This window comes from Durio zibethinus, chromosome 14, assembly GCF_047325235.1.
Source record: "Durio zibethinus cultivar Kanyao isolate XHJ-2024 chromosome 14, ASM4732523v1, whole genome shotgun sequence".
NCBI classification, from domain to species: domain Eukaryota; kingdom Viridiplantae; phylum Streptophyta; class Magnoliopsida; order Malvales; family Malvaceae; genus Durio; species Durio zibethinus.
Window position 1 is genome coordinate 921151 of NC_143175.1, and position 118619 is coordinate 1039769.

General features: G+C 32.8%; 18 protein-coding genes and 4 pseudogenes across 29 annotated transcripts; 13 read left to right on the forward strand and 9 right to left on the reverse strand.

The window, feature by feature from the left end:
- Positions 1-17816: 17816 nt before the first annotated feature.
- LOC111294484 (transcription factor bHLH94-like) lies at positions 17817-19573 on the forward strand. The gene is made up of 3 exons (XM_022887797.2): positions 17817-18563; positions 18649-19062; positions 19137-19573. The coding sequence occupies exons 1-3, from the start codon at positions 18087-18089 to the stop codon at positions 19230-19232; spliced, it is 987 nt and encodes a 328-aa protein (XP_022743532.1). The 5' UTR covers positions 17817-18086; the 3' UTR covers positions 19233-19573.
- A 4578-nt stretch (positions 19574-24151) lies between these two features.
- Positions 24152-25599, forward strand: LOC111293800 (AP2/ERF and B3 domain-containing transcription factor At1g50680 pseudogene; annotated as a pseudogene).
- A 434-nt stretch (positions 25600-26033) lies between these two features.
- On the forward strand, positions 26034-31599 carry LOC111294121 (ATP binding microtubule motor family protein). 2 transcript variants are annotated; one of them, XM_089743057.1, is made up of 17 exons: positions 26034-26104; positions 26559-26696; positions 26788-26890; positions 27007-27050; positions 27814-27843; positions 27933-28055; positions 28156-28181; positions 28363-28444; positions 28944-28985; positions 29068-29101; positions 29247-29322; positions 29392-29611; positions 29697-29788; positions 30025-30139; positions 30215-30394; positions 30747-30796; positions 31377-31599. In XM_089743057.1, the coding sequence occupies exons 2-17, from the start codon at positions 26583-26585 to the stop codon at positions 31429-31431; spliced, it is 1386 nt and encodes a 461-aa protein (XP_089599183.1). In that variant the 5' UTR covers positions 26034-26104; positions 26559-26582; the 3' UTR covers positions 31432-31599. The 2 variants fall into 2 exon arrangements, with proteins under 2 accessions (XP_089599183.1, XP_022743037.2); XM_022887302.2 differs by lacking the exon at positions 31377-31599 and having other exon boundaries at positions 30747-31068.
- A 589-nt stretch (positions 31600-32188) lies between these two features.
- On the forward strand, positions 32189-34235 carry LOC111294122 (GDSL esterase/lipase At1g54790-like). Its single transcript, XM_022887305.2, has 5 exons — positions 32189-32544; positions 32731-32931; positions 33079-33245; positions 33370-33640; positions 33845-34235. The coding sequence occupies exons 1-5, from the start codon at positions 32310-32312 to the stop codon at positions 34111-34113; spliced, it is 1143 nt and encodes a 380-aa protein (XP_022743040.1). The 5' UTR covers positions 32189-32309; the 3' UTR covers positions 34114-34235.
- Positions 34236-34415: 180 nt separating this feature from the next.
- On the reverse strand, positions 34416-36094 carry LOC111294123 (UPF0603 protein At1g54780, chloroplastic-like). Its single transcript, XM_022887306.2, has 3 exons — positions 35524-36094; positions 35081-35273; positions 34416-34848 (listed from the first exon to the last, which is right to left on the reverse strand). The coding sequence occupies exons 1-3, from the start codon at positions 35968-35970 to the stop codon at positions 34601-34603; spliced, it is 888 nt and encodes a 295-aa protein (XP_022743041.2). The 5' UTR covers positions 35971-36094; the 3' UTR covers positions 34416-34600.
- Positions 36095-36201: 107 nt separating this feature from the next.
- On the forward strand, positions 36202-39255 carry LOC111294124 (uncharacterized). Its single transcript, XM_089743059.1, has 5 exons — positions 36202-36634; positions 37108-37187; positions 38026-38083; positions 38273-38345; positions 38629-39255. Exons 1-5 carry the CDS (start codon positions 36576-36578, stop codon positions 38755-38757), a joined length of 399 nt encoding a protein of 132 aa, XP_089599185.1. The 5' UTR covers positions 36202-36575; the 3' UTR covers positions 38758-39255.
- A 1622-nt stretch (positions 39256-40877) lies between these two features.
- On the forward strand, positions 40878-45364 carry LOC111294120 (sodium/hydrogen exchanger 1-like). Its single transcript, XM_022887301.2, has 14 exons — positions 40878-41221; positions 41311-41429; positions 41581-41678; positions 42026-42085; positions 42180-42226; positions 42307-42501; positions 43124-43170; positions 43268-43334; positions 43449-43549; positions 43666-43767; positions 43905-44043; positions 44123-44185; positions 44313-44396; positions 44493-45364. The coding sequence occupies exons 1-14, from the start codon at positions 41042-41044 to the stop codon at positions 44823-44825; spliced, it is 1635 nt and encodes a 544-aa protein (XP_022743036.1). The 5' UTR covers positions 40878-41041; the 3' UTR covers positions 44826-45364.
- A 140-nt stretch (positions 45365-45504) lies between these two features.
- LOC111293929 (Mitochondrial inner membrane translocase complex, subunit Tim44-related protein) lies at positions 45505-49969 on the forward strand. Of its 2 annotated transcripts, XM_022886995.2 has the most exons (12): positions 45505-45710; positions 46010-46050; positions 46185-46294; positions 46414-46494; positions 46721-46800; positions 47362-47413; positions 47687-47776; positions 48017-48085; positions 48232-48333; positions 48825-48893; positions 49209-49265; positions 49707-49969. In XM_022886995.2, the coding sequence occupies exons 1-12, from the start codon at positions 45625-45627 to the stop codon at positions 49791-49793; spliced, it is 924 nt and encodes a 307-aa protein (XP_022742730.2). In that variant the 5' UTR covers positions 45505-45624; the 3' UTR covers positions 49794-49969. The 2 variants fall into 2 exon arrangements, with proteins under 2 accessions (XP_022742730.2, XP_022742731.2); XM_022886996.2 differs by lacking the exon at positions 48017-48085.
- A 389-nt stretch (positions 49970-50358) lies between these two features.
- LOC149514919 (uncharacterized) lies at positions 50359-51108 on the forward strand. The gene has a single exon (XM_089743058.1). It carries the CDS (start codon positions 50359-50361, stop codon positions 50890-50892), a length of 534 nt encoding a protein of 177 aa, XP_089599184.1. The 3' UTR covers positions 50893-51108.
- Positions 51109-51183: 75 nt separating this feature from the next.
- LOC111295490 (phosphoglycerate mutase-like protein AT74H) lies at positions 51184-54079 on the reverse strand. Its single transcript, XM_022888993.2, has 2 exons — positions 53435-54079; positions 51184-52177 (listed from the first exon to the last, which is right to left on the reverse strand). The coding sequence occupies exons 1-2, from the start codon at positions 53913-53915 to the stop codon at positions 51744-51746; spliced, it is 915 nt and encodes a 304-aa protein (XP_022744728.1). The 5' UTR covers positions 53916-54079; the 3' UTR covers positions 51184-51743.
- A 1907-nt stretch (positions 54080-55986) lies between these two features.
- On the forward strand, positions 55987-60658 carry LOC111294163 (pre-mRNA-splicing factor of RES complex protein). 2 transcript variants are annotated; one of them, XM_022887361.2, is made up of 10 exons: positions 56034-56141; positions 56214-56278; positions 56605-56811; positions 56928-57771; positions 58474-58541; positions 58630-58691; positions 58856-58959; positions 59686-59758; positions 59844-60024; positions 60141-60658. In XM_022887361.2, the coding sequence occupies exons 3-10, from the start codon at positions 56613-56615 to the stop codon at positions 60224-60226; spliced, it is 1617 nt and encodes a 538-aa protein (XP_022743096.2). In that variant the 5' UTR covers positions 56034-56141; positions 56214-56278; positions 56605-56612; the 3' UTR covers positions 60227-60658. The 2 variants fall into 2 exon arrangements, with proteins under 2 accessions (XP_022743095.2, XP_022743096.2); XM_022887360.2 differs by having other exon boundaries at positions 55987-56278.
- On the reverse strand, positions 60363-62381 carry LOC111294164 (uncharacterized). The gene has a single exon (XM_022887362.2). It carries the CDS (start codon positions 62147-62149, stop codon positions 61208-61210), a length of 942 nt encoding a protein of 313 aa, XP_022743097.2. The 5' UTR covers positions 62150-62381; the 3' UTR covers positions 60363-61207.
- Positions 62382-62628: 247 nt separating this feature from the next.
- Positions 62629-67384, reverse strand: LOC111295191 (sugar transporter ERD6-like 5). 2 transcript variants are annotated; one of them, XM_022888583.2, is made up of 18 exons: positions 67105-67384; positions 66117-66179; positions 65882-65971; positions 65742-65801; positions 65360-65425; positions 65221-65286; positions 65062-65137; positions 64902-64966; positions 64679-64771; positions 64510-64590; positions 64335-64419; positions 64182-64225; positions 64035-64097; positions 63893-63952; positions 63742-63795; positions 63280-63339; positions 63073-63187; positions 62629-62975 (listed from the first exon to the last, which is right to left on the reverse strand). In XM_022888583.2, the coding sequence occupies exons 1-18, from the start codon at positions 67309-67311 to the stop codon at positions 62854-62856; spliced, it is 1470 nt and encodes a 489-aa protein (XP_022744318.2). In that variant the 5' UTR covers positions 67312-67384; the 3' UTR covers positions 62629-62853. The 2 variants fall into 2 exon arrangements, with proteins under 2 accessions (XP_022744318.2, XP_089599186.1); XM_089743060.1 differs by having other exon boundaries at positions 67149-67287.
- Positions 67385-68860: 1476 nt separating this feature from the next.
- LOC111294391 (sugar transporter ERD6-like 5) lies at positions 68861-73577 on the reverse strand. Of its 5 annotated transcripts, XM_022887681.2 has the most exons (19): positions 73241-73512; positions 72528-72590; positions 72143-72232; positions 71973-72032; positions 71777-71842; positions 71629-71694; positions 71465-71540; positions 71307-71371; positions 71087-71179; positions 70889-70969; positions 70718-70803; positions 70590-70633; positions 70446-70508; positions 70307-70366; positions 70139-70192; positions 69839-69898; positions 69624-69738; positions 69373-69529; positions 68872-69278 (listed from the first exon to the last, which is right to left on the reverse strand). In XM_022887681.2, exons 13-18 carry the CDS (start codon positions 70500-70502, stop codon positions 69405-69407), a joined length of 471 nt encoding a protein of 156 aa, XP_022743416.2. In that variant the 5' UTR covers positions 70503-70508; positions 70590-70633; positions 70718-70803; positions 70889-70969; positions 71087-71179; positions 71307-71371; positions 71465-71540; positions 71629-71694; positions 71777-71842; positions 71973-72032; positions 72143-72232; positions 72528-72590; positions 73241-73512; the 3' UTR covers positions 68872-69278; positions 69373-69404. The 5 variants fall into 5 exon arrangements, 3 of the variants coding, with proteins under 3 accessions (XP_089599189.1, XP_089599190.1, XP_022743416.2); XR_016327320.1 differs by lacking the exon at positions 70718-70803 and having other exon boundaries at positions 68861-69278; positions 73241-73568; XM_089743063.1 differs by having other exon boundaries at positions 68868-69529; positions 73241-73562.
- Positions 73578-75231: 1654 nt separating this feature from the next.
- LOC111294392 (sugar transporter ERD6-like 15) lies at positions 75232-79550 on the reverse strand. Its single transcript, XM_089742853.1, has 18 exons — positions 79440-79550; positions 79029-79268; positions 78789-78851; positions 78397-78486; positions 78247-78306; positions 77749-77814; positions 77589-77654; positions 77438-77513; positions 77041-77048; positions 76860-76952; positions 76577-76657; positions 76397-76481; positions 76274-76317; positions 75949-76188; positions 75830-75883; positions 75666-75725; positions 75453-75567; positions 75232-75370 (listed from the first exon to the last, which is right to left on the reverse strand). The coding sequence occupies exons 1-18, from the start codon at positions 79548-79550 to the stop codon at positions 75255-75257; spliced, it is 1668 nt and encodes a 555-aa protein (XP_089598979.1). The 3' UTR covers positions 75232-75254.
- Positions 79551-80180: 630 nt separating this feature from the next.
- On the reverse strand, positions 80181-84609 carry LOC111294390 (sugar transporter ERD6-like 15). Of its 2 annotated transcripts, XM_089743062.1 has the most exons (19): positions 84462-84607; positions 84167-84373; positions 84026-84088; positions 83495-83584; positions 83348-83407; positions 83089-83154; positions 82926-82991; positions 82774-82849; positions 82627-82691; positions 82211-82303; positions 81953-82033; positions 81785-81869; positions 81650-81693; positions 81497-81559; positions 81351-81410; positions 81205-81258; positions 81062-81118; positions 80863-80977; positions 80209-80779 (listed from the first exon to the last, which is right to left on the reverse strand). In XM_089743062.1, exons 2-19 carry the CDS (start codon positions 84356-84358, stop codon positions 80655-80657), a joined length of 1455 nt encoding a protein of 484 aa, XP_089599188.1. In that variant the 5' UTR covers positions 84359-84373; positions 84462-84607; the 3' UTR covers positions 80209-80654. The 2 variants fall into 2 exon arrangements, with proteins under 2 accessions (XP_089599187.1, XP_089599188.1); XM_089743061.1 differs by having other exon boundaries at positions 80181-80779; positions 84167-84609.
- A 508-nt stretch (positions 84610-85117) lies between these two features.
- LOC111295349 (putative LRR receptor-like serine/threonine-protein kinase RKF3 pseudogene) lies at positions 85118-87489 on the reverse strand (annotated as a pseudogene).
- A 2666-nt stretch (positions 87490-90155) lies between these two features.
- Positions 90156-96157, forward strand: LOC111294325 (autophagy-related protein 18h-like; annotated as a pseudogene). Its single transcript, XR_016327322.1, has 8 exons — positions 90156-90657; positions 92021-92479; positions 92791-93234; positions 93553-93798; positions 93885-94685; positions 94763-94938; positions 95421-95545; positions 95626-96157. The product of XR_016327322.1 is annotated as an autophagy-related protein 18h-like (transcript).
- A 3189-nt stretch (positions 96158-99346) lies between these two features.
- On the forward strand, positions 99347-101162 carry LOC111294430 (histidine-containing phosphotransfer protein 1-like). Its single transcript, XM_022887723.2, has 6 exons — positions 99347-99647; positions 99773-99903; positions 100032-100100; positions 100577-100648; positions 100731-100803; positions 100900-101162. The coding sequence occupies exons 1-6, from the start codon at positions 99588-99590 to the stop codon at positions 100942-100944; spliced, it is 450 nt and encodes a 149-aa protein (XP_022743458.1). The 5' UTR covers positions 99347-99587; the 3' UTR covers positions 100945-101162.
- A 2652-nt stretch (positions 101163-103814) lies between these two features.
- LOC111293807 (uncharacterized) lies at positions 103815-107324 on the forward strand (annotated as a pseudogene). The gene is made up of 3 exons (XR_016327204.1): positions 103815-104042; positions 104195-106973; positions 107052-107324. The product of XR_016327204.1 is annotated as an uncharacterized LOC111293807 (transcript).
- A 1285-nt stretch (positions 107325-108609) lies between these two features.
- On the reverse strand, positions 108610-111564 carry LOC111295065 (gibberellin receptor GID1C-like). Its single transcript, XM_089743065.1, has 3 exons — positions 111115-111564; positions 109338-110298; positions 108610-109128 (listed from the first exon to the last, which is right to left on the reverse strand). Exons 1-3 carry the CDS (start codon positions 111151-111153, stop codon positions 109040-109042), a joined length of 1089 nt encoding a protein of 362 aa, XP_089599191.1. The 5' UTR covers positions 111154-111564; the 3' UTR covers positions 108610-109039.
- A 4905-nt stretch (positions 111565-116469) lies between these two features.
- On the forward strand, positions 116470-117477 carry LOC111295305 (histone H2AX-like). Its single transcript, XM_022888733.2, has 2 exons — positions 116470-116756; positions 117035-117477. Exons 1-2 carry the CDS (start codon positions 116556-116558, stop codon positions 117254-117256), a joined length of 423 nt encoding a protein of 140 aa, XP_022744468.1. The 5' UTR covers positions 116470-116555; the 3' UTR covers positions 117257-117477.
- Positions 117478-118619: the final 1142 nt, after the last annotated feature.

Genomic DNA, 118619 nt, shown 5'->3' on the forward strand with positions numbered 1-118619 from the left:
CTTCAATTTCTAACCCTTTGAATGATACATTTTCTTTCTCAGTTTTCTAGTTGATTCAGAGGCGTCTTGGAATTGGTTTACCCTTGAATTCTAAAGAAGGCTGCTATAAATTGTTAAATATGCTTGGACCATTCATGGCAAGCAAATTTGTGAGTCTTTTGGAATCTGATTTTTGGAAGGGTTAAACATTAGTTTATCAGCTTCTCTCTCAAATTACTATGATTCCAAACTAAAAATTATTCTATTATATCTTCATATTTTGCTTCGTTAAATCTTTTTTATAAAATTGATGGAAAATATTTTTAGATTTTATCTGAAACTAATCTTTTTCAAACAATTTTAAAAATGTACACCAAAAAAAAAAAAAAAACAAAGAAATTGTGGAGCTCTCTTGTTGACATTCTCCTTACCTAACATGGCCAAAATGCTTTGAATATTTCAAGCAAGAGTGGGGAGCAAGCAAATCTATAGCTTAGAAGCAAAATAAAACAAGAAAACTACCCATATAAAATCTTTATTGACCAAGTCACCCATCAATTTTGACTGAAAATCCAAAGATAGAAAGGTATATAGTCTTTCCATAATTCATCCTTGAAGCAAACGACACTTTTTTTTTTTTTAATTAGAAACAAATGTTATAAATAGAACTCCTTGCGGATGGCATGGTACCAAATTGAACGGCTCAACATTGACAATAGGACAAATGATTAATCATTAATTAATGAACTTCCTAGCTAATCTAATAACTTATCCATATTTAATACAACATTAATAGCTCATGGTTGATCTTATTTTTAATTCTAAATTAGTTATCCCTAACATATCATATAAAAAATTAAGTTTGATTTTGAATTCCCGACAACTATACATAATATGGGTTAATTAGTAGTAGAATAATGAAGATAAACAAATTTGTTAAGGACACAATGAAAATTAAGGTAAAAAAATGAAGATTGTTAAATATAAAATTTAATTTCGTTGATTTATATAATTATTTTTTTAAAAATAACATTTAATGAGTCTGAAATTTAAATTTAAATTTTTTTTATTTTTTTTATTTTCAAATTATAATTTATTTTGTTAAAAAAATAAAAGAAAATGAGACTGTTAGTAGTTTGAAAAAGCTTTAAATATATTGAAATTCTTTGTTTCTCTTCATTAAATGAATACATTAATGAAGATGTAGTATGTTAAACAATGTTTTCACTTTGAAAAATCTAATAATAAATTTTTTTTATGACAAGTCAAGCCATTCAGAAGCTGACTTTTGCTGTTCATTTTGATTTACGATCCTCTTCATTTCTAGGCAGCTAGGCCTATTTGACTTTAGAATCTGATCAAGAACTTGCAATTCAAACTCTGAGTCTATGGTCTCTACGCAACAAAAAGCATGATCAAGTCTTTTATTTTAACAATAATTTTAAGTCTGAATTTTACAAATTCATTGTTGTCAACCTATTTTAGGTAAAATTCACTAATAGCCATTCATTTTAGATGATTTTTTTATTTTGATCATCTAATTTTAAAAACTTACATTTTAATCATTACCATTTAAGAAAATATTTTTTAATCACTCATCTATTAGTGTTTAATAAAATATTGACGGAATATGTCACATAATTCTATTAGACACGTTGCATGCACATATAAAAAAAAATAACGTCAACAAATATATTAATTAATGAGTCAAATTTGAAAGAAAAACTCGAATAATGAATTTTTTATATTTTTATAAATAATTTACATTTTATTTATATAAAAAAAAAATTAGCCACAACCTATCAGTCTAATGTCTAACTTCATCTAGGTTTTAGACTCACAACAATTTAAACCCAAAACCAGGCCCAGCTACCAACACAGTCCACTAAGAAATTGGATTTAGCTCATTGTAAATTTTGGGCTATTTGTCATTGTTGGATTGATAGGTCACAAATTGTAATTAGGCTTTTTCGTATGATTTTGGGCCTAGCTTAAATTGAATCTTGAGATGTAAAATTTACAAAATTTTAAGAGGAAATAGGCAAGTTTTGAAGGAAAATGAGCATAATAAAAAATGGTAAATTAATTAGTTAACAAAAAAATTAAGAAGATCCAAAGTTATTATAATGGTGTGGATTTAATTTAATTTTTTTTTGCACCCAAACATTTGATTCAATGATCGGTTCATAATTCTTCCGTTCAAATGAGTAGGATTCGAATCATTTTTTCTCTTGATAAAAAAATCATTTTTTAAGTATTAGATTATCAAAACTCTTATTATTAGTATTTAAGCTTATTTACAAGAAAAAAAATAATAAAAAGGAGAGAAGATGATAAATAAATTTCCATGATACTATTGCACCACAAGAATTGATATATATTAGCCCAAATTCGGGGCTGATCAATTCAATAATGCCATTTTATTCACCAATTTATTCATCCATATCAATGGTTCTTGAATTTCTTAATTTTTTTTCGTTTTACAAGTCAAATAACATTTTTTTTTTGTATAATTAAAGTTTTGGTTATTTGTTTTGATTTATTATTTAAATCATACAACTGGTACCGAATTAACCTAATTAATCCGAAATTCATGTTATATGTTTATTTTTCTCGACATGATTTTTTTTTGTTTCAAATGAGGGTAATATCTTATTACATAGAAAGGGAGAGGGAGTGACTTAGTTCGAACCAAAATTTTAATATCTTCCTTAAGGCTTCTTTACTATTAGACTAAGAAGTGGGAGACATTAGTATTTATTTTTTTCAAAAAATAAAAAAAAAATTTATGAAATGGTTACTTTAAATGATCGGTATATGTTGCTTCCATTCAAACGGTTACTTCTTCTACAATCATTACTGTATGGTGCACTAAAACATGGGGCTCAATAATGATGGTGGGATCAGTTGATCACAATGGAGGACAAATCGAAATTTCTTTTTGGGTTCTTTAGATGGAAAATTATGACTGAAAAAAGGAATTACTACCACTGCTACAACATTTCTTTTTGCAATGTCAACTTCATTTTGGGGTCCATAATCTAACAAAAATTTTGATCTCTCTAGGCCTCTGTCCCCCTCTCTCTCTCTAGCCATTTGTTGTTTTGGAATTTTGTTAAGGTTCAAAGCAACCAATGTTATCAAACAAATGATCATAATCATGATGAATAATGGGTAATCAAATTAGTGAATTTTTTTTATCCATGGCCTCTCTTTTTTAATTTTTTCTATATATTTTCCCAAATATGAATTTTTACCAAAATTTCCCTGGAAATTATATAATGATAGAAAAGAATTTCCTTTGCTGTTAGCTTAGTGTCAGCTTCATTAGTTAGAGCATATCTTATTTGAAATCAAATTCGTAATTGAGTTGTTGAAGTTGATTTTAGAGTTGAGGGTCTCGAAATCGAACCTGAACCTGATCAATCGCAATCATAAGACAAAAGAAAATCATAATTGAATCAGTACATTAGTTTGGTCGGTGGCTCACGTTTCAGATTTCAAACATGTTGTTTACCTCAACAAAGAAAGGGAAGAAAAAAAAATGGAAAAAGAAAAGAAGAGAAAGAAAACGGTGTTGTAATTATGCAATTTGGGAATGGTTTCGGAAAAATGTAATTCACTGCTTCACAGACATGTTGCAAAGCCGAAGTTGTTGAAAACTTTAACAGATTATGGAGATCATGAGCTGGAAAATTTGCCATTAATGACATTGATGTATCACAAAAGGAGCCAGCTTCTTAATTTGAATAACAATCATTGCTGTTACCTTGAATTCGGATAAACATTTTAAATTTATTTCGTAATACTTTTTCCTAATAGAAAAAAATACCACTACATTCTTTGAAAAGATTAAGTTATGTTAATCCAAAATACAATAATCTTGTGTATAAAATGTAAGATTTGATTAATTTATAAAATTTTTGAATTTAATTTAGTTGATTTTTAGAAATTTATATTGTTTATTACGTGATGCAGATGCATGTGCACGTACACACATAAAGTCACGAATATTGCCAGTAAAGTTGGAGTTACGTGAAGAGAAGTTAATTACTAACAATAATTTAAAATTTTCGTAGTAATTTAATCGATTTGTTGATTAATTGATTGATTCGTATATTTGATTAATTGCATGAAATTGTAATTATTTTATACAAATAATTTGAATTCTCGACATGTACATCCATGGAGTCCTTTTTTGTCTCTGAAACCGGTTCTTAAAATGTAAACACAAGCTGTCATCACCTAAAAAAAATTGCAAGAATAAGAAACAGAGAAAATGTACACCAAAATATTTGCAAAAACCAATCATTTTCCCTTCAATCTTGTCAATATCCCATATTTTATTTTTTTTAGGGACTAGCTGCCATGGCAAAATATATCCACTGTCTCCTTATAAATCTAGAATTTGTCTTCATGCCCTATAATTTTCTGAAGTGCAGAAAATAAAATCAAAATAGAGATGATCATTCAATTTTTCAGGTACAATGTGGAAATAATAATGTCAGAGCAATTAAGTAAAAAAAATTTTTTTTTCACAAACTAACCTCCATTTCCAATGATCAAAAAGATCATGAATTTCATTTACATGTTCATGTGTGGATGATAAAAGTTAATCTTATTTTGATTCTTAAATTTTGAATTTCTCTATTGTGAATCATATGCTGTATAAAATTTCTGTCAAGTTAAAAAAAATGGAATTCTATAAATATTGTGTTGATTATTAATGATCATAATCAAGATTGCAGCCATTGATGAAGAAATAATACTTCATGACAGTACCTATATATATATATATATATATATAAAAGCAAGGCAGCTTTCTGGTTCTCGTATGGTGACCCCATGACTGCAACCAACCCAACTGATAATAGGGCAGGTCCAAGGCATGAGGGACGCTAACCAAAAGTTTCAGCAGCAGCAGCAGCAGATGAGAGACATTGAAAAACCAGGGGTGAAAAGGAGCCAAAGAAGAGACATGTTTAACCTGTTATATTATTATTATTGTTACTATTATTATAGCTTTACCACGATCAACTGTTGCTTGCCTAGCTAGCTACGGCACTACTGCCCCCCAACGCATGTCAACGTCCATCGACTTCACAATAAGGCCAAAACCAATGCATGTGTTTGTTTTCTGAGGGGTATAACCCCAAACCCAAAGGCCAAATCGAAACCGCTCTGGTTTTGAGGGCTGCGCCGTTGTTTCTCCAAATTTTGGCTTCCAAATTACTCACCGTGGAAAGACAACTCAACTTACTTCCACCACGGGCTCGAAAGAAAAAAAAAAAAAACACAAGGGTATCTTTGGATGCCACGTATACGGCCCTGAATCGTCCATCAAAGTGTCCTTCCAAATACACCATGACAAACTAGTTTTCTTTATGTCATTTCCATCCAACAGGTTGGAAAGACTTGTGCACGTTAATCAGGGCTAGGATTTTGTTTTCTCAAATGTTTTTTTTTTCTTTTGTTCCCCACAGGCACATGGAGTCGACTGACCTGACCACTGAAATTGTGAATGAATGCAAATAAAACTTTTGCATGCATGCATGCAATGTATGCTTCTGTGGCCTTATGAAGTTCTGTTAGGGTATTTTTATGTATTATATAAATAAATAAAATTAATAAATTAATCAAAGGGCTGGCAGAGCGAAACGTGGCATGCTTCAACACCACAAATTCAAGATGATGGAATTCAGTGTTCCACATTGAAAATATATTTCATTGTTATTAAAATGCAATGTTTAAAACTAAACTGGAGATTAATTTGGAACTGAGGGAAAGTGCTGTGAGCAAAAGCTAGCCATAATCCGCCATCTAGATTGAACCTAAGTTCCATTTGCAAGCTTGACTCATCATTGAGCTGAACAGACGTTGGGAATTGGGATTTCTTATCTGACTTGGAGATCATGAGCTAGCCAACCAAGGGTCTTATATAGGGTTTTTCCTTTACCAAGTGTCTTGGTTGCTAGCTTGAGGCCCTAAGCCATGGTACCTAATCTCAATGATGAACTTTTTAACTTGTAAGAAAAACTATTGCAAACTTACCTCTCAAATCACCTTTCCCTGAATGAGCTATGTGATCCTATATTCATATGTGACGATGTTGTCTTTTTCTGGTCAAATTTTTAATTTTACATTTTTATTTTCCTACTAATTTAATCATAAGAGGGTTGAAAATAGTTCTGAACACCTTAACGACCCAAATCTTCAAAGTTAATTACTTTAATTAGTTTTTTTAACATTAGCACGAATAATCCGAAATCTTGAACTGATTAGTTTTTATCATTAAAAATAATGATCCAAAATCTTGAATTCCCTTTAGTTTTTTTTATTATTTGGAATTTATGGATTCAAATCTTGCTTTTTGAGTAAAGAGATCTTGCATTAATCACTTAAATCAAAGGCCGCAGTTATGAATTTCCTTATTAAATAATTAGATTATGGAGTGAGGTATGATGGGCTTGTAGACAAGCAATTGAGATGCAAGAATCCTAGGTTATACCAAAACAATTATTAGTTCAGGCAATTGGAGTAGCTGAGCAACTCAAACAAATATTTTTTAGCGTCAATGGATAGATGATTATGCTAAGATTGAAACTTGACATTTTGCAATAATGCCTTATATATTTGGAAGAAATATAGGTTTAATAAATCATCCTAGTGAGCCTACCAACTGCTTGATTTGTGGTAGCCTCATGTCTTCATAGTGCAATAACAAAAGACTATTCGAAGCTTGGGACACATTGACAAAGTATACAGACTAATTATTATGCATGCCATAGGAAAAGTGTTTTCTCTGCACTTGAGATACCCAAGAGCCTTGAGAAGAATTTGATTGGAAGTGAATGCACTTTTTGCTGTTAGCTATCCATAATAATAATGAAATCAAAGGTATATTTATGTAGGGTAGGTACGTAGGTGAGGATTGTGGGGAATGGATAGATTATGATTGAGCTTTTGGTCGACAATGATTTTGCCGGTTTGTTAGGATAAATTCGGAAAAAGTTTCTGCCTCTTGCTATTGATTTTCTTTGTCGAAAATATTTCGTTTTTCTCTAATTGTAAGGGAGACATATGTGGGTTTGGTTCAAAGGAACAACATCACTTAATATATTGTTTTTTCAATTGTTGTATTGTTGCTTTCTTGGTCTAAAACAAGCTGCTCTCCCAAGCTTTTTCCTTCTATCCTATACAGTTTGGTAGGGAAAAAAAAAAGAAAAATAAACAAAAAAGTTTTGATATATTGGTTAAATTACAAAATAACACGTGTTGTTATGAATTTCGATCACTAATGTTAGTTCCGATGGGATGTATGTTGGTAAGTCTTCATATAGGTTCAAGGGTGAAAAGACTTACATGAAGATTTATAGGTGAATTTCGTAAAAATTTTTATTAAAAATGAGTAAATAAAAATAAAAATTAAAAATCAAAATTGATAAATTAAAAGATTTTATCAAATAAATCAAATTTGTAAAATTTTAAAAAAAATTTAATAAATTTTGATATATTTATTAAATAGATATTCTAGTAAAAATATTGACAGAAATTTTATCCTTGAATAAGTATCAATCAAATTTGAATTATAAATAATATTTTTAATAATTTTTTTATATATTATTGATCTTTACGTTGAATTCTATCAATCTATTGGTTTAAATTTTTTATTAAATTATTTTAAAAAAGAAACTTCACAAATTTCACATAAATAACTTCATATAAGTTTTGTCCGGTTTAAGAGTATTTAAAAAAAAATAAAGATAAATTAAAATTTTTTAAAAAAATTCCATTCCAAATATAGCCTTAATTAATTTCTCTCCCCTTAAGAATTAAGTAATTTACAGGGCAAGAATACCAGTACTGGTGAGAGAATAAAAATATAGATGTCATTGAGACCCCACAAATTCAGTGGTGTTTTCACATGATGAAAGAATTAAAAGCACTGAGGCTTCATCACTCTCCATCTTCAACATCCTTTGTTTCTTCACATGAAGTAATGATAAAGCAACTTCTTCCCTTCCTCTTCTCTCTATTCCCACAAAACATATATAAATTACAAGACAGCTAGGGAATGCATTATATAATCATAACTTTTGTTGGAAAATTATGTTTTGCACAGTGTTTAAGAGTTAAAATTTTGCTCCTAGGCATTACCAGAGAGGAAAAGAGAAAACAGCGGCGGATTTAAGATTTTTTTTTTCTTCACTCATAATATATATAAAATTGAGATAAATTTATCAATTTTATCAACGTAAATAATATTTAAGGGAAGATTTTGAGGGTATCAAAGAAAAAGATTTTCTTACAATTTTTTTTTTTTTCAAAATTTGGTGGTGTTTTTGGATTCACCCCCGAGGATGAGAGAGAGAGAGAGAGAGAGGGAAACACGGGCAGCCAATGCAATGGAATTTTTTTTCCATCTGTGTGCTAGCTTTTGGAATTATTTAGACAGCTTTCCATGTGGAAAATTGTTTCAAAAGCCTCCATTGATGATTAATTTCCGATTTCAATTCTTTTGTTAGGTCTGCTCCCCCCAAGTGCTTGAAAAAACCATGCTCTTAGGAAAGAACATTTGTATTGGAAAAGTCACCATGTGATGGGCCGAGGAGACAAACAAATGTCAAAAGAATTTTAAAGATGATGAGACTCAATTTTCTTTGAATTGCATGCTTGTTCTTGTATACTTTAGAATTTTTAGTATAGAAATATTGAAGCATGGGCGGCTTCAATCATTATCTTACTAATGGAAAAGGGAAAATTTTAGAGGATATAATGGGATTTTTGTTTAACATTTTTCACGACATATGCAGTCATTAAAGAAAATTTTGAGATTTAATTTAATTGATGTATATAATTAATTTTAAAACGTAACAGATTTGAAAGTTAAATCAATTATGCTTTTAAACAAAAAAAAATCATATAGACTTAGATCTGTTCAAAGGTCAAGTTACCTATTTAGGTCAGAATGTTCATTTAAATTTTGAGGGAATTTGGATAAAAAAATTTAAAATTTATTAAATGAGTTTGGACATAATTTTTAAGTTTATTTAAATTTTGAGTTGAACTTTGGATAAAAAAAATTAAAACTCGAGATTGGTCCGATCCGAATTAAATATATAATTAAAATATTATAATCATTAATATATTTCTTTATATTTATTTTTTTAAATAAATTTTTATTTTTTTATTATATAAATTAGGTTTAATGAATGTATTTGAGATTTATTTTTTAATTTGGATTGAGCATAAAAAAATTTTAAAACTCGAAATATCAAATCAAACTAAATTTAAATAAATATATAAATTATTAATATCAAATATAACTTGACCTAAATTCAAATATAATTTGATCTAAACCCAACCCGATTCAACCCATGAACATCTCTACGGCTAGCTACTTAATCAAAATTTTATTTGAAATAAAGTGCAATGGTATTGTCCACTGCAAATAATGGTGTAAATGCAATAAAAGTGATCAACTTTGTTGGGATCATACCATTAAAAAGTTCTCCCCCTATGGTTTCAAAGTCCAGCTACCTATAGCTTCAGTCCATACTAATATATCTCTCTACAACCTAAAATTTTGGAACACACCATCTTCTGTAAGCTTTTCTTCTACTCAAATTATATATCTATATATATATATATTTATATACACATATATTTATATTTATATTTATATATACACACCACTACCAGTTAATGAAAATTTGCCTGAAGAAAAATCTACATCTTAATAGCAGTCACACTCATGCTAGTAAAAATTTTCCTACACACTCTTCAAGCATCAAGGAATTTCAAATTAATGTATAGACTTTATAGAATTATCATTTTTTATATAATTAAAATTATCAAAAATTAAATTCTAATTATTGAAATTAAAAGTTTAAGTAATGTATATAACAATAGATCACATTACTATGGACTAAATTGGACTCAAGCCATATACGATGAGATTTTAAACTTGAAATCTTAGGTTTTGCTTGATTGAAAAGATAGAAAATTTGTTAATTCAATAGTTAAAATTTGAGTTTTGGGTTGAAAGTTAAAATTTTTTTATTGAATTTTTTTATAAATTTTGAAATTTTCAATTAAGTTCCCATCAGTTTTCCAAAAACTATAACCAAACTCAGTTTCCCATGGCTAGGTCTGGGATTTCTAAAAAAAAGGCAAAGCAAAAATTTTCTAAAGAAAGAGAAAGCTGAGGCAGTTTTGAGGAAAAATAAAGGATTTGGGTTTTTATACTATGTCAAAACAACACCATTATGAAGATTTACGCATCAACCCATTGACTTGTGCACAACCCGCGTGTTGGATCTAATCCAATCGCAGGTTTTTTATTTTATTTTATTTTATTTTATTATTTATATTTATATTTATTTTATTTTTTTATAAATTTTCTTATCTATTTTCTATTTCATTATTATTATTTTTTAGATTTTTCTTAATTTATTATTATCAATTTCTTTCAAATACTTATAGAGATTTCACATAATACAAATGTTTCTAAAGAGAATTTATGAATTCTACCAAACTATTGAAGATTTTTTCGTGAATTTAAATTTTTTTATGAATTCTATCAAATTATTAGAGAATCTCATAAATCAATTTAAAAAAATAAATAATTGCTAATAAAATATTTTGTTTCGATCTTGTCAAATTATTGAAAGATTTGCATCTTAAATTAAATCTTACCAAACTATTAGAAGATTTAATATATTTTCTAAAAAATAATCTTATAATAAAATCTCAACAAATTATTAAGAGATCTGTATCAAAGTAAATTTTACCAAAATATTGAAAGATTTTATTGATTATTTCTTTAACTAAAATTTAAATGAATCTGACGATAGAGCCTCTTTAAAGTGAAACACTAGTCTTCATGAATACTCTTGAGGTGAGAGAATTATTTTAACTTGCTACCAAACTATTGGAGTAATTTTAAGATTAATTTTTAATATTAAATATTTTAGTAAAACATAAATATGGTTAAGGCTTGGATAATTTAAAATCAAATTAGTATCATCCTTTAGATGGACGCTGTGAAAATGTTATAACCTTATTACCCGTAATCGTATTTTAGAATTTGAAATTTGATTTTATGGACTAAAATTTACTATTTAAAAATATCTAAGTTAATTTTGAAACTCCTCTTTAAATAAGACAAATTGCTCAGTTGTCCAATCACATTTTAATAAAAAAAGATTGATGACAATTCCCTTTAATTCATGTTTAGCAGTAGGTCCACCAATCTATATGTTATGACATATATTTTTTATATTTTATATTTTTAAATATTTTTAAATTTTTTATTATATAAATTAAGTTTAATGGATAAATTTGAGATTTATTTTTTAATTTAGGTTGAACATAAAAAAATTTTAAAACTCGAAATACCAAACCAAATCAAACTTAAATAAATATATAAATTATTAATAATAAATATAACCTGACCTGAATCCATTCCATCTAACCCATTAACATTACTGCAGCCAGCTACTTAATCAAAAATTTATTTGACATAAAGTGCAATGGTATTGGTCACTGCTAATAATGGTGTAAATGCAATAAAAGTGATCAACTTTCTTGGGATCATATCATTAAAAAGTTCTTCCCCTATGGTTTCAAAATCTAGCTACCTATGGCTTCAGGATCATATCATTAAAAAATTCTCCCCCTATGGTTTCAAAATCCAGCTACCTTTGGCTTCAGTCCATACTAATATATCTCTTTACATCCTAAATTTTTGGAACACACCATCTTCTCTGAGCTTTTCTTCTACTCAAATTATATATATATATATATATATATATATATATATATATATATATACACACACACACAAACACACACCCCACTACCAATTAAAGAAAATTTGCCTGAAGAAAAATCTACATCTTAATAGCAGTCAAACTCATGCTAGTAAAAATTTTCCTACACACTCTTCAAGCATAAGGGAATTTCAAATTAATGTATAGACTTTATAGAATTATTATTTTTATATAATTAAGATTATCAAGAATTAATTTCTAATTATTGAAATTAAAAGTTAAGTAATATATATATATATATATATATATATATATATATATATATAACAATAGATCACATTACTATTGACTAAATTGGACTCAACCCATATATGGTGAGATTTCAAACTTGAAATCTTAAGTTTTGCTTGATTGAAAAGATAGAAAATTTACTAATCTAATAGTTAAAATTCATAACCATTATCTTAATTTATAACTTAACTATTAAATTAACAAAATTTTCATTCTCATTCTTTTCCATCCTTTTCACCGAGGCAAAGTTTTAAAGTTTCAAACTTTCAAGACCTTTTCTTTACCATTAAGTGAAAATCATTAGTGATAATTTTGGTAAGATGGTGTAGACATAATTTACACTAATATATTGTTTTCATTAAGGAAGATGAGCTGTTATACAAAAGTTAACTCGGAAATGGGACAAAGCCTACAAGGGGAAGAGTTTCCAGCACCGTCGGCAACAACAAAATCTAAATCCTTGAAAAATCTGTTTGTTTTCGTCCACAGCTTGACCGGATACTGACAAAGTTGCGTGAAAAATCTGGCTGGTTATATGTAAGTCATCGTCATTGGACTTTGGCCAATGGCCAATGGCCCCCATCGTTTTTAATATCTCTTACCGACTCCCTGTGGTCTGCGTCTATATGCATGAATTTGAGCTCTCTCTCTCATACAAAACCCTAGCGCAGAGGGAAAGTTAAACCCATAAATGAAATTCAAAGAAAAAAAAATCACTTGTCTGATCAATTAATTCGATTAGTTGCTACACCTTCGAGATGATATATAATTTTGACTTTGAAGAGAAGATATTAATTGTAATCAGTTGACAGATTATTCCTTGGACTGAACGAGTTTTATGTACCATGAATTTGCCTATGACAGAGACCCTACCGGCCTATAATGTATGCATTGCAATTGGCTGATAGTTTTAACTTTGGCCATTTTTTATTACCAAAGTAGGCAGGATTTCAACTACTCAATCAATTGGGGTCCTTAGCTCCATCCTTGGACCCTCCACAGGCAGCAAAGTTGCTTGCTAAATTAGTCGGTAAACTGGCTCTATTTCGACTAGTTATTATTGTATATCACGGATTAGAATTCGAAACTTAATTCAATTGATTTATGCAACCACTTTTGAAAGAAAGTATCCAACATGTTTGAGGTTTGAATTTCATCATCTGTAATTTCTTATCTTATCCTCAAACTACGATCTCTTTTATAAAAATATATATATATCCAGACTATTAGTCTATACACTAACTCCATAAATAGAGTTAAAATATTGTTACACGTCTTTTATTTATCATATTTTAAAGAAAATGCGATAACACTAACTTTACCGGCGGATTTAATAATTTTCTTGTATATCAATATGGTAGTTGAATTTTTTTTTCTTCTTATATTTTTCTCTTTTCATCAAATTTAGGGTTAGTGGTGCTAAAATTTTGTTACTAAAAACACATCATTAACTCATTATTATTAGCTACATGGATTTAAATTTTTAGGTTTGGTACTTTAATTTCAATATGATCAAATAAACATTAAGGGCTTTCCATTTCAAGTTCATAAGGAAAATATTTTTTAGGCACCAATGATAGATTGAATGAGTATTAAAAATAACTTTTATCTCGCTAATCAATCTTATGTTATGCGCAAGTATGAGCATGAAATTATATGTGATTAGAATTCAATATTATCATAATTACGTCATGTATTTTTTAATGTATAATTTTATCGAGTTAAGTTAAATATATCATAAATATATATTATTCTAGCTGTCAATAGTTAGAGAATGTATATATTTGTTTTGTTTAGGCAGCATATATGGGACAATATTATTCTAGAGGTCAGTTATATAACTAATGTTCCTTTCATATTGTTTCATTAATTTTATTTTTTTGGATATTAAATAAAGACAACAAAATGGTCTATAAATTAATAACAAATTGAAGTAATAAAGCAATTTAAACAGAAACCCATGAAACAAAAAACTTGTTCTGATCCACAGGAAAAATTTTTTTTATATAACTATGTATATTTACTATGTATATAACTATATATATATATATATATTTCAAAATTTTAAACCTATAGGATAAAACAAATTGGTGAAGTATAATCTAATTAGCCTTTGAAGTGTGTTTTTTTTTTTTTTGGTTATTCGATGCAGGGGGATTCGAGTTTTGTTCTTTGAGTAAATGATCATGCACTAATAAACTGAATCAAATGCTCGGGACATGCGCCTTTGATAAAATTATAGATGTATATATCAAATTTTAAAATTGTATTAATTATATATATTTTCTTGGAAAATCATTATTTAGACATAGAAATTAATGAATAATAAAGAAGAGTAGGGCAAGAGAATCCACCTTGGTTTTATACATGCCAAGAGCCAAATACAAGTCAGAGTTGTGGAGTCGCAAATGGAATCCATTAAATATAATAAATCTGCTTCAAAATGGGACCAATGAAGTGGATACACTAAGCCATAATATGTCGTTACCTACACTAATCTTGTTTTTGTTAGCATCTAATTAGTAATAAATTGCTTTATTAGTATTCATGACAAGATATGCTTTTTCGTTATGAATATGATATTTAACTCATTCGTTTTATATAATTATTTTTAAAAAATAACATTCAATAAATTTAAAATTTTTTTTTTTATTTTTGGCTTTTTTTATCGGAAAAAGGATATGCTTTTTGTTTTGTCTCACAAGATTAGGAACAAACTAATAAAATAAAAAAATTAAGGTTAATCCAAATTAAAAAGCTGTAATCTTCGTAATGACTGAATTGTCAACGAATCTCTTAAACAACAATATTTTTGATACACCTCAAACTAGTGCCAGTTGGGTCTAATACTTTCTTTAGTGGGTTTTAGATCAATTGGCTACTGAAATGTTAAAAAGCATATAGTTAGTTTATATGATTATGAGACTTTATCTAATATTAATATTATAATATTAATATCACATAGTTATTGAAATGTTAAATATTATAAAGTTGCTGAAATTTATGAGCTTTTATATCATTTTTTATGATCTTGTATGCAAAATCAATAACCTCAAAATACTTTATTAATTATTTTATTTTTAGTAACATTGGAATTATTTGTCAAAACTTGTTGAAAGAGGTTGAATTTATTACTATTTTAAGATTAAAAAACAAGAAATAATTAAATGATGCACCCTCCAAGAAAGGGAAAAGAATGACAAGTTGCTAGACCAATAAAATAAAAAAGTTTGACAAGATGACCTGCCATAGCAATAGCAGCCATGTTAAGTTTCAGATTGTTCATTAAACATTGACCAAACTCTAAAAAAAAAAAATGATTTTAATGTGTGTGGCTGACAATTTTTTTGATTTATTTTCCCATTCATGGTCTTTTGGATTATTGTTTCATAGCTGGCTTAACTCAAACCATTCAATTTAGGGTTTGGGAGCTGACTCTTTTCTTTTTTTCTTTTTTTTTTTCCTTCTACACCCTTTTTTGCATTTCTTTTTTCAATTTTAATGGTTGTTAGGTGCATGGTCATCTTCACAATAGTAAGGACCAAACCCCCAAAAGAGATTGCCAATATTAATCCAACATAACTCCAAAGTGTTTTTTTTTTCTTATCAACCATAGAGGAATGACAAAATTAGTAATTAAAAAAAAACCCCACCAAAGTGTTAATTGTACTTGTTATAGCTGATTATTCGATTTTAGCTGTTTGAAATATGAGAATAGAATCAATTATGACTTAGTTTTTTTTTTTCAAATTTGTTAAATATTCTCTTTTATCCATTTCATATTTTTTAGTTTTTGAGATTGTTAGGGATTGAATTTTATAAATTAATAGACTACATGATTGTAGATAAGCTAACTATATCGACAATATTGGAAAGTAAGAAGAGGTTAAAGAAATATAGCATATATATATATATGTACATATAGTAAGTAGGAGTAGAGGATTCAGATACTAATTTAATTTATTTATGTAAGTATTTTTAAAAAATATATATCATTTAGTAAGTTTAAAATTAAAATTTCAACGTATGTAATTTTCTCACTATATCTTTTATAAAAAAAGAATGAGATGGTTGTTGAGGGGAATTAAGCATTATTTAATTAGATTTAGAAGCAATTTCTACCCTATATATATTCTAGGAAAAAAGTTGGTGAAACTTGAAAACTTTTTCTCTATACCACTACACCTATTATAACCTAATTTATACATCAATTGAATGAGTAACATAAATCATCGCTTAAATAACACAGAAAAAGTACCTTAACTCAATTGATAATATTGTTTTTCTCATGGATGATTTTATATTCGAATCTAAGTAATGATTATTTATTAAGATAATCTCATACGTAGAATTTTTGTTTTAATATGAGAGATTGATTAATTTATTTATTTTTAAATTTAAAAAATACATTATATAATTTTTTTTTGGTGGTTTTACATGTCATCTATGACAATTCAAAGTCATCTAACTTTCTAACTCTTTGCCAAAAAGTTTGAAGGAAAACAAAACCAACCTTTGGATTTCTTTCAAGAGCCCTCCTCCTTGAAGTCTAAGCCTTTGTTTTTTTTTTTTCTTTTTTTTAACCCTCTTTTTTCATATTATTGCAAGAATCTCTGCAATGGCAGCCTTTTTTTTTTTTTTTTTCTACTCGTGCATCGATGTGATTCGTACGTCGGACCGTATTATTACCAAATGACGACGAACAGTCTTGATTTTTCCTAGCCTCTCTCTACTTGCATGTGCTTTACGCGCCACCTAATTTGGCCAACTCCAGGCTTTTTTTGGCCTATGTCAGCTTGGATATTAGCCTAGTGTAATTCTGACTACTTAAAAAAAAAAAAAGGCAAAAACATGAGTTAAACATTTTTACTTTATAATTTGCTGAAAATAAGTTTCAAATGCATTAAAAAAATAAGAAAAAACTTGGCTTTCATTTTTAAGTGAATTTAATAATTCGTGTATTTTTATCATATAAAATATTAATAATTTATATATTTATATAATATTTTATACGAAAATTATATATTATAATTCATATTGATATAAAAATAAAAAACTATATTTTTTTGTTTTATTAAATTCATATATGATTTTTGTTAAAATTTAAATATATTATTTTTTTTTTCATTGTTTCATATGATATTTTAAATTATCATATATTTTTTAAGACGATTGTTCAAGGAGAAAATTAGAAAAAAAAAATCATGTTTAAGGTCATTGAATTAGAAAAACATTTTGACAATACTTATATATTTGTGGAAATACGTATTTAATATATAAAATATTATTCATTTTGATTAAAAAATTTTATTATTTTATCGCACAAAAATACACAAAATATTAAAATTTTAAAAATAACTTTCCCTTAGTAACGCCTACCTTTAAATATCTATTAATAATTAGATTGCATAACAATAGTATTTTTTTTCTTTAATTTTTGAAAAGGCAAGATTCATTTTACCAACATGAATCCTTATTCTTATGTATGTTGAAAAATTATTGTGTTGTCAATGTTGATTGTGAACAGTGTCATAAAAAATTCTTCTAGTTACCAAAATGTTGTGGAAAAAAAAAAATCTTATCCATCATTTCTAAAAATGATTTAAACAACCTTTTTATCCAAAATTAATTAAAGCTCCTTAAATATCTTGCATCATTTTCGTTATTTTCAAAGTGTCTTTTCCATATTCTTGAAAAGAAAAAATTTTTTTCTTTTGCTTTTGCAAAAATCATTTTTCACTTAAACCAATGAGTAGCCATGGTGTGGTTCACAAGAGGAGAGGGCCTTTGCCAATATGTTCAAAGGGAAATCATATTTGTGTACCCTTTGGCCTTTGCTTTCTCTCTGTCAATAAAATTCCATACTATTTCACGTGCAATTATGCTGTATATTTTATGTTTTTTTGTTCATCAAATGCCTTTAAAAGGCTCACTTCTCCACCCCAAAGTTGAACTCCCCAAGGCAAATTGTATCCCAATTTTTGTGTTTTTGGGTTTCTTTAGTTTTGAGAAAGGAAGAAACAGAGTGAAAAGAGGAAAAGAATGGCACTAGAAGCTGTGGTTTTTCAGCAAGACTTGTTTGGTTACAACAGCAAAGATCTCTACAGCTTGTTAGGGGGGAATTGGAGCTATGATTTTGGCTTGGAAAGAGAAGATTTTCCTGATCACAACCATACATCTGATTTGACTAATAATAATTTTGTTCATGGAGATTGGGCTTCTTCTTCACCAACTTCAATGGTTCCACCTCATTTCAGTGATCATCAGCTACACCACCTAAATTTGTCGTCTGATGCTGCTAATGCTAATGGATCATCCTCCTGTGACCCTTCAGCTTTGGATACTTCAACAACTACTTCCACTCGTCCCAAGAGACGTCGATCCAAGAGTCGAAAGAACAAGGAGGAGATCGAGAATCAAAGAATGACTCACATTGCTGTGGAGCGCAATAGGAGAAAGCAAATGAATGAATATCTTTCTGTTATTCGATCTCTAATGCCTGAATCTTATGTTCAGAGGGTATTTTTCTCTTAACTTCCATAGCTATAATATGTAAAAAAAGAAGAAAGAAAATGGTAATCATTTTTTTTTTTTTTGGATTCAGGGTGATCAAGCATCGATTATAGGAGGTGCCATAAATTTTGTAAAGGAGCTTGAGCACCGTCTGCAATTTCTAAGTGCTCAGAAAGAGGTAAAAGAAAGATCAGATATTGGTGGTAGCAGCTGCTCATCTTCACCTTTTGCTGAATTCTTCACATTCCCGCAGTACTCAACTAGTCTAACTTGGGATGATAATTCAATCTCCATGAATGATCAGCCAATGGTTGAGACTCAATCTGCCATGGCTGACATAGAAGTTACCATGGTGGATAGCCATGCAAACCTCAAAATAAGGTCGAAAAGGAGACCGGCACAGCTCTTGAAAGTGGTTTCAGGGTTGAATACTATGCGGCTCAGCATCCTCCATCTCAATGTCACAACAGTCGATCAAACTGTCCTCTATTCTCTCAGTGTCAAGGTTAGTTTGATTGTAGAAAATAGTTGTTAATTACAGGTTAACACTCAATTAATTATAGTTGGTTTCAAATGCAGGTAGAAGATGACTGTAACCTGACTTCAGTGAATGACATAGCCTCAGCAGTGAATCAATTGCTAGGTAGGATTCAAGAAGATGCTATGTTGAATTGAAAATTTCTATGATTTTCAGTTTTTCACCCCCCACTGTAATTTGTTTCTCTTCACTTTTCACCTTCATATACCTTATATGAAGGACTTTTCTTTCAGTTCCTTTTCCTCAGGTTGTTCCTGAAATTGCCTATTGCCACTGATGTCCCTCTCCAATTTCATTCCAGTGTACTTTGTTTTAGGCCACTCTACCCTTCTGGAAATGAACAAAAACTTCTCTGTTTCTTTCCCCAGAATCAGAATTTTCATATAAAATTAAATTTTATTCTCTTTTAAGGGCATGTGATGTATCAGCCACACATAAAAAAAGACAGGTCAATTCCAACCTCCTTTATTCTAATGCTAATAATGTATGTCATAGACTGGTGTTGTTGGGCAAATTTAAGATTGGCAATCTTGCCCACCATATCCCAATAACAACATTGGATCAAGTCTTTTCTTCACCCTTTCTTTTTGGCTATGTGTCATAGGTAGGAACTAAAGGGAAGTAGGGGGCTTGAATATTGCACCTGAAACTCTCAACCCCTTCAACTAGTAAGTAATTTTTTTTGGCACATAAGAGGTCAAGGCCTAAGGGAAATCGTGGAAGTGTAATCGAATGTCAGTTTTGCTAGAAACCGGAAAGTGGGTGAATCATTTGGATTAAACCATAACATTTCCTCGGTCTTTCAATGTTACTGATGCTTTCTTTTTTAAAAAAAGAAATTGTGATTATGATTCATAATCCAAAATTTGGCAGCAAATCCATCCTAAATGAAGCCAAAATCACAATTAACATTAACCATTCAAATAACAATGAATGCTTTATATTATGGCAAAGCCTGGATTCAAGAATTTTTTTCTCATAGAAACTCAAGTAGTCTATGACCACCAATGAAGGTGAAGTACCAAAACAAGGCTGCCATAAAAACAGCTTTAGAAAGGCTAGAAACTTTCTCTCTTTCTGTAAATTTTTTTACTCCAAAATTTGGGAAAAAACAAAAAAGGTATCCTCATGATCATGAAGCACCAGACATGGTAAATTAGAAGCCAAAAAACCAAGATATCATGAAAATTTGTTTTGAACAAAAATTTACCTAAGTAACCATGATGGGTTTTTCGCCCCCTATATATGACTTCAAATCAAAGTCATCTGTGCTTTAAAGATAATCATGGCCCCATGAATTTTGTTCCATGCTCAAGGTCGAATCCCAAGGTAAAAAAAAGTTGATATGTTGGTGGGGTTTTGATCATTGTGTAGTATCATTAAAAGGACAAATTAAAATAATTTGTCATTGAATAAAGTTTGATTTTGAAAAAACAAATGTTAATTCAAATCGTTTCGATTTCGAGTGATACTCACTTCTTATAAGAATAAAAACAAAATTTAATTTAATTAAAAGTCGGGTGTGAATGCAAAAGTGGTGGATTGAGGTACTAATAACCAATGCTTTTTGAAGCAATAGTTAGATGATTGTGGTAAAAATGAATTAATCACTGTAATTGAAAGAATGGAAAATGAACTAAAGAGGATGCTTTGTTACTGTTTAACTTTACACATGGGCCACTAATTTAATTAACGTATTAACAAAGTTAAACATAGGGCAGTAAAAACATATTAATAAAAAATTTAAAGTTAAATTTAATTTGTTCATACAATTATTTTTAAAATATAATATTTTTGCATTTATAATTCTTTTTTTATTTTCAAATTATGATTTTGTTATAAAGAAAATATTGATATATAAATTTGAATTTTATGTTGGAGTAGGTTTTCATTTTTCTTTTTCATTTTCATTTTTTTTATTTTTGAAATATTAATTGTTAGACGTGTGTCACTTTTCACATGCATTGTAGAAGAGTCTTAAGTCCCCTAGGTGAACAACAAAATCATGTTTCTTTATACCATCTAGGGTTTATTTTATTTCAGAAGATTCTAACCCTATATTTCTCTTTATTTCCTTTTTTTTTTCTCCCCTCATCTGATTTATCTTCTTGTTTTCTAGTGGAGAAACATGGAGTTTAAATGATTCTCAGTTTCCCAATCCCAATTTCTGGTCCTCTCTCTTATCTTTCTATAGAAATTTTTTTATCATTTATTGCCAAACAAAAGGAGTGAGGTGTAATCGAATAAAATATAAATGAAATGAGCTTTTGTAATACTTCAAATCTTATATTGAAAGAATATGAAAATATAATATGATATATATGTAAAAATTTAAATTTATACTCTTGAGATATTTTTTGTAAGATAAAATCATGAGATTTTCAAATTAAATTCATATCCAACTTACGTAATATTATTTTTAAGTATGGATTTAAATTTCTATGTACATATTATATTTTCGTATTTTTCTAATATAAAATTAGGTCCATCAGAACTTTTACATTCTTAAAGAAGAAAAAAATATATAAAAAGAGATACAAAGTTAAGCTTTTTATACCACATACTATACTCCTTCCTTCCCAAAATTATTGTTTTTTATTGACTTTTTTATCAAATTAATTCAACTTTAACCATTGTTTTTATAAAATTAAAAATTTTAAAATTTTAAAAATAAGATTAATATGCAACCTTTAAATTTCAAAATTTCCAAAATATATATTTTAAAATTTTAATTTAATATAATATTTTATAAAATAAAGATCAAAATTGAATTGTTTTAACAAAAAAAAAATTGGAGAATGATATAATGGATCAGCAAAAAAGTTATAAAGCTGATTGTAAAAAATAAAATAAAATAAAACTATATATATAGATAGCGACTTCATTCTATCAAACGGAATAAAGCAAAAGAGATATCTTAATGTCACTAACAAAAGAAAAAAAGTGACAAATTACCAAGGAACAGAAAAAGAAGAGGAAACTTTTAATAACAATGATATTTGAATGAGGAAGCATGGCAGAAAGGTATATAAAGAAGAAGATTTTAAAGCAACATCGATTGGTCCTACATTGTATATCGATTTTACAAGGGGAACAAAAGTAATGTTCGATTATCAACAGATGTTAGCTCAAGTGACAAAGAGAATTTGTTCATTTTTTGGTTGTTTGAGTTCGAATTCATTGATAGGCTACAAGAAATTCATTTTTTATGAATTTAATGTTCAATAAATCTTATCAACAGATGTTAGCTCAAATGATAAAGAGAATTTGTTTGTTTTTTTGTTGTTTGAGTTCGACTTCATTGGTAGGTTACAAGAAATTAATTTTTTATGAATTTGTTAAGTCCAATATAAATAAAACCGACAGGAAAAGGGAATGTATTAGACGAAACTCGAGAACTACTTCCTGATCAGATAAAATAGCAAATTTTCTTTGGTGATAATCTTTCTTGGTAGACATCAACATGGTCAGAAAAAGTAATGTTCAACATATATAGTATCAGTTAGTCCAAAATCATGCAAGAAAGCTGTTTTATACATACCGAAAAGGGACAAACTGAAGCCTATTTAGCTACAGTAAAGTGCAACTGGCCATGATTCCGAGCACGATTTGTGAAAGGCTAAACATCCAGATCTGATTACCGTCAGTGCACATGATAGCTTTAATTTGTTTAGTAATCAAAAGTTACAATTTCATATCACAAAACAACATTGGAATCTGCTGATATTGGACCAGAGAAAACGTTGTCCCATTAGCGTTACATGGGTTCATAGGCATGGTGGGAAAAGGTAGAGGCATTTCAGGTTAACAGAAGAAAACTGATATTTCATTGGCTTATAGAAGATGTGAAACACCATCCATCGTTCATATTTACTTTATCTCTGGATCACACAAACTCGGATAAGAAAATTATCATTAGGACATACTAACATATCAGAAGCCATTGGAAAGCTTAAATTTCTGACCTGACCAATGTGCATGTTTCCTAATGGCTCTAGGCGATTGCATCAAACGTGGTTCATGCTATACGAGATGAATTCTTACTCCGAACTGAAATTAAGTTCAGCTTTTTAATGCTATGAACGGTGTCTAGTGGCGGATCTAAAATTTTCTTTTTTAAGGTGTCCACTTATAATATATATAAAAAACTGTAGATGGATTTATCAATTTTATTTACAGAAAAAAATAGGATACCCAAGAAAAATTTTAGGAGCGTCCATAAAAAATTTCTTGTTTTTTAATTTTTTTAGTATCCTTGAAGACTCTATCTTCAAGCATGGATCTGCCAATGATGGTGTCAGCTAACTTAGTTTATCTTGAACCCACGGGAATCTTTAGGGTATTCTAAGTGATTATGCTGTTTCTGGTGGTTTATTCAAGAGGCAGAGAAAATCCTGATAAGCAGATTCGATTCTTCCGAAGACCTAACTTTAAGCAGCTCGAGTTGTTTCCAAGAACGTTGACATGCATTGGTACATATAAACATCGCAATCAGTGGAACAAGGAAATTTGAAAGAAAATCTTGTGCTTGACCATAATTTTTTTTTGCAGAAAGCAACTATATAAGGAAATAATTGTTTGATTTTAAGCTGATTCTTTCATTTTTTTTGAAAATTATTTACATTCGATTTTGTTTCCTAGAATGTGCAGCTTTGAATTTTGACCTTAATTTTTGGCTCCAGGATTCTGAATTTTCTGCCTGGTGCGTGTTGAAACAAATTTGGCTTTCCTCCCCAATGCAAATATGGATCATATTCTTGCCAAAAATAAAGTTCTGAAGCCAAAAAATTCCTATGGAGGTTTGAATTAATTTGAATGAGCTGATTTTCTCTGATACTTATTTTATTGCCTTTTCTGGAACAGCTTTCTTCGTTTCCAAGTTCCAACTACATATAAGTAGCAAAGAAGGCTTATAATTGTCTTCTTATAGCACAACTTGTTTGACCTTGAGAGATAGCCAACTGATTTGTTTTTCTGCTGCTTATTTACTCAGGTACCAGCTTTTAAATTTCAGTTACTCTATTTGATGTTTGTTTCAGTTGCTCATACAATTTATGCAGTAAATTGTTCTGATTTTATTTGATTGGTCTGTGGGATCAATCTTAGATCAGAATCCAGATTTGTGCATGTTTGAATCAATCAATAGCTTAGTGGTAATAGAGTCGGTTCCAAAGTTGAAGGTCTCGAGTTCGAACCCCAACCATGGCTCAAAAGACAAAAAGTATATAACGAACTATTGCAATACCTTTACCAACATTGTATGTTGCACTGACCGATCAACAATCATATGTTATTTCGTAGAGACGATGGAACAAGAGATATTAAGTGTGATTTCAAGTGGTGAAGTGAAAGCAACTTCAGAAGTTTCAGATTCAATTAGCACCAGTCACCCTGAAAAAAAGCGCCTAAGAAGCGGCAGCAACGGCACCTCCTCGCAATTCAAAGGCGTTATGCGACAGAAAAATGGGCAGTGGGGTGCTCAATTATATGCAAACCATACCCGAATTTGGCTAGGGACTTTCAAGTCTGAACAAGATGCAGCTATGGCCTACGACAGCGCAGCAATCATGTTCCGTAATGGAGACACTCATAGGAATTTTCCATGGACTGACATCACTGTCGAGGAGCCAAAATTTCAGAGCCATTATAGTGCTGAAGCTGTCCTGAGCATGATAAGGGATGGTTCTTACAAATACAAGTTCATGGATTATCTCAAGGCTCGCTCTCGAAGTGCAAAAGTCGAGATTGATCTCAACTCAGTGGGGACTTATAGCCATAAAGGGCTAACTTGTAAACAACTGTTCCAAAAGGAGCTAACACCAAGCGATGTTGGTAAGCTGAACAGGCTTGTTATCCCCAAAAAATATGCTGTCAAGCACTTTCCACCAGTCTCTGGAACTGAAAAAGAAAGTGCTGCTGAGTTGATTTTCTATGACAAGTTTATGAGATTATGGAAATTTCGTTATTGCTATTGGAATAGCAGCCGAAGCTTTGTTTTCACCAGGGGTTGGAACCGATTTTTAAAGGAAAATGACTTGAAACCAAATGATGTGATTTCTTTCTACGTATGTGAGTGGGGATCAAAGGAGAGAGAGGGACACAGATTCTGCATGATCGACGTGAACAAATTTGCAAAGGATGGTGCATTGATTGAGACAGCCAATCTGCAGGTTAGAGAAGTAAATTTGCAGCTTGGATTGGGACATTGTTATGGCTTTGATGGTGAAAAGCATGTCAAACAAGAGCATGAATTAATGGCAGCACACCCTACACAAGAGCTTAATACTGAGGGTTTCAAACTCTTTGGTATACAAATTAACTGAAGGAAAGATTGATGGCTTTTTTCTTTTTTATCTCTTTTTTTTATATTATTTTTTGCATCTTTTCTTTTAATGATCACGATTTAATTAGCTGAATTGAGCATTACGGCAATGATGTCTTGAGTTTTTTATGACCAGTTTTTGCTGGAAATTTTGGTTTTACGTTGAATTTATTATCCTTAATCTCAAAGTTTTTATTCAACCTAACCAATGTAGTGACATGGTACGAAAAAAAAAAAAGTTAAAATTTTAGTATAATAATATATGAGATTAACAAATATTTTTATTTCAGTATAAATTATAACATATAATTTTTATATAAAATATAATATAAATATAAAATTTTTAATATTTTATTAGATATAAATATACAAATAATCAAATTTAATTTTTAAGTGTGGAATTATCAATGAAAAATCTATTAGTACTTATAAATTGTGGTCCGACATAAAATAAAATTAGGCCTAAAATTAAATTAAAGGTAATGGACCATTTAAGACAAAGGAGGCCCAAAACAAAACTTTGGTGCAGAAGATTCCAGAACTTTCTTCTTTCCCGCTGAAAATTGTCACCTACTATAAAAGCAGAATAAGTTCGCATCTCTGAGGATCTGCTAAAAAAAGAGTGGTTAGTTTCTGTAAGTTTTCTTTCTCTGCCTGCCTGTCTGACTGGCTAGAAAATTTGGGAAGGTAAAGACATAATTCAAACATTTGAATTTCGAAAATTCATTTTTCATTTGTTAGTTACTATTCGCAAACCGAAAACTTTAATTTTCAGAACATTTGCTACTCTATGCTTCATTCATTTTTGAAAAATTATAAAACAAATACTTTCTTAGTTTTTTTTTTTTTTTTTTTGGATGCTGAGAAACTATTATAAAGAAAATGTGGTTGAAAATCAGTTTTATTTTGGATACAACCTTCTTCAATTGAAATGTTGATTTTTTAGTGAAATTCGTTTAGCTTTCGAATTTTAATGTTTTTCTCAAATTGTTTGCCGTTATTAAAATTTTCATGAAAATTGGAAATCCTGTTTGGATTTCCAATTTTCATTTCTTAGAGCCAAACAGACTCTAAATCTACGCCATTTCCATTTTGCTTAAACTGATTTTTAAAACCTTTCCATCGATTGATTTTATCACAGATTCGAATCAATTTTCAAGCAGAAATGTCGAACGTAACTGTCTGCGTCCGCTTCAGGCCTTTGAGCTCAAAGGAGAAAGGAGATCTCGGAGATAACATCTGCATTCAAACTCTAGACTCCGAAACCTTCATCATCAAGGTTTAAATTTCACTTAATTTCATTTTGAACTCCAATTTCCTTTTATTTACTATATACTTTTTGTTTTATCATTCGAGTTTGTATATGATAGGATGAAAAAGAAGAAGGTTTTACATTTAGCTTCGATAAGGTTTTTTATGAGAAGTCTAAGCAAGCTGATGTATATGAGTTTCTTGTTCTTCCAATTGTTCAAGGTATGACTCAGAAAACTGTTTTTTGATTGATTTTCTGCGTTTTCATGATCTAATCAACTGTTTTTATGTATTTCTTTTATTATTATTATTATTATTATTTTTTTTTTTTGAAACAGATGCTTTCAATGCTATAAATGGAACAATCATCGCATACGGACAGGTACGCTATATCATTGGTTGTTAAATTCAATGTTATGACATCTTGCTCAGTTGTGTTATTAGTGCATTCCAGTTCCAGTATTAAGTGATCTCTCTGGCCATATTTGGTGCATAAAATAATTGATAAGATAATATAGTAATCATTTTATATTATGTTTGATTTGTATTTAAAGAAAAAGATAAGATTGTAAGGAGATTAATCATTTTTTTTAGTATGGAATGATTCAATCCTCTCAAAATAAAAATGATTATTTTAATTCATGATATTAAATTTACATGTCAATCTTTAAAAATTACATTAATAATTTAAATTTTTTAAACTTTGAGGAAGGATAATTTTGACCAATAAATAAATTATCTTATCCTAATTCTTGCATACATCAAATACAAGATAAAATAACATTATTTAATCTAATTCTATTCATAATATCATCTTATTCTATCATATCAAAATCTTATATACTAAACACATCTTCTATTTACTAAATGCTGCGGTTAAGGATTTGTTTACTATTTTATTGATTGCCTTGTTGAAGATAGTAAAGAACATGATGGTGAGAAATGTGTTCCACATCAATTCCAAGCATCAGGCCAAAGAACCTTTAAACTTGATAGTTTAAATTTCCAATTCTCCATTCATTGTTAGTAAGTAGATACTAGTAATGTAACACATTGTCTTAACCTTTTGGATTGCTTGTTAATTTGATTTATGGATATATTTGGTTTTATTTCTTTGATTGTTTTTCTTTTTCTTTTGGTGACAGACTGGGGCAGGGAAGACATACAGTATGGAGGTTATTTGATGATTGCATATATATAGTCCGATTAGATAACTTATAAAATTAAATTGATTTCACTGATGATATATATCTTATTTTATCAGGGGCCAAACATCTTGGAATCTGATGAACAGAAGAAAGGGATACTTCCAAGAGTAGTAGATGGATTATTTGCATGTATCAGATCTTCCAATGATTCAACCAAGTACACAATCAAGTTGTCCATGGTAAGGAAACATATCATATTTGTTTAGGGTCTAATTATATTGCTTGCCGTTCAACTATTAATGCTATGTAATTCATGAAAATTTCTGTTCTTATCTATAGGTAGAGATCTATATGGAGAAAGTCAGGTATGTATCACCTTAAATGCTGTTTGTTGTTGGATTGGGAGTTGTAATTCCCTTGTAGAATTTTCTGATTGGCTTTGGTAACACATGATATCCAAGAGATTAGGTTAATGAAATTTTATAAGAGGTGCCATCAGAGGTGTTTTAGTATTAAATGCGCGTGTTTTGTGTTTCTTATCCTCAGGGACCTTTTTGATTTATCAAAGGACAATATTCAAATTAAGGAGAGTAGAACACAAGGGATATTGTTATCTGGAGCAACAGAGGTAGCTATTTCTTGCAGAAATTATTATTACCTTAGTCTTGAGACTTGATATTATGCATTACAGTAGCATTTTCTATGTTTTACTTTTATAAGGTGAGACTAAATTAAAATCTTCATGCTTGACATCAGCCATATTAGTTTTTGCTAGGCTTTGTTCTTTCTAGTTGAGATTAATTTGAACATGTTCATTAATATGTTAGCTCAGCCTATCAAGTTTGTCAAGAAATATGCTGTATACTTTTATTTATTTTTCTGTTTTCATTGAGCAAACACTGTCTTTGCCTTCTAGCATTTCCATGCATGCATATAAACTTCATACATAGTGCATTGTTTTCTTCAAGTTATCCATTTAATTTTTTTTTCACATAAAAATGTTTTAGCCTAGTGGCATGAGTAATGCTATTTAGAAGTACCTTGCATCACTAAGATGTTGTAACTTCTTTTAGCTCTATGCCTCTTTCTTACTAAAGCTTCTATTTATACATTAATGTTTTTCCCAGATCTCTCTATTGGACACTGCACAAGCATTACAAAGCCTATCTGTAAGATAAAGATCAGTGAGAACTTTTTTCTTACTTTTGTGTTCATACAATATAGTTTCTGATATCAGCCTTGAAATTGTAGAGTGGGATAGCTAACAGAGCAATTGGAGAGACCCGTATCCTTTTTGTATTTCGGTTTTTATTTCTTTCCATTAATTTCTTTATCTTACAAAAGTAAACTTCAGTTAAAGATGCACAGTTATCACCTTTCATTTGGAAAAGTTGTCTTCGGGATTTGTGTTTAAACTTTAGCGAGCATAGAAATGAACATGGCAAGCAGCAGGAGTCATTGTGTTTACATTTTCACACTCAACCAAGAATCAATTACAGAAAAGAGGTATAGCTTATCTATTACTACGTTTAAGGCTTCAAATAAATTGATCTATTAATTTCACAATGTGGTCAGGGCGAAATCTGGAAAATTAATTCTTGTGGACCTGGCGGGGTCGGAGAAAGTGGAGAAAACTGGGGCTGAAGGAAGAGTTCTTGAAGAAGCTAAAACCATCAATAAGTCCCTCTCAGCATTAGGTAATGTGATCAATGCTCTGACTTGTGGTTCACCAGCCAAAGCAAACCATATTCCTTATCGTGATTCCAAGCTCACTCGAATCTTGCAAGATGCTCTTGTTAGTTCCCTACCTCCTAATTTCATCTCTCTGTACTGTCATCAAATCAGTTTGATGATCTGTTGCTTTTCATAATAAATTGCAGGGGGGGAGCTCTCGCACTGCATTGCTTTGTTGTTGCTCACCAAGTCCTTCAAATTCATCAGAAAGCCTGTCCACTCTTCGTTTTGGTGCAAGGTTCAATGCTTGTTTGTCACTGAAAATGCTGACCTCAGTTCTCTTTCTAGAAAAAGACTTTTAAAAAACAAAAAGGTTTCAACCTATGTTTAAAACACCAAAAGTTCAAGATGGACACCATTTGTGATATGGATAAAAGATGACCATCTAATAATCGATGTCCTTGAAATCTGAATTTTGGCATCGAGCAATCTTTTCATTTCACTTTTTGGGTGCAATTTTCATTTTCATGGCAGGGCAAAGCATATAAAGGCCTCACCACTTGTTAAGGGCAATGAAGAGAAATGTTCTAAGAAGAATGGAGCTTTTTCAGCAACTACAGATGAATCATTTGAGAAAATTCTAAAAAGGGTTGGTTTATGATCTGAAATTCTTCTGTAGATGAAATATTCATGTCACTTTCTGATATGGTTTATACTTGTTTAGATGAGTGAGAGACTTAATGATGAAGACGTGAAGTTACTTGAGGAATTATTCATTCAGGCAGGACTATTTGTCTATCCTGATTCAACGGAAGACTTGGAATCAACCTTTCAAGGTGTTGTTCAACAAACCATTTCTTCATTGATGCAAGCTGCGGAACAGCTCAAATCTACTGTTGAGATGGTAATAATTTTTGCTAGCCATTTATTGTCTTCTACTAGAGAAAAAAAGGGAAAAACAAAGAGGGGATAAAAGTGAAATATGTTCTATATAAATTTTGTTTGCCCAGTGTCCACTTTTAACTCTTGTGGTGATAGCTCCAAAATGAAAGAATAAAAAAAAATCTAATCACATTTTCATTTGATTAAAACTTTCAGTCAGTTTTGCTCTAGTTCTTGCCCGAAGTTATACTGAATAATATGTTAAATAATCATAATAAAATGGTCCAAAGTTTTTTTCTGGACAAACAGGATCTGCATTTCATGCAAGTTTGAAGTTACTTCTCATGTAATAACTGAGCCTACCAACTTTGTAGCTTCAGAGAGAGAACAAGGCCCTCAAGGAAAGACTTGCCGCTGCTGAAAGGTATGATGCTTTGCCTGGAGAAAATGAAGGTTTTCTTCATAAGATTTTAGCCTTTCTCATCTCCTTTGTTCCTGGAATGTGAAGATGAAACTTTATATGCCACTCCATGATGCTGGTTTAGACATACTGACAGGATATAAAGTAGAATCCTGTGATTAAATGTGATTACAACCCGTGAAATGCATAACTGTTGTAATTTTGTCTGGAGTCAGTCAACCAAGGCCTAGCTTTGGCTGAGAAAATAGTAAAGTGTCAAAGCTCAAAACTCATGATTTTACAACATGTTTTTTTAAATATTTTTATCCAATTTTGCTATAGTTGAAATATTATAATTCATATATTCGTGTTATATAAAACACTAAAATTCATGAATTAATATCATATTTTACACGAAAATTAAATGTTATAATTTTTGTTAGTACGAAAAACTCAAATATTTTTTTAATTTATTTAAATTTATATATACTTATTATTATAATTTTAAGCTATTATCTTTATATTTTATTTCATATGTATTTGTATCATATTATCATATCGTATTTTAAATTATCAAATTTTTTATGAATGTTTTCTTGTTTAGGGTGTTAAGTCTTGGGCTGGATGGTCATGTACCATCTTCAGAGGGACGAAGTTAGCAAAACTTATGGAACAAATCTAGGGTCCTACCTTTTTAAGAGGGTATTGCGCATGACCCCTCAAATGCCCCAAAGGTTTGCTGATCAAGAATATTGGACCTAGAGATTTTGTAACGGTCGGCTCATCATTGATTTCCCAAGTAATGCTCTCATTACCACTTCAAATTATATACAATAAAGTAAGTATTAAAATTTAAAAATTAAATCTATTTAATATCATTTTTAAAAACTTCAATTTTTTTTTTAAAATAATTACATAACTAAATAAGATTACGTTTTAAGGGACATTTTTAGTTGAATTTTTTTATTATAAAAAAAGAAATTCAAATTCAATTTTTTAAATTGGAATGATATATTTAATCTTAAATCTATGTGAATGATATAACAAATGTGTAATTCTCTTTTCATCCATATTTTTACTTTTTAAATGTAATTTTATTTTTTTGACAAATCTTAATCTCATGGTAACTGATAATTATGTTAAAAAAGGTAAAAAGTGTGAATATAGATTGTCCAAGTAAATGAAGTTAGTGCTCTTGGATAAAGATTTATGGGACCATACCAAATCTGGTTCCCTTATGCTTTATACAATCTCCAAAAGTTTGCATTATGCTTCGTTGTTTGGTGATTATTTGATAAAAGTGAAAGAAATATGGAACATGTGAGAATGGGGCATCCCAACCCTCTAGTTTAGGAGAGGACAAAAAGAAATGGGTTTTTGTTTTTGGTGTTCGTTTTGGCAATTTTTGCTTACCACAATTGAAAGCAAAGTTCCATTGGCTGGGACACATACCACCTACCAAACCAGCCATTATTTATGGTTGGAAAAAAAAATAGTAAGATACAAGCCCTGGACTCTGGTGATCCTGCTGTAATCCATGGCTCCCAAGGCTTATATTCTCCATGTCTTTGCCTTGGTGTTCATCTTCTTGCCTCTAACCAAGTCCATTGACTTCAAATTCCCTGCTATTTTCAACTTTGGTGATTCTAATTCTGATACAGGTGACCTAGTTGCTGCTGGAATTGAAAGCCTTGAGCCACCTTATGGTCAAAGTTACTTCCAAATACCGTCCGGAAGATACTGCGATGGCCGTCTCATCATTGATTTTCTAAGTTAACTTTCCAACTATTTCCACGACTTGCATTGCATATGCAGTTTTGTTCATCATGACTCTGCTTTACCCCTGCATATTACCTAGCTTCTCTGTTTCCTCTGTTTTCTAGGAGAAACAAGAGAGTTTCTTGTTCTTTTCCATCTAATTTCATTTTGTTCTTTGGTTATTGGGATATTGTTTGCAGTGGATGCAATGGATCTGCCATTTCTAAATGCTTATCTAGATTCAATTGGCACACCAAGTTTCCACAAAGGGTGCAATTTTGCAGCTGCAGGATCAACTATTCTCCCACCTACTGCACATTCTGTCAGTCCATTCTCATTTGGAGTTCAAGTGGCTCAGTTTATACGGTTCAAAGCTCGGGTTCTCGAACTAGTAGCTAAAGGTGCCCACATAGATCATCATCTAGAGAATGCATTCATCTTCATTGGCAATGATGCTTTTTTCTTTATAACCGACTGCCTAAACTATACTTACATGAATGGCAGTTAGAAATTTACTAGATATACCGGCATTTTTCATTTAATTGCAGGTAAAAAACTTGATGAGTACCTTCCAACAGAAGATTATTTTCAGAAGGGGCTCTACATGTTCGATATTGGCCAGAATGATCTTGCCGGTGCCTTTTATTCTAAAACCTTTGATCAAATACTTGCCTTTATTCCTTCAGTCTTGACAGAATTTGAAACTGGAATAAAGGTCAGCTTCAAGAACGCTACAATAGTATTATTCATCTTCAAGTCTTCCTTATTGAGAGACACATTTTATTGTCATGATGAGCTATTGAGAATCCTAATCCTGGACTTTTTGGTTTTCCTTGTAGACACTATATGATCAAGGGGCTAGGAATTTTTGGATACATAACACAGGACCTCTTGGTTGCTTAGCTCAAAATGTTGCCAAATTCGGAACAGATCCATCTAGCCTTGATGAGCTAGGATGTGTCAGCAAGCATAACCAAGCTGCTAAAGTCTTCAATCTGCAGCTTCATGCCCTTTGTAAAAAATTGCAGGGCCAGTATACAGATTCAAAATTTACATACATTGACATCTACACAATAAAATCCAACCTTATAGCAAATTATTCTAAATTCGGTAAGTATGATTTCATTCTTTCTACGACGACAGCTTGATTTTCCATCTTCAGGATAAGCAAAGTTGCCATTCTATTGTCCATCAGGGATTTCAAATAGAAAGAATTAAACTTATGCCTTCTCTCCAATATCATATTTCAGTGAGAGATAAATTAGGGGTACAAGTATGGAATAGAAATGATTTTGAGTGCTTACAATTTTGCAGGATTTGAGCAGCCTATAATGGCTTGTTGTGGATACGGAGGTCCACCTTTGAATTATGACAGCCGAATTGGTTGTGGGAAAATAAAAGTCATTGATGGAACCTCAGTGACAGCCAAAGCATGCAATGATAGTTCTGAATATGTTAACTGGGATGGAATTCATTATTCGGAGGCTGCAAATCAGTATATTTCATCACAAATACTCACTGGAAAATACTCTGATCCACCCTTTTCAGACAAAATGCCATTCCTTCTTAATATCAAGTTCTGAAGGCCTAATTTACTCATTGTTGTGACTCTTTTTATTGACTTCTAGCAGTCACTGCATGTGTTATTGATCAGAACTTACTGTAAAGAATTATAATTTGTGACTGAAAGTCAGTTATTCAGACATTGCATTCTGCCATTTACTTACTCTATTGACACAAAGGTAGACTATTTATACGCAGAGTGTTTATATATATGTGTGGCATATGCAGCTACACTCTCAAACTGGAATATTTACTATGGCTTGATTTTTAAATATCCAGTATTCGACTTAAGTGATACTCATTGAATTTTTATGCTAAATGATAGGCAGTTAAAATCATTCATTCATTCATTCATTGGCTTCGATTTTTGATTTGCAGCCTTAAGCATTCTAATTGATCATGTGCTATGGTACAGCTTTGTTTAGATCAAACATTATATTGATTCTGGTTTTTTGAATACAAACCAAAAATCTGTACTACTGCTTAGAGGGAAGTGACAGATACACATTACTTCTTGGAGACATAAGCATAGTATTGTGCCATGGGAACGACAAAAGCAATCACCAACAAACCTCCAACTACAAGGCTGAATTGTCCCCGTTTCTCTTCTGTCTCTTCCCTGGATTTAAAATTGGACTCCCGCTTATTCTCCTTAAACATGGGGCCGCCAGGATCTGGAAGTCCATCAATGGCAGCAACTAGCCGTTTGGCACTGCTGTAAATTGCTTCATTGTACTTTTCTTCCGTAGCCAAAACTGCAATTGAGAGAACAGTATGGTCAGTATAACTGCAACAAAAGAAATGAAAGGAAAAGAAAGATATTATACATGGTTTTGCGGCAAGAACTTACAGATTCATACCATTAAATCTGCCCCCAGTAATCTTTGAATTCTTATGTTTTCGATATCTTCAAACATTTCAAAGTACAGGACTAAGGAATATAATAAGGTTTTCAATTTCAGTTTCAGTAACAAAAAGAAAACTTACCGGGAAGGTTCTCTGATACAGTAGCATCAAGAATATTTTCTCCGACAGCGTCGACAAATGCAGGTCCACCAGTGACCGCCCCTTCTTTCTGGCTTGTAACAAGCACAACAATACCTTTATTACTACCCTCTTCAAGTGTGGGATACCAGCGCTCCAAAACTTGGTCAGCATACTCAAAAGCATCAGCTTTGCTCTGAAATCAAATTTATTTCTTCAATCATAATTCTCAAACTTACATATGTTTCACAAGTTAAAAGCAATCCAATATTCTCACTGTTGATGAGAAACTCAAAGTAAAAGAAAATGCATTATTGTTATTATGACTTCATGTATAATACATGTAAAAGTAAAAGAACAATAAGAAACCAGCAAGGTATCTCATGGTAGTCAGAAACTCACAATTATACAAGTAAACCAGTCAATTTATGAAAACAAGATCTTACCGTGAGCTTTCTAACGGTAATAAAGTTAATGTGGAAGTTCTTCCTTGATTCCAAATCAGATAAAAGTTGCTTCAGATCAGATTTTGTCAATCTACTAAGCACATTAGCATCATCAACTACATAGGAGTCCTTTGGTGGCCCCTCATTAATTACATCAAACTCTGATGCCAATGCATTGCCAATGTACAAGACTGGAGAAAAATTGAGTGCCAAAGAGATAGCTAGAGCTGCTAGTCCTTTTTGTGCATGAACAAACCAATTTTTTGGTTCTGTCAAAGATGGTCTTAGTGATTGGGAAGTGTGTTTTTTGCGGCTACAAGTAAAGGGTTTTGAGAGAAAGAGAGAAGCTGGTCTTGGTTGAAGTGAAGGTGACAAAAGGTTCTTAGAAGTGGATGCTTTTGGATTCAAGATTGGAGAAAGAGAGTGAGAAGAGAGAATGGTTTCCATGTTAACTGTTCACCAGCTGGTGGATAGGAGAGAAACGAAAAGTTTTGAAAGAATTAAAAGAGAGAAAAGAAAGAATTTTTCATTGCCCTTTCCATGTGTTTCTCGTTTCTGTTGAGTTTAGAATGTTTGAGTGGTCTGGAATTTGTCCATTTTTGGATTGGTTGGCCATATTTTTTCTGGAGGATAACGTCCCTCACCAATGAAGATAAACAAGGTTATATTGGTCTATTCATAATTTATCAGGGCTATCCCAAAGTGCTTATCTGAGACGTACATCATTTTCAATAAAATAAAATGCCCTCCTGTTACTGTCCCACATTATCTACTCGTCTATTAACAACCAAGAACTCCATTTTCCCTCCTCATGGCCCTTCTTCTCTCCTTGTCTCTACACCCTCCAAACGCCAAACGTACCACTCTCAAGACTCCAGTTCCAACCAATATCATTAAAACTCTCAATACTAGACAGTTCATCATTAATGCTACTTCATTCTGCATCATTTTATGGGCCCAACAAATCCCAGTTCCACTATCTTTAGCTGAGACTTCTACATCTTCCAAGCCGGCTTTGAATATTGCCAATACCAAATCTTGATTCCAGTTCTATGGTGACGATTTTGCCATCAGGATTCCTCCTGAGTTTGAGGACATCATGGAGCCTGAGGTACATATATTCATCTGATAAAAAAAAAGAAACTTGTATTTAACAGGCATTGCAAATTTGCAATTAGTTGCATTCTGTTTCCTTCTCTTTCAATAATTGAGATTATATATACTTTCTGACCAATGTAGCCATTCTCGGATAGTTTCAGGTACTTGTAAATGGTACTTTAATGCACTTTAATGGTACTAATTGCCTGTGCTCTCAATTTGATCTCAATGGCCATTAGTTTTGATGCATAGTTTTTTCAATTTAATATTTTATTCTGGCTAAATCTGCTGCATGCTTATATTCTTGCTGTCTATGGTTTGGCATCAAGTTGCAAAAAGAGATGCTTCTGCACTCATTACCAAAAATTTTTGTTGTTTATGGAAAATAATATTGGAGTTAATACTAAATTATGATCAGTATTTCTAAAGATAATAGAGTTTTGTTGCTTTTGTTGATATAATTATTCAATTGCTCTATGTCTGTAGGATTTTAATGCCAGAGCATCTCTGTACGGGGACAAGGCAAAGCCTAGGACTTTTGCAGCACGATTTGCATCAACTGATGGGTATGCAGTTTTATACCATGTTCCTTTCCCTTATCTCTTCATTTCATGCTCGTTTATTTTTCTGTATGATTAGATATGCAGAAGCTTATGCTCCCTAGGAGTAATTTATGGATGAACCATGCACAAAAGAGTTTTGTTCTGTAAAACTTCTCATGTTCTCAGCTTGTATTTGAAATCTGTCATATTGGTATATGTTCAGATCTGAGGTTTTGAGTGTTGTCATTCGCTCAACAAATCAACTCAAAATCACCTTTCTGGAGGTTTGTGTCATGTGGTTTATTATTAGAGCTGGATTAGCCCTCCGAGAGCATATATATCAGTTGTTGTAATGTTCAGATTTCTGCCATGGTTGCCAATCAATGCATGCCATATATAATGAGTTCAAAATGATATTGAATCATAACTTTTGGATATATGGATTATAGAGCTCTCCTAAATTATTACCGTTAATGTATCAGTCTATTTTAACCAATCAATCGGGTTTTCAACTTATTAGATTACAGTATGTAATGTTTGCCATGTTACCCTATCTCCTGGATTGATCGGTTTCATCTATTTGGAGTATTTTGCCGTCAGCTTTCTAGAGAACTTATAAGATCTTTTCTTACTTGAGCAGGCCCAAGATATTACTGATTTAGGTTCCATAAAGGAGGCAGCTAAAATCTTTGTACCAGGATGGTTATGACTAAAATCTATGTCCCATGTTGATTTAGGTTCCATAAAATGTAATTATTTCTGTCTATCAAGTATTATGTAGGAATAAATGAACACTAGCTTTCTTCTTGACTCCAGTCATCATTACCATTGGTCTTCAATTCTAGTTTTGATGCAATGGCAGGTGGAGCAACTCTTTACAGTGCCCAAACCATAAAGATAAAGGAAGATGAAGGTTTCATGTAAGTTATAGTTTTGATATTCCAGGACTACTATAAACTATCGATAATGCATTGGAAGGATGTTGCCCACCAAGTTACAAAGGATAAGGAATATAATGTAGAAGAAAAGTTGTTAAAGCATTTGTATGAAGTGCACTATCTTTGTATCTGACTCTGATGTATGCTACTGAAATGCTTGATTCATGTCAGGACTTACTATTTCTATGAATTTGGAAGAGATGAGCAACGCATTGCAGTGGTGGCTGCAGTTAACAGTGGAAAGGTGTGTGAATGAATACTCTTGTTGTTAATATGACTGTTATTCATTTCCGTAATTATGATACAATAGTTCTTATCTTGCCAAAAGATAAGCCAATGTATAGCATGGCATATTGCCTCAAGATTGTGCATGAACGATTAAGCTTAAGGCTGATTGCATTTTGGCTGATACTCAGACCTGTCAGCTAAATTTCAGGAATACAATTCTTACTGGGATTCTGATGCAAAAAATCTTACATATTGATCAGTCTCATGTTGTATATCTAATGAGCTAACTTTTGTTGCAGGCTATTATTGCTGGAGCAACTGCTACACAGTCCAAAGAGGATGATGATGGAGTGAAGCTACGCTCTGCAGCAATCTCATTGACAGTTCTGTTGTCATTTGCACAGCAACATATTAGGCAGGTTTGTTGAACCACATATTCAGTTTTTACAAGAAACTGATTGGTTTGGGAATTGCTCTCTGGTCATTATCTTGTTATAGACTTCATATCAGAGATTCATCTGCCCTTTTTGGCCTTGACTTCATGTGGGCAGCCCTTTGCCTTTTCAAACAACTTTCATTCTACAACAAATTGCACATTGGGTCGATGACACATTTTTGAAACAACAGCTTGAAAACAGCAGAAAGCTTAAACAGTTTGAATATAAACTTCTTCATTTGTGGTATATTTGATGACCTTTAAGCACAGTTTGCTGATATTTTTGGGTTAGAATTGTTCATTTCATTCCTTTAACACCATATCTGATGACTCAAAAGTAACATTAACCTGCCTGATTCTATTTTGCTTGTATGAAACATCATACAAGTGTACTGACAAGAATTTTCAATAACTCATTGGCCTTGACACATAAATGCAATGAAACTATGTCATGTTGACTCATAAATGCAATGAAAATGGAGTAATTTCTGATAACAATTGTACGTGCATGCATGCCGGGCTTAGCTCTGGTCTTCCAGAAAAAATATTCAAGAGGGAGTTCGACCCCACTCTAATAAATATGTTTCTTAGGACCTAAGGAAATGCAGCAATTCTTTTTTCCAGTACAGAAGTGAGAAATTATTTGCTAAAATAAAAAAGAAATTATTTCCTTTTTTTTTAACTATCATATATAAATATATATATATATATATATATGTATATATTTTGCATTTTCTATCAACAGACATATGTCTATCGACGATATATTACATTTTAAATATATAGCATTGAAATCATGAGGTTTTTTTTTATTTTTTTATTTTTTGAAATTATGAGGTTATTAACATATATTGAAGGTCTCTACATTATTGATTTAAGGGGAAATACTTAACTATGATTTAGTCATTGCAAAAGGAGCCTTGACTTTTAATTTTTAGGCTTTAATTTTTGCCCATGATTAATCCTCTAGGCTGGCTATAACATTCATGGATGTAAATGGCCACGTTTCGACGCCTCAATGACTCAATGGGGTTTTTCTTTTTTTAATCCTAAGCATTCTAGGGTTCTTGGAACTAATGGCTGTATCAAACAAACATACCCTTAAGCAGTACTGATCTCCTGTAGGTTGACTCACCTATTCACCGACTTCCCACCAGTGAATTCTTGACATGACACAACAAATTCAACGGAAGTTCACTTTTGTTATGCCCAAAAAAATGGAAATTTCCATTTTTATTTCCCTAATTTTCCTTACATTAGCTTTAAGCCCAATTAAAAAAGAATAATTTATTTATTTTACTCTTTGTGCTCAAGCAATTAAAATATTTCATCCTCCTCCTTTATCCTTTATAGAACAAAAAAAAAAAAAGGGTATAAGTGCAATTTTTTAGACTTTCTAGCATAAATAATAAAAATATAAAAATCGATAAAATGAAATGCAAAATTTAAATTTTATATTTTACATTATGTTAATAATATAATTTTAAGAACATGTATTTCAATTAAAGATATATTTGGTATCGTAATTAAAAAAACTCTTATTATGTCATAATATCATTTTATGAATAGATCCTTATAATATAATGAAAATCTTTTTCATCATGATACCAAATGAAACATAAAATAAATTATTTTAATTTTACTTATTGTTAAATTAAATTTTAGATCTTGTAATTTAAAATACAATATAGTAATATAATATGTGTACAATACGAATAAAAAACACAAAAATGCATAATACGATTTAAAATTTTAATAATAATTATATATAAATTTAACAAAATAAAAAAATATATTTTATATTTTCATATCAATAAAAATTATAATACATAATTTTTATATAAAACACGATATAAATATATAAATTTTAATAGTTTATATAAATAAATGCATAAATATTCATATTTATCAAATTTAGCCTTTGATAAGCATCGTAGAGAATTCGAAGAAGAGTGAAGGCATGATGTTACTTTAATAATTTCCTAGTATTTTCAATTTGACGTGGCAGAATTTTATTGTTACATATGGCAGATAGTAGGTGATAGCACAGGAAAAAAAAAAATCCCCACATTACCCATGTACCTACCAGTCTTCCCTCCAACGGTTGCTTTAAAATGAAAGAACCAAGACTATCTGTGTAAACTCAAATTGAACCCTTAATCTTTGCCACCATTCCAGAGGCTTCATATGAACTTTTCTAGTGTTCCCTGAAGCAATCAGTGCATCAAAAACCAACTCTTCTTGTGAATGCAAATTTCATCTGTAGACCCTCAAATATGTCCACCTTTGAAGCCATGTCACATCTTTCAGCAGTCCAAAGTTCATCAGATTTTCTTAGTACTACCACCATCATTGCACTTACAGTCTTCTTTTCACTTCTTTGTGCTTGTATCATTGTAGGACATCTACTCGAAGAGAACCGGTGGGCTAATGAGTCTATTACAGCACTTCTTTTGGTATGCAAAGTTGGTTTTAGCTTCAATTTTTGGCCATTGTTTTGGTGCATATAACAGTTGCGACTGATTTCTGTGTGGTCTGGATGTAGGGGCTGTGTGCTGGAGCTGTGGTATTGTTAGTGAGTAAAAGCAGTAGTTCTCGGATTCTAGTGTTCAGTGAGGAGTTGTTCTTCCTTTATTTGCTTCCTCCAATAATTTTCAATGCCGGGTATGAATCTGCTATCTTTGCTTCAAAACAGGTGTTTGAATTTAGGTTTGTGTTAAATAAACATGGGATGCAGATTTTTTGGTGCTTAGTATGTTCCATAAATGAAGATTGGAAGCAATTTTTGTCTCTTAATTTGAAAATCTGGCTGCAGATTCCAGGTCAAGAAAAAGCAGTTCTTCAAGAATTTCACAATAATATTGATGTTTGGAATTTTTGGTACTGTAATTTCATTCTGCCTCGTATCAATAGGTAAGATCTACTATTCTCTTGACTACTTACCTGGAAATGTTGATTGTTAATCCAGGACTTCAAATGCTCTGGAGCGTACATGGACATACCCAAAATTGAAAAACAAGAAAAGGAAAAATTTTCCCTGACAACCCAAAACCCTTTCCGTTAATAAGTTTGATAAATTCGTCACAATTTTTATGTATATATTATAAACGGACACCTCCAGGAAAAGAAAAATCCTGATCTGTCACTGCACATAGTCAGATAAATAGCTTATGGTGAAAGGTTCAGTGACTGATTCTGTTATCTGATATGCTCTAGAAACAAAGTCCTAACTTGGTTAATATTTTTGGGAGACATTGCAGGTGCCTTTTTGCTGTTCAGGAGAATTGGTGTGACATCCTTGGATACTCAAGATTACTTAGGTGATATGAATATAACAAATGGAGATTCATCCTTTTCATATGCTGCCTGCAATTTTTATTCTCCAGCACTGACAGTTTCAGATTCCTAATGCAGCGGTTGGTGCCATATTGTCAGCAACTGATTCAGTGTGTACATTGCAGGTATATTTGATAAACTTCTACTATTTGTTTAAATATAAATTTGCAGAAATTAATGCATGAATTGTTTTCTGGTGTTAAAGGTTCTGAATCAAGATGAAACACCTTTCCTCTATAGTGTTGTATTTGGGGAGGGAGTAGTGAATGATGCTACTTCTATTGTACTTTTCAATTCAGTCCAGTCAATTGATTTTGACAACATCGATGCCATAGTAGCCTTGAAACTGTTGGGGACCTTTCTTTACCTCTTCTTCTCCAGTACCATTCTTGGTATACTAGTAAGTGATCATCACATCTGGCTTCAATTACTGAGATTTTTCAACGAATATGATTCCCTTTTTTTCCTTTAATTTTTGGATATAGCCTATGGGGATGGAGTTTTTTGCATGCTCTTTCAGTCGCAGCTCTAGGCTGAGTCCATCCCTTGAATTTTTTTTAATTTCTTCCAGTCAGGAAAACAAGTTTTCTTTCTTTACTGTTATTCGAATAGATGATTTGTACAAGTGCTCTGGTGTGAATTTATCCAAAATTTCCTTGCTTAGAGCTTCTAGAATTAGCTAAAGCTAGGATTGGCAATTCCTTTAACCATGTCATGCTTATTTTGTGTAAAACACAAAAATTGTTATGTCATATTTCATATCAATACGTCAAATATGAAACATATTTTTTGATTTTATTAAATCCATATACATTTTTTGTTAAAATTTTAAACCATATTATCTTCATATCATTTTCATATTGTGTCATCGTACCATGTTTTAAATTCTCAAGTCTAACTAGAGCCACATAACCAAATCAGCCACACAATTTCATCTTATTTCAATCCAAATTTAAAGTTAGTATTTTGAGGGTTTAATGAGGCTTCAATAAATGCTAAATTACTCAATACCAATGTTTCAGGCAGGACTTTTAAGTGCTTTTATCATAAAAACGCTTTACTTTGGAAGGTATGGATGCCCTCCTTCGGTCGTTTGTCGATGCATTTGTTGCTAATATTCCTTCAAGACAATTCATAAGCAATGGCTTTCTGTTCTTAAAATATAGGCATTCAACAGATCGGGAAGTTGCTCTCATGATGATCATGGCTTATTTGTCATATATGTTGGCTGAGGTAGAATAAGAGAATCTCAAAAGTATTTCTTAATTTCATTTCCTTTTCTTCCGAAAGAAAAAATCCCGCCACAGTACATTTCTTAGATGTAATAAACTTACTTTCTTCTTGCAGCTACTGAGTCTGAGTGGGATTTTGACAGTTTTTTTCTGTGGCATTGTCATGTCACACTACACATGGCATAATGTTACTGAAAGCTCGAGGATAACAACAAAGTAAAAGCATTCACATAGAAATCGATCTTGATTCCATACTTAACAATGAATGAGTTTGATGGATTTCCTTTTGACATGTTTTAATCTTCATTCTTCATACTGGTTGATGATTCCAGGCATGCATTTGCAACAATTTCATTCATTGCAGAAACATTTATATTCCTATATGTTGGCATGGATGCCTTCGACATTAACAAATGGAAAGCTAGCAGTGCAAGGTAATTTATTCTTACTGATTTATCGTTTGAGCAAATTACTCAGTTTCCTCTTAACTATATAACTCCAATATGCAACTTGGATGATTGAGCAGCTAGAATATCTTATGATTCTTACTTGCATCATATTCTGGATTCAGTGCAGGAACTTCAATTGCTGTCAGTTCAACACTGCTTGCATTGGTGTTGGTTGGAAGGGCAGCATTTGTATACCCTCTGGCAAATTTCATTAATTGTATTAGAAACCGAAGCAGTTCGAAGATTGAGTTTCGACAACAGGTGATAATGCAACCATCCAAGCATACAGCCATTGTCAAACAGTTCTAATCCCAACTTTTCTAACTCTTTGAATTCTCAGTTTATAATGTGGTGGGCAGGCCTGATGAGAGGTGCAGTCACTATTGCACTGTCTTACAACAAGGTAAATTATCCCATTTCTAAACCCGAGGTTTAGTTAAGTGGATTTATGCAAGTAACCCTTAAAACGTATATCCAACGGATCAAGGTTCAAACCCTTTGTTGATAAGTTCAAAATGACTCAAATGCAGTTTTCAAACTCTGAGGACACAAACATAGAAGATTCAGCACTAATGATCACCTCAACCATAATTGTTGTCCTGTTCAGTACAGTGGTAAGTTAATTAGTCCATAAATTCATATCCTACTTTTGCTATAAGTTGAAATTGTCCTGTCATGAACATTGGTCTGAAATTTTTGTTCTCGAGCAGGTCTTTGGTTCCATAACAAAGCCATTGATCGAAGCAATGCTGCTACGACATGCAAAACCAAATGTTTCAGATGCTGCTGACATTCCCAGCCTAGAAGACTTGAGAATTCTGTTTGTTGAAAATGGTGAACCAAGTGATTTGAGAGGGAATCAACCAGCAGCCCCTAAGAGAAGTAGTTTAAGGTTGCTATTGACTTACCCCACTTGGACTGCTCATTACTTGTGGAGAAATTTTGATGATAGATTCATGAGACCAGTTTTTGGTGGAAGAGGATTTGTTCCATTTGTGTCTGGTTCACCCACTAGTGCAGCTGATGAAACTTCAGGAACCTGATGGAAATCTGCAAGCATTAAAATTTTCTTTTTTTCTTATTTATTGATGATGTTATAATAATTTTTTTTCTTGTCCCGTAATAAAATCTTATTCAGTGTATTTTTGTATAGTAACGACAATGTAAGGTATTGCAATTTTTTTTATATAAATGAAGCAACAATTTAGAATAAGGAAAAGATTATAAATGTTAAGATTTAAATTTTAAATGTGTTGAATGTCACCTCTTAAAATGATTACACGAATTAAATGAGTTAAATTTCGAGTTCATTGTAACATAAAATTTATTGTAAATAGTGACAGATTCAGAATTTTTTTCGGTGGTATCTACTAGAAAATTTTTTCTTTAAACTTTCTTATATATATATATTTTTTTCATTTTACATCTGCCTTTGATTGTAAATTTGAAAAAAGGGTCACGTCTTCACTAAATTTAAAGGTTTCAATGTAGCATAAAAGATAATTTTTGATTGAGAAACCAAAACTTGCTTAGTAAATTCTTCTGGTATTCAAATTATTTTTATGGGCTTTGTTTTTCTTTTTAATTGAAAAAAAAAAAAAAAAAAACTAAACCAAAATCTAAACAAATTGGGCTACCATTGAGTCACAGTTAGTAACCCAGGCCCAAGACGGGCCCATCATACCCATAACGTTAAGCTGCATATATATTTGACGAAGCCGCGTTCTACCATATACTTTCTCCTTAAACCCTTGAAGAATCGCAATTCACAAACAAAAATCCTTTCTCTCTCTAAGATCACCAAAATCAGAACCATTAAAAAGCTTTGAAGCTTTGATTTTGATGAAAAAGATGGCTCTTTTACGAAGAATCAACACTGTTCGTTCTCTTTATCAAACCTTTGAGCTTCAACAATCTTCTTCGTTTCTGTAAGTTTTCATTTCCTTCTTGGAATTTACCATTTTGGTTCCTTCAAAAATGAAAGGAAAATCGTTAACCTTCGAAAATGGATTGATTTTATTTATTTTTTTAAATAATGAAATCCCTTCATATATATATATATATTTGGGTTTGTCTTACATTTTTGAGAACTTACTTTACAATGTTTGGTTACTGGGAAAATGAAGGAAATAGAGGGAAATTAGATTAGAAAATCAAAGAATACCCTTTTTTCTATTAAAGGGATTTTTTTTATTTTGGTATTAAAGCTTAGGTTTTTGCTTTTCAGGCTTAGGAGCTCAAGAAGCTATTCCACAGGGTTTTCAAATGGTAACAATTTTTTTAAAATTTTGTTAATTTCTATGGAATCCCATAAGCTTAGTTTATATAATGAGTTTTTGTTATTTGTCACCAAAAAAGTGCTTCTTTTGATAATAATTTTAAATGGCTTTCATTGTTTGCAGTTCCTCAATTCTATGGCCAAGGCCAAGGCACAACTTATTGCTTTTACAAGACAGATAATAATGCTATTCCTTGGACTTCTAGAAACAAAATGACACTGCGTTCTACCATGGTAACATTCTGAAGTATGAAATGCAAAGTCAGATAATTTTTTTTTTCTTTTGTGTTGAAGCTCTTGATGTTATATTGCTAAGACAGTTAATCTGGTATCTTTGTCTGATTTGATTTTAGGCTGCTGAATTGTTGATCTTTTTGAATGACAAAAAGTTCCTAGCCACACAAGCAAAAGCCCCTGCACAAGTTCGGAAAACAGTGTGACACCTTCTGAACTGGCCCTACTCAATATTACCTTTCTATCTCAATTAGTACTGGTGGTTGTTTCCTTTATGGTGCACCATTACCATACATTTTGTATGCATATGTGTTTTTTGATTTGTTCTTACTTAGACCATATATGAACTTATAATGGTGTTTTATTATTCTATGATCATGCTGCACAAAGTAATTTAAGCCTATGCTCATGTCCTTTTCAATGCAGGGAGCTCAATTGTCCATTACTAGCCCTGGATTGGTCTGTGAGCCTTATGCTCCTGGTGAACCAATCACATTTTGGAAGAGGTTAGTCTGATTTCTGTGTAGTTGTTATTAAGGCATAAAGGTTTTGCAATGTAGTTTTCTTACTGAATCAAAATCATAGGTTCAGTTTGAAAGAATTTTTCCATAAGTGCCTATAGCACTATTGTCAAATTCAAGTATCTATCTTGTTGAACCCAATAGTCAAGTTTTTTGGTCAAGCAGGAGCAATATTGTGAAGATGCAGATAAAAAATTCATAAAATTGAATTGGGAGGCTGTCATTGCAATACATAGCTGTTTTGAGAACCAGGTTAATAACTTCAAGATTAGGCCTAGCTTAAATTCTAAAATGTTTTGGTTGCCATGTCATTTACTGGCACAAATGGGTGATGCCATTCTCTGAAAGTAAAAGCAAAGTTTCTATCAACGAGGGAGAACTAGTCCAACTTCAAGTTGCAAAATATGTAGTTGAAGTTTAGAAATCATGTGGTTCATTCTCATTAGACTTACATTCTTATCGTATATAGCCTTTTCAACTGACTTCCAAAAACAGATTGTGAACATAACTTTGCCCTCAGGAGTCTTCTGATCTGTTGTGTATCAGATATTTCACAAGAACCGGTTGGAGAAGAACAAAAGATGATATCAAGTCTGAGGTAACCATCCTGCATAATTTATATAGTTTGTTCCAACTCAATTGTATATTCTTAAACACCCTATGCCAGGACCATCCTTTTTGTGACAACATCTGACTATCATATACTATTTTTCTGAAAGATCTCTCTTCTGCTTTTCTTTTTAATACCTTAAGTACATAATAGTGGTAAGGTGAATCATGTGCAAATTGCAATGTAGAAATGTAGATATAGACTTGGAGAGATTCACTGCATGATTATCTTGTAAGTTACATTCCAGTTTCTTATTTGCAGCTCAAGAGTGCCTATGCGATTGCTAGGTTAAGGAGATCTGGATACTCAAAAAACCAGTTCTATAAGGAGGCCGTAGAACTATACAAGGAGGTATGCAGATCCACTGTCCTGAATTTGCTATTGCTATTATATTGCTTACTCTTTAAACTTGTGTACTAGGTTCATGGCCTAGGTTTGTGGCTATCATTGCACTGGGACCTAAGGTGTTCCGAAATATATGTGCAAATATATCCGCAAATTTGCTTTATTTTATATTTTCTTGGGTTATTGCTTGTAAAATTCCATTGATGTTCTTTCTCACCATGCTGTAACTAATTTCATTTCTCACAGATAAACACTCTAATAGCAAATGGTGACAAAACATCATTACGGAAAGCAGTCACGGAGAATATGTTCTCTGTATGGTTCTATTCCTTCTAAAGCTGTCATTCTGTTGCTTCTCTAAGTTTTTTATGTTTACCTGTTTTTCATGTGTTAGGCTATTAACAGCATCTTGTTTTCTAATTTATACAATATTACAAAATACATTGTTTGATTTCTGATAGGCACTCAAGAATGAAATTAAGCAAAGGGAGTCTATCTGGAGTAAGGTTTACTGGGAGATGGTTGAACCTATTGTTAAAATACGAACTTTGCGAGCCCGACTGGTTAGTATCCAACTTATTATTTCTTTTAAGGTGTTAGTTGTCCCCATATTCTATTTGAAGTCCTACTTTTTTGTGAACTAAATAGAGATACTCAGATTAGAATGACAGGAAAAAGCTGCTGACCGATGCTTGCGATGTTTGTTTGGTAGAAGGAAATGTTATATATGGTTTCTCAGCTTGATTATTTTCAACTGCCATGAATTACGAGAATTGCTGCAGCAGTTGATCTAGATGTATCCATTTTTTTAATTTATGAATGCATTGTAGTTGGAAAGCTCTTATTGTTGCACATATGTGACCCTTTAGATAAGGTTGTAACTTGTAATATGGTGGATTCCCACCTCCCCTTTTTTTTTTCTTTGTATCACCAAGATTTCTCTAGGAAAGTAGAGGAGACATACAGATATACACCCCTAATCGTAATTAATTATCAGTGTCACCTGTTCTTTATTTTAACTAATGTCCTGGCTTTTGGTGATTCTATATTACAGATTGGTGTTGATAAGAATGATGTTAATAAAGTGTTCGTACAACTTACGCTTGAGTTCCTGACTAAGGAGGTAAACTTATTCTACTTCAACTTCCTCTATCTTTGTATGGCTACACACGTGGATGCATATTGATGATCCTATTTAAAACAGAACACAGTCAACCCATACTTTGAAGATATCCATCCTTGGTGTGCTGCTCTTGCAAGATTGCAGCCATACCTAAACATGACCAAGAATTTAATATTTTGTTATTTCTTGAATGAAATTTATCCTTTGTTATTGATGCTGCAGCAACAATTGTACACGACCACTTGTTTATTGAATATATCTAGGACCATTTGTTGATCATGGATTGACCTGGATAGTGTCTTGTTGTTTTGGCAGAAATTTGAAGCATATGATTCAAAAGGTGCTGTTGTTGCTGGGGATAAAACTAAGGAGGTATTGATTTTTAGTAATATTGATATGACATTGACACTTGATTTTTTCCACTCTTTAAAGTTCATCTTCTTTCGATTGATATAATTTGTTGCAATATTCTAACCACATTCTAGAAAGCTGCTAAAACTCAAAGTGGTTAAGATTAAGAATCTCTTGAGGGTTAATTCAGATTGGTCAGTTAGGTACTTTGAGATTCTGCAATTAACCAACTTGAAATGTTATATTATGTAAAAAAAAAATTTGCATATAACAGAAATGACTGTGGAATGAAAAGGCATTCATGTAGAGTCAGGTCCCATTGAGATGGTATACAACTCAGTATTCACATGCATTGCTGTATAGATATATCATGTATCAATCACTATTGATGCACCATGATTGTTACCAAGTGTGGTCTCATCTGCTTTGGTTTTCCATGTAATCCCTGCCCATGTTTTGCAGGTTCTTGTTCGTTCTATCTGGGTATTTGAGAAGTCTCTCTTTCATCCTGGAGCTTATTGGCGCCTCTGTGGACGAATTAAAATGTGATGCCAGCTATTATTGACGGCAGACGGATACTTGCCACCCAATCTTGTTAGCTGACCATGTTGAAATTCATGCAGTCAATATAATCTATCCATTTTGATAGACCCATTTTGATAGACTCAATTTTTGGCGTGACGTCTTTGAAGACCATATAAAATGACTAGCAGTTTATTATTTAATGCCCTATCTTTCTAATTTCTCTCCTCACGCAGTCCTTCTTGTTCCTAACACGGCGCTGTTATCGACGAATCGATGCCGTCTTCCCAGAAATCATCTTTCTCTCCCGAGTCAAGTGGAAGAACTAGTTCAGAATTATGTTCTAGGATTTATAACTTGCTTCAATCGGGCTTTGTGCTTTGTGTAGAAGCAATGGCCAGTAGGTAAGATGGACAAAAGTTTGGGGTTTTGACATTTGGAAGTCCATTAAGAAAAGAAAAGTATTTCTCCCGAGTAGTTTCTTCTTGCTTCCAAGTAAAGTATCCATGAAATGAATTAACCTTCCTTCCATTCTCATTTGCTGATCAGATTCTTAAACAATCATAGGCCCTTTTAGAATTATATCCCAGAAATGGATCAAAGGTTTCTTGGCCTTTGCCACAGGCTCTACAACTTCATCAAGAAATTTCTAGCAACATATGCCATGAAAAGTGTAACTTTAGGCCGTGGTTCTCATCAGTCTCCAGCTCAATTACCTACCTCCGGTGCTGCGTCAGCCATATCCAGCTCCATGACTGACCAAGCAACACACCCCATGGCTCAAGAACCACCACTCGAAGATACAAGTTTGCATGCCGAAGTAGAGCCTGATCCAGCTCATAATCATAAAAATGTTCAGGAAATGGGTGATGATGGCATTTCTTCTTCACCATCAAAGGAAGAGAAAATTGAAGAGGAAGCAGCAGTGTCTTCAATTGCACCTGAAGCTCGACCTCCAAAGAAAATGGTCAGCATAAATGAAACAGTAGAAGAGATGCCTGCAACCAGCAACAAAAGTAAAAAGAAGAAAAGAACAGAAAAGGTGGGTTCATTTGACCAAGAAACAGATGAGCCAAAATCTTTGAAATCCATTTTAAAGGTGAGGTCTAAGCCAGATGAGAATTAATATATGAATTTTTTTGGCCTTGGAGATGGCTCAATTGATAGAGCTAGCTGTTGCAAGTTGCAACCATAGATTGTCAATTCAACTGAATGGTTAAATTCTCCATGCCAAAAAAAAGGGGAAAATTTTCAATTTGGTCCAACCCTGAAAATATATGGAATTATATCGTATCAATGCATCATCTCATTTAGTTTGAATAAACATTATCAATTGTTTCAATTTCTATTCTTCTTCTATATAGGTTTTTCCAACCTCAAGAATGGCCAAATTTCAGGGAGATATTTCTCATTTAAAAAAAAAATTAAAGCAACAAATAGGATATTTGTTTTGCTCTTTGTTGATATTAGTATTAATTTTATCTTGAATATATGTACCCAATGACATCGTCCACAATTATTAGATAAATTCAAAGATAAGATCTATCCATTCATAAGTCAATTGTATATAAACCTATTTATCAAAATTTATATTCATAAGTCACTTTCTTATTTCTTACTTATATTAATGTTTCATTAATAATGATCTTGCTAACATAAGATTATATTTGACCATTCGTGATTTTTTATTTGTTTATTTCGTATCTAATATATATAAAATTATCGTATCACAATTTATATTTACATACCGAATACAAAATATATATTTTTATTTTTATAAAATTCATATACAATTTTTATTAAAATTTTAAACCGAATTACTTTCACGTCTTTTTATATATCATTTCCGTCTTACATCACCTTGTCATATTTAAAATTAATAAGTCAATTATGAGTTGCTTGTTAAATCTATCTACATGAATGAACTTTTCAATAGAAATTACTACAACACAACTTTTGAATTCTAATAATCAGTATCTAAACCATTTTTTTGGTATCATCATATGAGTCAATATCAACTTCTTTGACATCCTCATCATCTGAGTCTAATTGATGGTTAAAAAATGAATTAAGATAACAGCTAGAATGATCATTCGAATCAGCCCTGTTGGCATTAATCCGCCATTTCTGATCTTCTATCATTTCTGCAGATAGTCCCCATTCTAGCAACTCTTCATCTGTATGATGGATTGCTAAGCTATATTCTCCACTATGTCCCAACTCCATAACTCGAATCTCACAATTGCCAAGATTGTTTAAGAGCTCGAATTGCTCAACTGTCCATTTGAACCACTTCATTAGAAACACCCGGCAGGCCAGACCGTGTGAGATTATTATGAGATTAAAGTCTTGAGTAGGATCAATGTGAAGCCTATTTAAGTCTATGTCTCTCCATAGTGATTCAAGAAAACCTGCAAAATTCAAGATATTTCTTTCACTATTGCTTTCATTAATCCAAAATGCATATCAAAACCTTTTTTTTTTTTTTTTTGGTACAAAACGGGCTGCAACTTGAGAATAGCAGAAAGGATTGCAGATGCCAAGATTTGAACCCCAAACCTACTAAATGCCACCTCTTACTGGTAGCTACATGAACCAAATATCAAAACCATTTGATTATCAAGGGCCATTCTCTAAGGACTACGATTTAAGAAGAAGAAAGATTCATCCCTTTTGTCTCATTTTCCAATAGATACAACCACTTGACCATCATAATCCACTTGAAAAGCCAGAGTCACATCTGGTTCAATCCTAATTTCCTTACTTGAAGCCTCCTAAAGCCAGTGACATAATTATTGTTACCTCACTCAAGTTCTACATGTATTAAATGGCAAATCAAGCCCTCCAACCAACCATTTTAGCAAATGGTTTCCACAAAGTCACTCTCAATAGTCATGCACAACCATCATAAGAAGAATTAAAATCACTCATCAAGTACAATTGCCTAATATTTTAGCATGTCCTGCCACCAGAATATTATCCATATAAAAAATTTTGACTAAAATGGCACCTAATATAATACGTTTGCGGTAAAAAAAACTGTTTGACTTATTTCCTAGGTTCGACTAACATTTTGAAGACGCCATTTTTGTGCAGAGATTTAAGATCAGACAAACATGCATACATCAAAGAAATCTATGCTCATACATAATCAAGGAAGAAATCAAACAGAACAGTCCTTTACTATATTCAAAACAGAACCCAATTTTTTATTTAGAAGTTGTTTGCTTTCAAGGTTTCAAAACAAGCCATTATCTAATGGCATCGTTTCCAGAAACATTTCTTTCCAACAATAGCAAAAATACAGACAGATGCGGACAGATGTTCCTAGTCTTTGATTCTCTTTTCTTCCTGCTTTCACAATCAATGAAAAAACTTTCAATGCCATTAACAAATGTCCATGAACCAATTCCAATCAACTAATACACTAAGTAACTGACTAACTAACTAAAGAAACCAAAGACGAGATTGCTTCTATGAACTCGGAAATTCCACCAAAAAGATAACTTTTTTTTCAAAAGTTTTGACTTTAACAACAAGTGAAAAACTATTCAATTTCTCATTTCCAAATCACCATTTTCTCAGCAGAAACTTAATTTCCTAACAACCCTTTAACCAAAAAGAACGGAAATTTTCTCAAGAAAACAAAAGAAAACTCAAGAACTTACTGGAAACACGATCAAAAACATCAGCAGCAGATTCACCTTCCGGGAACCTATAAAAGAACCTCCCAAACTTTTCCCTCGTCTCCTTTATAACTCTCATCCTTTCCTCCACCTGGAAATTCCCAAAGTCCTGTTCTCTAATCCTACACTCTTCCCTCACCCCAATCACCCTTTTCTTGGAAAACGATTTCCCGATCTCCCGTAGAGTGGATCGGGTGCGCTCGTAAGGAGAGACGTAGAAGTAGACCCGCCAATCAGAGGAAGAGCCATGGCAGGAAATGAGGTCCCGGAGGTGGGAACCGGCCAGGCGGGCTTGAGCATGGCCTAGTTCGGTTAAGGAGATCTGGTGGTCGGGGATTGTCGAGTAGGCTGAGGTGTCTAAGTTGCCTTCGGACTCACCATGTCGGACTAGGATTATGCGTTTCGGTAACGGCTTCCAGCTGTGGTGCTGATGGTGGTTACGATTATGGTTATTCTCTTGCATTCTTTTCTAATTCTTGCTGGAAATGTGGGATTTGGGGATTGGTTAGAATGTTGAACATGTGAATTAAAGGTTTGATTTTCCTCTAAAGGTTTGATTTTTTTTTTTTTTTTAATTTAGAAATATCTTCTTTGTTACTGTTGGCTTTTTATTGCAAGGTTTCAACGGTCCTACTTTCTTTATTTACTATGTATAGTAAACCTTAATTTTGGAATTTTGTTTTTTATTCAAAAGTTAAGGATATATATAGCTTTTTTTATGAGTAGTTGGATTTTGCCCCTTTTATTTAATGTAATTTTTTTTTTTAGTTTTAAGTAAAATTTTTCCATATTTGATTTTGTAAGTATTATTGTTTGAATTTTTTTAATCTTTTAATTACTTTTTTTATTATTTTTTTATAAAGAGTGTCATAATTGAAAATGAAATATCCGAAAAAAATTATAAATATTAAATATTAAATTTATAGACACAAAGAAAAAAATTCTAATTTTTTTTTATAAAAACATTTTAAATGAAGAGAGATTATCCCATTTCAAAATCATAATATAGTGTAGTTTCAATTAAAATGTATATTGAATTTGCAAATCACTTGTTGAAAAAATAATTAAAATAAAATTTAAAACTTACAAATAAAATATTCTGATTCTTATCAATTCAACCAACTTTCGTTACTAAGAATATCAATTTTAGGATAGTTAATAATTGTAAATACATGTTTATCATTCAATGCAATCAATAATCTCTTTTAATTATATTCGTTTATTAAAAAAATTAGTTTGATTTTTATATTCGATTTTAAATTTAATTTTTTGTTTTAACTAGTGATAGCAACAGATCTGGTTAGGGAGAGTTTTTACTCGTCCTGAACCCGATCTGATCTTATAAAATTTTTATTATTTTTATATCTGAATTTAATCTGATTTAATATTATATAAAATCATATACAATTTGATTTAAAATTAATAAAATATTATTTTTAATATAAATATAAAATTATATATAATTAAATAATTAATTAAAAAATAACCGACTCATAATTTTTCTTTGTACCACTCGACTCGATACCTAATTAAAAAAAAATCAATCATAAGATTGGGTTAAATCGAAATCTGTCGATTTCTAATTTTTTTTGCCTTTTTTAGTTTTAACTTAAATTGATATGTAAAATATAAGAGATAAAATAGTAATTTTTTAATTAAAATAATAAAATATATTAAATTTTGAAAATTTGATTAAATTTATAAATTACTCAAATCAAATATTAAAATACTTAAATTTTATTTATTCAATAAATTAAATTATTCAAATTTGATTTAATAATAATTAAATTTATTTTATTTTATTTTAATAAATTAAAATAATTTATTAATATTAATATATCATTTATATCTTGTTGTTGTATTTGATTGAATCTTACAACTCAGACGAAGATTAGATTAGAACGGAGATGCATATCCATTGTTGTGGTATAATTTTTTTAACATGTCAAATCTGGCAACTCCTTATCCACTTAGGCTTAAATGTAGCAGCCCTCACAAAGGAAGAACCTTTGACTTTGTATTTATGGTTCAACATGTTTCATTTTCAGTTATTATTTGACAATTGTTGGCCATATCCTTCCAATAATTTTTAGTAAAATGAGAACTAAAATTAATACCATCGAAATATACAGTTAAGACTTCGAAACTAATTTCATGTGTCACACATCCATAAGTTTTTCTTTTATATCATTCCAAAAGAAAATTTTGGGCCTGGAAGCCTGAAAATGGGCTGGTCAGTGGGCTTCTTCCATGGCCCAAAACAACATGCTTCCATTTGGGTCATGTAATTTGCGGGTATTGGACTTGAGCCTGGCACTTAAATCATCTGAGGAATACACCGCTTCCGGCTTGCGGCTTCGACTTTTACAAGGAATTGAATCAGATTTAATTTAATTTTTTTTAAATAATATATAAAATTATAAATATTTAATATTTAAATTTAATCTAAATCAAATAAAAAAAATTAATTCAAATAAAAACCAATATTACAATTTTAAATTAATTTTTTATTCTTTATTTTTTATGTTTTTTTCACCGGACAATAGGTTGTTTTAAAAACACCGTTGTCCTTAAAAAGGCTACAATTAAAGAAAAAAACAAAATTAGTATTTTAAAAGAGAATTCTTGACGGCAAAGCAATAAGACACGCGCCGCCTCAAGCAGCAACGTTCTTCTGCTGATTCTCGAGGTTCATTCTCTTGCTTTTCCTTCAATTTTCTTAGTGCACCTTTGGTTCCTGAGAAAATTTTGGATTTTCTAGTTGGAATCAAGAACCAAGCTGAGAGCTTTATCGGTTCTTCAAATCCCAAAACCCTAACTGCTTTGGTACATTCTTTCTCTCTCTCTGTAATGATCTCAATTTTCTATTTTTCATTGATTTCTATTAATCTATAACGCTTCCAATATCTGTAATTTATTGAATTTCATTCTATTTGAACAATAATTCCTTCGAATTTAAATTAATTTATTTTTTCCTTTACTGATATTTTCCCAAAGTTTATATCTTGATAGGTGTTTGATTTTTTGCTTCAATGAAGAATGCTAGATACTATAGTGTTATTTTAGTTAAAAAAATTAAATTTCTTTTATTTTTCTTAATTATAGGAAAAAAAAAAACTTATAGTAGTAACAATTGCACTGAATTTGCGCAGGGAAGCCAATGGCAACTTCTAGTTCACTGAAGGAATATCTAAAACGGTACGAGACAAAAAACGAAGAAGAGGAACAGAAGAAGGAAAGGAAGAAGAAGAAGAAGATAACCAAGCCAGAGTCCTCAGGCGTTTTAGTTGTCGATGAAGACCCAGTCTGGCAAAAACCTGTTAAACTCGAAGAAGACGAGGATGGCAATGATTCACCTGGTTAGTTTACAAGTTTTTTCCTTTCGTTTTTCTCCTTTTATTTGTTTAGTTATGTTTTGGGTTTGATGAATTATAATGGTTGGTTATTGGTTATGGCGTTTTATTGTTTTTTCTAGATGAGAAGCCGCTAGTGGATGAAGATATAGAAGTAAAAAGAATGAAAAGGCTGGAACAAATTAGGTTGAGGAGGGGATACAATGCTATTGCAGAGGATGGTAGTGGCTGGGTTTCGCTTTCTCCTAAACTTGCGAATGTTATGGATCCTAATTCTGATATTTCCCCTCCTCGTAGGCTGAGGACTCAAAATGACACGCCTTCTCCAGAACCTGGGCTGAGGCATTCAAACTCTGGAAGAGAAGTTGAAGATTTGTCACCTCCAAGAAAACCACGTTCCCCTGGATTTAGATCTGATTTATCGCCACCAAGAAGAAGTAGGGCTCAGAATGGCATGGCATCAAGAGAAGATGCTGATTTATCACCTCCTCGAGGGAGGGTATCTTGGACTGACTCACCAGAACCTCAAGTTAAGGCTTCGAATGAAAGTACTGATTTATCTCCTCCACGGAAACGGAGGGTTCGGAATGATTCACCTTCACCAGAACCTATAGTGAACAGAGCACATACTGATTTGTCACTACTTCGGAAACGGAGGGTTAGAAATGACACCCCTTCACCAGAACGCAGGGTGAAGCCTTTGAGAAAGGATACTGATCTGTCATTTTCACGGAAAAGGTCGAGACACCACCATACACAATCACCTGAGCCTGATATGCCCCCGCCTAGAAGATCTCGTACTCAAACATCAGAAATTGTTCATGATTCGGATCTCTCTCCTCCAAGGAAAAATAGGAAGGAATCAGCTGGTTCTGCTTCTTTGAAGGAGCAACCAAAAACTGGTTTAATTTCTGGCAGTGAAATCCGGGAAGAAATTTCTAAAACCAAGAAGGATGATTGGTTAAGGTACCTCTTCTATTCAAGTATCTAGATATAATTCATTTTTCAGAAATTCTCTCTCTTGGCATCCTGCATTTTCCATCCTTGAATGTTAATATAAATGGGGTAAGTTATAGGTGCTCATCAATACATGATCAGACTTGAGTTCAGTTGCATACTTTAATCAATTTTGTTTTTAGACAAGCCGCAGAAGATGCTGCTTCTTTTTGTTGGCAGTAATTATTCTATGTGGCATTAAGAATATTGACTGACATCATTGAATTTGAGGTAAACTTTGCTCCTGTAGTAACCTGTTGTAGGGGACTTATGGGTTCTTCCATGATGAATGGGTGAAATGCCTTTGTTGATGAATTGTGGGCTAGGTGTAATATAGAATTGCATGCAAACTAAGGAGCAAAATTAGTGCCTTTGGTATTTTACTTTAACATCATAGAGGCAATACTTTTGGGTAGCATGCGTGCATATATCAGTACATAAACACACAAACATTCAGAATTGACTTATGTAACTTTCAATTTGACTCTAGATTGTCTAATTGTGTAGTTGGAGTTGCCAATCGTGTGCGTAGGGGGGTGGGGTAGTTGTTTATGAGCTCAGGAAAGTCCTCATGACTTGTATTCCATTAGTGAATCCTTTTAATTGGTTTGGTTACTACACTGCATTTAATTTCTTTGGTTTTTCTCCCACTTAATTTTTGTGTTTTCTCAGGTTTAAGGAGATGGATCCAACTATAAGTGGACGAGGTGCTGAACCTGTATATCGTGATAAGACAAAAGGTAAAGGACAAGTTATTTTAAGTGATATCTAGTTGAAAACGCATGTATACTTTCACCTGACTCACACTTCCCTCATGAATTGCTGCAGGGGAACGCATATCAAAGGAAGAGTACCTGAAGTCAAAACAAAAAGGGGAAGATAAGCCCAAGGTACAAGATGGAAAAGTTAGCTGTAGAGTTCATAATTGGCTTTCTTTTTCATCATGATTGTTGTAGCCAATTCTAATGCTGCATTTCTAGTAGACGTGAACTTTATTATTTACTTTGTTCTTAGAGAGCAAGAATTAATAGTCAGCTATTATGTTCTTTATTAGGAGAAAGAGTTGGAATGGGGCAAAGGCTTAGCCCAAAAGCGAGAAGCTGAAGCTAGGTTGCAAGAATTAGAACTTGAGAAGAATAAACCATTTGCTCGAACCAGGTAAGATAACGGATTCTAAACAATGTTTTGAGTTGTAGTTCTTTTAGCTTGAATTGGATGTGATGTTAGGAAATGAGTGGTAGATTAGCACATTGCATATTTCTCCATTTATCCTTCATTGTTATAAACTTTTAATCATTTGCCATATTATGTCTCCTATGATTGAGGGGAGTAATTCGGTACCATAAGCATGCATGCACCCCAAGGGAGTCCTGCTAGTGGCCTTACATGGGATACTTACAGGGTTCAGAGAACTCTTTTGCATGACAAATATGTTTATGGAGAAATGCATTTGATATCCACAATAATAAAATTATTTCTTTGCCACTATTTTTGTTATTACCATTAATCATTTCCTATGTTATTACTTAAGTAAATTGCTGTACAGTAGGGAAAGGTCATGGAGTTATTTCTTCGTTCTATTTCCACTTCCACAAGGTGCAATTATTATTATAATGGAATATATCAGCTGAAAGGAGCCTGAAAACACAGAGAACTAATTTTTTTGTTTCAGCCCTGAAATATGAATTAAGTTGGGAAAAAAGAGGGGAGAGATTGAAAAAAATACCCACTTTCACTAGTATAACATTACAAGTTATTGATGTCTTTGTTGAACTTCCTTTGTTGAGCATTTGTATGGCCTTATCTTCTGCTTGATTTAGATTTTATTTTCTCGTTAATTTTGCCGCATATTGCATTTTTATATTTACAAACTTCTACTTGCAGGGATGACTCAGAGCTCGACAATATGTTGAAGGATAGACTAAGATGGGGTGATCCTATGGCACATTTGGTCAAGGTAATTAACTACTTGTTTGATGGTAATGAGATTTCGGTTAGTTTGACACTAAGTTAACATATATTTTTTTTATGATATATTGCAGAAAAAGCATTCTAAGCCAGTTCTTAGAGACCTAGGGGATGCTGAGCAGATGAAGGAATCAGGGTTCATAATTCCTCAAGACATTCCTGCACATAGTTGGATAGTAAGAAAATTAGATGCTGCACCAAATCGATATGGTATAAGACCGGGAAGACATTGGGATGGAGTTGATCGTAGTAATGGTAAAATTCATTTCTATGATTTCAAAAATTCTTCGGTTCATTCTCATTTCAAATTAAGTTTTGCTATGTCAAAAATGATGGAAAATGCTAATCAGCAGCTTCTCTGCATCTTTTAGGTTTTGAGAAGAAAATGTTCACAAAATTAAACGAGAAACGGGCCACAGAAAGGGAAGCATATCTCTGGTCCGTATCCGACATGTGATTCAAGGCATCGACCGCAATCTTTTGAGCACCCATTCATTCACTGGTTGACGCTGTCTCAAATAGTACATTTCTATGCAACCTTTTAATCTTAATATCTAATTTTTCAATCACGATATTGTACAAGTCATACAGAGTGGAACCCAGAATATTTTTATTAATGTAGCTGCCTGAACATCTCAAATGAACAAATTTACATTGAGTTAAAGACTTGAGTGCATTTAGCAGAAAGCGAGTGAAAAGCAAGACTTTGAAGCTCTTCCAACTCTGTTAATGGCACTGGGATTGTAATCTTAGAAGAGCAGGAAAGTTACATGCTGAAATTGAGAGATTATATGCTTACTGTATATTTCTGCCATTGTATCCGATGTTTTTCCTCCATGGTTGATTCTCGACAGTATTATTTTTAATTTCAAAATAATTTTCATATGCATTTGAATGTCAATTTTATAGGTTTCGTACTTCTGTAAGCCATGATTTTAGCTTCCAAATTCCGTGGTCGCTTTCACAAAGTGTCGCTATCCATTCCTTTTTTCATCAGTTGACTGATGAATCAGATCAATGCCAAGTAAGTTGTTTTTAGAGGTAATGTCAAGCATATGTAATCTTATAGAGGGAAGCACGTCTGAATTAACTTGGCCCTACATTCTGAAGTCTTCTCAGACCAATCAAACCCAACCAATGTCTTCCAACTTGAAACATAGATGGATCCTTTATTTGATCATTTCTGCGAAGGAAAAACAATAAGAAAAGAAAATTTTGATACACATCTGTTGCAATTTTTATTCCCAAACTGTGAACCATATAACACCAATCAAGCTTATATGTACGCGTAAAAAATGATACCCCATGAGTACGCATAAAAAACAGCATCCATCCTTACCTTCTGTCTCTGCTCAACTCCAAAAACAAATTAACTAATCCAACAACATCGATCTTCCCAAAAAACAGAGAAACACATGGCTGCCATCTCTTTGATCATTCACCTTGTTGTTACAAATGGCTGCCTCAACAAATGCAAGCTATGATGGTCATTGACATTATGATGATGATTATGAGGATAATCATGATGATGATGGCTCATAACCAGTTCATGACATCTCCGACCTTCTCCACTCACTTGTACAACTTTCTTCTCTCCTTCTTCTACTTCTTGCAAATGGAATTCTAATTGTTCTTGTTGTTCTTGCTTTGTCTCTTCGTTTCCATCTTCATCTTCTTCTCCTTCATTGATTTTGGGGCAAGCGTCACTGCTAACAAGATGCAATCTCAAGCGACCATTTTGCCTGACAGCACGTAAAATCTCAGGTCTTTGTATTCTAACCTCAGTTATCTCCAACTTCCCATTTTTCCTTACAGGCTTTAGATAAAAACAAGGCTGACCATTCTGGTTCAATGAAGAAAGTGGTGGTGGAAACTTCTTCTTATTCCTTTCTGATCTCTTCTCTTCACCGATCTTTTTCCTTCTCCATCTATCCCTTTCCCCTTCACAAAACTCCATATGTTGATGATCATCATCATTCTCATCATCATCACCACCATCATCAACCCTTCTTTCATCACAACTCTCAAACCCTAAACTTTCCGTACATGACATAAGTCCATCAACCCCACTACCCATATCATCTATAAATCCTATCCCACCAGGGTCTTTCTTTTTGGACGGCAGTGATGTTGTTGGTGTCATAGGTTTAATGTTGAGTATCAGTGATGAGGACTCAATAACATTTGGATTAACACTAGCTGTTGTTTCATTGGTGATCAACCCTAACCCACATTTGGAAAAAGGAGGAGAGAGAACACGTTTTTTACAAAAGTACTTCAACATGAATTGAGAACAACAGTAAGGCAAGATCATTTTCAATGCAAAAAGGAAGAGAGAGGCATAGATGAAGAAGGAAACAGGAGACAGAAAAAGGGTCATTAGGGAAAAACAAAAAATTTTAAAGGAAATTAAAAAAAGTTTCAGGGTTTGGTTATTGATTATGAAGAAGAAAAGTGAAGAAGAGAAGGAGATGTGGATATTAATAACATCCTCACGCCAAAGATAGAGAAAGAGAAAAGAAAACAAAGGGAGAAAATGGAGTGGAAAGGGGGTGTAGTATGGTGAAGAGAGTGCCAACGTGAACTGTGAGCTGTCAAGATAGAGCTGCCTTACCCTTCACTAACATCTCACCATGTTTTCCTATTGATGTATCTATTTTTAGTATCTTTTCTGATCGTCAGCTGTAACAGGTTTATTATTTTGGAGATATATATATATATATATATATATATATAAATAATATACAAACTCTTCCATTTTGTCTTTGGATTTACAGTAGTCCTTTTCATGCACGTTGGGAAAAAGGCTTCAAATTTGCTTTACAATATTTACTATTCTTGACAGATCTCATCAGCCCATTTCAAAAAGAAAAATCTACTATGTAGTATATTCTTTTCCAATTAAAGTGCCACAAATAATATACAAAAAAGAATTAATTAATTAATTAATTTTATTATAATTATTTTTGCTCTAGTAATATATATCTGTTTTGGCCTTTGGGGAATAATGTAAGATATAAGAAAAATAAACTATATCGTTTTTAGATATTGGTCCATTGATGATGCCAAGAGCAAAATATTTTATTACAGAAAAGGAATGAGTGATGTTTGTATTTCCTCCAGTGCTCTCCCCTTTGTCTCTGGAACCAGCATGGCGACGAATACAACAGTTAAGCCCCCAACTCCAGAGAAAAAGAAAAATGTTCCTGCAATTATGTTAATTGTCAATGTATCTTAGTTCAGAAGTGTAATAGTCACGGTGGTTTGGTTACAGTACTGTTGGAGAAGGGAAATGGAGGAAACCTGCTGAGCTCCATTCCATCATAAAATTGAAAGTGTAAGTAGTAATCCAAGAAGTGGACCAATTGACAAAAGTCACCAGGCTTCCAGCTTGGGCTTTAACATTTATGGGAAATATCTGACAAAGAATATGGACATGTTTTAGTCAAATCGATCTCTTGTTTCCTGCTATTGGGGCAACCTTGATATGTTAAATTCATCTGCGTGTACCTCAGACATTATAATCCACGGTATTCCTCCCAAGCCTATTGTGAAAGCTGTAGCACAGGCCTGAGTTTGCAGTATGAATCAGTTTATACATAGTTTGGCTCAAAGTTTGAAGAATATAGTTAGTTGTGTGTATGCATGCAGGTTCTACTTCTCAACTCATTCTTTAGACATGATAATTCTTATATTTATTTTATTGGGTTGACACATCAAATACAAAACATTTTTGTTAAAATTTTAAATCGTGTTGGTTTTTTTTTTTTTCATATGATCATATCATTTTTGTATTGTGTTTAAAATTGACAGGTCTATCATTATTCTAAGGTAGGATTTCAATTTTAAGAAAAAAAATGCATTTGTTGTGTGCTTGAGTAGCCTGATCCTAGTCCTGATTATGGCCATTGGCAAAATAAGAGGAAAGTTCATCATTAAGTTAAAAGCAGCCTGTAAGAGAAACAGAAGTACCAAAGAGCCGGTGAGTGCTAGGATGGGAGTAAGAGCCTTCAGATGGGGGAATTCCTGATGACATCAAAGTTTTCACAAAGAGAATTGCAAAACATTAAAAATAATAATAATACAGTCAATCATTTGAAGAAAATATTGAACTTTGTTATACCTTAAAGCAGAATGAGAGTGCTACAAGGAAGGTGGAGAAGCACATGCCACTTGCAGAGACCTGCACAAATTGGAATACTACTATGTTGGCTTGTTTCTTCAACAATTTCACTATCTTAAAATGAATCCTTTGCAAAACTAACCAGTAGAAGTGGTCTTCTACCAGATCTATCCATTAAAAGCAAACCTACTACAGCTACTGGAATCTGCAGAAAAATATTTTTGACATGTCACAGAAATGCTGAAGTAAAATTTGACAATTCATGAAAGTTGGAAAAAGAAGAAGGTGCCTGTATAATAGATGAGACTTGCAGGCCAATGGTACTTGATACACCTGTTGCAAACAAGAATCTGTGTTGTCACTTTTTCTATTTCCATGTTACAGATTTATTGCATACAACAAGATAATCATATAGAAACCAAAGCAGAAGACCTAAATTTACCAGCTTCTTCAAATATGTTGCTAGCATAATATGCCATAGCACTGTTTCCTCCGAGTTGTTGCAATAGCATTAGGACAACTCCAACCTGCAAATTCCAAGAAACCATATGTACAATGATCAGACAAGTCATAAAAGGCGATTACAGTTTATTGACCTATTGTTATTCTGAGCTCACAATGAGTGAATTAGCATATCTCCTCTGGAACAATTCCAGGAAACTAGCTTCTGTCTGTTGCTCAAGAGTTTCCATATAATCCTACAGAAGAAAGGAAGCTAAGTGGTTAAAATGTTCCTGGGAAAAATGAAAACGAAAAAAGTAACAAGATACGAAGCTAAAAGGCAACTCTGATATAAGCTGCTTCTTCAGAAATATCTGTGTCCTCTCCCCTAAGACGCTTCAAAGCAGCTTCGAACTCTTTTTCTCGACCAAATTTTGCCTGGAGAAGTGTTCATCTTTTAGGCATATACATGAAGAATGAAGTGCATAATTTCTTTTAGATCTGGCTCCAAAATATTATTGACTCAAATGGCATCATAGCATTAGCCAGACTAGTGAGTTAGACTCACCAGCCATCTAGGGGACTCCGGAATGAAAAACAAGCCTATTATCTGCACTACAGAGGGAATAGCACCTGAAGAAAACAGAGTTGGCTAAAAACAGAACTTCAATAGCACTACCTTTGGCCTAAGTAAATAGAAAAAAATAGAAGAGCAGAAGGATATAAACTGATCATGGCCAGGACACGCCAAGAAATCAAGGTTCCAATGAAATATACAAGTGCAAATCCAGAAGTAGTCATCAACTGCAGGATTGGGAAAACACATCCATAATTATTGATATCTTGATTCTTGACAGATCATATTGTCAATTATGGTTCAGTATTACCTGATTTGCCGATACAAACGAACCCCGGTAACTTTTAGGTGTTATTTCTGCTATGTAAACAGGTACCTGTTTGTTGTGAAAAGTTCAGTTGTCATAATACATCTCATTGTGTATGAACTGCAAACCTCAGTACAATTACCACATAACAAATCATCGCAGCTCCAAAGCCGATTGACAGCCTTCCAATGTCCAGCCATAAAGCACTCTTCCAACAAGAATTGAACATTTACTTTTTAAGATCTTCATACAAATTAGCAAACATAGAAGTACAGTAACGAGAAATTTCATTAGCAAGACTCTGGTGCTTCAGTATGGTTGTAGGGTGAGATATTAACAAGAAACAGGATTTGGAACATAAGTTATTTGATTCAACAATCAAATGAAGCCTAACTTTGCCATCAGCCTTGTAGTTTGTTGATAGAGTACTAGAATCTTAGTTCTAATGAGCAGGGTATAATCTCGAGTACTAAAAAAATAAAGCCTAACTTCGGGGAAGGGGAGAATTCAAAATGGAAGCTAACCTTTGCAAATGTTATTGAAAGCCACCCAGCAGTGCAGAATACTTCAGACAACCACATTGTCTGTCTCACAGTACATAAACACATTACTTGAGAGGAACTTGAAACCTCATATTACATCATTAAAACATGTAATAACTTACATGTCTCCGACCAATAAGATCTGCTATCTTCCCACTGAAAATTGCACCTACCATTCCTCCAACTGTCATTATTGAACCGAAAACCGAGTACTGCACATTGTCATTGTGAGAGTAACCAGTTAAGACTACAAACACTGACCTTGAGATTTCTTGTGCTTTAAGTAAGTGGACGTTTATTTGATACATGAGTTTTCACTTTAAAGAAAGAAAAAAAAAACAAAAGGACTGTACTAACTGCTGCCACAGAGAGACCCAAGTCTTCTATTATCCCAGTCTCTGCAGGTGATGAATAACCAACCTGGATTGATCAAGCAAGTTGGATCATTTTTATCAATTCAATCAAAGTTAATTATCAAATATAATCTATGTTACTAATTAAGGATAAGTACAGCCTTCCCACATGGGGAAGGTTTGGGGGCGTGTGTTTATATGAAAATTTGCATTAACTCAAAACAATTGATTTTGAAATTAATGACGTGTCTGTCTCTGAATAAATATAATCATGTCTGTGCGTGTGTGTGGCCCAACCGAAGCACTCTTACGGGCTCATCAAAGATGGCATGTTAAGGCTTCCCGGGTAAATGGATTTGGACCTCCAACTCGTGTGAGGCAAGCCTTCCCATATCGGGAAGATTTGGGATATATGTATTTGTATAAGATTTCACGTTAACCCAAAATAATTTATTAGTAGAATTAACAGCATATTCTATCTTTGAAAAAAAAAATAAGAATAAGTACAATAAATTCAACTAAAACCATAAGTATTCACAATCCAATTAACCATAACCAAACATATTATAAAAAAAAATCCTAATGCAATACATGTAATGTCTATAGTTTGTAATTAATCTCCAAACCAAACTTGTTAATATTAATGATGTATTGTTCAGAATAAACATTTTAAACTTTAAAAAAAGTTTTAACATTTTTACAAGTATAAATGTTTAATGCATGGTTTTTCAATGTCAAAAAAAAAAAAGATGAATTGCAGAAAAAAAAATTAAAAAAAAAACATAATTGTAAAATATCTTTTAAAAAAAAAGTAATAAAAAGGTATAATTCAAAAGCGGAGGACAGCGCAACCGCTAAAACAGTGGCCGTTTTATTGCTTTTAAATCCAAAAAACTCTAAATTCAAATTAACTTCCTCTTCTTCAAAGCCCAAAAACATCACAGAGAAGAAGAAGTCAGTTCCTAGCTTAGAGAAGAAAACGAAAAACTTACAGCACAGCCATAACAGAAAGAGCCACAGACAGCAACAAACGTACTAAAGACAAGAACAGGTGTCAACGACGAAGCTGTCGGTGATGGCATGTTAAGATTGCCAATGCTGTCACCACTGCCGGCGACATCGCTAGTTGGTTTTGTTTCGTTTGGTTGATACCTGCTTGTTAACAGCCCTTCTTCCATGCTTTCCCTCTCCATTTTCATACGTTTGTTTCAAAAAACAAACTACCAAACTGAAGAAGAAAGAATTCCTCCTTTTGTTTCAATGGGAAAAAAAAAAAAAATATATATATATATATATATAAATAGGAGCTATAGGTTACTATTTCATGGAAAGATTCAAAAGAATTTTTTGAGGCAAAGAATAGTCATTAAGCAACATTGATCACATTTAAAAGTTAGTAAAATCTTGTGGAAAGATATGATTATTACATAAGAGATTCTTTATGGAAATTAAAAATTATATTTTAATTTATACTATTATTTTATGTAGCATTGACCATATATAGTATTCTAGATGATGCAAGTAGAATAGGTTTTTTTTTTTCAAAAAGTATTTAATAGGAAATTTGAAATTAACTAGCCTAGCTAGCTATATAGATTTAATCCATCACAAACATTAAAAAAAAAAAAAAATGGTTTTATATTTTTAAGTTTTAACTCTTAAACAAGGAATAAGGTGATTTTGAAAAGCATATAAAATTAGAGATAAATAAATACAAAATTTTAATTAAATTGAATATAAAAAAATAACATAGTTTAAGATTTAAATTTTATAAAAAAAATTTTTTAATTCCTTAATAAAAAACTAAAAAATAAACCATCAATTATTGCAAATTCAACAACAATTTAAATTTATTTCTAGACCAAATTTCTAAGTTTTGTCTCTTTATAAAGCTAACTATAACAGAGAAAAATGCTACTATAATTGGACTTTTTTTTCCTTCTTTATTTACTTTTGTTTGTTGCTTGAGGAAACAGTTTTGACTTTAAATGTAGGGTTGAGTACATTTTTGGACAAACGATTCCTAAAATCCTATTTATATTTGATAAGATTGTCCAACCACCCTAATATTTGGTAGTTAATGAGTTATATATTACAATAAATTTTAATTTAAAAAGAAAATCAAATTTTGTTGATTGAGTTAATAATTTTTTTCATTTTTCTTAACACAGAGTAAGATCATTTTCTTGCTCTTGTACATTAAAAATGTTGAATTCTTATTTTCGTCATCTGATTCAAATTTTAATAATTTTAAGTATTAAAAAATTTGATTGAATTGAGAATCCTGAAGACTTAATATAGATTTTCAACAAATCTGCTATATATTTTCAAAAAGTAATTTGTTCTATTATGAAAATGTTCTTGCCTATCAGTCACTGTAGTTCAACATAAAGCTCAAGACCAAGCTGCTCCCTGATTTGTCAATTGAGCTATTCAAGTCATGGAGGTGGTTAACTGGTTGATTTTTTTTTTTTAGCTCATAATTCACTTGTAAGACTTTGGCACTTGGTTTGCATTTCTTCAAATGTTTGGAAATTAATTTTTGACAAGTGAGATTTCAACTGTATATCCCTCTTCCCAGAGCAGGAAAGTTGGAAAAATGTTTGGAACCTGTGAGTGGTTGACTTTAATCTTTTGTTTCCAACCTGATGATTCAATGGAACCTGACAATTTTGTCCATGCCTTTTTCATGATTCATAGTGGCTTGCGAGTTATTGTCAATTTCAGTTCATTCGACTTCACCATTTGATCCCATAAAAAAATATTTCATAAATTAAAAGATGATATAAATACTTATATCTTAAAACCAGTTTTAATACAGAACATCATCCTCACTCTAATAAAGGACTACCATGACAAATTGCTAATACTTCATAACCGACTCTGATATCAAATATCATGATTCAAATCAACTTAAGATATTATCCACTTTCAACTCATTAAACTTCACAATTTTATCCCACGAAAATATCTTACAATTTAAAAATAATCTAAACACTTATATTTCAAAACCGATTCTTATACACAGCCGACTTTCATGCTGCTTTCTAGGACCATGAAACCTTTCCTGCTGTCCATCAAGCTTTTAACATTTGTTTGCCAAGCCTGAAACAAGGCAGACTGACTTGCAAGCCTACACCACTAACTCTACTTGGATCAAGGCCACCTTTTAGATATTCATGAAAAAAAAAAAAAAAAAAGTCAAGAACTGCTTCCCCTGAGCCTAAATAAGTCTGGATCAATGCAAATAAATCACCCACATGATTATATTAGTCAGTTATTCCTGTATTTGTTATTGTACACCGCGAGTAATTGATGCTTGGATATCTTCTAGTGTTCGCCCCTTGGTCTCCGGCACCAGCTTTGCAATGAATATGATAGCTAGCCCAGAAATGCTTGAAAATATGAAGAATGTTCCTGGAATAGTGTAATGATAAATGGTTTAGTATCACAACCATGGTGGAAATGACAGAAAAGAAGAATCCGGGAAATGAGAGGCATTAAGCTTCACCAGCAGAGCTCCATTGAAGTAAAAAGTTGAAAGTATAAGAAACAACCCAAGAACAAAACCAGTTCACCAGGTTGCAAAGACTTCCAGCTGAGCCCTTTATATTTACAGGAAATATCTGGGAAAGAAAAAAAAAACAAAAAAAACGAAAAACCCTTTAGTTGCCTTTAGCTATGCACTAAATGATGAAGAAATGAAAACCAAATCTCTTGACTAACCTCTGACATTATAATCCATGGGATTCCTGACATCCCTAATGAATAAAATCCCATGTATATCTGAATGCAGAAATAAAAAACATGGTTGATATCTGACGGAAGAACAAACATGTTTGATAATAGTCATGGTTTTCACAACATTCTTCATGCTATAGTTAAAAGTATCTGCTGTGCCTTTGTTTTGTTTCCCAATTGTTAAATAAGAAGAAAAATGAAAAGAATGTTCAATACAGATGTAATCAACAGGAAAACATTTCTAAGGAAAAGAACACTGAAGTGTTGGCATGTAATATGTGTTACCAGGATGCCAATAAATGCCAAAATTGGAGTGATCTCCTCCAAGCAATGAAGATCCTGCTCATGAAATCTTATATCTTTCAGAAAATAAAAGTTAAAGGGATAATAAGATGCAGAAAAGGCACTTTCTAGATGGTGTAATTAAAATTCTATGTTCTGTTTTTGAGGAACCTGCAAGAGGAATGACAGGCCTGTAAGGAAGCAACCAAAGAATGCACCAACAATGGAAACCTGTAAGCATGTTTGGATTTCAGAACTAGTTTCTCAATTTAGTTGAAACCAAGAGCAATTGGTTGTTTTATACTCTAACCATTAGAAGAGGCCGTCTCCCAGATGTATCGATTAAAAGTATACCGAGAATGTTCATCACAATCTGTACAAGGATATGAATGTTATCAGGATACACAACAGGATGAATTTTGAATCAATATTGCAACTGACATTAGGTAAACACCTGTGTTACAGCCACTGCTATAATTCCTGTAGTGCTTGGAAACCCTGTTGAACAAAATTGTGAGTTCCTTCATAACCATGCAGTTTTCAAGTTATTTGGAGCATTATTTTTACTATCACATAATTTACGAGCTAAATAAAAAATGCTGTTTGCATAATAAGCAAATCCTTTGTAACCCCCCCAGTTGTTGTAGCAGCATCAAGCCAACTCCAACCTATGCCAAAATCTTATTATACCAATGGATCAAGCATGACATTTACAGTCAATAGAGAAACCATGGATCAATTAATGTGACTCACAATGACCGAATAAGCATATTTCGAACTGAACAGATCCAGAATCTTATAGCCAGAGCTGCGTTGCAAGTTTTTGGTATAATCCTGCAATATTTTTGAACATATCAAAATTGCACCTATATTGAAGGCTAAAAATTATGGCTTCCAGATATAGTATAAGGGGTGACTACTATTCAAAGGATATTATGTTTCAAAATTTACATGGATTTCATCTGCTTCTTGACAAATATCAGCATTCATTCCTCTGAGGCATTTAAGAGAAGTTTCGAACTCATTGTCTCGACCGTTTTTGGCCTGCAAAATGTACATCCATAGTTGATTAGTTAGGCATATTATGCTGTCATGTCTTTCTTTCCTTGACAGCAAAAAGTAAGGCAAACACAATTTTGATATAACTCATGGAACTGCAGATTCCACTTACAAGCCATCTAGGAGATTCTGGAACAAAGAATAAACATATGACCTGTATTATACAAGGAATGACACCTGCAAAAATGCAATTGTCCAAGAATATTAACGCGATTCTTGTTTGTTATAAAAGTTCATGCAGCATGGAAAGAGCGGACTGAAAGATGCTACCGATTAGAGCCAAGATGCGCCAATAGGTGATAGAACCAACAAAATATGCGACTGAAATGCTACAAATTGTCATTGCCTGTAGATTAAGTTAAACGAAAACTAAATCATAGATCGTTTTACTCCAGATTTTACAAAACTCAAATGCCTATAATGCTCAAATTTACCTGAACTAGTGATGAAAATCCTCCCCTAAGATTCTTTGGAGTTATGTCTGCTACATAAACAGGTCCCTACTAGGAAATAAATCAGACATCATCATCAACCACATTAGTCAATTGCATCAAGTAGTAGATGAAGCCTTACAGCAGTTACCACATAATTAAATACTGCAGTCCCAAATCCCAGTGAAAGCCTTCCAAGATACAGTGACCAAGCTTCCTGTCAAAAATCATTGCAACATACGGGATTATGATGTGAGAGCAAGACAATGAGAATAACTGAATGTTATAACTAATAAAAAGAAAGCCTTGCAGAAAATGGAGTATAAAGTAAGGTGAGGGTACAAGACCTTGGAAAACGCTATAGCTAGCCATCCCATGATGTAGAATATATTCAATATCCAGAAGGTCTGCCTCATGAGAGCAACCAAAAGCATTAACTGAGGACTTGATAAAGATTTAATGATGTGAAATAGATGCTTGTTATTATTATTATTTTTTTTTTACTCAGAAAACTCACAATTTTATGACCAAAGAAATCTGATATTCTTCCACTAGCTATTGCACCTGACATTCCTCCTATTGTCAATATTGAACCGAAAACTGAATACTGCACAAGTGATATGAAAAAAAGAGGCAAAGTGAGGTCAAGTGAAATGCTGCAAGAAACTTAGAAAAACTGGCTTTAAGCACTTCCCAAAACGTTCTTCTTTGACAATGTGAAGGCATTTTTGAAACACCACCAATAATCCCCATGAAAATGTGGTGAATTTTGAGGCAAGGGGAGTATCCAAACTATATATTAAGGCTAACAGTTGTTTATGTTTTGAACTTTGTGATGAAACCTCTGCAGGTTGAAACCCAAGTAATTAAATGTCTTAATTGTTTTTTAGCCTGGCACCTACCTCTGCCACTGAGAGACCCAACTCATCTATGATTCCAGACTCTGCAGGTGATGAATATCCACCCTGGCAAGCAATCATGTAAAAGAAGTATGGTCATGATCATTAATGCATCAAAGAGTGAGAGAAAAGAGTCATGAATGTTGACTCTAAGATCCAACTATTCAACCAAACTAAAGCTGATTTCGCAAACATTACTTGGAAATTTTATCCTTAGGGCCAAATGATTATTGTGGTTAAAAAAAAAAAAAGAAGATATAACCACATAAGCAAATGGTTCCAAAATGCAGCAACTAGAACATCACAGAAGACAAAATGTAAATCTCAGACTCTAGTTCTAATCCCAATACTAAATTTCCAATCCTAAAGCTGATAATATGCTAAGCACAAATTTATTCTTGTTTGCCCTGGAAAGATCTGAAAGCAATTTTTCATTCAGTTTTGCAGTGCCTGCATAAATTACAAATTCTAAAGTTCAAATACATCGCATGAAAGTGATCAAACTGCTATAGTCCAGACAAGGAATTAAAAAGTAGGAAAAGACCACCGCATCTGGTTTGGACCAGAGCTGTGGTCCTGGCAAAAGTAAAACCTAAGATACATGAACAGAAGATCAAGATGAAGATTCCTCATGATTCAACTTACAAGCACAAAGTATAGGCAGAAGGAAAGGGAGGGAGATGGATCATATTTGGATCACTCCTTCGACTACTTACAGAATAACCACAAGTAAAGGAAGCACTGGCTGCAACAGTGATGCCAAGAACAAGAGATGATGTTATGGCACTGGACTTTCTTGATGGTACACCATTACCATTGTAGCGATTGACAATCAATGGTTCAGTTGCTGGTCCCCGCTCTGTGCCTTCTTCCACCATTTCTTGTCTCCTTGAAGAAGCAGATTGGAGAAATACTGAAAAAGCTGAGAGAGAAATACAGACAGAAGGAGACAATTATTGATGTATGCTTCTTTCCTTTAAAAAATGCTTTGTCTTGTCGTGCAGATGGTTGTCTAGACCGTTCATAGAATAGTCCTGTCTGCATGTTCCACGTATCGAGTTCTCTTGTCTACTTTTTTCTTAAATAATTGCATTTGGCCTGCTCCAAGGTGATTGACAAGGACCGTAACCAAGTATAAATCAAGTTGATTAATGAATAGATCTATATTACACTAGCCAGCAGACATAATGAAAGTCGATAAAATGATGACTAACTATTAGCAATCTGGAGAACCCATAGCCGCCTTTTTGTAAATGGAGAATTGGGGAGCAGTGGAAAATGAGTTTCCATTGGTTCTGGATACACTAGGAAGCTGTAGTTCATACTCAGTGACATCCCTGGAATGATGAGCACATGGTTCTTAGAACTAATTTGTAATATAATCTGCATGATCCTGTTCAGGTTCTTGGTGAAAATCATTGACTTTATCATGTTGCAGTAACAAATCAACCTTTTTTTTTTTAATGATCTTTCAATTAGTCCATTGTTGCACAGTTGCACGAGTCAAGAAGATAAAATGACATATAAGATTATTACTTAACATTGCAACAAATCAATCAACATCATCCTAATCAAGACAAATTTATCAATTTTTATGTAAATAATGAATCAAAACCTTCATATTATCCGTACAGATAAATAGTCAAAACTCAAAAGAGTTTTCTTTAATAATAACCTTAACATATTTAAAATGTTCTTAGTTTGGTGATGGAAACATGTTGGCCCCGTATCTTCTTGATCATTGTCTTGAAAGTGGGCATGGAAGAAGCCACTAATGTTGGCCCCATATCAGTAAAATGAATTTTATTTTTTTAATTATCAAAATGATTGTCTCAGACATTGTTGGTAACACCTATGTTACTACTTAAAAGCTGCGACTTTCTCTTGCCAGCTATTATTTACAAAGCTGTTCTTTTTCCTTCTAAAACTTGAATAAATAAATTTCCCTCTTTAGATATCCAAACTCAAATGTTTTCTATAAATTAGGAGATCTAGCACACTATTTTGACTAACCGTTTCATTTTTGCTGCCTTAATTAAGAAATGGGGCCAGTTAGTTAGACAATATAACTGGACCCTCATTGTTAATTATGATGATGACCGGATATGGGCCACTTTTTCTTCACTTGGCTTGGTGTCTTCCACTTTAATTATGTTCTTTTATTCTTAAATTATGATTTTTTTTATATAAAAATGTATTATTTTCTTTATAATTTATTAATATAAAAAGAAATTTCTTTCTTTCTTTGATAAGAAATTTCAATTTAAAAATTATTTATTTCTGTCACTACAAAAATAGAGATAAAATTAATTACTATGGCAGAAATTTTTTTCTTCTTTGCAGCTATGATTGGGTTTCGAGCATTTTCCGTATTAGAGCCCACTCCAATAGCACTGAACTAATAACTCAATGTTAATATAGCAGAGATCGCCATTTAGTTCTCCATTATTGGCGACCAAAAAAAAGTCTCACAACCCACCAACCACTCTGAGCATGATTAAGCAAAAATGAAAACCAGGCAGGCAAGCAAATAGTACCTTTGGACAGACAGATTTCTGTTTATAACTTCTGGAATCAAATACATTTTCTTCCACTGTACATTTGAAACTTGATGCAAGTAAAAGGAAGTATAAACAAGAGGCTAGCAGCTAAGTTTTCCAGATGCAAATTTATGATCAGCACAGATTTTAGTCAATAACTTGACACAGTTGTTCTCCCTGCTGCAGGGAACTAGCTAGTAATGGATGCCTGTATCTCTTCTAGTGCTCGTCCCTTAGTCTCCGGTACCACCTTCGCGATGAAAATGGCATTTACACCACAAATTGCTGAAAATATGAAGAATGTCCCTAGAATATAGCAAAAGTCATTTGAAGGATCAAAGCCTCAAGAATTAATGGTACACATTAATCAGAGTTGGAGAAGAACTACCTGCTGAACTCCATTGAAACAAGGCATTGAAGTTGTATGAAACAATCCAAGAACTAAAATGGCCAATCAAACTGCAAGTGGTTCCTGCTGCACCTTTGATGTTGATGGGAAATATCTGAACCAAAATCTGCAGGTAAAAGATTTTCAGTTTTAGGTTCTTGACAAAGTTTAATAAAGAGAACAGATAAATATGGTAAAAACAGTTGAACCAACCTCTGCAACCATAATCCATAGAATTCCTTCCATGCCTAATTGGTATGACCCCATATACGGCTGAAAGTAGAATCAAACAATGAACTAACCCATACTGAAACACCTAGTTTTTGTCTCCCTACAGGCTTTTCAAAAACAAAATATGAATTCTAGAAATATTTTACCCAAATGCTAATGAGAGCCAAAATTGGGGTCTTTTCTTTCCACCAGTGATACTCCTGCTTGTGGTAATTGAAGTTTTAGTAAATTGCTGTTTAGACAAAAAAAAAAATTATAAGGTGATGGAATGTAGGCATTTAACTTTTGTATAAAGCAACCTGTAAAATGAAAGATATTCCAGTAAGGAAGCTACCAAAGCACAATCCACCTGCAGAAACCTGAAATATACTGTAAAGTTAGCTAACCACTTAGCCAAAAACACCTTACAAATCGAATAGTTTCTCTTTTTTTTTTTTCTGACCAATAGAAGCGACTGTCTCCCAAACTTATCGATGAAGCTCATACTAACAATGCTCATCAATATCTGTAAACATATATTGCATATGAATCTTCAGTTTCTGAGATAAGAACGAAGCAAAATTATATTATAAAGTTATAGAGCACAGGACCTCAACAACAGCCAGTGTTCCAAGCCCAATATACTTTGATAAGCCTGACAAGAAAAGAATTTCATAATGTTAAACTCGAATACTTGTTTCAAGTAATATGAACAATATTAGGACATAACATACCTGCAGAGACAAAAATAACACCAGAATAATATGTATATGCATTGGCCCCTCCCAAGTGTTGCAGTACCATAAGCCAAATTCCAATCTATGTGCAATATACATGAGAAGTATATATCATGAATCAAGGAAGATCTATGAAGAGAAATTGGAAATTTTTTTGAACCAAGTTACAAGGCTTACAGTCATTGGAAGAACATATTTTAGCTGAAATAAGTCTAAAACTCCACCCCTTGAGAAATTATTGAGGGATTTTGTGTAATCCTGAGAAAAGAGATGTCTTATTTGTTTTCTCCATGCAATGGAAAAAGAAGATACAAATTTAAACAGTTCAAGTAAATAAAAAAGAAATACAAATATTTGGGGGGGGGGGGGGGGGGTAGACCTTTTGCTATTTTAAATCTAAAAGTAGACTGCTAACATTTTTCATAAAGTTCTGTAATGAACAAAGAAGCTGAAGTGTTACTTTGATAGCAGTTGCTTCCTGAAAAATATCAACTTTCTCTCCTCTGAGGCACTGCAGGGTAGTTTCAAACTCCTTTTCTCGGCCAACTTTTGCCTACACAGAATTTATTGGTAGTTGGCATTAGTGTAATGCAACAATATGCCTGCAATAATGAGTGAAATAGTTTCTACGTAGCTCTAACCTCTGTTTCTATCAACAAAAGTTTTGATCATTTAACACTCTCCTCCTTGATGCATGATTTCCTAAAAGATTGGAAAGTGTCATTTATCTAAAGTGATGTTCAACTAGTTTTTAGAATGTTTCTGGCTCATCTCTAACAACAGAACATAAAGCAATTAGAAGTTGGGTATTTCATTTTTCTCCTAATTAAACTTTTTTGGTAGAGATTTCAGCTTTACTGAAACTGCAGACTGAACTTTGAAATATGACTCATCAGCCATCTAGGAGACTCTGGAATGAAATATAGAAGTGGGAATTGCAGTAGACTTGGAAAAGTTCCTGTATTTTAAATCATTCCAAAATGGTGCAAACTTCAGATTGCATCCAATGTGTTTTACATGAAAAGAATCAGAAGTTACCTATTAGAGCCAAGATGCGCCAATTGATGTAAGGACCAATGAGATACATTATGGACACGCCTATGACACCTATCATCTGCAGAATCAGCTGTGGTAAGAACATGATGCAGCAAGTACTTTGTGACCCCAGTTTAATAAGTAGAAGGTTTACATGTACTAGAGCCGAAAATCTTCCCCTGAGATTCTTCGGTGTTATCTCTGCAACGTAAATTGGTACCTGTAAAGGATTGAACTGGGAAAATGTTTATCCATCATCATATATAGTACTGATTAACAGTATCAAATTTATATGCAATCTTTGCAACAATTACCAAATAACCAGCAATTCCGTTCCTGAATCCCAGTAACAGTCTTCCAACATCTAGCAACCAAGGAACCTTTGCAATACACATGAAAATCCAATAATGTAAATTGAAAGTAATCGATTAGTTTATAGAAAACACAGGCACTGATTCAGTACAGAACTCCAACTCATAATGTTTTGATTCTCTTTTTGCTAGGCACACTAAACCATCTTATTCTAGGTACTTTTAGTTATCTTTATTCACCTTTCCAAGGTAATCTGATAAATGGTTCAAGTGAAATAAATTATATGCATGTAAGAAACTCAATTGAAGTCATTTCTTCATGAATTCTGATTGGGCACCATCTGCTATCAAGATTTTATTAGATACAACACAGCACCTCATCATTTCCAAGATTTCAGAAGGGCATATCACATTTTTAATGGAGCATATAACAAAGAAACTTTAGCATAGAGTTGAAGACAAAATAAAAAATAAAAAAAAGAAAAACAGAATACGAGGAACCTTTGCAAATGCTATTGCAAGCCATCCCACAGTGTAGAACAAGTTCAGCACCCACATTGTCTGATTCAAGAGATTGAGGAGTTTGTAAAGATTTTGCAATTAACACTCAACAGGTGGCTTAGTGATGCTATTACTCATATAGGAATTTACGCATTTACGACCTAGGAGATCGGTTGTCTTCCCACTTACTAGTGCACCTAGAATTGATCCAATATTTACCATGGAACCAAAAAGAGAAAACTGCACACACAAGAGAGTAGTTCAAATTCACTATGAATTGTGTCAACTAAAACAATAACGACTATTGAAATAGGAACAGAACAAAGCAAAAGAAGACTAGTAACATAGACAGAAGCTACAGCAAACTATGTAGCTTAGTCCTAAAAAAGAAAACTAAAGATAACCTTACTGATTAGAAAGGAGATTTTAAAGCTATTGTATTGTTATTCTAAATCTATACAAATTCCTTTTAAACCCAGAATCATGGATTACTTGTCAGAAATGCAAATTAGCAACTAAGTACTCTCATCACAGTGTTTTACCTCTGTAACAGAAAGGCCTAAGTCCTCCATGATTGCAGACTGAGTTGGTGATGAATATCCCACCTGCACAAAGATTATATAAGAAAGGGAAGAAATAAAAAAGCTTAACCAAAATTGGGTCAATTCAATATACTGTCACCACATTAAAAATGCATATTAGGAAGCATAAAACATTGGTTTGAGAAGTAAATGGCAGTAAATACTTCACTTGTTTTGCCTGCCATAGAAGATGGTACTTACAACACATCCAAAACCAAGTGCAATGCAAGCTGCCACAAAGATGCTAAGAATCAGAGTAGAAGTGATACTTGAACTAGTCTTCAGCTCACCACCATGGCCACCACCTTCCTCGCTGAACCTAACATCATCATGTTGCTGCCTTACAAGCAATGACTTGCAGCTGGCGCCCTTTCTTCTCCCATATCCCTTTTTTCCTGGAAGAAAAACTTGAGATATAGGATGGTTTTTATTGCTCCCCTTGTATTAAGTGAGAGATGTGAACATCATAACTAAAAAGTGTACTATAATTGGTCTGTTTGAGATGTTTTCCACCCTTGAGAAGTACAGAACAAAAGAGGGCTGATTGGATTCTACCACTTAATTGTCCGCAAGCTATCCTTTAGGTGTGACGTACTGAGGGTAGGAGCTAACCCAAGGCTCATCCTGTGGCTGGAAAGATTTTGACTCCTGTAACTCAAACTTTAGACATGGGGCCATACTAAAAAAGAAGTGGGCCATTAAAACTGAATTGTGGTCTTGCATGGCGGAAAAATTGAAAGGGGAAATCTTAGGAGGGTTTCACCTAAAAGTAAGACCAAAACGATCAGCTCCAACGTCAGTTGAGCGTGAAGTGGGAACTGGCAAGTCAGAGAAATGGAATTCTGAAACCGTGAAATGATATACATTAGTTCTTGTTTTTACTTGAAATGCATATAGTAAAATTATATATATATATATATATACATATTTTAAATATCTATTTTTTTGTAATTTGTTAATATAAAAGAAAATTTTTTCTTTCTTTGGTAAGAAATTTCAGTTTAAAAGAGTCATTTATTCTTTTGTTCTTTTCGAGTGTGGAACATGTGAGAATTATTTCCTTGGGTGGGCCCCTCCGTTACCTTTGTGGGCCCCTCCGTTGTTTTGTTAGGAATGATAAGGAGTCAGATCAGAATAAAATTTTATTTGTCTCATATTTGATAATTTTTTTAGTTTTTAACATCCGAATTCAATACAATTGGGTATTATATAAACAGCACTTAATTTAATTTAAAATTAATAAAATATTATTTTTAATAAAAATATAAAATTAAATAAATAAATAATAATTTTTTATATATATCAAATTAAATTTATTTAAAATTTGCTTTTTATTTGTTTTATTATTATCTAGGCTCAAGACTCGATTTAAAAAAAAAAAACTAATTCTAAAAAATTGAATAGGATCAGAGCCTATCAGGGACGGCTCTCAACCCTAGTCTACGTTACCCTTTCCATCCTCCAAAGCACGAGCTTCATGAAAATTTATGGTAACTAACAACTAGCTTGTGGTTCTCAAAGAAAAGTTGGGTTCATGGTCTTTTTTTAGCAGAGTTGATGTTGTAATTCCTGAACCACAAAAACAGGTGGCTCATCATATTTGAAGCTCAAAATCAAGAGAGCTAAAGCATGAGCAAAAGAGATATGGCCAAATGATAAAGACAAATACAGTAGTGTTTGAGGCTATTAGTCCTGTCGTTTCCCATCCTGACCACTTCACGTGGATGGTTTATAGGAGGAACAATGTTATTAAGACTTTGGAAGAACCTATTTCTTTGGTTCGGACACAAGGACCAAAGCAAGATGCTGCCAATGAAATAACTTGCTTCATTCTGAAGAATGAGTAATTGATGATTGTATTTCTTCCAGTGTTCGCCCTTTAGTCTCTGGTACCATTGTTGCTGCTAGGATGAAGTTTGCCAAACAAAAGGCTGAAAATATGAAGAATATCCCTGAAACAATGCCAGAATTTGGTCATTTCTAAGGTTAAAAGCTTGAGAATATGTAGCAGATTGGATAAAGATGGCATCATCACCTGCTGAGCTCCATTCAATTAGGAAGTTAAAGTAGTATGCAACAGCCCAACCAGTGATATTGCTGATAAAATTACAGATGCTTCCAGCCGAACCTTTTACATTTATTGGAAATAACTGTGACAGAAGCTGGTATAGTTGGTAAATATTGCAGAAATGGATGAATGAATTTGTACACAAAGGCTAAAACAGTTAGCAGACCTCTGATAATAACAGCCATGGAATTCCTGATGCGACTACATATGATCCCATATACATCTGTAAGTGTAATAAAATATTTAGAATGTTAAAAAAAAATAAAAGGAGAAAAAGCCAAAATTTAAGGGGAAAAATGGATTACTTACCAATAAGCCAATGAGTGCCAAAATAGGGCTAGCTTGATCCCACCAATTATGTTCCTGCTCATTGATCATTGCAACTGAGATGTCAGAACATAGTGAAATGCACTAACAACATCAAAAGGGGCCAAATAAAGCTACATTGCTAGTACCTTTAAGAGGAATGATAGCCCTGTGAGGAAGCAACTGAGGCATAATCCAGCTGAAGCAACCTGAAAACAGATTCCACAATTATATCATTGTTCAACCATGCAATTTTGACTTACAGACAATTATAAAATGTTTATCCCTTTCTAACCAGTAGAAGTGGTCGCCTTCCAGATTTATCGATTAAGATTGTTCCCAAAATGCCAAGTAATGTCTGCAAAACACAAAAAGGAAAAGAACAATCTTTAGTTTCTGATATATGCATCTATGGAAAATTTGCTTTCCAAATGACTATGCAGCAAACCTGAGCAATAGCCAATGTAACGAGTCCAACCATGCTCGATATACCTGTCAATTGTCATGAGCTAGAACTTCATGTAGTTGAATTTTCATAAGATTTCTTAAACTTGTATGAAGATTGTTAAGATCAGTAATTTACCAGCTGAGACAAAAATAACACCGGAATAATATACAAATGCATTGGTTCCTCCCAAACTTGACAGCGCCATCAAGCCAACTACAATCTAGAAGGAATGGAAGAGAAATCAATGGATTATATAACACATATAGAGAAATTGATCAACTTCAACTAAGTTTCATGTCTTACAAGCAAAGGACGGATATACTTCTTCTGAAATATGTCGAAAATTCCTTCCTTTGAGAAACTTTTAAGAGATTCCACATGATCCTATTTATTACATCAATGGAAAGTAACTGATGTAAAATGTAACACAAATATAAACAACAGTAAACTAAAGAAGAATAAACTGAGGGAAGGTGAAATTGTGCTATTTAATTTTTAAGATAGCCTGTCATTAAAATTAATAATTCTTTAATTTTTTTAAGAAAAAATAATAAAGGTTACTTTTATATCAGTTGCTTCATCAGAAATATCAGCTTCCTCTCCCCTTAGGCACAACAGAACAGCTTCAAGGTCTTTGTCACGACCAACCTTTGCCTGCAGAGAAATATTCTCACTAGCTGTAGATCAAAGTTGAGATTAGAGAAAAAAATGCAATCTTGTAGGAATGAAACTTTGGAAAAGCTCCTATCTATTATACATCCATTCTAGGACCCCCAATTTTAATATTTGCTGCCATGCATGCTTTTACCAAAATAAAATCTTTCTTCTTTGAAACTTTTGGCTTAGGATCCACTAATACTACATGAAGCAATTAGTAATCCAATATTTTTCTGTTTCTTTGGACCTGAACTTTTAAGTTAGGCACTGCATCTTAGCTGTCAAATTCACAGAATGTCAGAATCTCAAAATGGACTCACCAGCCATCGAGGCGATTCAGGAATGAAGAAGAGGAGTGGGAGTTGAATTAGGCCAGGAATGGTAGCTGCATGTTGAATCATGTCAAAACTGTTACAACTTTCAGATCACATAACCAATTTCATATACATGACAGGAAATTTAGTTACCTATTAGAGCCAAATCGCGCCAATCGACAAAGGAACCAACAACATACATGAATGACATGCCCCAACAAGCCATCAACTGCAGAATAAGTATTATAAGAACCATGAGGTAGTAAGTGCATTGCAGCCTCTGTTTGATTAATGATAAAGTTTACCGGCACCATGGCTGTAAATCTTCCCCTGAGATTCTTGGGTGTTATTTCTCCAATATAAATGGGCGCCTGTTTGAGATTGAAATGTAAATTACTATTGTTCATTATGTCGACATTCAACTTGAAACGGATAAAATTATGTCAAATCAAACTTTATAAGAGTTACCAAATAAATTGAAATTCCATATGTGAATCCCAATGACAATCTTCCAAGGTCAAGCAGCCAAGGAACCTTTTGAAAAAAACATCAAAACTTTGGTATTATGAACTGAAAGCCAGCAATGACAAATTGATAATAACATCTTAAACAATACCGAACATCCCTTTATTGTTCCAATGTAGCAAATCAAAGCCATCTCTTTTGGTAAGTTAATCAAGCATGTCATAAAGAAAACTTAAAAGAGAATGAGCAGATGAGCCGAAACCTTTGTGAATGCTATGGCAAGCCACCCACTGATGTAGAAAACATTCAAAATCCACATGGTCTGATTCAAGACATGGATTGTAAAAATTTAGCAATTCGTATTCAACAGTTGGAATAAAGATTTTTACTATGTCCTGACAAAGCTTACCAATTTCCGACCAAGCAAATCTGCTATCTTCCCACTTATTGCAGCGCCTAGAATTGCTCCAATACTCAGTATTGAACCAAAAAGTGAAAACTGCAAAACAGTTTTATTTTTTTAAGATTAAAACACTTGAAATAATATCAAATGCAATTAAATTCCCTTCACATAGCTGAACATTCCATGTAAATTTGCCGACCAATTGGTCCTCTCCATAACCAAAGTAGGCAATCTTGAATTGAAACTAATGCCATCGTTAATTAAATATAAAATGAGGTTCACAAGATTACAGAAAAGAACTAAGAGAACCCAATAAAGCAAGGATTCACCTAAGTAGATTTAAAAAGCCAAAATCCCTAAAATTAGGAAAGGTGCATTTGGCATGCTTAATTTTGCCCCTTTGCTTTCAAACTTGAAGGGACAAATTGTTTCTCAACCAGATTCTCTTTGTTCAGGATTTTAACAGCAATGTCTAATTGCTCCTCTGCAGGCAGATTAAAATCAAAACATATATAGTTAGTGGATCGATTCTTTTACCTCTGCCACAGAAAGTCCCAAGTCTGCCATGATTGAAGACTGAGTAGGGGATGAATATCCTAGCTGCAAAGCAGAAAATAAGTTCAGCATTGGAGGAGTCCGAGACACACTGTTAAAAACATTCAATAAAAATGCACCTACAGAACATCCTAAACCAAAGGCAAGGCAAGCAGCCTCAAAGGTGCTAAGAGCAAGAATAGTGGTGACAGTGGAAGCAGCCACCGACCCTCCATCCCCAAGACCAACACCACCATTTTCTTCACTGTCTACAAGGTTGTCATGTCCTTGACTGACAAGCAAAGACTCTGTTGCTTCTGTTCTTTGCTGCCCCATAGCAAGTTGGTTTCACTTCAAAGACCCAAAAAAAAAAAATGTAGTAAATGTTACCAGCATGAAGTAAACTTCAAGTAACTAAATCAAATTTAACGAACTGTACATGGTGCAAAATTTCCCAGATTTTCCTTTGAGAATATGGTTTTGGATCCAATAAAGGTTAAAAAGTATGGGACAAGCACTTTAATGCAGCTTTCTTATGATTTTCGCAAATAATTAATGGCTTTTAGGTACCAAAAAAATATTTTTTTTATATATATGAAGATGTATTAAAGTTGATATATATCGAGCAAAGGGTTAGGCAACGAGGAGTTAGGTAGTCTTTTTTCCAGTCCATCTACCACATTCTCTCTACTATTGTTAAGTTTTTGGCAAAGCGTGGGCTTGCCTCTCAGAATCAGCAGGGGACAGGGGTTAGGTTGCATAACTGTGGTAGGTGGCAAATCAAAGTTACATTTTGGGTTTCATTAACATGCAATTTTTTTCCTGCGAGGACGTAGTTTAAAGATAGAGAAAAACATTACATATGTTGAGATTTGAATATAAAATTTATTATATGTTAAGAGTTAAAAATAATTACATAAATCGATTAAACTAAATTTGAGATTCAGCATTTTAATTATGTATGTCTACTTCAAACTACTTCAATCAAATGTCCTGTAACAGCTCAAGTGATCTAGCCTGTGAGGATGGTAACATTGTCTACTATGTTTTCCCTGTAGGCATCATTGGATTTTCCTATACTCTCTATTCAGTTTGAATAATGGATCAAGATCAGAAGCAAGTCATAATCTCTTAAATTGTCATATACATCGTGATAAATGTAGGATCATAAATTCAGGAAATTACAACATTATTGAAGCTGTGAATTAAAGCCCTTCCAATTTATGATGCCATAGCAAAAACAAATAATAATAATACATGGCTGTTCAAGAAATTTCTGCTCGGGTTTAACCTTTATGCAGAGAAATCCTTAATTTTTTCTACAAGATATAAAAATACAATTTATTCAAGGAGTCATACAGTGATAACCTCAATGTTACAAGGAACAAGGCGTGGCCCTGGAACTGTAGGAGCTGAAAAACCAGTTTCCAAAATTTTCACAATCTGATCCATTGTTGGCCTAACATGTAATATCGGATGGCAGCAAAGAACAGCAATTAAAACGTATTGTTCCATCACTTGTGGCAATCCAATCTCAGGCATGCCTTGCTCAATAACATCTAATGCTCTCCCTTGTTCCACAAGCTCCCAAACCCAATCTGCAAGCCGTATAATCTTTTCCTCGTTGCTGGCATGTGCAGTTTTGCCACTCAAAAGCTCCAGAAGCAAAACCCCAAAGCTGTAAACATCACTTTTTTCTGTTAACTTGCCATACAAGGCATATTCCGGAGCAATATAGCCTAGGGTTCCAGCTACCCTTGTGCTTAAATGTGTCATTCCTTCTGACTTGATCTTTGCCAAGCCAAAATCTGCAACTTTCGGCTCAAATGACTCATCCAGAAGTATGTTACTAGCTTTGATATCTCGGTGAATAATAGCAGGATTCAGACCATGATGCAAGTAAGCTAAACCTCTTGCAGTTCCAAGGGCAATCTTCTGACGAATAGGCCAGCTAAGTTTCTTCTTCCCCAATCCGAAAAGATGATCGTAAAGGCTTCCATTATGCATCAAATCACAAACAATTATTCTCTGATGACCTTCCGAAGGACCTATTGCAGTACAGAATCCTCTTAAAGCCACAAGATTGACATGTTTTACACTTGCAATGACTTCTACTTCATGTAAAAAGTTCTCTTCTCCAGCAACAGAACAATTCTTGAATCTTTTTATAGCAACTTCAGATCCATCCGGTAATAACCCTTTATAAACATTCCCATATCCTCCCATTCCAATAATATTATTTCTGGAGAAATTCATTGTTGCGTTCTTTATTTCCTTAATTTTGAACTTTATTAGACCAGTGCTTCTACTATACAGTCCAAATCCAAATACCAAACTAGTCTCATCTTTAACAGACTCATTCTTCTCCATAACAGGCCTGCTCTTCTCCTTTTTATTTTTCTTGTGTCGTCTCATCAGGAGGAACAAAATTGCAGAAAAGGCCCCAAGTAGACCAACGACAGAACCAACTGTGACCGCTGCAATTATACTTCGGTGTCGCTTACTGCTCGGTTTCTCTGGTTCTAATTCTAGGGAAAACAAACACTTAGCAGTTGCTCTATCAGTTGGACCAAACTGGTTGACAAATGCAGCTGTGTACATACTAGGATACCATGAACAAGCTGAGACATTCCCTGCTGTGTCATCTATGTCATCAAGGTAAATTTTCCTGAGTCTAAGCAACTTACTAGTACACATTCCACAAACAAAACTATTATCCAAAGACTGAGTACAGTAATATCTTAAAATTTTCAATTTGGTGTTAGGAATAAGGCTCTCAAACTGTGCTATAGATGTTATATTCAAGCAGGTTTTTGAAATCCATTCTGCATGGTATCCACAATAAGTTTGGATATCAAAATCATTTAAAAACTCACCTATTAACTGCTGGTAGGACTCCCAGCATGCCTCAGAAGTGGTAGGAGGGGGAACAAAGTACTCAGTCATCTGGAGATACTCAGATTGAACCAAGTGGATTCCTTCAAGAATGTTTTGACACTGTGCTGTAATGCCAGAAAATGCGGGCCTTGCAGGGACATTGAACAGTTTCCTGAGGATGTCAAAGTTCAATGGACAAGAGCCGTTCACAAGGGTTTCATTTGAGATCTTTTGGCAATATGTGCTGGAAACACTGATCTCAAAAAATGTTATTGTTACCAATGCAAAGAAAGTGAATAGAGATAGGGACATTGCAAATCTAACGAGTTGTAGACATTGAACAGCAATACAGAATAACTTCAATCTTAATTTCTTAATGAAATTTATCAAAATAATCACTTCAGCCTCAACCTTCAGTGGCCGGTTTTGGCAGGTAGTAACGGGCGGCAACTGAGAGCTGGAATCAGTCTCAACTGGATATTTTAAATGGCACAGAATCCTTATCATGCGATTATGTGACTATAAATAATCCTTTACCTATGATCATTTTTCTCAAACTAAGAACATATGAAATACTTCACATATGTGGCCATGACACATATGGCCAGTTCTTGGTACTATATAATTGAAAATGTTCTCTTTGAGCTGGTTCCTGGTTTTAAAAAAAAAATTATTAATTAATAATTAAGTCATATATTACGATAAACATCAATTTATAAAATTTGATTCGTTTTGATCTATTAAATTATACGATTTTAACTCACAAAATTTTTTTATAAATGATATTAACGCTTATATTTCAAATTAAATTTTAATACACAACTAATACAAAATGACATCTTGCGTGTGAATTTTTAGGCTGAGATCTGAAAAATCATGCAATATGACAAATTATATAATAGTTTAAGAGGTAACCTTGGCCTTATCCAGAAGTAGACTAAATCATAGATAGGAAATGTTCTCAATTGAGGTGATGTTTTTCATGGTCGACCTAATTGTACAGGAGCAATTTCTAGAATACGTGTGAAAGGATCCAATCCTCTCAGTATAAAGAAGACATCTTCAAAGCCTTTGGTGACTTTCCATTCATTTTTCTTTTCCTGATAAATTTAATGTTTCCCAGCTGACCATTTCTTATGTTTTATGGTTTGAATTGGGGAAACATATATAATATTGTTGACAGAAAAAGGACAATGACAGCTCAAAACAGTGAAAATAGAAAGGACAAAAATTAATATAATAAATTTAAATTTATTTTAATTAATTCATATAAATTTAAATTTTTAATTTTAATACCTATAATATTTTTTTATATTTTTTAATTCTTTTATATAAATCTTCTCTAAATTTCAAATTCCAACCAAACATTTCAAAATCCCATGTAAATCTACCCTAAAAAATATAAGAAAAAATAATTATAAAAAAAAACCTTTGAAACACAAATGAAAAATGAAGCTAACACATAAGTAAATTAATAATTTATATTATCATATCGTATAAAATATTATATTTATGTTATATTTTAAATAAAAGTTACACTTCATATTTTAAATCAATACGAAAATATAAAATATATATTTTTAATTTTATTAAATTTATTTATATATTTTTAAAAATTTTAAATTATATTATTTTTATGTTTTTTATTTGTATCATTTTTGTATCGTATTTTAAATTATCAAATTTACGCATATAATAGTTTGGCAACAATTTTTTTTTTTGTTTTTAGTTTTTTAAAAAATTAAAAGTAAATATGTGTTTTGGTTTTTTTTTTTTTTGTTTTTAAAAGCTGAAAATAAATTTTGAAAAGTTTTGAAAAAAAAAAATTAAAGATGTTTCCAGTTTTTTTAAAACAATTTCGTCACTGTTATTGACAATATCGTTGCAGTACTGATACAATTGAAAATATTTGCTTTTGAAATATTAAAATTTTAATTTTTTTTTATAAGTTTTTGTTTTTTACATTTTTAAAATAAAAATATTTTATTCAAATATTTTTTAAATTTAATAAACTAAAAACAAAACAAAAATAACACAAAATAATTTTTTTAAAATACAAACGACCTCCAGTTATCATAATCATCTACTTAAATTGGACTGTTTGATTTGGTTCGGTTTTATTTTATTTTTTTATTGGTAAATTTAAATTTAAAATTTTCTCTCTTCAAATTTGCGTTTGAAGGTGTTTACGTTTGACAACTGTGCAAATCTAACCCCGGATTTTGTGGTTCGGCATCTCCCTTAAACATATTACCGTCCCATGTCTTAACGTAACCGATCTAGCCCTCTACTTTTCTTTATTTTCCGTTTTGGCCTCAAATTTCTTCACATTTTTACTTTTGTCCCCATATTTTCTGATTTTTTTTAATTTGATTACCACAATTTGGACATAGTGTGCTTATTATTCTGATGTCAACAAAAATGCGGCTTGACTTTAAGGCAATGTCAAACACTGAAGATTAATTGGTTGATAGATGTTTTAATTGTAAATTCCTTCTTTGAAAAAAAGAATAAATTTGATTTCTTCGCCACTAATAAGTGACGTAAAAAAATAAAATTTTACATAAATTAAAATATATAATATAAAAAGTGTTTTTGAAAAAAAAAATTACAATTTATGAATAACCTTTTTTATGTAATAAAATGAAGTCTTTTTATTTTTAAATATTTTATGCTCTTATTTTTTCATATTTATTTTTTAAAATTTTGTTTTTTTAAATAAAAATATGGTACATTAATATTATAAAAAATAAAATTTTTTAATAGACATAAAATTAAAAAAAATACTTAAAATAAGATAAAGGGAGGATATATTTTTAACTCTAGGTTTAATTATTTGGCAGTTGTTAAGTGATTTTGAGGTTATAATTTTTTTTTTACAAAATGGAATTAGCTTTAATATATATCATAGAACTATTAAATTATTCTCTGTGGCAAAAAAAAATTATTCTCAAACAAAGAAAAACATGTTAATTAGTTGAAAATTTTAATAATTAATTTTGATAAAAAGATACTAAGAGAATTAACTTAAATTTTTATTAATTTATTATAAATATTTACAAGATATAATTTTTGATACGATAAAAATAAAATAAATCTTTTATATTTTAAAAATAAATAAATAAAAAATAAAATATTATTTATTTAAAATTTTTTTAAAATAATGAATTTTTAATTTCATTACCTATCAAATCAGAAAATTTTCAAATATAAAAAAATCCTTTTCAAAGGAGAACCCTATTGAACTTTGCAAAACTTTAAGGGACCCATATGAAAATTTTCCATTTCTTGCGTACACTGCAATTAACATTGGCGAAGAACCGTCATTTCTCTTCCTCTATGGTTCCTTTCTGTTAAAAGGTCAAACCCAACCACCGAAACAGACAAAAAAAAAAGGACTTTTTGCTTCCCGGCGACCGTCAAACACTAAAACGCCGCCGTTTTGTTATTTTCCTCTTATGCTATTGCCGATCGTTTTTTTTTCCCGGTAACGCCCCGGTGGCCGGTAAAAGAAATTAATTTTGGATTATTTCTTGACTATGAAGCGCAACGGCAACATCGGAAACAACAAAGGCTCCAATAATAATAATAATAATAATAATAATAATAATAATAGTCATAATAATAATGGTTTTTTGCCAAATTCTTTGAAATTCATATCTTCCTGCATAAAAACCGCCTCTTCCGGTGTCCGGTCAGCTAGTGCCTCCGTCGCCGCATCTATTTCTGGAGACTGTCACGAACACCATAAAGACCAGGTTTTCTATTTTAATTTTTTAATTATTGATTATTATTTGTCGATTATTTAATTATAACCTTAATCAATTTAGGTTTAATTTTTTGTTCATTTAGGGTTTTTTGTTTGGAAAAATTAGCTCCTTTTTAGTTTTATTTTGCTGTTTTATTGCTCAGAAAAAATATAGAGAAAATTAAACGTGGAGAAATTTAATGGTCTTTTCTTTTTTGTTTAATTTAAAGTAAAATTTACTTCTTCTAGTGAATTAGGGCTTAGTTAAGTGAATGTTGTAATGTAGAACTGAAAATTTAATTTCTTTACAAATTTTAATTTTGAACTTAGTTTATTCGTTAATATTTGCTGAAATTTAAGTATGATTGTTGAATATGATGTTTTATAAAAAAAAAAAAAAATCATATGTATAACTATTGTTGTTTTAGTAGCTGGTGAATGGACATTGAATTGTTTTTGTTGAAAATGATGTTTTTCTTTTTGTGAGTTTCTATAAAATGAATGAAGTTGTGAATAATTTATTTAATGAAGGTAAATGAATGACAGTGGATCATACAATCAGCCGATTTAATGTTTTGATTTCGATTTGTTTGTACAAAACCAAACCAATGTTTAGATGATATTTGTTGGAAATAATGTCTTTGGGAGTTTAGGAAATAGAATTAATAATATGTTGATGCTGTAATAATTTTAATCCATTTTCATCCCCGGCTCCAATGATGGTTGTTTTAGAGTTTTATAAGTCTTTATAATGACTGAATTATGTTTTTAAGGTCAAAATAACCATAGAAGCTGAGGACTTAGATGCCATTATTTTGCAAAATAATAATTGACCATTTGCATGACCGATTTACACTTGGAGCTTCGTGAAAATGATTAGGTTATAAACAAGGAAATGATGACTCTGGAGAGTTTAGTTATTTTTGTGAGAGCAGTATTTGATTATTGGACAGAGTAACAGAGTCAATATTAGAATATTTGTCGTGTGCCAACATTTTGATTCTTGTTTGCTCTTATGGGCAATTCTGTTCTATTAATTCTAATAATGCAGTGCTTTGAGTTCCATTAAGGTCAAAATTGCCAAAATGGAAACTGAACTGCTGAATTCCATTGTGTTATATGCAAATTGTTTATCAGTTGCTCACCATTTTGATGGCAATAGCTCGGTATAAATGACGAGGACACTAGTTTACCCCTAATTCAAAGAAGGTGGAGTTAATGTGAGATGCTGATATAGATTTACTTGTGTCACATTGCTAGCCATGGGATTTTGTTGCACTCCTCTTTGACGGGCTGAATAACTTATATATGCATTTGCCTGAAACTTGTTGCTACTCTCTCTGCTATCTCATTGGAATTCTTTTGTGAAACAGGTGCTTTGGGCTTCCTTTGACAGACTAGAGCTTGCTCCTTTATCTTTTAAAACCGTTCTCTTAGTTGGATACTCCAATGGCTTTCAAGTTCTTGATGTCGAAGATGCCTCTAATGTCAGTGAACTTGTCTCAAGGCATGATGATCCGGTTACATTTTTACAAATGCAGCCGCTCCCTGAAAAGTCTGAAGGTCATGAAGGATTTAGATTTTCCCATCCTTTACTTCTGGTTGTTGCCTGTGATGAGTCGAAGGGCTCAGGTTTGTTGTTTACTGGAAGAGATGCATTTGCTAGAGATGGTTTAGATGAATCTCAAAATGGAAATGTTCTCATCTCTCCTACTGCTGTTCGATTCTATTCATTAAGGTCTCATAATTATGTTCATACATTGAGATTTCGATCTACTGTATATATGGTTAGATGCAGTCCTCGAATAGTTGCTGTGGGGCTTGCAACACAAGTAAGAATTAGCTTATGTTTTTTTTTTTTTCTTTCTCAAACTTAGTTTCAGTACAATTAGTATTCTAACACTTGTCAGAAACAAGTCCAGTCTGATTGATTGATTTTTATCCTCCTCTTTGTCTTATTTTTAGTTCAATGTGCAATTTAAAATAATCAGATTGGAAGGTCCCAGGACTGCTTGTGTTTTATCAAGATGTTGATTGGAGGATGTTTTTAGTTTAGATGCATTCTATATTTCTTTTATTTGACCAATTATGTAGTTGGAGCTAAACAATTTAAACCATGCTAATTTCTTTTATTGGTTGGCAGATATACTGCTTTGATGCTTTCACTCTTGAAAATAAATTTAGTGTCCTCACCTATCCTGTTCCTCAAGCAGGAGGCCAAGGAATGGTTGGGATTAATATTGGATATGGTCCCATGGCAGTGGGTCCTAGGTGGTTAGCTTATGCTTCGAACAATCATTTGCTGTCAAATACAGGTCGCCTGAGTCCACAGAATCTTACTACATCTCCTGGTGTTAGTCCATCAACTTCACCCGGCAATGGGAGTCTTGTGGCTCGATATGCCATGGAATCTAGTAAACAATTAGCTGCTGGTTTAATAAATCTGGGTGACATGGGCTACAAAACTTTGTCCAAATACTATCAAGATCTTATTCCTGATGGTTCCGGTTCTCCTGTATCTTCAAATTCAGGCTGGAAAGTTGGTCGGGGTGCATCACATTCTGCAGAGACTGATATTGCTGGGATGGTTAGTCCTTGATGTATTGGAGAAGCAAATTTTAGTCTTATGTTAGAATGCCTGATAGTAATATACATGACCATAGCATATTAATTCCACCTCGATGTGGAAGGCTACTATTCACATCTTTGCCTCTATGCTTTGATTTTTATGTCAGATACATGTTTGGGTCAAATTTGTCAGAGAGGTATCATATGAGATAAGATTGCTTATTAGGTCTTAGAAATACTAAAATATCAGAGGCTAGGAAAGTTTGACTGGTTAATTATCGACTATGAAAATTTAGGTGTAATTTTAGGATTTTCTTTTTTATACGGTCTATTGCAGGTTGTGGTCAAAGATTTTGTTTCCAGAGCTGTTGTATCACAGTTCAGGGCTCATTCTAGTCCAATTTCTGCTCTCTGTTTTGATCCAAGTGGGACTCTTCTGGTTACGGCCTTAATACATGGGAATAATATAAATATTTTTCGGATTATGCCTTCTTTGACAAAGAATGGATCTGGAAGTCAAAGCTATGATTGGAACTCATCACACGTGCATCTTTACAAGCTTCATCGTGGCATGACATCAGCTGTATGTTCCTGCAGCTTCTACTTTTTCAAAAAACTGTAATGTTTTATCTATCTATAATTTATTTTTTATTTTGTTTTGCTTTGCAGGTGATACAAGATATTTGCTTTAGTGCTTACAGTCAGTGGATTGCCATTGTTTCATCTCGGGGTACTTGCCATATTTTTGTTCTTTCTCCATTTGGTGGCGAGAATGTTCTCCAAATTCTGAATTCTCATGTAGATGGGCCTATCTTATCACCAGCTGTATCTCTACCTTGGTGGTCCTCTCCATCTTTCATGATAAACTATCAAACATTTTCTTTGCCAGCACCACCAACTGTTACCCTTTCTGTTGTTAGCAGAATAAAAAATGGTAACTCTGGATGGCTTAATACAGTTACCAATGCTGCATCTTCTGCATCTGGAAAGGCCTCCTTCCCATTCGGTGCTTTTTGTGTTGTTTTTCATAACCCTTTACCTAATGATTTGCAAAGAGCTCAAGTAAAAGCTAATGTTTTGGAGCACCTATTAGTTTATGCTCCTTCTGGTCTTGTTGTTCAACATAAGCTACTGCCTTCATTTGGGGGAGAGGCAGATGAAAGTGCTTCAAGAATTGGACCAGTTTCTGCTCGACAGGTACAAGACGAGGAGTTACGGGTGAAAGCTGAAGCTATGCAAGCATGGGATGTATGCCGAAGAACAGAATGGCCAGAAAGAGAGGAATGCCTTTCTGGAATGACTCATGGAAGAAAAGAAGCATTAGATATGATTATGGATGTTTCTGGTTCTGAAGATAATGTTGCTGGGCACAAGGACCTGTCAAAGCCCCAAGACCAGTCTCACTTGTATCTTTCAAATGCAGAAGTGCAGATAAGCTCTGGAAGGACACCAATCTGGCAGAATTCTAAGGTAGTTATTTATGACATGTTCATGACGTACTCTTGCTCATCACCGGTTTCACTTACATCTTGTATGCATTTTCTTAGGTATCTTTTTACACAATGAGTCCTGTGGGGTTCGATGAGCATAAATTCACTTTAAATCAGTCTGCTGGAGAAATCGAAATAGAACAGATGCCATCTCATGAGGTTGAAATTAGACAGAGGGATTTATTACCTGTTTTTGAGCATTTTCACAGGATTCAATCTGAATGGAGCGACGAGTAATTTCTGTGTTCTTTTACATTATGACCTTTCTGGTTTTGACCATTCTTATCTTTTTTTTTTTTTTAATCTTGAAAGTCATAGAAGTAGTTATCTAGCTGAAAAAAGGTTTGATGAAAAAACATAGATATTTGGAAGTGAGGTTCTTTAAGAGTCATATGACAGCAGCCTGTACTGCTCATGTTAAGATTGTTCTGATTTCACTATTTGTACTGTCATATAGGTGGTCCTGGTACACTGCACACCAAAAATATGTTGGACTTGCTTTGCATCAAACTAACTGAATATCATCTGAAAGAAAATTGGGGCGATCTTTCTTTTTAATTGTGTTTTATTGGGTTGGTTTTTTTTTTCTTTTTTTTTTTTTTTGGGGGGGGGGGGGGTAAGAGTGGATTAGGATGGTGTTACATGGTGCAAAATGGTATTTATATAGTAGCACCAAATGAATTTTCCTTCACACCGTTTTTATTTTTCTGTGCAGGGGCTTTGATGCTTGAAGTTATCCAATGTCTTCTTCTCATGCTGCCAAAGCAAGATTCTCTGAAGTCACCATTATTTCTCACTCTAAGTTGATGTCACCTAGCTCAGCTGAAAACTCAGATAGTGGTATGACCATGTTTTAAATTTTAATGATTCAATATGCTTCTGAATTCATGAACTCATTTGATACTTGGTGTTTTAACCAGGATCATCAAGGAATTCTTATCCATCCAGCATTCAGTCTGTTAATGATAGTAGTGGGGGGTAAAAGGAAAGAGTTCTGCTTTGGTATCGCGTATGCTTAGTCAGAGCACTCTTAACAAAGATGCTGGTTCAGTTTCTTTTAATCAATCTAAAATGGGTATCTGTCAGATTGAAGATAGTAACTCTACTAATAGTCTATCATCATTAACAAGTGACTCTCTATCTGGTGGAAGAACTGTTGCAAAGGAGGTTTCAATTTCTAAAAAAAGATGGAACCTGTGATGATGCAAAGACAAGTTCTAACCGATCTGATTTAAGTATGAACATGTTAGATTGGGGGCCTGTAAATGCTTCACCGGATTTTGCGCAATTTTTTCACGAAGAGTATTGTAAAGCATTGCCCTTAAGTGCAACTCGTGAATCGTCAGAGGTTACTGATTTGACAGCAGCAACAGTCCTTGTGAGAGAGAAAAATCTGAGGAAGAAGGTGACAGTGATGAAATACTAGGGGGTGTTTTTGCCTTCTCTGAGTAGGGTAAGTATCTAAAGGTGTTATTTGATTGATTGTTCTAATTTCACGTAATGGTGCATTCTATCTAGAAACCTAAGCTTCTAAAATCGGTCTTTATGTCATCCATTGAGACTGAACCTTATTGAAATCATCCTTTGTGGCAGGTTGAGTTGTATCTACTTGTGTTTCTTTCCTGATGCTTACATGCCACGTTCATGTACGATTGCATTGTCGACTTCAGGTTCCTTTTGTTAAACGCCGGCATTGTGGGAGGGTTCACATACTAATTGGAAGTGTGGTTCGTTGATTTAAAAAGCTACTGACTGATTGATTCAAGTAATATGACTGGCTTACTGTGCGGCCATGGTAACTCTCTGATTTCTTCCCTACTAGTGTACATGTTGTAAATTGATATTTATAAGTACGAATGATTTGTGAGGACATTTCTTTCTGTGCTGTGTAACATTATTCATTCTTCAAAGAAAAAGAAAAAATAATAAAAAAGAAAATGAATTACTGTACACTGTGTTCTTTTTTATTTGAAGGAGAGGTATCCTGACAAACTCTTTTAAGTAAGGGACACGTATCAATTATTGAGTAAAATGTTCGGGTTTCAAATTCGGAAAATTTGGTTTCATCTATTTATACTGTTTGAAAGATAACTGTCTGCTTTGTACCATATGAACCTATTTGATTTCAAGTGTTTCCAAATCGCCACAGCTCTCAGCAACAAATTAATCAGCAGGCTACTCTTGGGTCCTTTTGAGGATTTCTAGTTTTCAAGAATAAGCCGAACAGTAGATACCAGACAAAACAAGAAACTTGTAGTACTACATGAATTATATACATCCTACACTATTTACGAGTACTGTATAGGAGAACACCTTCATCCCAACTTTTCTCCTTGATGAGCTTTCTCTCTGTTTCTGTCCATTTACAAAACTTTGGATACCCAAAAACATCCTGCATCTTTGTAGCCTTGTGGCCTGCCATGGCAGCTACGTTTATGGCATGAAATCTGCCACGGAATTTGCCCCCACCTAGACACCCTTCCTATCAAAGGAGTTAGACAGGGAGTGGTCCCTTCAACTCTAACCAATCGCTGAGATACTCTTTCATCATCTATCCCCATCTTCCCAAAATCTTCACTATATATTTATGTATGCACTTCCCTAGAGGAAATATGGCTACATGACAGTATTGACTGGTTGCCAAAGAAAACTTGGAAGGGCTCACATAGGCCCCTGTGACTATGGAGATTGGAGCCATTTTTTGGTGTCCAGTCCCCCTGGAGAGGGTCCCTTTTTTGTCGTTTTAAGGGCTTGAATGGACTATTGAATATGCCACGGAGGGTCCCCAACTTTTGGCCTTAAACCAACCTAATTGCTAACTGATGAGTTGTTCTGATTAACCTCTTTGCCAGGCAATGATTTATGGTTCAGTTGGAACACGTCATATTGTCAACTGTTCTTCAAATGCATTTGATTCGGAGAATCTTGGAGGAATTTGTCTTTGATCTTGGAAAAGGCTATGGCTTCTGAATTCCCAGGATTTATAATTTCAAACTTTTTTTTTTATCTACAAAGATAAATTGAATTTAAAATCGAGGTTTAGCATCCAATAAATTTAAATTTTAAATTTTGATACTCGTAATTTTTATTATATTTTTATATTATAATTTCTTTTTTTTATAAAAAATAAAAAGGTTAGAAATCATCTTTGAATGAATCATGATACATACATTTATTATCGAACCAAATAACTCAGTTCGAAACATTCAAAGTTAGAAGGGCATATTTCCACAATTTTGTGACAACAAAATCATGCATCATTTGAATCTATAAACGGATGCAAATGAAAATCAAGGCATATGCCCCTATCCATAATGCTCTAACTATAAGACACGTTTGCAAAAGCACAACAATGTAAAAATCATGTGTGTCCTTGCAAAAGCATGAAATCCCTAAAATCAAAAAGGAAAATGATTCCTTTACTTTCATCATGTGAAAGATGAAATAACCTTGAGAAAATAATAGCCAAAAAGCAAAGATTTTAGAGCATATTCTATGGCCAGATGTCCCTATTTAACCACTCCTAACCAGTTAATCTATGAAAAATATTACCCAATCAGACAACAACAACATTGCATCGAACAACTGTGGCATGAAGAGCAGCAACAGGATAAGATTCTTGAAAAGATTGACAGCATATAGGCATAAAATGCGAAGGGATAAGAGGGAAGAAACTTAACAGGATAGTGGGTAAAGTAGAAATGGATAAGCGCCTGTAATAACAACAGGTAAGCGCCTGTAATAACAACAGGTCCAACTTGTTTTAATATATATATATATATATATATATATATTATTGATCCCATTTGTTTTTTTAAGATAGGGATGTAAATTTACAACAGATGTTGGCATAGACTAAAAAACAACAAACATTTTTTTTCAACAGTTGCCTAGTCTGTATGTTGATAGAGTGGATCATGGTTCATATCTTAATAATCTCAAATAAAAAAAATAAACAACAGCATCACTCTTCTACTATTTTCTTTCAGAAGAGACAAAATTTTACCCAAAAACAAAATATCTCTCATGCAAAGATGAACCATGGTTTTCCCATCACTTTCAGTTTCTTGCAAAATTGGCTTGAAAATGTGGGTCTTTTTCATCCCATGTTATTAGTTCTTGCAAAATTGTAAAAACAGTTTTACATGTAGTCTTTTCAATGTCCTAATTACCTTGAAGAAAAAAGTCCTCATTCCAAAGCAATAAAATCTTGAATATGTCAGCAAATAAGCATATGCTTGCCCCAATAACAATGACCCAACCTTCTTCTGTCTGGTCTGGTGGCACCAAATTTACTCAAAAGTATTTATTTTTGGTTTCTTGAGACATGAACCAATGAGAAATTGTGTGAAAATATTTGTTTCTTTTGCTGCTGCTATAATGTTTAAGATATTGGATATTACTGCTGACAGTGGAATAAATTAGCTAGAACTGAATGAGGTGTTGGCAGTAATGCCATATGAGGCTGGTTGGCACTTTGCAGAGGAAAACAAAATAATAAACAAGTGACGAAAATGATGGGGAGAGAAACAGCAATAATTACCGAAAGAAAAAGATGGGAAGGTGAATGGTACGTGGAATCAAGTTTTGGATCTTGTGATGCTTTTTTATATATAAATTTCAGAGTTTTCAACTTGCTCATAAATGATGATGTTAAATAGAGGAGGCAAAGAAAACAGAAACACAAACCCAGAGGAGAAAGGGAAAAAACAACAAAAGAGAGAGAGAGAGGTGTGACTTCACATAAACTGTAGTTATTTATAGTCCACTTACTATAATATCCATTTAATCAGGCTCAGCTTTCCTCTCATTTCAAGGCAAGAACATGATATAATTCTGAAAGATCTGCTAGTGGGAAAAGACAACTTAAAAGCTAGCTGCAATGGATGTGCTTCAGTTGCAAAAGCAGTTCGTTGACTACAGAGCTTCACTCTATCATGAGGTTATTATTTTTTTTTTTTTGTTATATTAACAACTGTAGACAATAGTCTTGAAGGAAAGTTGCTTTGTTTTGCTTTCTTGCTTTTGGATTAGACTTTTGGTAATGAGTTCTTGTTCTACGAGTAGGGTTTTCTGGATGAGCAATTTACCCAACTTCAGGAACTTCAAGATGAAAATAACCCAGATTTTGTGGTTGAAGTGGTGTCTCTTTTCTTTGAGGATTCTGAGAGACTTCTCAACGAACTGACTAAAGCTCTGTGAGGATTTCACTTTCAATTTTTTAACAGTTTCTTTTGTTGTAAACTGAACTATCAAGGACTCTATATTCTGCTATGGTTAACTCTTGACATTTCTCCTTTTTTTTTTTTTTTTTTGATTTATGTAGAGAGCAGCAGAGCATAGATTTCAAAAGGGTGGATGCTCATGTTCACCAGTTGAAGGGTAGCAGTTCCAGGTATTTTTCTCGTTTTCTTTATTTTTTATCCTCGGTTTCTAATTATAGCTTCAGTTGAGAACTCTTTCCATTTTGGTTAAATCTCGTTTGCCCCCACTTGTTTCCAGCATGAGAAACACCATATGCACATGTACCACCATGATCTTTGCTGTTTCTCTGTGGGAGAAATATTAATTTTCCTGATGGAATCTTATTTAGATTCATAAGCTTTTAATCAGCTAAAATCCATTCAAATGCCATTGACAGAATGAGTTAATGACAAAGTTCTGTCACTGTAAATTTCCTTTCACAGAGTTTATATTGATGCACAACTCTTAACATTTGTAATGTTGCTGTAATAACTTTGTACTTCTTAAATTTGTATTTTATAGTCATCAGTTTTCACTTGTATGTCCCACACCTGTTGTCATACAACAAATTGTTCTTCATATTTCTGTCATAGTTCTTTCATGGGTAAAATGTTCTCAAATTAACAGCATTGGTGCTCAGAGAGTTCAGAAAGTCTGCATAGCCTTCCGCAACTATTGCGAGGAGCAGAATATCGAAGGGTGAGTTTATTTTATGCCTCAGATCATTTTTGTTGATGTTAATATAGTTTTCAGAAGTTTCAAATTTTGATGTCTTGTATAGGTGTCTTAAATGTCTGCAACAAGTGAAGCATGAGTATTCCCTTGTGAAAACCAAGTTTGAAACTATGTTCCAGGTAAGGTTGAGAAATCTACCTCTTCAGAAGAGATATTCTTTTACCAAACAGGTTTTTATTCCAAGAATTGATTTTCCATTTGTTTGAGTACTGCAGCTTGAACAACAGATCTTGACTGCTGGAGGCTCAATTCCTGTGTAATAGTACTCATCTGCAGAGAAAAAACAAGGGAGCAAAATGGGATTTTGGCTATGTAGAAAAGTTTTTCTCGTCTTTGTTGCTTTTCTTGCTGTTTTAGCGGGGTACCTAAGCTACTGAAGGGTTCTTATCTACTTTCGAGCTTAAGCTTGTATCATGTCCAGTGTATGAGCAATGACAAAGAATGTGAATAAACCCTTCCAGCTGATCTTTCCTTTCCATTCCTCTCTGTTTGTTGATCATTGAGTTTCTTTGCTCTGATAATTATCAATCGATTTAGGAACAAAATATGGAGAAATTAAACAAATCTTATCAGGAATCCTCCATCCTTTGGAGCAAACTTTGACTCTTGAGATCAGAAATGTTGGCTTAGCCAAAAAGAACTTTCACTTTCCATTAAAATGAGTTGCAACTTACATCTAGAGAACTGCTGCTGAAACAGGGCCTCACCAAATCTTGACCCAGCCCCCCAGACAATCGGCTTCTTGTGTTTCATGTTGGTATGTCTCTGAAGCACAAGCATTCGAGCAAAGCAGGAGCAGCATGATGTGGATCATTCTATCAACTCGTAGAACAAGAACAAGCTCTTCCTCTTTCATTTTTCTACTAATCCAACAGTAACTACACAGCATAGTCCTCTTTAACCCTTTAAAGCATAGTTCAGACCATGAATCTTATACTCACCTGGTTTGTCTGAAGCAAGGTCGAGGCAGCTCTTAACCATGCAAGTGTCAATTTTCACATTAAACCCAAAAAAATGTAAAAAATTTGAATGACCGGCTAAAATGAAATGGATATACATACAACAATTTTGGTCAATAAGTTCAACAACCATGTATGTACATGGAGATCTTGAAAAACGAACAAAATGCATTGACCAAATAAATATTGTCACCGACCATTCAATGTTACAGACAAGATATCTCATTGACCTACTTTAATAATTATACAATAGTGGTTACCGTTGCATTTTAGGCATTGAAAATGAAGTCGAAACGCCATGTTGTTGGGGGTGATTTCTCTCCATAAAGTCTCATTTTTTTTATAATCACCATTGATCAGTGATCTCTGTTACATTCATTGAACATGATTATTTTATAAGGTCAACTGTTTTCGCATGAGTGGGATGTCCCCTTAATCAGCTGGTAATCCTGCAAGCAAAGCCAAAATACATGCTGTAATGACAGAATATCAAATAATTTTCTTTCATCTTTCCATATTTTATAAAAATGGATATCATCATCACCCAACCAAATGACCGACCATCTACTTCAATCTTTTTCATGCTTTCAATTCCAAGATCGAACATATCACTATATTAATAAGAGGTTGATTCAAAATTTCAGGTAAAAATCCACCAGAATAAACTGGTTAGCTGGTTGCTAGGATTCATTAAACTTTACAGAATGATTCAAGAACTAAATGTAAAATCGCCTAGGAAATATAGCTTCTGAATCAGAAGAAGGAATTCACTGCAGAGAAATAGAAAAACAAAAGCCATGGGGGATGGCCAAATTTAAAAAGAAAAAAAAAAAAAAAAACTGTTCCAGCTGGGAGATTCCACTATATGTTGTATCATGCTAATATTTTAAGTAATAATATAAATGACAGACGAATCCAAGTTCAGGGCTTATATGCATTGTTCATGCACTGCCATGGTGTCACAATTACAAGTTACAGCCACTCAGACATTGAAAGACATGACGCAGTACATTTATGTTGAAGAACCAGGGAGCATGAACGTTTCTTACGCAACTAAAGGTTGGTACATGTCCAAATCATCACACGAGAGCATGATGCTAAGTGCAAAGGGCTGAAATGTAACTATCAGACCTGATAATATCTGAAACTTGATGGGAAAAGATGGTCCTATACATGCTGCAGTATTCATCAAGACTTGGAGTTTGTTTTGACCAACAACAATTGGAAAAGAAAGGATAAAAGACTGACTAACTCAGTTGAGTACCCTTTATAAGAATCTCGAGTTATGTTTAGTCAGAGAATCATTGCTTAATATATTATTCTATGATCACTTATATTCTGTATTTGAAGCATATCTGAATGTTTATTGAGACAGCATTCACAAAAGCACATCTTCAAGAAACATGTTAAATTCTGCATATTCATTTGAGGGAACAGTGGAAAGATTTCCTTTGTCATAGACGTATATAAGCCTGTGTCCAACAATATAACTCCCTGCATCAGAAAATATAAGTAGACAATGTCATTAATGATCCAGGCTTTAGGGTATTCTCTTCCAGGGAGACTGATGTTTCTGTTATGGGGGCAATGCTTTTGAACAATGAAATCAATACCCGTATTCCTCACCTGTGACTTACAACAAGACTGTCATGATATTGTTTATTCTGTGCTAAATTTGTCAAAGGTCCATTGGTCAACGTACTGATCTTTGATCCTGGATCCAAAGACCACTACAGACTGCCAAACATCTTGTGCTGATGGTTGCCTGAGTTCAGGATTATCAGTATCTCCAGGACAGAGTTTTCTGATGTGTATCTGAAAAAGTGATCAACAGGCCACATACATTTAACTTGTTTTTACTCATTCATGTTTTGCGTCATATATGTATTTGAAGTGTTATCGTAGTTTTATTTTGGATTATATCTTGGATGCTAACCAGGGATAATGCCTACACAACTGGCAAAGAGGGGTCAAAGGATTTAAAATGTGAGTTTCCATATTTGAACATTCAACAATTTGCACATATAAGGATGCAAATCTGAAGCCTGGAAATGTTACCCTCTAGGACTTCGAGGTAAGTCAAGAAAAGAGCAAGTCCATATAGTGTGCCAGAGACTGAGTCCAAGTAACCACCACTACCATAGATTTTGTCTTGGCTTGCCCTACCGCAAATGCTTCAGCAAGACCAACTGGAATGTCATTGTGGCCCATCATATGTACGTGGTGCATCATGTACAACATCTATTGTTGCAGGAGTTGCCCAGCCTGTTGAGCTTCAAGAGATAAAAGAGAGCAAAACCATCATGGGTATCAACATCTGTATCGACCAGAACCCGATTGACGCTGACGATCATCAGGATCCACAAGAGCTAACCAAAGTCCCTAGTCCTCCAATCATGGTTACCACCCATGTCACTCATTAAATATATCACACAACACAATCAAACAAACTTCCATTAGTATCCTCCCATGCAAACTTCCATTAGTGACTTAAACATTGAACTTTATCAGTCTATCTCCATATCTCATTTCTCCACCATGAAAACCCTAGCCTTCAAAATCCAAACTCCATCTCCAGGTACTCTCAAAGCCGAAAACGGCCAAAAAGAAGCTGACCCATCAATCCAAAAACCCCGAACTACAAAACCCATCCCAGGAAGCCCATGACCCTGCCAAAGATTCAACATTTACAAAATCTTCCAATCCTTTGAGCCCCCAATCTTCCATGGAAGATCCTAATGAGAAGCTCCAAAATCTTAAGTCTCTTAACTCTTTACTTGTCAAGGAGGCATTTGAAAGGAGACAACAGATTGAGTACTTGGTTCAAGCCAAAGAAGCCCTTGAGGTTGAGTTGAGTGAAAGGAAGCAAATTCAGGGTGAGGAGAGTGAGAAAAATGTGAGCTTGGAGTTGCAAAATGGTTTGCTTTTGGTTTATATGGAGACCCAAACGAAGGAAATGGGTGTTGAGAGGGAAAGGGAGATTGGGGCGTTGAAAAGTAAGGTGAATAGACTAACGGGTAGTCTTGAAAATGAGAGAGAGGTTGAGTTTGGTTTGTAAAGAGAGAGATTTGGCAAGGAATGATTTTGAGTTGCAGGTTAATGAGGGCAGTTTGATGAAAGAGAAGCTGATGGAAATGGAGAAAAATGAGAGGAAATTTGTGGAAGAGATTGAGAAACTGAAAGTGGAATATGATACTTTGGTTGAGGAGAAAGAAGAGTTGAAGAAGATGAATAATTTGATGGTGAAGGAGAAAGATTTGCTGGAGAAAAACATTAAGGATATGGTAAAGGAAGTTGAGAATTTGAGAAGTCAGATTGAAGGGGTTGTGAGGGAGAAGGAAGAGATTGAGATGGAGGAAAATGAGCAAAATGTGAAGATTGATGAGATGGAAAAGGAAATGTGGAAAATGGGTGAGGTTATATTGAGTTTGAGGAAGGAAGAGGGGATTTTGCGGTCCAAAGTTTTTGAGTTGGAAAAGAATTGCGGTGAAGCTATGGATAGGGAGGCTGAACGGGCAATAGAGATTGGTGCATTGGTGGAAGAGAAGAGAGCAAAAGAAAGGAGCATTGAGAGGCTAATGGATGAAAAGAATTTTGTCTCAAGATCATTGGAGGTGACAACGGTGGAGTCAGAGGATAGGCTGAGAAGAATTGAGAAATTATTGGAGGAAAGTGATGCAGCTAGAATAGTGCTGGAAATAAATGAGAAGTAATTAAAGGACATGCAGAAGAAGATTGACGAATTGCTTGGAGACAAAATTGAGTTGGAGAAGGTCAGAGTTAGTCATGAGAATGAAAATGTTGAGTTGCGTAAAGAAGTGAGTGAGCTGACAAATGTTGTGAATAGGCTGCAAGAGGCATGCAAGAATCATGAAAGAAGAACAAAGGATTGGTTTCTGAAGTTAGCCGTTTTAGAGATTCATTTGATCAAGTAACACTTGAGAGGGACAATGCATTGAAAGGATTGGCTGAGGAGAAGCAGAATGGTGTTAACTTTAGATTGAAAGTTTCAGAAAAGGAGAAGATGCTTGAGAAAACTGCCGAAGAGCTGGCGCAGAAGAGAACTGAGTGGCAGAACCTAATCTAGGAAAAGAAGGAGATGGAGAGTCACTTTGGATCAATGAATGACGATAAAGATAGGCTGCAGAAGGACCTTTTGGAGGCAAACAGAAGTTTTAATGATTTGAGGGCTAAAATGGATTCAACCAGCATTAATTATCAGCAAGCATTGACTCTGTTAAAGAACACTGCTTCACGGTTATGTCAATCTAAAGGTGAAAATGCTGGAAAGGTGAAGGAAGAAGAAGCTGCTATTGCTGAACAGAAGCTTGAAGATGAAATTGAAGCATTTGCAGCAGAATTAGAAGCAATCAAACAAGCATTTAGAAATAAAGAGACTGTGGCTCAAGACTTGAAGCAGAAACTTGATTTTATGGAGAAATCTATGTTGGAAGCACAGAAGAAAAAGAGTTTCTGGACTTTTTTCTCCTCAGCAACAACTCTTTTGGTTGCAGTATCTATTGCATATGCTGCAAGAGGACGCTGAGTGGTTTGGTTTATTGGTTAATTTTGTTTCTAGCACAAGTTTTTCTTACTTCTAGGATTAACTGATAAAACACTACGTGAAAACATGCTATGTTGCTACTTTTGAACTTGAGCTCAGTGATAAATAATGCTTTTTAGATAAGTCAATAATCATAACCTCAGAGGATGCTTTTTAACTGCTTTATGAGCATAATTCCTATATGTTAATGCTTCATATTTTTTGGTTCTATTGGTCTGCCGTGTGCTCATATGTTACTCCATTGCTTACACTCTTTGTTTGAGGAAAGTTAAAAAATGAAAATTGCAGGCTATATCAGGTGAACCAAATTGATGATATATGCCATCAAATCAGTTAATATGAAGCAAAAATTTTCTATTTCTTAAACTAGCGCATTCCAAGGACTCTTTTCTTGCTTGATTTGAATATGGTAGTTGTTTGAAGTTCTATGCATTCATTGACTAGGTATGCTCTCTGATGACTATTTCACTGGAACATTTATAAGCAAACTACATCTCATACAATTACTAATATTTATGCTTCACTTTTATGGTAGGTAGACTTAGATTTTGGGAGTTGAACCTTTTGTGAGTTCATTGTACCTGGTTCTACACGTCCAATCATTTTGGTGCAGTAGCTATTATTGTTTTGGACAATCATATGGTACAGCCCTTCAAAACAAGTCATGTATGGTATAATCTATAGACCACAAAGTCTCAACATTCAGAGCTTAAGAAGGTAGGCAATGACAAAACTTGAAAATGAGCCGGCTATTGGCAAATGGTAGGTAAGTTTTGGTTGTGACATTGATATCCCACAGAAACTGGTGTAGAAATCAGATTTTATCCAACACCCTTTTTTGCAGCAATCTCAAAAGATACCATCTATATCTTGATAAGGAGAGAATGCAGGCCACCCTGCAAAAAGCACTGTCATAATGTCATCTGATTCATATTGTGGCACTATAGTGTAGAGAAAGTCAGGCACAGCCATAGTATTTCATTCACTTTCTTCCATGGCCATCATAAAGGCATAATAATTCTGTAAAATTTGACTGGACCTACAGCAGTCAATCCTTTCATTTTCATATTCAAGACCACATTACCGTAAATCTCTCAATGTATACAGATCGTTATCCTAAAGATTTGACATTTTTATATTCTGATGCATGGTATCATCCTGGTCGGAAAAAGGGATTGGCTTTAGAAAGGTAAAATAGGTGAAAAACTTTGAATGCTGGGGAACTTTTAAATTGTTTTAAGTTATAGCAGGTCCAAAGTTTTGTGCTTTCATTTGGAGGACCTGTATCAAAAGATGCGTTTTATGATTAAACTCTTAAACCATCAATAATCAAGTTGGAAATTTATTAGTTGAAATTTCACGTGATGCATATGCAATCCTAGTCAGAAAACATGATTATAAACAAAAACAATCCATTATGTTATTCGAAATTTTGAAGGAGAAAATAAATAAATAAATAAAGAGGAATAGATTAAGCAGAAATGTAGATGGCAACAAATTGTGGACAAAATAAAACAAACTTTAATTTTTATTCCAACTGTTTTTAGTAGGTCCAAAAAAGTCAATTAGACACGGCTTGATGTCTTCATCAAAAACTTAGCTGTTCTTCAACACTATGCTAATATTCTTTTAGCACTATGAAAGTAAATCCTAAAAAAAGGTCGGTGTGTGCTTCTCAAGTGGTCCACTTTAATGCATCCAAATTGCAACCACCATTGTGAAGGCTTTTTCCCTTTCCAAATAAGCCAAATTTTCTTTATTTTCTGCAGCTTCAAGCTCCAAATTACTCTTCCATTACGGGCATTCAAGAAAAGACAAGAATTCATCAAATCAATCTCAATCCATGGCAAAAAATAAAACGACTAGAATTTGCTTCCAATCATTTTTCAGTGTCCAGATATCGTTTAATGGATGAAATTGCAGCACGTTTTGATTCCTCATTCAGTCATCTCAAAATTATCTTCTGGGAGTGAAATTTGGCAGATATTGTTTTTAGGTGTTCGTTCTAATCAATCATTCAGCCAAAGGTTCACCCAGCCCTTCAGGATTAAACATATGGATAAGCCAAAAAGCTGCGAAGTCACTGTTTTTGTGCAACCCTGAGTGGAACATACACATTCCATGAATAAGAAGCTTGAAGCTCATCAACACAGTCTGATCCTTCACCCCAACAATCAAACATTAATTCAGTTTCATGGAATTTGCACTGCCCCCTTATTTTAAATGCTCAAACCTGTTTAATTTGAAAGATCAAAGTTGTGAGTTTATACTACAAATCCAAGAGGAAAAATCTTGCTATCAGAAGGTTCCAGGAAACCAGTAATTTTGAAGTAATATAGTGATCAAGAGTTCAAGGCTCTGCCTTGCTTGTCTACGGCAAAATATAAACAACAGACATGATAAGTCAGAAATCTCTAATTTAAAATTTCTCAAACTTATAGAACATAGTTGTATTTACACTTGCCAAGTAGAATGTCAAACAAGAATATAGAAAACAGAATACTGAACCATAAAAGTGAGGGGAAAAAAGAACTAAAAGACAACGGATGAGACAACATTAAGCAAACACCTTTATATATACTAACATATATGTATAAATATACTGAGCCACAACACCATGAAACCTTTCTAATCCATGTCCTAAAATTAGCTTATGTAACATTAGCCCAGGTCCGATCTCTGATCTAGGCACCGAATGTTATCCATATATTCCTGTCTTCTTCTCCTTTGTGGCAAGAAGCCAGAATTTGTAAGTCTTAGGCTTAGTGGTCTGCTAAACATAGTACAAGCCTCTAACCGCGCAAGAGCTTCATCAAACTGTAACACCCAAAGTCAAGGTGATTGAATGCAGACCAGAACACATCCTTGACCAGCTACATGCTGAAATTCCTTTTCTTCACCAGATAACCAAGCCCGGTAGTCTGTAAATCAGGAAAATGCAGAGCTCAAGAGAGCCAACTAGCAATAACGCCATGATTAATATGAGAGTAGGTAGTAATATTACTACACAATCATAAACTCAAACTTCTTAATCACCACAAGTGGAACGTGGAGCTCCTGCCCTTTATGGCTGCCTATAAGTAAAGTTAATTCTATTAACGGTTAGAACTCACAAATATACTTATCTCACCCATAACAGTATGGAAATGATTGTTATTCGGCAACAAGTAGAAACCAATTGTTGCCTGTTCCAGATATAAAAGTTTAACCTCTTGGCCAGCCTTTTTGAGTCCTTCAACATAAGCCAATTGCCAATCCTGAATAAGGTCCAAGCCAGCAACCACAACTAAACTCTTTGGAAATTTGATTCCTTCAAGACTTCTACCATTAGGACCGAAAGGATTACATGCAGGATGGTCTCTGTCTGCTCCTTCAGGGAGAAAAGCTCTCCAGTACCAGTCCCGGTCTTGTAGAGTAACAAAATATTTGCCATCTAAATGCTTTTCAGATTCAGTTCTTTCTTGTCCACCAAACATTGGATTGAGCAATATATTTCCCAATACATTAATTCCTGATTCTATGGCTCGTGCAGCAACATGGTGCACAATGTTACCACCAGAGCTATCTCCAGCCAAATATATATGTACCTTTGAATCTTTCTGACTTTGAAGCCATGATCTAGAGTTAACCCACTTAAGAGCAGTCCACCCATCATCATAAGCACACGGATATCTATTTTCGGGTGCACGCCGATAATTCACAGATACCACAACAGCCTTACAAATAACTACCAATCGGCGACATAGAGTGTCGTATATAGCACTATTTGCTGAGGAATGTGCAAAGCTTCCACCATGAAAGAAAATTATAACAGGGACAACCTCAGCCGTAACAGGCTTTGCAAGTTCAAAAATGTTCGGCTGAGGCTCTTCAGCAGTAGCTGGTCTATAAATCCGACTAAGGAGGTTTGTACCGCGATCAATGATGACATCAAATGAGAAAACCCCATCAACCGGGTTTGCATTAGCAAGGACTTTCCTATCAAGAAACTCTGCCAAGTGACGATTGAAAGTGCCATCAGGTCGACGAAGAAGATTGTAAGCCAACTTAAAATTGGATATAAGGACCCATGTATTTAGGGGAACCACCATCTATTCAGATACAAAGGTAAGAAGTAAATCAAAAAAGAGCTTCATCTTCCCAAGAAACAAAGTGCAGTAGATATACATACAGCAATCAAGACCTCATGAAATCAAATCTAAAACAAAGAAGATTATTCCTTACCAATTTATATTGACTGTCTAAAGTTACCTCATAAATGAACAGAAAACCCTAGAGAACCCAGAAATTAACTGTACTCACTCTCTCAAGATTCACAAAAAATAGTTAAACAATAAACTAAGATGCAAATAACCAATTCAAAATTGGCCATGTAACTCCATAATTTTAACAAATTATTCAAGTCAACTGTTATCCTCCAAAAATGGTGATCCAAACCAACAACACGTAGGACTCCACCAACTTATATAATCTTCAAAATCCAATCAAATCCCCGAATAAAACTATCCTAAAGATTGAACGAAAATCAGAAAATTTCAACTTTCTTGGAGAAAAAAGAAAGCCACAAACCAATATCACAAAAAACCAAAAACAAAAACAAAACAATCAGCAAAATCATATATGATATTTAAGCTCAAAAAGGAAACTAAATTGCTCCATACCCCAAAAGCAGGAAAAGAATCAATTTTTAACAACTCAAAACCCCCAAAATTTAAAAAAAAAAAAAACCTTGGATAAAAAAGATTTGATAAGACTACAAGCTCTAACAAAAAATCAGCTAAAACTCAGCTTTATTCAACCAAAAAAAGCCAAAAATATACATATCAAAATCCATCTTTGACAACCCAATTCTGGAAAGAAATGATAAAAATTGAATAAAAAACGCAAAGAAGGAAAAAAGATCGTACCTTGCACTCATTGAGGTTGACTTCATTACTTCCAGCCATTTCCCCTTCTTTAAAGACTCGAAAACAAAACACAATAGCTTAAAGAAGATCCTTTTGAAGAACAACCCAAAAACCCACAATTCATATCACAAACCCAAATAAAAAAACAACCCAACAAAGATTTTAATCTTTTCTTTTTCTTTTTTCCACTCGAAGATCCCTCCTTTTTTTCTTTTTTCACCCTTTTTTCTTCTGTTCAACTCATTATCAAGTTCATAAGCAAAAAAACAAAAGCTTTTTTTTTTTTGTAATAATCTCTTAAAAAGATAACAGTGAAACACAGAGTAAACGATAAATTATAAATCTCACTGCAATAAAACAGAGAGGGTTGAATGTGTGTTATTGAGCGAGTGGGTGGAGGACATGCACAACGCGAATGTGGACATGAGAGAAGACAAAGCCACCGCCCGTAAGATAGCTGTTCTATGGGTCCCATAAATTTTGATTTAATTAATATATTTTTTCAATATTTTTATTTTTTTAATCATAAAGAACTTTAAATCTTTTTTGGCCAAAAAGAGCCTCGTAAACGATTGATCGGTTCATAATTTTCGACGCGGGATTATTTTGGATAAATTAATATGCTATTAGAGTAGATATTTAAAAATTATATATTTAAAAAATTTTAAATATAAAAATTTTTTATAATCAAATATGTTGTAGGATAGAAAGAATTTATATATTAAAAACTTTAAAAAAAAGTCTATAACTTTCATAAGTAAATTTTCTTTTATTTATAATTGTTTGTTTTATTAATAAATTTTAAAATATTATTTGTGATTGTTAAGTTTTAAAATGTTTAATAAATGAATATAAATAAATAAAAATTAAATTTATTTATGAATTGTTCGTTGAATAATTTATTCAATTATATTTTTTGAGTTAATGAATCAAATATAAAAAAATCTTATTTTATTTATGATTTATTTTTTAACTAATAAATTTTAAAATATTATTTATAATCATTTATCAAATTTAACAAATATATAACATTAAATAAAAATTGAGTATTTTCAATAACTATTATCATATATTTCGTTTATTTACACTTTTATCTAGTCACTTTTAATTTTATCAAATTAGAGTAAAAATTTTTATATTTATCAAATTTAAAAATTTAGTCCCTATACTTACTAAAATCTCATTCAAAAGAGTCGAGTTAGAAGTAATTAACAAAGTCTAAGGCAAATCAATCCCGATTCAACCTTTCTCTCTTTTTTTTATTTTAAAATTAAAAATATACATTTTAAAAATTTTGAATACTTATTTAAATATTAATATAAAAAATAAATAATATGATAATGATTTACCATTTATGTCACATATAATTTCTTTTTCGATATTAATATCATATAAGCAACTTGGCTAATATTATTAGTATGAATTATCAAAATATTTCACGAAATGAAATTTTGAATGTTAAAAGTAAAATTTTTATTTTTTTAATATTAAATTAACAAAAAATATATATAATATATAGTTCCTTTATTTTTATTTTTTTCATTGTGAGCCCCATTCACCCAAAGAAAATCAATCTATAATGGCCCCAAATGACCAATCCTTAGATAATTGGCCCACCTCTATAGATTTTAACCCATTTTGATGATATGGATGGGAAGGACCCCATCCAAATAGGAACCATCCATCATATGAATTTCAAAAGGAGGATTTTATAAAAAAAAAAAAATCACAAAATGTCAGGGAATATGTGTGTTTATTTATTTATTTTTAAGAAGAGGGGAATCAAAGAAAAAGTACCCCTTGTCCTTTGCTAGAACAAGTACGTACGATTGAGAGTACTTATGAATAGGTTACATCTTTCTCTTTGATTGGTGGACATTTTGATATAAAACGCTTTTCAACAACAAGCCACATTTACAAAAATTCACACACATCCAAATTAACAACAAAATTATCAAATCCAATTGAAGGAAAATGGGTTCCAACTTTCAAAGGGAAGGGTACAAATCAAGTGTCTTGAATTTAAATTCAAGATATGAATATTTAGTTTAGTCTTTTAGAATTAGAGTTTAGTTTTTTTTTCATTTACATATTTAAGAATTGGTATGGCAACCCAAGATTAATCCTCTCATATTTCAAATAGTACTATTTCAATGTTGCATCTAATGATTAGGTGAAAATTTTTGAGTTCAAATTTTTTAAAAAATTTTAACTTTAATGTATAATATACTATTAATAAAAATTTTTATTTTAATTTAATTAATTTTGATATTTTATTTTGATATAAAAGTGAAGGATCAATATCCATCGCATGTCATATGCATACTTAATCTTTTTGACAAAGGTTTTTTTTTTTTTAATATTTTAATTTGATTAGCATAATCTTTTTATTATGCTTGAGTGTACATTATATTAGGTTAATCACATGGTCATTTTGGAATTTTGCATGAATTTCCAACTAAAGTATGATTTTTTTTAACTATTGTCATTAAATTAATTCATATCTTCAAATAATATGTAACTAATTATCAGCAAAATAATTGTTAAATGTAGCTCAATATCATAAAATATGGGATTAATCATGTCAGACTTATATTTACAAGCATTACTGTATATTTATATAAAAGAAAAAAATGATTTATGGTCATTTGATCTCAAAAACAATTTCAATGATTAACATTCATTCAACTTCGATGATAAATATTTTTATATTCGAACTGTTTGGTATTTTAAAGATTTTATTTTTTTTATAAAAAATTAAATACTTTATATTTTTCAAACATTTTGTAAAATGAAAACAAAATTATAATTAAGTGGATTGTCATGGCTATTTATATGTACAAGGGTTTATAGATTAGATCGGATATAATTTATGTTGGATTTATTTTTAATATTAATAATTTATATATTTATTTAGATTCGATTTGATTTAAATTTGAATCTCACAATTTTTTTGAGGTTCGATATAAATTAAAAAATAAATCTCAAACTCACATATTAAAATTATTTTATATAATTAAAATTTTTTAAAAAGTGTAATTAAATTAAATTTAATAAGATTATATTTAATTTACATATATATATAAATTAAAAATAAAATTTATATATATAAAAATTAAAAATAAAAACTATATAAAAATAAAAAATTAATTTAATTAAAAAATATATAGAGTTTTATTGTTAATTTTTATATATATAAATTAATTTATATATAATTCACGTATATATATATATAAATATCAAATATATAAATTAAGATCGATTTGAATTCAAATTTTAAAATTTTTATTCAAGATTCGACGTAAATTTTAAATGAATTAAAAAATTATATCTAAATTTATTTAATAAAATTTAATTTTTTATTTAAATTATTTTAAAAATTAAATAAAATTTTAAATTTAAACGAATAATGTATCCTTTGAACAAGTAAACATGAATGAAGTGGAATATTGTCCATTGTCCTTGCAATTCTCCTAAAAGAATATGCCCTGTTGGAAACACGTTGCATCAAATAATCATATAACAAAACAAAAATTTTATATATATTATTGCAAAAATGACTCATGAAGCAAAAACAAACAGCTGGCATCTCTCCCTGCTGTCATTGTCCATGGCCTTCACTGTCAAAGCCTCAAAGGGGCAGCTTTGGGGTCTTTTTACCATTATTGTTTTAGGCACCCATCTGTCCTTGCACTGTCCACAATGGTTTTTGAACTTCCATTGGCGTCTGTTGGGTCAACAACACGGAACACTTTTTGAATCTAGTGGCTTAGCTTCTTTCCACAAGGATGCAGATTAGAGGGGAAAAATTAAAAATTATAATATTGAATTAATTTTTTTATTTTATTTAAATTAAATTTGAATATTAAATACATATTAAATTTAAATCAAATTTTAAAAAATAAAAAATTTAATTCAATTAAATTATATATTTTTATTAATTTTATATATATTTTAAATTTTTATAAAATAAATTAATTATTTTATACTTAAATTTATTTGAATATATTAAAAATTATATTAAATAATACATTCAAAAATAAAAAATTTAAATTTAAAAAATCGATAAAATTCAATTCAAATTTAAATTAAATTTTATAATTTTATGTATTATTTAAAAAATTAAACCAAATTAGATCCGATCAAAAACATTATCATCCTTAAATCTTATTCCCCCATCCCTCAATTCTTTGTGTATATGTCAATGAACCAAATTTCACCACATCATTCTTCCTACTTTTCCTTTTAATATCTTTTGGCATTTCAGCAAATTTTGAACTCAAATCTCTAAAAGATGTCAATTTTTATGTGAATTGTATGATAAATTTAGCTTAAATTGGTACTTTGATGTAATTAAAAATTTATCTTCTTACTTTCTTAGATATATTGCTATAAGAAAACATTTCCACTATTTATGTAAAAAAAAATGCCAGACTTCTAATTATAAAGATGTTCTATTTTATAGTTGGCAAGCACATGTTTATTAAGTTATTTAATGTATATATATATATATATATATATATAATCCTAGAAGATTGGGTATTGACAAAAATTTGCCAAGGCCTAAGGGGAATCTCTTTGGCTTTTTAGGTTTGGAATGGTTGCATGGTTGGTGTTGGCAATGAGTAAAATTAGGAAGTAGATAACATTTCTAAATCAATAATTATTTTAGAGATATAAATGGATAGTAGATAAATAGATATATGTTATTGTTGGATTTATTTATATTAAATTTGAATAGTTACAAATGTATAATGAATGAATTCAGATATAAATTTATTATTCATGATGAATTTAAAATAAAATATGGATAATATTTATTTTATATTTAATATTTAAATTTGTTTTAATTTTAACAAACAGTGATGAATATATGAATTTATTATCTGTTTATGTATCAAAATATATAAAATTTATGTTTATGGAAGGTTTCGAATCTTAACAAATAATTTGTATTTATTATTAATTAAAAATGAATAAAAATTTTAAATTAATTTTTATTTATTTTATATTTATTTAAACCCTAAAGCCTAGGTTAAGTTCCATCTCATGATTTATATTTTGGGCTTTATAGGCCTAAAACAATGAAGTTTTGTGAATGATTTAAAGCCCAAAAACAAGAAGGTGCTTTTGAATAACTTTGGGCTCCTTTAAGAGGGCAACAATTGGGCCACGGGCACCTTTAACCGTACTCCGACACCGTTTTACCTACCCGACAAAGAACCAAACAAAATAAGAAGAAGAAACATTTTCCCGCGAAAACCTAAAAATTCTCCTGCCACGTTGGCAATCCTCGTGAACCTCCACTCCACCAATCAAATTCATCCAAGCTCTGCTATATAAACCACCGCAATCTACTCTTCTCAAACATTCAATTGATCTTAGGCCTCTGCTTCTACCATTTCCATCTTTGAACGAAAATTTAGGGTTAGAGATTGAAGATGAGTTCCATGGGAGGATCAACGAAAGGAGGGAGGGGAAAGCCAAAGGCATCGAAGTCGGTGTCGAGGTCGCAGAAGGCTGGGCTTCAGTTTCCGGTGGGGAGGATCGCGAGGTTCTTGAAAGCCGGGAAATATGCTGAGCGTGTCGGTGCTGGTGCTCCCGTCTACCTCTCTGCCGTCCTTGAGTACCTCGCTGCTGAGGTGCGTTTAAAGGAGTTTTTGATTGGTGTTTTGATTTTGGAGAAAGTTGGGTTTTTTTTGGTTACGATGTTAACGTTAGCTGATTTGGGTTGTTAGTTTTTCGGATAAAGTTGTGATCTTTGATAAGCTTGTTCGACCTTGATTACTTGGGTTGTTTTTTATTTGCTTAAGTTATCTCGAAATGTGTTTTTTGTGTGAATTTGGATTTATTTGATACTTTAATCGGCTTTCATAAGCCTTCTTTTGGCCTTGCATTCAATTCTTTTTACATGTTTCAGGTTCTAGAGCTTGCTGGAAACGCAGCGAGAGACAACAAAAAGAATCGGATAGTTCCAAGACACATCCAATTAGCAGTGAGGAACGATGAGGAGTTGAGCAAGCTTTTGGGTTCGGTTACTATTGCAAATGGAGGTGTTTTGCCCAACATTCACCAGACACTTCTCCCGAAGAAAATGGGAAAGGGCAAGGGTGATATTGGATCAGCTTCTCAGGAGTTTTAGGCCTTTTCTTAGTCTTTGTTTTGTTGGTTTTTTAATACAGTTGTATGATATAAAGATGTTTAGTTTTAGGGTTTTTTTATTTTGGGCTTTGAACTCCATATGTTATCTCTTGAGCAAAGCAGTTGAGCATATTAAGCTACTTATGTTAAATTTACCTAGTTCCTTTTTTCCTCTTCTCTCTGATTGAACTGAGAATTGAATCTGGCTTGCTTTGCCCTAAAGCTTTTGTTGTACAAGAATTGATTGATGTATCAGAAACTAAGAATTTTGTGTAAATCTCCTTGTTTTGAGCAAAACTGGACCAATGTTGGATTTTGCAGTGTGTACAATGCATTGCTCTTGGGCTCCTGCTCAGATGTGAATGAACGAAACTAGCTAAGATTATAAGTTGAATTAGAGGTTCCGATCATAACCTAGTTATCATCCATTTGTACGTGCAAGTACAGAAGAAAGCATCATTTTGCGTTCTAAGCCTCTCTTTAGTTGCTCAGGTCCCTCTCCCAAAGGACAGCTGGTTGAGGGACGCCCTCATTGATCCTGGGGACTCAACACACCTTCTAGTTTTCCTTCCCAGCTACATTATTCTCTATTGCATCAATACATTGGCCAATTGATCTCCCCAATGTCATTGCCTCTGCCAGTCTGGGTCTAGTTTCACCATGGCGGTGCAAGACTGAAACAGTATTCAGATACATAAGGTTGTTGCAAGGGGTTTCTACAATTTCAGAAATAGGCTTCTCTTCAATGTCACATGGCAGCAATATATGAGTTTTCTTTAGAGTATAAGTACCACTACTTTGGGATAGATACAAGGCCAAATTTGTTTATCTTGTGATGATTTACATATTCTAAGGCGTAAGGTTTTCGGTTGATTTGAGTAAATTTGCTTGCCGGCTCCCCAAAGACTCTACTTGGATGAATTCAGATTTAATGGAATAGAAACTACATCTCTTCTATCACCAGGGGATGGAACTCTTGGTTCAATAGAAAGCAACGGGCAGCTTGCTGCTATCTTAGGAGGTGTTGCAGCATCGAATGCTTTAGTTTTAGGCTGCAGCAAATCCTGTTTATTTCTTTGGGATTCTTGCTTCTGTGGACACTGGACTTGGTAATTTCCTCATGCTGATCTAACTTATTTCTTTCAGGAACTGTCCCCTTCTTGATATCGACTTTACAAGTTTATTCTTATGAATTTGTTTCATTGGCTGAGAAGAGATTTCTTGCTCAGAATTCATTGCTCTAAACATGGATCTATTGGTTGACTTACAAATAGTAATGGGGCAAAAACCACTGTTTTCTGCAAAATGCTAGTGTTTTGTATAGGTTTCAATCAATGGAGGAGTTGTAGCTCGGTCCTCGACAC

Excerpts from the sequence above, each read along its gene's own strand:
- LOC111294123 (XM_022887306.2), bottom strand. The coding sequence starts at position 35,970 with ATGGAAACCATTCTCTCTTCTCACTCTCTTTCTCCAATCTTGAATCCA. Across the intron at positions 35,274-35,523 it reads TTACCGTTAGAAAGCTCACG|AGCAAAGCTGATGCTTTTGA; the intron begins GTAAGATCTTGT and ends ATTTGATTTCAG. Across the intron at positions 34,849-35,080 it reads TGTATCAGAGAACCTTCCCG|TTTTGGCTACGGAAGAAAAG; the intron begins GTAAGTTTTCTT and ends TCTCAATTGCAG.
- LOC149514919 (XM_089743058.1), top strand. The coding sequence starts at position 50,359 with ATGGATCAAAGGTTTCTTGGCCTTTGCCACAGGCTCTACAACTTCATC.
- LOC111294392 (XM_089742853.1), bottom strand. The coding sequence starts at position 79,550 with ATGCAAGACCACAATTCAGTTTTAATGGCCCACTTCTTTTTTAGTATG. Across the intron at positions 77,815-78,246 it reads TTGCAATAGCATTTGCAAAG|GTTCCTTGGTTGCTAGATGT; the intron begins GTTCCTCGTATT and ends TGTATTGCAAAG. Across the intron at positions 76,318-76,396 it reads TGTTATTTTTGTCTCTGCAG|GCTTATCAAAGTATATTGGG; the intron begins GTATGTTATGTC and ends TTTTCTTGTCAG.
- LOC111294484 (XM_022887797.2), top strand. The coding sequence starts at position 18,087 with ATGGCACTAGAAGCTGTGGTTTTTCAGCAAGACTTGTTTGGTTACAAC. Across the intron at positions 18,564-18,648 it reads CTGAATCTTATGTTCAGAGG|GGTGATCAAGCATCGATTAT; the intron begins GTATTTTTCTCT and ends TTTTGGATTCAG. Across the intron at positions 19,063-19,136 it reads TCTATTCTCTCAGTGTCAAG|GTAGAAGATGACTGTAACCT; the intron begins GTTAGTTTGATT and ends TTTCAAATGCAG.
- LOC111294120 (XM_022887301.2), top strand. The coding sequence starts at position 41,042 with ATGTCCACCTTTGAAGCCATGTCACATCTTTCAGCAGTCCAAAGTTCA. Across the intron at positions 43,335-43,448 it reads TGTCATATATGTTGGCTGAG|CTACTGAGTCTGAGTGGGAT; the intron begins GTAGAATAAGAG and ends TTCTTCTTGCAG. Across the intron at positions 44,186-44,312 it reads TTGCACTGTCTTACAACAAG|TTTTCAAACTCTGAGGACAC; the intron begins GTAAATTATCCC and ends ACTCAAATGCAG.
- LOC111294163 (XM_022887360.2), top strand. The coding sequence starts at position 56,613 with ATGGCAACTTCTAGTTCACTGAAGGAATATCTAAAACGGTACGAGACA. Across the intron at positions 56,812-56,927 it reads GGATGGCAATGATTCACCTG|ATGAGAAGCCGCTAGTGGAT; the intron begins GTTAGTTTACAA and ends TGTTTTTTCTAG. Across the intron at positions 59,759-59,843 it reads CTATGGCACATTTGGTCAAG|AAAAAGCATTCTAAGCCAGT; the intron begins GTAATTAACTAC and ends GATATATTGCAG.
- LOC111295191 (XM_022888583.2), bottom strand. The coding sequence starts at position 67,311 with ATGAAAATGGAGAGGGAAAGCATGGAAGAAGGGCTGTTAACAAGCAGG. Across the intron at positions 65,138-65,220 it reads CGTTTGTATCGGCAAATCAG|TTGATGACTACTTCTGGATT; the intron begins GTAATACTGAAC and ends CCAATCCTGCAG. Across the intron at positions 63,953-64,034 it reads GTAGAAGACCACTTCTACTG|GTCTCTGCAAGTGGCATGTG; the intron begins GTTAGTTTTGCA and ends CAATTTGTGCAG.
- LOC111293929 (XM_022886995.2), top strand. The coding sequence starts at position 45,625 with ATGAAAAAGATGGCTCTTTTACGAAGAATCAACACTGTTCGTTCTCTT. Across the intron at positions 45,711-46,009 it reads CAACAATCTTCTTCGTTTCT|GCTTAGGAGCTCAAGAAGCT; the intron begins GTAAGTTTTCAT and ends TTTGCTTTTCAG. Across the intron at positions 46,051-46,184 it reads TTCCACAGGGTTTTCAAATG|TTCCTCAATTCTATGGCCAA; the intron begins GTAACAATTTTT and ends CATTGTTTGCAG.
- LOC111294122 (XM_022887305.2), top strand. The coding sequence starts at position 32,310 with ATGGCTCCCAAGGCTTATATTCTCCATGTCTTTGCCTTGGTGTTCATC. Across the intron at positions 32,545-32,730 it reads TCTCATCATTGATTTTCTAA|TGGATGCAATGGATCTGCCA; the intron begins GTTAACTTTCCA and ends TATTGTTTGCAG. Across the intron at positions 32,932-33,078 it reads TCTCGAACTAGTAGCTAAAG|GTAAAAAACTTGATGAGTAC; the intron begins GTGCCCACATAG and ends ATTTAATTGCAG.
- LOC111295065 (XM_089743065.1), bottom strand. The coding sequence starts at position 111,153 with ATGGCTGGAAGTAATGAAGTCAACCTCAATGAGTGCAAG. Across the intron at positions 110,299-111,114 it reads TCAACCTCAATGAGTGCAAG|ATGGTGGTTCCCCTAAATAC; the intron begins GTACGATCTTTT and ends GTATCTGAATAG. Across the intron at positions 109,129-109,337 it reads TCATTTCCATACTGTTATGG|ACTACCGGGCTTGGTTATCT; the intron begins GTGAGATAAGTA and ends CCTGATTTACAG.
- LOC111294164 (XM_022887362.2), bottom strand. The coding sequence starts at position 62,149 with ATGACCCTTTTTCTGTCTCCTGTTTCCTTCTTCATCTATGCCTCTCTC.
- LOC111294390 (XM_089743061.1), bottom strand. The coding sequence starts at position 84,358 with ATGGGGCAGCAAAGAACAGAAGCAACAGAGTCTTTGCTTGTCAGTCAA. Across the intron at positions 83,155-83,347 it reads TTGCCATAGCATTCACAAAG|GTTCCTTGGCTGCTTGACCT; the intron begins GTTTCGGCTCAT and ends TTTTTTCAAAAG. Across the intron at positions 81,411-81,496 it reads GAAGGCGACCACTTCTACTG|GTTGCTTCAGCTGGATTATG; the intron begins GTTAGAAAGGGA and ends ATCTGTTTTCAG.
- LOC111294124 (XM_089743059.1), top strand. The coding sequence starts at position 36,576 with ATGGTGACGATTTTGCCATCAGGATTCCTCCTGAGTTTGAGGACATCA. Across the intron at positions 37,188-38,025 it reads CGATTTGCATCAACTGATGG|GTGGAGCAACTCTTTACAGT; the intron begins GTATGCAGTTTT and ends ATGCAATGGCAG. Across the intron at positions 38,346-38,628 it reads CTGCAGTTAACAGTGGAAAG|GCTATTATTGCTGGAGCAAC; the intron begins GTGTGTGAATGA and ends CTTTTGTTGCAG.
- LOC111295490 (XM_022888993.2), bottom strand. The coding sequence starts at position 53,915 with ATGCAAGAGAATAACCATAATCGTAACCACCATCAGCACCACAGCTGG. Across the intron at positions 52,178-53,434 it reads TGTTTTTGATCGTGTTTCCA|GTTTTCTTGAATCACTATGG; the intron begins GTAAGTTCTTGA and ends TGAATTTTGCAG.
- LOC111294391 (XM_089743063.1), bottom strand. The coding sequence starts at position 73,402 with ATGGTGGAAGAAGGCACAGAGCGGGGACCAGCAACTGAACCATTGATT. Across the intron at positions 71,541-71,628 it reads GATTTTCATCACTAGTTCAG|GCAATGACAATTTGTAGCAT; the intron begins GTAAATTTGAGC and ends CTTAATCTACAG. Across the intron at positions 71,372-71,464 it reads GCGCATCTTGGCTCTAATCG|GTGTCATTCCTTGTATAATA; the intron begins GTAGCATCTTTC and ends GCATTTTTGCAG.
- LOC111295305 (XM_022888733.2), top strand. The coding sequence starts at position 116,556 with ATGAGTTCCATGGGAGGATCAACGAAAGGAGGGAGGGGAAAGCCAAAG. Across the intron at positions 116,757-117,034 it reads TTGAGTACCTCGCTGCTGAG|GTTCTAGAGCTTGCTGGAAA; the intron begins GTGCGTTTAAAG and ends TACATGTTTCAG.
- LOC111294430 (XM_022887723.2), top strand. The coding sequence starts at position 99,588 with ATGGATGTGCTTCAGTTGCAAAAGCAGTTCGTTGACTACAGAGCTTCA. Across the intron at positions 99,904-100,031 it reads AACGAACTGACTAAAGCTCT|AGAGCAGCAGAGCATAGATT; the intron begins GTGAGGATTTCA and ends TGATTTATGTAG. Across the intron at positions 100,101-100,576 it reads TTGAAGGGTAGCAGTTCCAG|CATTGGTGCTCAGAGAGTTC; the intron begins GTATTTTTCTCG and ends TCAAATTAACAG.
- LOC111294121 (XM_022887302.2), top strand. The coding sequence starts at position 26,583 with ATGTCGAACGTAACTGTCTGCGTCCGCTTCAGGCCTTTGAGCTCAAAG. Across the intron at positions 28,182-28,362 it reads ATCTATATGGAGAAAGTCAG|GGACCTTTTTGATTTATCAA; the intron begins GTATGTATCACC and ends TCTTATCCTCAG. Across the intron at positions 29,102-29,246 it reads CAGAGCAATTGGAGAGACCC|AAATGAACATGGCAAGCAGC; the intron begins GTATCCTTTTTG and ends TAGCGAGCATAG.